General features: G+C 32.5%; 2 protein-coding genes across 3 annotated transcripts; both read right to left on the bottom strand.

The window, feature by feature from the left end:
* Positions 1 to 17,121: 17,121 nt before the first annotated feature.
* LOC143248424 (perivitellin-2 67 kDa subunit-like) lies at positions 17,122 to 31,603 on the bottom strand. Of its 2 annotated transcripts, XM_076496774.1 has the most exons (4): positions 29,331 to 31,603; positions 22,607 to 23,183; positions 18,439 to 19,003; positions 17,122 to 18,043 (listed from the first exon to the last, which is right to left on the bottom strand). In XM_076496774.1, exons 3-4 carry the CDS (start codon positions 18,859 to 18,861, stop codon positions 17,690 to 17,692), a joined length of 777 nt encoding a protein of 258 aa, XP_076352889.1. In that variant the 5' UTR covers positions 18,862 to 19,003; positions 22,607 to 23,183; positions 29,331 to 31,603; the 3' UTR covers positions 17,122 to 17,689. The 2 variants fall into 2 exon arrangements, with proteins under 2 accessions (XP_076352889.1, XP_076352888.1); XM_076496773.1 differs by lacking the exon at positions 22,607 to 23,183 and having other exon boundaries at positions 29,331 to 29,775.
* Positions 31,604 to 37,073: 5,470 nt separating this feature from the next.
* Positions 37,074 to 102,989, bottom strand: LOC143249995 (ankyrin repeat domain-containing protein 13C-like). The gene is given in 14 exon segments (XM_076500629.1): positions 37,074 to 37,940; positions 40,803 to 40,903; positions 41,734 to 41,762; positions 45,229 to 45,378; positions 51,006 to 51,099; positions 67,923 to 67,990; positions 73,815 to 73,946; positions 76,560 to 76,704; positions 80,101 to 80,167; positions 83,812 to 83,943; positions 87,409 to 87,513; positions 96,909 to 96,950; positions 102,879 to 102,953; positions 102,956 to 102,989. Coding segments are annotated over 14 exon segments (1,308 nt in total). The 3' UTR covers positions 37,074 to 37,806.
* Positions 102,990 to 108,517: the final 5,528 nt, after the last annotated feature.

Here is a 108,517-nt window from a genome sequence, read left to right as displayed (position 1 = left end):
GATCAACCAGACTTAACCTAAACCAGATAAATTCAGCACAAAATGAATATATTCTCCTTACATTTACTGTAATGTATTACTACTTTGTTTTTATTCAAATTGAACTGAATGATTTAAGTTATGGTAATATATTCCTGTTTCTTTATAGAAAGAATAGCCACCAGGTCTGAAGCATTTTCCACTGTATAAAAAACAAACTTAAGTGGCTTATATATGATATGACTATTCTTACAATAATTAAGCTACTTAAAACTATGTACAATGTTAATTATATCCAACTTCTCGTCTCTTTATCCTCATGAATTTCACAGGTATTAAAGTCCCCAAAGCGGATGTTTTGATAAAATGAAAACACAAATGAACTGAATGCAACTACAAACTCACTACTTCTTATCATGTCTCTATGTTTGTTGAGGAGAATTAGCATCTCATTCATCAACAAACTTACTACTTCTTATCATATCTCTATTGTTGTTGAGAATTAGCATCTCATTCATCAACAAACTAACTATTTCTTATCATGTCTCTATTGTTTGTTGGGGAGAATTAGCATCTCATTCATCAACAAACTAACTATTTCTTATCATGTCTCTATTGTTTGTTGAGGAGAAATTAGCATCTCATTTCATCAACAAACTAACTATTTCTTATCATGTCTCTATTGTTTGTTGAGAGAATTAGCATCTCATTCATCAACAAACTTACTACTTCTTATCATGTCTCTATTGTTTGTTGAGGAGAATTAGCATCTCATTCATCAACAAACTTACTACACTTCTTATCTATGCTCTGTGTGTTTGTTGGGAGGTATCTCTTCATCAACAAACTTACTACTTCTTATCATGTCTCTATTGTTTGTTGAGGAGAATTAGCATCTCATTTCATCAAGCAAACTTACTGACCACTTCTTATCATGTCTCTATTGTTTGTTGAGGGAGAATTAGCATCTCATTCATCAACAAACTTATACTTCTTATCATGTCTCTATTGTTTTGTTGAGGAGAATTAGCATCTCATTCATCAACAAACTTACTACTTCTTATCATGTCTCTATTGTTTGTTATAGAATTTAGCATCTCATTCATCAACAAACTTACTACCTCTGCAAACTAATTTTGTTTTGTTGAGAGAATTAGCATCTCATTTCATCCACTTACCAACTATTTCTTATCATGTCTCTATTGTTTGTTGAGGAGAATTGGCATTTCATTTCATCCAACAAACTAACTATTCTTATCATGTCTCTATTGTTTGTTGAGGAGAATTAGCATCTCATTCATCAACAAACTTACTACTTCTTATCATGTGTCTCTATTGTTTATTTGAAATTAGCATCTCATTTTATCAACAAATTAACTACTTCTTTATCATGTCTATACCTGTTTCTTTATTGAGGGAGAAATTAGCATCTCATTCATCAACAAACTTACTACTTTTCTTATCGTAATATATTGTTTGTTGAGGAGAATTAGCATCTCTTCTCAACAAACTTACTACTTCTTATAATGTCCCAATTGTTTGTTGATAAAATAGCATCTCATTCATCCAACAAACTCACTACTTCTTATCATGTCTCTATTGTTTGTTGAGGAGAATTAGCATCTCATTCATCAACAAACTTACTACTTCTTATCATATCTCTATTGTTTGTTGAGGAGAATTAGCATCTCATTCATCAACAAACTAACTATTTCTTATCATGTCTCTATTGTTTGTTGAGGAGAATTAGCATCTCATTCATCAACAAACTAACTATTTCTTATCATGTCTATTGTTTGTTGAGAGAATTAGCATCTCATTCATCAACAAACTAACTACTTCTTATCATGTCTCTATTGTTTGTTGAGGAGAATTAGCATCTCATTCATCAACAAACTTACTACTTTATATCATGTCTCTATTGTTTGTTGAGGAGAATTAGCATCTCATTCATCAACAAACTAACTACTACTTATCATGTCTCTATTGTTTCTTGAGGAGAATTAGCATCTCATTCATCAACAAACTAACTACTTCTTATCATGTCTCTATTGTTTGTTGAGGAGAATTAGCATCTCATTCATCAACAAACTTACTACTTATCTTATCTCTATTGTTTGTTGAGGAGTCTCTATTGTTTGTTGGGGAGAATTAGCATCTCATTCATCAACAAACCTACTCCTTCTTATCATGTCTCTATTGTTTGTTGAGGAGAATTAGCATCTCATTCATCAACAAACTTACTACTTCTTATCATGTCTCTATTGTTTGTTGAGGAGAATTAGCATATCATCCATGTTCAAACTAACTTCACATTATCATGTCCCTATTGTTTGTTGAGGAGGCATCTCATTCATCAACATTTGCATCTGTCTCTATTGTTTGAGAGAATTAGCATCTCAACATACTATTATCATGTCTCTATTGTTTGTTTGGGAGAATTAGCATCTCATTCATCAACAAACTTACTACTTCATATCAATTCTCTATTGTTTGTTGAGGAGAATTAGCATCTCATTCATCAACAAACTTACTACTTCTTATCATGTCTCTATTGTTTGTTGAGGAGAATTAGCATCTCATTCATCAACAAACTAACTACTCTTATCATGTCTCTATTGTTTGTTGAGGAGAATTAGCATCTCATTCATCAACAAACCTATACTACTTTTATCATGTCTCTATTGTTTGTTTGAGGAGAATTAGCATCTCATTCATCAACAAACTTACTACTTCTTATCATGTCTCTATTGTTTGTTGAGGAGAATTAGCATCTCATTCATCAACAAACTAACTACTTCTTATCATGTCTCTATTGTTTGTTGAGGAGAATTAGCATCTCATTCATCAACAAACTTACTACTTCTTATCATGTCTCTATTGTTTGTTGAGGAGAATTAGCATCTCATTCATCAACAAACTAACTACTTCTTATCATGTCTCTATTGTTTGTTGAGGAGAATTAGCATCACATTCTACCACGTAACAAACTAACTTATACTCATATCTGTTTTGTTTGTTGAGGAGAATTAGCATCTCATTCATCAACAAACTAACTAACTACTTCTTATCATGTCTCTATTGTTTGTTGAGGAGAATTAGCATCTCATTCATCAACAAACTAACTACTTCTTATCATGTCTCTATTGTTTGTTGAGGAGAATTAGCATCTCATTCATCAACAAACAAACTACTTCTTCTCATGTCTGTATTCTCCATTGTCCATCAACCAACTAACTACTCATTCAACATTTTTTCCCAACAGTTCAAACTATTTGTATGATGCTAGTGTTGAGGAGAAAATTTTAATAGTTCAAATGTACTTGATCAACATATAGAAGAACTTGATGATTTATACATCTCAATAACTAGAAATAACTCAATAAATATTGATAATAAAATCATAGAATATTATGAAATAAAACTTTCTGTACAAAACCTGTACAGCTTGATAACAACTACTACCTAAACAGAACTGAGGTCAGACACTGCCAGCCAGAGATGACAGACAGGTCTAGGACTAGCTGCAGGAGTTGGCCTCTTCTGAAGGAAGAACTGATGGAAGAAGGACGGTTACATAGGTTGCATCTCCATCAACAAGATGAGTAAACCTGCCAATCATCATTAGTCTGGAAAACGACTAGAGTCTTCCTGGTAATTAGGTGGAATTTGAAAGGGAAACTAGTACCTCATTTCTGAACTTATTTTTTATTTTTACAATTACAGTAAAATAACCTTCAATATTCATTGCAACAATTATGATTCAAACATTTTTAACACTTTTTATTAGACAGACATATAAAAGTATCTGTTATCTGCCTGACTCGAATGTCAGTGTATCCTTGTTTGTCATATAAGGAACAAAGATCATTTGGAGTTTATGAAGTACAAATATGTATACATTTTAATAGATGTATGAAATGATCTGAAAGGAAGAATAACGTTCTTCACTTGTTTTAAACCTCTCGTACAAAGTTTATAGTAACCCCTAATTTTGAACATACAAATAACCTACCAGTACTAACTATTGGGCTACTCACATCTAATTGTCATTCTTACAATGTAACAACTGCGTGGAAGTAATTTTTACAATAGCAGGATATGAATCATGAAACACTTTCACAGCCAAGTGTGTTAACCACTAGCTCACAGATGTCCAGATTATATCTGACCTTCTTATATCATTAAACACATTTTTAAATCATATTTTTTAAATTACAAAATGCCACACAATGAAAACTGTTTTCCTCACTAAACAAACAATTAATATAACCAGAATACAACTTACGATTCTACTGATAATGGAAATTCTTCACCCGAAAAACAACAACAAAAAAAATAATTAAAATCACTTTTTTAATATGCTGTTGTTATTCATCACTACAGTGATTATCTTAAACTTTTCTATAAGGTTATAATCATTCCATGATCATAAGTAGGTTCATTATCACTCAAATTATCTGCCTACCCAATCAGTGTAATCAGTAAGATAGACTACAGTTTTCACACTTTATTAAAGATACCCAATCAGTGTAATCAGTAAGATAGACTTCAGTTTTTACACTTTATTAATGTTACCCAAACAGTGTAATCAATAAGATAGACTTCAGTTTCCACACTTTATTAATGATTACCCAAACAGTGTAATCAATAAGATAGACTTCAGTTTTCACACTTTATTAATGCTACCCAAACAGTGTAATCAGTAAGATAGACTTCAGTTTTCACTTTATTAATGTTACCCAAACAGTGTAATCAATAAGATAGACTTCAGTTTTACACTTTATTAATGTATACCCAAACAGTGTAATCAATAAGATAGACTTCAGTTTTACACTTTATTAATGTTACCCAAACAGTGTAATCAATAAGATAGACTTCAGTTTTACACTTTATTAATAATACCCAAACAGTGTAATCAGTAAGATAGACTTCAGTTTTCACACTTTATTAATGTTACCCAAACAGTGTAATCAATAAGATAGACTTCAGTTTTTACACTTTATTAATGTTACCCAAACAGTGTAATCAATAAGATAGACTTCAGTTTTACACTTTATTAATGTTACCCAAACAGTGTAATCAATAAGATAGACTTCAGTTTTACACTTTATTAATGTTACCCAAACAGTGTAATCAATAAGATAGACTTCAGTTTTTACACTTTATTAATAATACCCAAACAGTGTAATCAATAAGATAGACTTCAGTTTTTACTCTTTATTAATGTTACCCAAACAGTGTAATCAATAAGATAGACTTCAGTTTTACACTTTATTAATGTTACCCAAACAGTGTAATCAGTAAGATAAACTTCAGTTTTCACACTTTATTAATGTTACCCAAACAGTGTAATCAATAAGATAGACTTCAGTTTTTACACTTTATTAATGTTATCCAAACAGTGTAATCAATAAGACAGACTTCAGTTTTCACACTGTATTAATGATACCCAAACAGTGTAATCAATAAAATAGACTTCAGTTTTCACACTTTATTAATGTTACCCAAACAGTGTAATCAATAAGATAGACTTCAGTTTTCACACTTTATTAATTATACCCAAACAGTGTAATCAATAAGATAGACTTCAGTTTTCACACTTTATTAATGATACCCAAACAGTGGAATCAATAAGAGACTTCAGTTTTACACTTTATTAATGATACCCAAACAGTGTAATCAATAAGATAGACTTCAGTTTTACACTTTATTAATGTTACCCAAACAGTGTAATCAATAAGATAGACTTCAGTTTTACACTTTATTAATGTACCATACCCAAACAGTGTAATCAATAAGATAGACTTCAGTTTTTACACTTTATTAATGATACCCAAACAGTGTAATCAATAAGATAGACTTCAGTTTTTACACTTTATTAATGTTACCCAAACAGTGTAATCAATAAGATAGACTTCAGTTTTTACACTTTATTAATGTTACCCAAACAGTGTAAACAGTAAGATAGATTTCAGTTTTCACACTTTATTAATGATACTCAAACAGTGTAATCAATAAGATAGACTTCAGTTTTCACACTTTATTAATGATTACCCAAACAGTGTAATCAATAAGATAGACTTCAGTTTTACACTTTATTAATGTTACCCAAACAGTGTAATCAATAAGATAGACTTCAGTTTTTACACTTTATTAATGTTATCCAAACAGTGTAATCAATAAGATAGACTTCAGTTTCACACTGTATTAATGATACCCAAACAGTGTAATCAATAAAATAGACTTCAGTTTTCACACTTTATTAATGTTACACAAACAGTGTAATCAATAAGATAGACTTCAGTTTTCACAACTTTATTAATGAGTATTACCCAAACAGTGTAACAGTAAGATAGACTTCAGTTTTCACACTTATTAATGATACCCAAACAGTGTAATCAATAAGATAGACTTCAGTTTTTACACTTTATTAATGTTACCCAAACAGTGTAATCAATAAGATAGACTTCAGTTTTTACACTTTATTAATGTTACCCAAACAGTGTAATCAATAAGATAGACTTCAGTTTTACACTTTATTAATGTTACCCAAACAGTGTAATCAATAAGATAGACTTCAGTTTTACACACTTTATTAATAATACCCAAACAGTGTAATCAATAAGATAGACTTCAGTTTTACACTTTATTAATGTTACCCAAACAGTGTAATCAATAAGATAGACTTCAGTTTTTACACTTTATTAATGTTACCCAAACAGTGTAAACAGTAAGATAGACTTCAGTTTTCACACTTTATTAATGATACTCAAACAGTGTAATCAATAAGATAGATTTCAGTTTTCACACTTTATTAATATTACCCAAACAGTGTAATCAATAAGATAGACTTCAGTTTTACACTTTATTAATGTTACCCAAACAGTGTAATCAATAAGATAGACTTCAGTTTTACACTTTATTAATGTTACCTAAACAGTGTAATCAATAAGATAGACTTCAGTTTTACACTTTATTAAATACCCAAACAGTGTAATCAGTAAGATAGACTTCAGTTTTTACACTTTATTAATGATACCCAAACAGTGTAATCAATAAGATAGACTTCAGTTTTCACACTTTATTAATGTTACCCAAACAGTGTAATCAATAAGATAGACTTCAGTTTTTACACTTTATTAATGTTACCCAAACAGTGTAATCAATAAGATAGACTTCAGTTTTTACACTTTATTAATGTTACCCAAACAGTGTAATCAATAAGATAGACTTCAGTTTTTACACTTTATTAATGTTACCCAAACAGTGTAATCAATAAGATAGACTTCAGTTTTTACACTTTATTAATGATACCCAAACAGTGTAATCAGTAAGATAGACTTCAGTTTTCACACTTTATTAATGATACCCAAACAGTGTAATCAATAAGATAGACTTCAGTTTTCACACTTTATTAATGTTACCCAAACAGTGTAATCAATAAGAGACTTCAGTTTTACACTTTATTAATGATACCCAAACAGTGTAATCAATAAGATAGACTTCAGTTTTTACACTTTATTAATGTTACCCAAACAGTGTAATCAATAAGATAGACTTCAGTTTTCACACTTTATTAATGTTACCCAAACAGTGTAATCAATAAGATAGACTTCAGTTTTCACACTTTATTAATGTTACCCAAACAGTGTAATCAATAAGATAGACTTCAGTTTTACACTTTATTAATGTTACCCAAACAGTGTAATCAATAAGATAGACTTCAGTTTTCACACTTTATTAATGATACCCAAACAGTGTAATCAGTAAGATAGACTTCAGTTTTACACTTTATTAATGTTACCCAAACAGTGTAATCAATAAGATAGACTTCAGTTTTTACACTTTATTAATATTATCCAAACAGTGTAATCAATAAGACAGACTTCAGTTTTCACACTGTATTAATGATACCCAAACAGTGTAATCAGTAAGATAGACTTCAGCTTTTACACTTTATTAATGTTACCCAAACAGTGTAATCAATAAGATAGACTTCAGTTTTACACTTTATTAATATTATCCAAACAGTGTAATCAATAAGATAGACTTCAGTTTTCACACTTTATTAATGATACCCAAACAGTGTAATCAATAAGATAGACTTCAGTTTTCACACTTTATTAATGATACCCAAACAGTGTAATCAATAAGATAGACTTCAGTTTTCACACTTTATTAATGTTACAGAAACAGTGTAATCAATAAGATAGACTTCAGTTTTCACACTTTATTAATGATACCCAAACAGTGTAATCAATAAGATAGACTTCAGTTTTACACTTTATTAATGTTACCCAAACAGTGTAATCAATAAGATAGACTTCAGTTTTACACTTTATTAATGATACCCAAACAGTGTAATCAATAAGATGGACTTCAGTTTTACACTTTATTAATGTTACCCAAACAGTGTAATCAATAAGATAGACTTCAGTTTTTACACTTTATTAATGATACCCAAACAGTGTAATCAGTAAGATAGACTTCAGTTTTCACACTTTATTAATGATACCCAAACAGTGTAATCAATAAGATAGACTTCAGTTTTCACACTTTATTAATGTTACCAAACATTTAATCAATAAGATAGACTTCAGTTTTACACTTTATTAATGATTCTCAAACAGTGTAATCAATAAGATAGATTTCAGTTTTCACACTTTATTAATATTACCCAAACAGTGTAATCAATAAGATAGACTTCATTTTTTCACACTTTATTAATATTACCCAAACAGTGTAATCAATAAGATAGACTTCAGTTTTTACACTTTATTAATGTTACCCAAACAGTGTAATCAATAAGATAGACTTCAGTTTTTACACTTTATTAATGTTACCCAAACAGTGTAATCAATAAGATAGACTTCAGTTTTTACACTTTATTAATAGTACCCAAACAGTGTAAGTCAGTAAGATAGACTTCAGTTTTTACACTTTATTAATGTTACCCAAACAGTGTAATCAATAAGATAGACTTCAGTTTTTACACTTTATTAATGTTACCCAAACAGTGTAAACAGTAAGATAGACTTCAGTTTTCACACTTTATTAATGATACTCAAACAGTGTAATCAATAAGATAGATTTCAGTTTTCACACTTTATTAATATTACCCAAACAGTGTAATCAATAAGATAGACTTCAGTTTTACACTTTATTAATGTTACCCAAACAGTGTAATCAATAAGATAGACTTCAGTTTTTACACTTTATTAATGTTACCTAAACAGTGTAATCAATAAGATAGACTTCAGTTTTTACACTTTATTAATAATACCCAAACAGTGTAGTCAGTAAGATAGACTTCAGTTTTTACACTTTATTAATGTTACCCAAACAGTGTAATCAATAAGATAGACTTCAGTTTTTACACTTTATTAATGATACCCAAACAGTGTAATCAATAAATTAAACTTCAGTTTTACACTTTATTAATGTTATCCAAACAGTGTAATCAATAAGATAGACTTCAGTTTTCACACTTTATTAATGATACCCAAACAGTGTAATCAATAAGATAGACTTCAGTTTTCACACTTTATTAATGATACCCAAACAGTGTAATCAATAACATAGACTTCAATTTTCACACTTTATTAATGTTACAGAATTAGTGTAATCAATAACATAGACTTCAGTTTTCACACTTTATTAATGATACCCAAACAGTGTAATCAGTAAGAAAGACTTCAGTTTTTACACTTTATTAATGATACCCAAACAGTGTAATCAGTAAGATAGACTTCAGTTTTCACACTTTATTAATGATACCCAAACAGTGTAATCAGTAAGATAGACTTCAGTTTTCACACTTTATTAATGTTACCCAAACAGTGTAATCAATAAGATAGACTTCAGTTTTTACACTTTATTAATGTTACCCAAACAGTGTAATCCGTAAGATAGATTTCAGTTTTCACACTTTATTAATGTTACTCAAACAGTGTAATCAATAACATAGACTTCAGTTTTCACACTTTATTAATGATAAACCTTAATCAATTTTTTACCATAGAACAGCGATGAGAATGACCAAAGAGAATAATCACTGAAATTATAACGATCTATCTTGCAGAAGGCCAGTGTCCAGAGCCACAAGGGTGTAAGGTTTAAGATGTTCTGTAAAACAAAATGGGCATTTTCTGTATTTCTTCAGTGCAGTCCTTAACCAAAACATTGTTAAACTACCGTACGAGATATTTACATAAGGTGCTCCTGCTGGTAGTGTCAACATTTGTGAAACGTTTGCAAGACATGCCCACCTTCTTCCACAGCGAAATTGACCCTGATAACGAACGACCTGATAACGTGCTTCAACAACAAATTGACAGCAGGTCAACAACCGAGACTTTGTATCTAGCATATTAGTTTATCCTAATTAACACATTTTATCCAACAAAGTAATAGTTTATAGAACACCACTAGGAATTCCAGCATCACATGTTTCCTGCTTGATGATGTAGATTAATATTAATGCCTAACATTCTCCGTTTTCATAACAGTTAAACACTTAAAAACACTGACATTTGTGGATTATTTTAATTTCTGACAGAAATACTTTCGTAAAACTTTATTCCTCTGCACGTAACATTGATTGGCAAATTTATCAAACAAGTTCTCAACATTTTTTCTCAGTTTTAATCCCTTTAAGTGTATATTATATTCCACTATCATTCAACAACAACAATAAAAAACTATTTAATGAAAACAAAACCCTTAATATGAAACTTTGTAGAATGGATGGCAACTGTAGACACAAGTATAGAGAATGACATCCTCGGCCTTTCGAAACGTCGTCCTTCACACACAATTCCAATTCTTTTTATTCTAATAGCCTATTTTCTTATCTACATTCTTAATTAATTTTTAAATTCCAATTACACACTAGATTTATGCAGTGAACTATAAATAAATGACAGTGATTTAAACAATACAAAATGAGTATTACAAAAGTAAGTTATCTATTTGTATTTTGGACAAGAGCACAACCTTGACTTCAATTCAAATACTATATTACTTCCTTGTACATATACTATATAAATGGCAGGTTTCAGTAGTAATTGAACTGTACTATAAAACCATGGTAAATACAAATTATTGTAGTAATTATACCGTAACTGACAGATTTTGATGGACTGCTTGAATCACATGACAAAGTTTTGTAAAAACGTCATAAATTTGTTACAATGTTAAGTCTTGTAACAGTTTTCTTCATTAAAGCTGTTTTCATACCTTATTTTAAAATGTTCACCTTTATCAAACTGAGTTCATTAGAGTGGTAATAAAACTATTTGAAATAAAACTTCCATTTCTGAACACCATTAACATTTTATAAATTTCATAGTAACACTTACAAGAATAATACAGAGTGTGCTAAAATCAAAATGACTAAACCAAAGTGTAATAGACTGCAAATAAGCACTTAAATTACAAAATGTTTTGTATAATTTATAACTAAGCAAACCTGAAGTTACAACTAAACAAACACTAGCATCGACACGATATTCCAACAGGCTGTTACAATTTATATTCAACCTCAGTTGATAAGTCAATTCCACTATTCTTTGGTAAAAGAGTAGTCCAAGAGTTGGTGGTGGGTAGTTATGACTAGTTGCCACCTTCCCTCTACCCTTACCCTGCTAAATTAGGGACGAAGGCAGATAGGCATCACTACATTCCACCTACTCTTGGACTACTGTTTTACCAATGAATTGTGGGATTGACCGTCACATTATAATGTCCCCATAGTTAAAAGGGCAAGCCACATCGGGCTATTTGCTGTGTCCACCGAGAAGAATCAAACCCATTTTTAGCATTGTAAATCAGTAGACTTTCCGCTTTCCCAGCAAAGGATGTTTTGCAGGAGATTTACAATGTACAAGATGAGACTATTAGTTAGGCATGATCCAAAAAACAGTAAAACAGTAAAGTTCAAGTGTAAATAGATGAATACTGTTTAGAATAAACATATGTAGTTACATATTACAATTTGGAGTTATTATAGAGAGAAAACGGACAAAATGGATTTATTTCAAATTTATTTTTGGTAGTTATGATGTCAGTCAAATTTATTAACCTGGTCTAGAGTTACAGTAAAGAAAAAAAAATAAAGTTTAACTGAAAAGAAACATTAAAACATATTTATAAGTCTTAGGGATTACACAAGTGAAGTTTGAGGTTCTTCAGATGAAAAGTATTTTTAATCTCAACATCAAAATTACTTTGCACTCAGAGGAATCACCACTTTAAATCCACTAATGATTTCTTCTGTGGTTGATTATCCAGTGCAAGGATACACTGATGATTTGTTCTGTGGTTTATTATCCAGTGCAGGGATCCACTAACGATTTGATCTGTTGTTGATTATCCCGTTCAAGGATACACTAGTTAACAATACTGTATTATTTATTTATTGTTACTTTCGTTAACAATATTGTATTATTTATTTACTGTTACTTTCGTTAACAATATTGTACTATTTATTTATTGTTACTTTCGTTAACAGTATTGTATTATTTATTTACTGTTACTTTCGTTAACAATATTGTATTATTTATTTACTGTTTCTTTCGTTAACAATAATGTATTATTTATTTACTGTTACTTTCGTTAACAGTATTGTATTATTTATTTATTGTTACTTTCGTTAACAATATTGTATTATTTATTTACTGTTACTTTCGTTTACAGTATTGCATTATTTATTTCTTGTTACTTTCGTTTACAGTATTGCATTATTCATTTACTGTTACTTTCGTTAACAATATTGTATTATTTATTTACTGTTACTTTCGTTAACAATATTGTATTATTTATTTACTGTTACTTTCGTTAACAATATTGTATTATTTATTTCTTGTTACTTTCGTTTACAGTATTGCATTATTCATTTACTGTTACTTTCGTTAACAATATTGTATTCAGTGATGACGAGAAACCCACTTGTTGAGAAATTTATATGCAAAAACGGCTCGTTTGGGCTGAGAAAACACTTTACATAGAAGAGCGAACAACGTTTCGACCTTTTTCGGTCATCGTCAGGCTCACAAAGAAAGAGGTAACTGACCGGAAGCTGACCACATGTTTGAAAGGGGTTGTGTAACTGTGTGTCGAAATGTAGAGGGCGGTATTAGATGTTTCAATATATAATTTTATTTGTTTTATTAATATAGGTATAAAGGCGTTCCTTTATATTGGTTTATTTTGGGTTTAAGTTGTTGTATAAGTAAGGCTTCTTTAATTTTACGTTTGTTTATGTTTGTTTCTTTATTTAGTATTTGAGTGTTTTCTATGGTTATGTTGTGTTTATTTGATTTGCAGTGTTCGAAAACGTGTGAAGGTGACTTTTATGTTCTTTGAATCTGGTTTCCATTTTCTACTTGTTTCTCAATATAGAAGTCGTGGCAGTTATCACATTGTATTTTATAAATAATGTTGGTGTGGTGTTTGTCAGTGTAGTTTTTTACATAGTATAGACCTCAGTTTTGTGCCGGGTTTTGAATAAATTTGGTATTAATTGGAATGTCATATTTTGTTACTAATTTTTGCCAAATGTTGGTTATTTGTTTGCTGATGTCGGGAATATATGGTATACAGCAGTATATGGTTTCGTGGTTTTTTGATTCGTGAGCTGTATTTACTTTAGTTGGTTGATTTTGCTTTCTGTCTAGGTGTGTGCGTATAATGTTTTCTACGGTTTGTGGAGGAAACTTATTGATGTTGGTGAAGTATTGTTTTATTTTGTCTAATTCATCGTTAATTTTATCTGGTGAGCATAGTTTTATGGCTGTGTTTATTTGGTTTCTTAGTATGTTGAGTTTTTTTGTTTTGTTTCATGTGCTGAGTCCCAAGGAATGTATAGTCCAGTATGGGTGATTTTTCGGTGGATTTCTGTTTGAAATTGTGTATCAGTTCTTGTAATTTTGAGGTTAAGAAATGATATTTGATTGTTTTCTTCCTGTTCACATGTGAAGTTGATGTTGGGATGTATAGAGTTAATGTGATTGAAAAAAATTAAGTATGTGTTCTGTAGATTTGAATCCGCAACCGTGTCATCTACATATCTATACCAGTATAGTGGTGGATGTAATGCTGTGTTAATTGCTTGTGTTTCAACTTGTGTCATAAAAATATTGGCTAGAACTGGTGATACTGGGTTGCCCATGCTTAGGCCGTTTGTTTGTATATAGTTTTGGTTGTTGAACATGAAGTTTGTCTTTATCGTGGTGAATTCTATGAGGGTTGCTAACTGGTTACTGGGAATTTCTATAGTTGGGTTAGGGTCTCGGATATAGAGTTCTAAGGCTATCTTGCAGGCTTCAGTGGTTGGAACTTCTGTAAAGAGGGATATAACATCGAAACTGGCCATTAAGGCTTTATGATTAAGTTGATTTAGATTAGACTTGAAATTAAAAGAGTCTTTGATAAATGAGCTGGCTGATGTTACATATTTGGAGAATGCCCATGCTATGTATTTACCAAGGTTGTAATTAAACGATTCATATGTGGACATTATTGGTCGTAATGGACAATCTGGTTTATGAGGTTTGGGGATGCCGTATATTTGTGGTGTGCGTGAGTCGGTTTTACGTAGGTAGGAATAAAGTGTTTGTGAAATTGTGTTGGCTTTTTTCATTTGTAGTAGTAATTTGTTCAGTTGCGTCTCGTGTGTCTTTGTTGGATTTGTGTGTATAGGTTTAAATTTGTTCGTGTCTGATAGGATGTTATTCATTTTTTGGATGTATTCATTCGTGTTCATTATGACTATAGCGTTACCTTTATCTGCTTTTAGAATTTTTATGTTTTTTGTCTTGTTTTAGGTTTTTTATGCAATTAATGTCTATTTTTGTAAGGTTGTTTTCAGTTTTCTGTTTTGTGAAATTATGTTGATGGTTTTGTGAGAAAATTCTTTGAAAAAATCGTTTGAGATGTTGTTTTAGGTGTTTCTGGAAAATATAAATTTGTAATTTTACCTGGGAAGGTTGGCTGTTGGATGTCAATAAAATTATCTAAGTTGTCTTCTTTCTGTTGGTTGTTTTTTGGTTATTTCCTTGTTTTTGTTCTCTGTAGAAAGTATCACAAGTCTCCTGGCTAGGTCTTCTAAACATGTTTTGATTTCTATGGTTGGAATGTGCCTAGGTGCTATAGCGAAGTTGAGTCCTTTGTTAAGTAGATGTATCTCGTCTGTGTTTAATTGACGGTCGGATCTGTTAATTATGAGGTTAGTCAACGGTTTGTCGTTTTGGTGTCTTTTCTGTTGTTTGCATCTTAGTTTTTCTAGTTTTTTGTTGTGGCAGATCTTTTTGTCTCTGTCGTTTTTAGTATTGATTTGGTTTATGTTTCGTTGTATAAGTCCGTAAATCTCTGGTTTAATGCAGCATGCCAGTTGATGGTCTAGATTCATTTTTTGTTTTTGTAAGTCATGTAGTTCTTTATATTTTGTGTTCAACATGGCTTTCAGTAGTTTTTTCTGTAAATTTTGAATAATGTTTGTGTATGTATTAAAATTTTTTGAAAGTTTTACCTTTACAAAATTACCGCCCTCTACATTTCGACACACAGTTACACAACCCCTTTCAAACATGTGGTCAGCTTCCGGTCAGTTACCTCTTTCTTTGTGAACCTGACGATGACCGAAAAAGGTCGAAACGTTGTTCGCTCTTCTATGTAAAGTGTTTTCTCAGCCCAAACGAGCCGTTTTTGCATATAAATATTGTATTATTTATTTATTGTTACTTTCGTTAACAATAATGTATTATTTATTTTCTGTTACTTTCGTTAACAATATTGTATTTTTATTTACTGTCACTTTCGTTAACAATAATGTATTAATTATTTATTGTTACGTTCATTAACAGTGTTGGTTATAATTTTTACTATAGCTAGTTTATTATATTTTTTTAGATCCTTAGTTGTTTAGCGGTAAGTATGAAGGTTATAACGCTGAAAAGTAGTTTTAGATATCTGTGGTAGACAAATCACATGTAATTAATCGTGGGGCTCTGCTTTTAACTGCAAATAATTAGGCATTTGTCCATCATATATTACTTGTTTCAATATAAGCTCTTTTGTTCGCAATGGTAACGAAGAGTTTATAATGCCAAAACTTGGGACATTACATGTAGTACTTGATAATATTTTATGTGGCATCCACTTCCAGAAAACGTTTTTAGTTTTGTCAAATGTTCGAATGAATTTTAAAAATGCAGTTGTAATTTCAGTTGTAGTCCTGGGAAAATTCAATTTCTTTTTTTTCTTTGTTTAGTAAAATGTTAGGGTAGCTAAGATGTGTTCTTATGGAAAAGTTTCGGTCCCTATATTGAGGTCTTCTTTACGACGAAACGTCCGAAGGAGCGTGATTGTAGGGCGATCCTCACCAAATGTTTTATTTATAACCGCGGCATAGTGGCTCTTAGAACAGCTCTGAGTTTGTTTTTTGAAGTAGAAACGTTTAGCTCATAGCCCCTTCCTCTGTAAACAATTTGAGATGTAATTTTAGTTTTACACTCAAGAAGTCAAACACTTTCGATTGACATATTTGGCCATGGTCCAAGGTCTAATAGATTGGTCTACTGTTAGTATACGTAAACGAATTTCATTATGAGAATAAGTAAGCTGGTAGAGATCCTAATCAGTTATTCTATGACTCGTGATTAATAAAATACTGTTGAATGAAGGATTAAGTTACTTATTGTAAAGAACATATGAACTGTCGTACAGTTTGTTACATGAAATAATCGTAAGGAGAGAAGGTCTAGGTAAAATCAGTCTTCGTAGAGTATGTCTAGGTAAAATAAACCTTCGTAGAGTATGTCTAGGTAAAATCAGTCTTCGCAGAGTAGGTCTAGGTAAAAAAAGTCTCCAGTAGAGTAGGTTTAGGTAAAGTAAAACTTCGTAGAGTAGGTCTAGGTAAAATCAGTTTCCATAGAATAGGTCTGGGTAAAATCAGTCTCCATAGAGTAGGTCTGGGTAAAATCAGTTACCATAAAGTAGAGCTAGGTAAAATCAGTGTCCATAGAGAAGGTCTAAGTAGAATCAGTCTTTACGTGATATTTTGTTTTATTTTTGCCTTTTCGAGTCAAGTTTGAGAGCACTTCCGGGTGGTTATTTCCGTTTAACTTAAATAATATCCTGTTTCATTATTTCTACACTGTTTAATCAGTAATTGTGGTTGAAAATGAAGAATGATACAAGGAATTAAACTCATAGATTGGTACACGTCAAAACAGCCGTACAATATTAAGTTATAAACAAAATAGTATTTGTAGTTGTCTTAATGAAATAGTGAGTTATAAACAAAATAGTATTTGTAGTTGTCTTAATGACAATCTTGTAATTTAAAAACTACCTGTGATATTTTTAATCATTCTATTCTACTAACTCTTTTCGTCCAAACCTAAATAAATGGATTGTTTAACTATTTACATATTCATTTATAAAAGACATTATAATTTTGTTACTTGAATGAAAATTAGATATTGATAAAATACAGTTCTTTACAGTAAATGAATGTCATTCTAAGAAATAAAATCAGGAGATTCGATATGATCCCTTAACGGATAAATTCTGGTGATAAGAGCTCTGAATTTAAAAGCTAATAATGGTTGTAGTCATTTAGGAATATATTCAATAAGTTTTTATCTGAAATTCACGATCCTAGTGGACATTTCAGTTTATTTCATGTTTTTACGTCATTTTCATGTTAAGCCAATTTGATGCCCCAACTCATCTGGCACCCTCCACCTCTACGGTCAGTGTCGTCTCGATAATAAGTTGTCCAGGAGTTAGCCACAGCACAAAGATGTTGGTCCACTCCACCACCACACTGACCACCATCTCCATCAGCATACCAGTAGTAGCAAAGTTTGGCATTTTTGAGCCACAGTGGGGAACTTTCGGGGATTTCTAACTTCCAGGACATCCGACAACCTCCACCTCTACGGTCAGTGTCATCCCTATAGTAAGTTGTCCACGTTTTGACGGAGGCACATAGCAGTCGACCTACACCACCCCCACACTGGCCACCGTCTCCATCGGGGTACCATCGATAACAGATCTGTAATAAATATATTATGTATAAGGTTACTCTTGGAAAAATTGCAACCGGAAGATTTATGTTTGATTACCTTTAATATTATTGTCAAATCACATTGAACATTAGACACTTGATTTACGAGGCCAATTAAACATATCAGTATATACCACGAGGCTTAGCTGTACACTACCTAAAACCTAACACACTTTGATGTCTATTCTTACCAAATTCAAAATAAAATTATTTCATGTTTTAATATGTTCAAAAGTAAATATAATATTGATGTAACAAAACCTTCAATATTGCTGGCAAGTAATTACCTGAATAAGTTACTTTATTCATACAAATATGTCTTCCATGTTTAATTCAGTATATACCACGAGGCTTAGCTCTACACTACCTGAAAGCTTACACACCTTGACTTGCTTAAACCAAGTCGGGGCCTCGGATGTGACTATTCCCCAGCTCATTCGACATCCGCCTCCTCGTCTGTCTGTATCATCCCTGTAGTATCTGGTCATATCTCCCGGTTTGGCACAGAGCATGCGTGACACCCCACCACCACACTGGCCACCATCACCATCTGGGTACCATCGATAGCACAGCTTAGTTTTATCGACAAACCAGGCTGGAACAATAACTTCTCTGTCTATACTCGAGCTGATGGCTTCAATTGTTTCTTGGGAAGGTTCTGTCTGGGACAGAGCAGTTTGTATCCGCTCTTGTATTTGATCAATCTTATTTGTATCTACTTCATACCGGCTTTTTACTGCACGTAAAATCCTCTGTGCTTCATTCAGATAAGCTATGTTCACGTGAAAAGCTATAGCCCTGTTCATCGCTTCTTTCTTGTTCGCGTTTTGTACCAAGCTACTGATGGGGGTCAGCTTACCAGCAAATAGCCAAGGGTTGTCTGCAACCGTGGGTTGCCAGCTGGTTATACCGCTAGAAGACAGTAGATTTGTTTCTCCACCATAGTACCTGGTGCGAAAATAATATCCAGTTAAATATATATATATATGTATGTACAGCAATCACAATAATATAATACATAAGATTATATGGATGTACATACAGCAATCACAATAATATAACACATATGATTAGTTAGTGGTTTTGTTATCTCTTGATTTATTTGTTAATGAAACCTTGATTCATTGTCAGTTGATTTAATATAAAGCCAACAGTCAAGATATGTCAACAAAGTTAAGTGTTGATTTTATATACATGTACCAAAACACAGTTCGCTCACTGGCACGTTAGAAAATGGATCTGAAGTTCCATGGCTCGTGCTTCAATCTCTGGAACCATTGATGCATTGTAAAAGTAATGGTTAAAATTCACTGTTCGATTAGAAGAGTGTTGGATGGTGATTTTCATCTTGTCCAGTGTTTCCCAGAATAGGATCCACTTTTTCTAGAGGGCCGTCAAACAATTGGCCAAGAACAAAGATGCTGAGTTAATTGTAACTCTAAATAACCAATAAGCCGATAAAAATTATGTTTAATTAGCTAAATCAGATAATTTTCTTGTATTTTAATATGAAAATAAGATAAACTTACATAAAATTAAGTGTGTGTTTAATTGCTCATCAGTCTATAAGTTTATCCCAAACATAATAAGTTGATAATAATGTAATTATAATTCATATAAATTGATAAAAAATAGACACATTAAGTTATAAACATACGATTTCTGACAAAATCTACTTAATAGATATCATTAATGTTCATTAGTAATTAATTTTTGTGTGTTTGTTTTTTTTTATAACAAACCCACATCAAGCTATCTGCTGAGGCCACCAAGGGGAATGGACCCCCTGATTAAAAGAGATTTGGAACCAGTGAATTACTGTACAACTGCAAAATGGGTACGACTAGTAAAACTATCCACAGAATGTTAAGCCAACAACTGAAGATGTGAAATTATTATTGAAAACTACAAATCTGAGTTAAACCTGACTCTGTTAAGTATTTCATTTCTTAAATAAGTATTATTTTCCAAGTAGATGTTCTAACTTAACTGTATTTCAAAGTCCATTTTTTCTTACAAATGATGAACTTAGAACAAATATGAGTAAACCAAACAGTTCTGTAACCTGACGCCCTTTAAAACGAACTTAATACAAACAAAAATACGCTTATGTAACCTGACGCCCTTTAAAACGAACTTAATACAAACAAAAATACGCTTATGTCACCTGTCATCATTTAAAATGAACTTAATACAAACAAAAATACGCTTATGTCGCCTGTCATCATTTAAAATGAACTTAATACAAACAAAAATACGCTCATGTCGCCTGTCATCATTTAAAATGAACTTAATACAAACAAAAATACGCTTATGTCGCCTGACATCATATAAAATGGACTTAATACAAACAAAAATACGCTTATGTCGCCTGACATCATTTAAAATGAACTTAATACAAGTAAAAGTACCCTTCTATTAATCTTATTTTGATTTACTTGCTACACTTATCCAAATTCTCGTTTCACACTACGAAATAATTTATATCAAAATTAGAAACAACAAACTTTGGCAATCTATAGTACAGAGGAAGGGATAACATTCGTTAAAGATGTAAAAAGACTATTCCTTTGAGTTACAACTGTTGTAACTTTTCATCTTTAAAATACTTGAAAGTAGTGAGACATTTAAAATGTAAAAACTAAACTTTAATAAAATGTATGAACGTAACTGATTTTGTCCCTCACCCTTAATGAAAGATGCAAACATTGACTAAGAAATAGCGAGTAATCCCACGTGTACAACAAGTAACAATATATACACCTAGCTTTTGTGATCTTTTATCTTTATATAATCACGGATACTGATATATTTAACTGTCATGTGTGATCTTTTACCTCTGATTAATCACGGATATTTAACATTTAACTCGCATGTGTAATCTTTTATCTCTGATTAATCACAGATATTGTTATATTTAACTGGCTTGTAGAATCTTTTATTTTTATCTAATCATGGAGATTGTTACATGGGAGTTTATAGTAATTCTTATTAAAAGGCTCAAATAAAAAAATGACAAAATACCTGAAACAAATGTCCGTCATTTGTAATACTTTAACTACAAACGTAACTTCTCAAGTGTCCAAAGAGAATTTAGTGGATTTTGGAAGTAAATTTCAACTTGTTATGTTTTTGTTTTTATTTCATCATTTGTACTTTTTATTTCACTTGACATCGTTTTCCACTCATAACCTTCCGTTTTGTCGGTTAGGAACACACACTTAACGACGAAAGAGTTCTAGTTACAAATGCGTACACGTGAAGGCTGCTTGTCGAATCGTCCAGGAAGAAATAAACACATTTGTTTTGGTTAAGTGAGCCAAGTAATTAAAAAAAACAAAAAACTCGCCCAATAAAATTATGACGTAACGACAATATAAGGCGACTCGTATTTTAGCTTGAATATCATATTACACGTGGCCCGGCATGGCCAAGCGCGTAAGGCGTGTGACTCGTAATCCGAGGGTCGCGGGTTCGCGCCCGCGTCGCGCTAAACATGCTCGCCCTCCCAGCCGTGGGGGTGTATAATATGACGGTCAATCCCACTATTCGTTGGTAAAAGAGTAGCCCAAGAGTTGGCGGTGGGTGGTGATGACTAGCTGCCTTCCCTCTAGTCTTACACTGCTAAATTAGGGACGGCTAGCACAGATAGCCCTCGAGTAGCTTTGTGCGAAATTCCCAAACAAACAAACATATTACACGTAATTAGTGGAATATACAATATTTAAATATACCAGGCGTCACCGAGATGTGCCGAGATCTCAAACAGCAGTTTGATTTAGTGTCTCTTTATGTATTTATATATGTGCAAATTTGTGATAAAGGAAACATTTTGACATCACACTGGCATCAAACTAATGATATTTTATGAACAACTAGCTACCAGATTACTATTCTACACGTAACTTACAAACTATGTTGTGTATTTAATTATGTTCTATAATCTACCACGTTATTCCGTAGGCTGCTACATTATCTGTTCATTCCATCCTCAAATCTTCATCAACAGCGCCAAGTGACAATATGTCTTACACACTTTATTTCCTATATAGACTGAGAACTTGTTGAGATAAAGGCCTGAAACGTGCTCGTTCAAGCCCATCCTTGTTTACCCCATTAATCTGACACTTCTGAGATTGGAAGAAACTGTCATTATTACAAGCTATTAGAAACTACTATAATTTATTATACGAGCGAATTTATGAATGTAATTATACACCTCCTATTTGTTTGCTGATAAACAGCAAGCTACTTAATATCATATGTGATGTATCATTCCGAATATCAAATCCAGTGACTCTGAAAACAGTGGTAAAGTTTACTCTCCATTCATGAAGAAATGGGTTGCCTATGATTATAAGAACACGTGAAGAAAAATAGTTCAGATTTATCATTTTATCTGAAATAATTATATTTTTCATGTGTTTATTCTCCAGTTTAGGCTTAGTTGATTGTTTTCGCTGAAGATTTAGGCTTACTTGATTGTTTTTACTGAAGACTCCAGTTTAGGCTTACCCGATTGTTTCACCGAAGACTCAAGTTTAAACATACCTGATTGTTTTCACTGAAGACTGTTCGAACTTTTGGTCTATCGTTGAAACTGCTCCACTATAACCACCTTTCAAAGAAAGAAATTTGAGATAAGAAGCCTTGGCTTGGGCAGAAACTTCTCGATCAGTTTTTGGTAGAAGTAGCTACGGTCCGTGCTGATGTAAACATTTATTATGCCACCAAAATTGGCATTCTCGAAATAATGTGTTCCAAAAAAGTTTACGAATGTGTTATAAGATTCACGATTTGCTTCGTAGCTTTCTGGAAGTCTATTGTTGATGAAGTGTTGAGCAAAACGATTTAATGTAAGCGCCCAGGAAGGCAAAAGGTCAGCTCTAAAAGCTGAATCGTAGGCAGACACTTCTTCAACATATTGAGAAGTGTTCATAATGGTGTGCTGGGAACTTTTGTAAGATCTGCTGCCAGAGAAAGCTCCCTTAAGAATACTGATGTCGATTCCAGCATTCGAAGCCTTTTGACGTTTCACTTCCCTATAGCTTTTCATGATCTTCACTTCCTCTATCAGCCATCCTCCAGGGACATTACTGACATCCCAGATCTGATCTGGCAAATCGTACTAGAAAATAAAGTAAGTATTCAATGATTATACCAAACTTTTAAAGATTTGGAAAGAAATATTCTTTGTTCTTCTCGTAGAATGTAATGTTTTATCCCTGACAGAATTTTTTTAAAAGCTACTAAAATTGCTTGACTGAAAGCAAAAATCCAATACAACCAGCGAATAACGAAATGATATTTTCGGCTGTTTTGGATTCAGAATCATCCAGAACAAATTTTGTGACATTTCTCACACAATCCGAAACAGTTATCGACAGTTTGCACCTTACATGAAAGTTTGATCACTCAGTTCGTTACGTATAAACGTATTAAAATAGTAAATTGGAATGGATTCTCTTCATATTTGTAGCAATAAATTTACTATTGAACTTCACTGAACTAAAACCAAACTTTTTAAAAATAATGAAAACAGTGTTTTTGATACGTAGAGTTTCATTCACTGATTTGTTTTACTTTTGGGTAAAGGTGGCAGTTAAAAAATGTGCGACTATTATAAACTGAATCTCGGTTTGTTTGTTTCAGAATTTTGTAGAAAGTCACACGAGGGCTATTTCCGCTAGCCTTCCCTAATTTAACAGTGCAAGACTAAAGGGAAGGCAGCTAGTCATAACCATACATCGCCATCTCTTGAGTTAATATTTTCTCAACGAATAGTGATATTGACCATACCATTATAGTGACCCCACGGCTAATAGGGCAAGCACGTGTGATTTAAAGGAGATTCGAACCCGCGGATTGAGAGTCGAACGCCCTAACCACCAGGTCTAGATGGTTTGGCTTGTTTGGAATTAAACACAAAGTTACACAACGAGCTGTCTGTCTTCTGCCTTTTATGGTTATCGAAACCCGGATTCTAGCGATGTGAGTCCGTAGACATAGTGCTGTGCCACTGGGGTCCGCTAACTCGACGCCAAATAATCTTCATAACTCGAAAGGGTGACTTATAAAACAATAGCCGTAAGTTAAAGCGAAAGTGTTACAAGCTGTAAGACTTGTCTCTGACCTAATAGCAGTTTAGTAAACCTGGAATGTGATTATTTACATGTCAGAAATGTACATTACAGTATTTAAGTAATCACGTTTGTTCGAAGACAACTGATTCATTTCAACACAGTTGTATAATATAACAATAATTATATAATTCTAATTTCCGAACCCTTTTTCAAATTTCAAAACTACTAAACTATGTATCTGAAGTAAGGTCATTGATTTACGAAAGATTACAGTAAAGAGCAGTACAAAATGTTGATAAAACTACGGGCCTGGCATGGCCTAGCGCGTTAAGGCGTGCGCTTCGTAATCTGAGGGTCGCGGGTTCGCGCCCGAGTCGCGCCAAACATGCTCGCCCTCCCAGCCGTGGGGCGTTATAATGTTACGGTCAATCCCACTTTTCGTTGGTAAAAGAGTAGCCCAAGAGTTGGCGGTGGGTGGTGATGACTAGCTGCCTTCCTTCTAGTCTTACACTGCTAAATTAGGGACGGCTAGCACAGATAGCCCTCGAGTAGCTTTGTGCAAAATTAAAAAAAAAAACTCCTGATAAAACTACAGATAAAAGGTGATCGTATGTTATTATGTCTGACCTTGAAGATGAAATAGTATTTTCAATAATTCCTTTTGTTGTGGCTATTTATAAGAAATAATAAGCAGTGGAACTGTTTTGTTTTATTTTTTACTACTTTACTCAGTCACATCTACAAAAAAATAAGAGTATAATACCACAGAAACATAAATCAAACAAAATGGTGACAGATATGGACAGAGACGTGGTTAGTTTTATGTTTTTTCGGCTTCCGTTTTCGTACGTATATTTGGGTTATTGTGTTGTTTGTTTTAGTTTTATTTGTGTTAATATTGCATTATTCATGTGTGTTTTCTAATATTTGTATAAGTGTGTTTCTCACTGAAGCTTTTCTGAGCCGTAATGTTTTTGGCTTCATACAACTTGCTGTAAAAAACCTCCTTTGTGTATGAATACATGTTATGAAATTTATCATACTTTGAAAAAATGTAGAAAGTAATGCCACTGTAGCAGTGCTACCGTTCTTAGATTACATGTAACGTATAAGAGTATCTGGGCATGTGTGCATTCCTTTCTGATTATGTAATAATATAAATAGATCTGAAGCTAAGGTTTACCTAGGGGATAAATACAAGGGTACCCGGTCTTCAATGTGATTTAAGAGAAGGCACCCTTGTTTTCATCCTTATTCATAAATAGCCAATAAAATTTTATCAAATATGACATTTTTAGACCCAGAAATGGAGATCACATTTATATTCTTCTTACTTCTTCCTTCATCCTATCCTGACGTCATAATGCCCAGACCCGGCCCAGTCCTCTGGTGATATTTTATATGAAACGCACGAACAATCCCAGACTGAAACACAGATTCAACGACGACAAAATTTTAAGTGTAATTCAACTACTTTGCGACTATACATTCAGATCAGTATGTGTTCTATTATATTTCTGAAGAGCTGGGAAAACAATTGACTTATCGGAGCAGTCTAAAGGCAATAATTCGACGTTGTAGGTCAAATTGCGTAAGACGACATGTTTCTTAACGTAGTTATGTTTCCACTATTCTACTAGTAGTACTACAGTACTGTGGCATCGTGGTTATACAAAGATACAAATCAACAAAATCAGTTTATTATTGTTTGAAAAAGTGTATGAATTGAACAAGGTCACGTGAGCAAGTTTAGTACTGAGTACTAGGCTTAACGTTAGTGACCTCAGTTGCAATGTATTAGCATTAGGCCTAACGTTAATGCTGCTATCTGAGAACTTGGTGACTATAACGTCAGGCCTAAATACTGTAACTAGTTTAGTGCAAGTACATTGAAAACGCTACTGTAGCCTGGAATAATGAAGTGGACGATTCCCAATTTAATGCCGTCGTTTTGAATTTGCCTTCGCATCCAGACATGCAGATAAAGTTTCAGACATATGCCTGTTTCGTTGATGTATGGTTTGTTGGCTCATCTAAAGTCACCAGGTCAAAACTGATCTCAAAGTTGAGGTTACAACTCATTCTTCAGATATTTGATTAGGATTAAAGTACTTTAACTTAGGCCTAACCCAGTATTTAGTAGTTCAACTATCAGTACAGTTTACAATTGATTTTATGTTATGTATGTGTACCAGTACAGAATGATCACTGTGTATATAGACTACTGCAGTATAGCTCTTGATCACAAATTGTTTTGGAATACTTTTTTGGCTCACAATGGATTTACTTAGTACCATTGGCATTGCTTCTTGCATACAGTTACTATAGCAACAACCTTAATGAAACTGTGGCAATGACTGAAAACTGATTCTTCTCAAATGGATTGAGCCAGTCTCGAATAGTTTTCAACCAATCAGAATGCAGCAAATCAATAAAGATATTTATTAATTCATGTTTATGTGCTGATGGATCTAGTTCCTAGGATAATTTTCTAGCAATCTTTGTCTAAATGTAAACCTAAAGTTTAGTGTATTTGACTGTTTACATTTTTCCTTATGAATTTCAGTTATTTTCTAATCATTATTACTATATATGATCCATGTTCTTTTGTATTTTTTATTACTGTTTCTGTATTTTTCAGACTGCAAGATGAAACGTAGTCAATTAAGTGGTGCTCAAAAGAGAAAACTAGAAAAAAAGAACCAACAAGAAAGAGGCCTTGGATTTAGTGGCCAAGACGAGAAAGCTGACTGATTTTTTCACTCAACTTACACAAGATTTTCCAAATCAAAACCCATCTCTGCTATCAGAAGTAACTTGTACTGCATCTGACTCTGACAAGATCGAAGTTGAACCAAGCTCCACACCTACGAGTACCACTTTGTCCACTTCAAGATCAGAACATCATGATGACTTTGAGGTATCACAGGCTGGCTCAACTGGCACAAGTTTCACAACTGATCTCACTTTGCCTGTAAATTCTCCTGATATATCTGATGTTAATGTTGAAGCAAGTTGCTCTAAAAGACAGTCTGAAGTTGAAATAATTGCTGAAAATGAAAATCTACTGAACTATGGTAAAATGCTTCAGTCTACAAAAGATAAGAAACTAAAACAAAACATCCAGGGTTGTGGCTCGATTTCTCTTCTGATTATGTAGCTTATTGGATTGCTTGTGGACCCACTGACTGCCAACACCGCAATGGACCATTTGGCAAATCTTGCCAGACTTTCAAATCAAAAGATACTTCGCAAAAACTTTTCTTTGGGATAAAAACTAGTGGTGACCAATACAAGAGAGAGTGGTTATTGTATTCACCATCAACAGGGTCAGTTTACTGCTTTGTTTGCAAACCTTTTGCCCATAAATTTTCCTCGCATTTTGTTGAAAGAGAAGGGTTCAGTGACTGATGAAATACTATTGTAACTGATCGTCATGAAAAAGCACTATTCACTTACACTCTATGCTGACATACTTAACTTGCAAACAAGGTTTAGGCTTGCGACAAGAGTCGAAAAACAAATGAAAGAAGAGTGCAATTACTGGGAATATGTCTTGGAGCGTGTAATAGCTGTTATTCGTAGGTTAGCTGGACGTGGCCTGGCTTTTAGAGGAATAGATGAAAAATTTGGTTCACAGCAGAATGGGAATTATTTAGAGCTGCTTGAGCTCATAAGTCAGTTTGATCCATTTTTAGCAGGACACATTTATAAATATGAAAATTCTGGAAAAGGAAATCCTTCTTACTTGTCCAAATCCACCTGTGAAGAACTCATTGAACCAATGGCTCCACACGTTCATTGTTGATGAAGAAAATTCTTCTGGTTATTTTAGCTTGTCAGTTGACTCGACGTCAAATCTATCAAATATCGGTCAATAAAGTGTTGTATTTCGATACTTAAAAGATGGTCAGCTTATTAAACGCTTTTTAACTTTTCTGGAACTGAAAAGCCATACCGGTGAGGAAATACAAAGACAAATAAATATCATTATAAATATCTGTTTTTACCTCTTTTATTTTTATTTTTGTCGGTCTCATTTATGTTAATGAAATACAAATTTGCATATATTTCTTAGATGTTTCCGTAGTTCGTTAACATATTAAATACGCTCAATGTAGTTAAAACAATAATCAGCCAGGATTTTGAAAACATTTGGTGTATATATGTTTACTTTGTGATTATTTAAACTAATACAAATTAACAGTTTAAAAACTACATACATTAATAAATATTATTACGTACGTGTAACAATAAAAACGCGTGTGTAATACTTGTTCGTGTCTTGCGGCTCTCAAACATCTGAAGTTTATCATATGTGACTCTTAACTTTAAGCAAGTTTGGTCACTCCCACACAAGTATATACATCAACGTATCTGTGTGTGTGTGTATGTCATAACCTGTGCGATCATTTGTGAAATTGAACTGAGAAACCGGGATGAGAATAGAGCAAATATGGAAAAGTAACTCAACAATAATTACTGTTATTAGTCATTTTGTGGTCTAATAGCGACTAATTGATTGGTCAAAACGTTTCCCTGTCTCTTATAATTAAAACCAATTATTTTCAAATGTAAGATTTATATTGAACACTTTTGTAGTAACTTTTACGGTAAAAGTTATTAGGTAAATGATTGTCATGAGTCAACAGTTTGAACTTCACGTGAAATATGACGTAGAATAATGTGGATAGTAGCTTTATTACTAACATATTATTATTGTATTACTATCGAAATAAGTCAACGTAACTGAACTGTGCGATGAAAATCATAACAAAAATAAACATAACAATACGCAAGTACATTCATACATGAAACACGAAAAGATATTTTCTTAAATGTGTTTGTATTAGAGAAAACCACATTAAACTATATGTTGTGACCACCACAGGGAATCGAAACCGAGATTTTATTAGTGTTAGCACTGTAGACTTACCGCTATCCCACCAGGGGGGCTTTTTAAAGATATCTTAAAGCGTTATTAAGAAAAATATTAGGCACTTAAATATGTAAAATATAACTCACTCGTCACCCGCTAGTTAAGCGGTAAGACTACGGATTTAGAACATTAAAATCATGGGTTTGATTCCCCTCGGTGGCCTCAGCAGATAGTCCGATGTTGCTTTACTATAAAAAACCAACAATATCCGACTTAAATGTGTGAAATATAAACTAACTTTATGACATTTTACCTCATTTAATTTCTTACTCTCGTTGCAGGTGAAGTCAAAAATAGGTTTCTTGTAGCCACGGTCGTCATTGAAGTTTTGTGGTAATAGATCTAACGTTGTCACGTCTACACCACGACGAAGGATGTTGAGGCCTGGGGCAATATTTTGACATTGTATTCCCCACGAGACAGTGACGAAGCATAATATAAGTAAAGCACACAAAAAACAATTTGTCATATCTCAGTAGTTTAGAAATTTCGTAACACGTTCGACATTCAACTGAAGACAAATCAAGTGAATATTGCAGATCTTGTGGTTTAAATGTTGTTTGGTTTCATGATATCCCAGCAAACAAGGTGGAAGTGAAACATCCGTTCTGATTCAGTCGATAGGAACGTGGAACAAGCTGCCTTAATTTTATGCATGTATATTTATGTGTACAGTCAACACTTCCAAGAAAGTATGTCGAGTATTTCTTTCTGGTAATTTCAAACTTATGGTTGCAGGATTTTCTCAGAATGTGTCGCGATGGAATATTGAGGGCAAGAGTTTCGGTTTCACTACCACAGCTACAACCTTGAGCTTTGAACGTAGTTTGTATCACTAAGCCTCAGTTTTGTTTATATTCAAGTTCTCTTCGCAAATTAGCGAGTATATACAGTTCATTTAGAGTGAAATGATTTGAAAGATATGTAATAAAAAATATTTTCAGTTAGAAACGTGGAAAAGCAAGTAGTAATTTTATTGTGACAAGTGTAGAAGCAACGTCCGGCGTCCTTGTAAAATACATTTACGTTCACTGCGTTTAATGTTCGTTATGCGCCAAACTACATCCGTGCTGGGACCACGACGGATATCGCGTCATTACGTTTTGTTTGTTTTTTTCTCTCTTTCTGAGGATATAATACGACTTACTCTGTGTTTTTTATATTTCGCGCAAAACTACACGAGGGCTATCTGCACTATCCATCTCTAATATAGCAGAAGGAAGGCAGTCATCACCACCCACCGCCAACTCTTGAGATACTCTTTTACCAACGAATAGTGGGATTGACCGTGACATTATAACGCTTCCTCAGCTGAAAGGAAAGGTAAGTTTGATGTGACGGGAATTCCGACCTACGACCCTCAGACTACGAGTCGAGCGCTACGCCGGGTACAACTTATTCAGATCAAGTGAAATAAGATTTGTATCAATTCTCTAGACGTAACTGCCTGCGACAAAAACTCAAATATATGTATATAAGATTTTTAAAGAATTTTATTTTATGCAAATAAGGATTTTACTTGTTTACCGACCTATTAGTTCTATAGCACGAAAAACTAAACAATTAAGAGTGGCTTAAAAAGTAAAACTACATCTAAGAGATTTACTGGTATTTCCCCTGAATTATTATTTACAAAGAAAATTCGGTAATAGAGAAAATATATTATTGTTAACCACAAAGCTACACAGTGGTGCTCTGTCCACCATGGGTATTGAAACTTTGTGCCACTGGGGGTGGGGGCTATAAAAATAGAGCGTTAAAAACAATATTCGCTAATAAAGAAAAACATAAAAAAGGTGTTACCGTTTCCTTATTTTAGCTGGGGGTGTTTATGGAAGGGTGTTTGTTTGTTTTGAATTTCGCGGAAAGCTACTCAATGGGTTATCTGTGCTCTGCCCACCACGGGTATTGAAACCTGCATTTTAGCGTTGTAAGTCCGCAGACATACCGTTGAGCCACTGGAGGGCTGTGAAAGAAAGTAAAAATAGGCTTACAGTTTGTAAGATAAACAGGGGGAATATGGTAATTATTTGTATTATTTTGAAAATGTTATCACAAGAGGAGTGCTATCCTAACCTGGGAGATATATATATATTTAGTGCTATCCTAACCTGGGAGATATATATATATATTTAGTGCTATCCTAACCTGGGAGATATATATATATATTTAGTGCTATCCTAACCTGGGAGATGTATATATATATATATAGTGCTATCCTAACCTGGGAGATATATATATATATATAGTGCTATCCTAACCTGGGAGATATATATATATAGTGCTATCCTAACCTGGGAGATATATATATATATAGTGCTATCCTAACCTGAGAGATATATATATATATAGTGCTATCCTAACCTGGGAGTTATATATATATATATTTAGTGCTATCCTAACCTGGGAGATATATATATATATTTAGTTTCGCAGCGACTAACCGAAAATACACACTGAAAAACTTCCTGCCCTCCAAGATGTAGGTACAGCTGCTAAGCTTTGTAGCAGTCATTAACCTCAAGTACAAACTAAACATTTCGCTATTCCAAAGATGTAGTTGTAGCTTGCCAAGTTGTTATATCAGTGCCAAACCTGAAGTACAAACTAAACACTTCTGTATTCTCAATGTTCGATCATTTTTTGAAATTCCTATTTGCAACCATTACAGCACAAATAACAGACACTCATTGTGACCTTGACCATTAAGCGACATTCATCACTTGGAAGGTATACACTTTACCAATGTGATCAATTCTTTTGAGTTATATAGTTGACCACCAGAGTAAACTTGACCTTAAAGTGACATTCATAACTTGAGAATATACACTTTACCAAACTTGATCAATATCTTTCGAATTTGTTGGTTTGACCTCCATTGATACCTTGACTTATACTAGCCAAAAATTAATCAGTTGTTCCTTATTTTCTCTCAAATTTTATCACATTAAATTAAAAAAAAACCTTTTGCACTATTTACACAAAGGGGATTGAAAACCCCACCGTCAAGAGGGGGGTTAAAATTAAATCATCAGAGTGCAATTTTCTTACCTGTTCCAGTGCAAAAGTTATATAATAAAGTACTCTACCGTGGTTTTTGATACTGGACTGCTCTTTTACCAGCAAAGAGAGGAACTGACTATCACATTATACCGTTCCAACGATAGAAAGGGTGAGCACATTCAGTGACGTGATTTGAATTCATCACCCACAGACTGCAATTCTGATGCTTAACCACTAGGCCTAATGGTTTCGGTCGGGCATGGACAAGTGATTGAGGCACTCGACTCGTAATCCCAAGGTCGCGGTTTTGAATCCCCATCACACCAGACATGCTCGCCCTTTTATCCGTAGGAGCATTATAAAATTACGGTTGATCCCACATTCGTTGGCAAAGGAGTATCCCATAAGCTGGTGGTGGGTGGTAATGACTAGGTGCCTTGCCTCTAGTTATATCCTGCTAAATTAGGGACGGCTAGAGACGATAGCCCTCGTGTAGCTTTGCGCAAAATTTAAAACAAATCACAGAAAGTTTTGGAATTAACGTGAGTTTTTATTCAAATTAGTTGTGGATTTATGTTTCTTGTGTTTTTATATAACATATCAATTTTATTGGGCTGTATCTCTTTACATTTATATTCACTTGTATTATTATAATTAGAATAATGTTTTAATTTTAAAATGACATATTTTGTTAATTTTATTTATTTTTGAGCATTTAAAGAGTACATGAATTCAATTTAGTGAAGTAGTATTTCTACGTTTTTGTTAGAGATTCCCTGTGAAACTGTTTCTTGAAAAGTTGGCTTTGAAATTAGGCCCGGCATGGACAAGCGTATTAAGGCGTGCGACTCGTAATCTGAGGGTCGCGGGTTCGCATCCCCGTCGCGCCAAACATGCTCGCCTTTTCAGCCTTGGGACGGTTATAATGTGACGGTCAATCCCACAATTCGTTGGTAAAAGACTAGCCCAAGAGTTCGCGGTGGGTGGTGATGATTAGCTGCCTTCCCTCTAGTCTTACACTGCTAGCGCAGATAGCCCTCGAGTAGCTTTGTGCGAAATTCAAAAACAAAAAGTTTTGTAACATTATAACGCTCCCAAGGCTGAAAAGGGGAGCATGTTTGGCGCGACGGGGATGCGAACCCGCGACCCTCAGATTACGATCCGCACGCCTTAATACGCTTGGCCATGCCGGGCCGACAAACACAAACAAACAAAAGCCTTTGGAATCACGAAACCGGTGGAAAAATTGTTGAAAGAATAGAGGGGTGGTGGTATAATATTCCAGCATTTTTTTATCTACATATCGATTTTATTTATAAATGATATATTTAATTTATTAAAAATAGCGTAAGCTGCCAAAGTGTAACCAAACTACTGCAAACTGAAAATATACGTAAAAAAACTACGATATTTAGAAACTGTGTTGCTTTGAATATTTATCTGCGTATGTTTGTTATTGTCAAGCATAAAATTAATTAACAATATCTTTAGTTGTGCTTCTCGTGTTCATAAAATTAAAGATTTATTTTCAATAACGTCTGTATTACTTTTTAATTTTTCCGTCTAAAATGTGATATTTCTTCCACTGTACATCATGGAGATATATAATAATAATGAAACTACATTGAAAAATAATTAAAATAGGCAAAAACTATCAATCAAGAAGTTTTACTGTGTTACCGACAAAGTTAGAAACATGGTACAACAACACATTTCATCAAATAGTGCAAAACACTACCCACACAGAACAAATGTCAAACTTGTTGAGCACAACCAGTTAATGAGCACAACTTGGAAGGACTAAACCGAAACGTTATGTAAAATTTTCAGAAAGTAAAGGAACTATTTTTTTTACACTGTAAACACATCCTCTTCTATGTAAAACAGTAGATGTATGAATTAAGAACAACTTATCACTGGTTATACAGCCATCTCTAAGTTCCCAAAACCTACTTCCGCAAGTATTCACTAACTGCCCACATAATCTTTATTTTGTGGAATATCGTCTGCATTTAGGAACAGAACCCAAATATTTCAACAAATCTTATTGTAAAACAACAACCTACTTTATAAAATAATTATAGTAGAAAGTACTTATTTTATAAAACAATAAATTTCTGCCTGAATCACACATCTACTAAAAAATCCCAGAAAAACAGTGGTGTGGTAAAACCTAAATATAACAACATTAAAAGCTGGGTCTTCTAACATTATCCTTGCTATTCTCGTGTTTATAAGTACTTTATTTAATTATTCTATTTTAATATCTATTCTGTTGAAAAAAAGGTATAAATGGAATAGTATTTCAGCTACTCGCTACACATAAGAACAAAAAACTTTAATATGACTATTGACAAAAATGTACGTACTTACGATACATGGATTTGGTGGATTTTATTTCCACTAAGCTGTGAATTGCACATAAATAACGTAATTTTTACTTTTCGGCATTATCTAACAATTACTGACCTTCTGTTAATATTTTAATCGAACTCTCGTTTAGTCAAAATATTTCAAAGTTAATTTTTAAAGTTCAGTAAACATATTAAACAATAATAATAACTGACTGGTGGCATTATTGTTAAAAGATTTTCAGTTTCAGTCTTCTATTGTTTTATTTATTTTATTAGAATGCTGCCAAACAATACTGTCAACAACTTTACATCGAAGACCTGGATTCTTTCTTCAGAGAACAATATTTTTCAAAATATTTATTTCAATACACTTTCACAGTATAACATACAAAACAAATATCACAGACAATAAACCAAGAATGATAAACAAGAAACCCAATTTTCCGGTTTTCCAGTAACGTGTGGTTAACTAAAGGTGACTCAGTTATAGATATTTTAACTGTCACATTTTTATGAGGTAATCAGATCAAACAGGCACGTTAAAACAAGGAATTTTTTTCCACCATGTTGTTCTGAGTCGTTTTTCATTATAACATGGTTAACTTTAGTAAACCGCCTCGTTCATTCATTTACTGATGTGAAAATACAATTTTTCTTCCATGAAAACACAGTAACAGAATATGTCAACCTGGCTTAATTTATTCTGAATAATTTATCACTTGGGTTCGACTGAAATTATAGTTAGTGAAAACAGAAATGGCTTTCTACCTACTGTAACAAAGACGAAAACAAATGAATAAGGTAGGCCTAACTTACAGACCATAACTGAATTTCAAGAATCTGATACGTCAGTGAAATTTCTGAGATAAAGGTTCGTAAATGAAATGAAAAAACACATTTTCAAAGTGTGAAGCACAATGTTTAGTTGTTATAAAACATGGAACCTCATATCCACAGTAAAGCATCTTAATGCCTGGGGTACACTCTTACCCTGCTTTAAATTAATATAACACAAGTACTTTATAAAACATACAAACTTAACTCGTACCATACTGTACAACTTAGATATTTTTACCTATATTTGCAGTTCTTAGAAAACAAGCAAGAAGTCTGAAAGAAAATTCTTCAAATCAGCTGACACAAAACTAAGAAATTAATTTTATTATATTTATATGTCCAGATTCACAAATAACTACAAATTGTATATTAAATAATTTGTCCATAATTACATAAAATATTAAAGTTTATAGGTCAAGAGGCCATGTTACTATAGCACTTGTTCCCACATGCTGTCATCCTACTACTGAAAGGACAATTGAAAAAGACTCTTGAAACAGAAGAGTGTATGTAGGACGGACAAACATTTTAAGAATTATCATTTCATGCTACATGGGCTACGAAAACATAAAATATTCTCTACTTTGTTAGTACTTGAAATTATTCTCAGAACTGGTAGCAGATTCAGTGATGGTATTTGGCCAAATAACTTACATGTTAGCACTAAACCTAGCACGTCACATAACAAAATTCTGTTATAAATTTACTTCACTGTGCACGGTGTATTTCAAATACAAAAATATGCAAGTGGAAGAAAATCTCTGAATACATCAGTAACTGTCTTGTTCTCAAGAAGTCAGATGCTTGATCTACACCGACTTAATAGCCACTTGAGTAAGAATAGGCACAAAAGGAAGGAAAGACTTATGTGGTTTATCTATGACAATACACTACTGACAGACTTGTATAATGCAACTAAACCAACAGTAAAAATTAAGGACTGCACTGCAATAAGAGACAGATGAAGAAAACCTGACTGCAATGTCACTGATGAATATAAGGTTACTAACACTCACTACTATTCTATTCACCTAGAAACAAAAATTACTGGCCACGTTTGTTTAACTTTTTTAATATAGAATTTAAGAAACAACCCAATACTAAATAAGACTTGATCACAGATCTGTAAACTAATTTTTGTAACATTCTCAGAAAGTGAAGAGAAATATTGCACCACTGGTTATCAAACTCAATGTAATAATACCACCACAACCTCTACACACATATTGGTGTGGATTTTATTTAAACATACAACACGATGTGAACTTAACAAGATTAATTTTAGTACAGACCACACACAACAGGATGTGAACTTAACCCTAAACCAGATTAATTCAGCACAAAATGAATATATTCTTCTTACATTTACTGTAATGTATTACTACTTTGTTTTTATTCCAAAATTGAACTGAATGATTTAAGTTATGGTAATATATTCCTGTTTCTTTATAGAAAGAATAGCCACCTAGTCTGAAACTGCTTTCTTCCACTGTATAAAAAACAAACTTAACTGGCTTATATGTGATATGACTATTCTTACAATAATTAAACTACTTAAAACTATGTACAATGTTAATTATATCCAACTCACGTCTCTTATCCTCATGAATTTCCTTACAGGTAATAAAAGTCCCCAAAAACGAATGTTTTGATAAAATATGAAAACACAATGAGCTGAATGCTACTACAAACTAACTATTTCTTATCATGTCTCTATTTAAGTTTGTGGAAACATTTCCAATATAGAGTACATTTAGAAACTATAAACATGTAAGACTTTATTGGAAAAAAAAAACTAGGGATAGTTAAAAATTCTTTATTAATAGTAATCAGAATTTATTAAAAACATGATATAATTTTTCACTACAGCTACAACAAGAGATCACCAACCAGACAATTGTACTTTCTAAACTTACAACCTCAGATTCTGTACAATAATTACAAGATATTATATAAAACAAGGCCTTTAGAATCCAGGTTGAGATGAAGCTGAACTTGTCATCTTAGAGTAACAGCAACATTGTTTTAAAAATCCAAATTTCAGAATAAAAGATCTTCCTTCATTGTTAAACCAAAGAACAAACACACTCTTGATGTACAAACACAATATGAACTCTATAAATCAAATTTTTCTTTGTTGAGGAGAATTAGCATCTCATTCATCAACATTTTTCCCAACAGGGGCAGTTCAAACTATTTGTATGGTGCTAGTGTTAAAAATTTTAATATCAAAGACTTGCTCAACATATAGAAGAACTGGGTGATTTATACATCTCAATAACTAGAAATAACTCAATAAATATTAATCGTAAAATCATAGAATATTATGAAATAAAACTTTCTGTACAAAACCTGTACAGCTTGATAACAACTACTATCTAAACAGAACTGGAGGTCAGACACTGCCAGCCAGAGATGACAGACAGGTCTAGGACTAGCTGCAGGAGTTGGCCTCTTCTGAAGGAAGAACTGATGGAAGAAGGACGGCCACGTAGGTTGCATCTCCATCGACAACATGAGTAAGCCTGCCAATCATCATAAGTCTGGAAAACGACTAGGGTCTTCCTGGTAATTAGATGGAATTTCAAAGAGGGAATCTGGTACCTCATTTCTAAACTGAAAATCTTGGAATGTTATGCGAGCTGTGACAGTTGGAAGAATAGGGATATCTGAAAAAAACAAACCAAACTCCTATTACAACAAATGTTACAACATGAGCAGAGGTTTCACAGTAAAAATATGATGTACTTCAGTGATGTCGAGAAAACCCACTTGAAGAGAAAAATATATATATAAAAACAGTATGGTGAACAACCACTGTGAATTTATAATCTTATTACATCTGATGCCTACAGTACAACAGTTCCATATCTGGTACAAGATGAATCACTAGCACAGTCACATTAGCTTCTACTAATGATCTGATTGGAGTTATTATTGATATTACTCCATTTTTAACTCTTATTACTTGTATGAGTTTTCTTGAATCTCAGCACTTGCATGCTCAGGTGCTACCATGACTTAACATTATCTACCATATCCACGTACGTTGTAAAAAACAGGTTAGTCATCGTATTAATAATATCAGACACATCCTGTAGAAGGTTTTAGTATATATGTTTAATAATACATGGTTACATTCTAATTACAGTACAGAGAATCTTATTATTCATTATACAGTTTCAATTAATGTCATTTATCACTATGTCTTTGTGACTGTTTACATTGTCTATATTATCCTGCTACTCAACTCTGCAGCTGAACATGTGACTATTTACATTGTCTATATTATCCTGCTACTCAACTCTGCAGCTGAACAGTAAGAGTTCACAACTTTCACCAGATTATCTGAATTATGTAACTGTAGCATCACAATTCTACCACCAAAGCAACTAGTTTAACTACACAAAACATTAACTTGGTTGAATGTGGATCTATATACACACATACAAAGATAAGAAACACAATAACCCAAACATTTGTGGAAAATTAAGTTTTCTCCATAATGGGTAACAGTAGTTAATGTCACCTATGGGTGGATCAAAACTTACACTTGTGTCATTCAAACGTTTTTTAATGAAACATATTGGTTCTAATAATTCAATAAAACAGTAACTCCTGCCACTTCCTATAAACTCTTATCAATAAACACAGTTTAAATAACCTATAAGAATTGTTCTTAAAGTCTACCAAGTTCAAAACTTCCTTCCTCTAAACTCTTATCAATAAACACAGTTTAAATAACCTATAAGAATTGTTCTTAAAGTCTACCAAGTTCAAAACTTCCTTCCTCTAAACTCTTACCAATAAACACAGTTTAAATAACCTATAAGAATTGTTCTTAAAGTCTACCAAGTTCAAAACTTCCTTCCTCTAAACTCTTACCAATAAACACAGTTTAAATAACCTATAAGAATTGTTCTTAAAGTCTACCAAGTTCAAAACTTCCTTCCTCTAAACTCTTATCAATAAACACAGTTTAAATAACCTATAAGAATTGTTCTTAAAGTCTACCAAGTTCAAAACTTCCTTCCTCTAAACTCTTATCAATAAACACAGTTTAAATAACCTATAAGAATTGTTCTTAAAGTCTACCAAGTTCAAAACTTCCTTCCTCTAAACTCTTATCAATAAACACAGTTTAAATAACCTATAAGAATTGTTCTTAAAGTCTACCAAGTTCAAAACTTCCTTCCTCTAAACTCTTATCAATAAACACAGTTTAAATAACCTATAAGAATTGTTCTTAAAGTCTACCAAGTTCAAAACTTCCTTCCTCTAAACTCTTATCAATAAACACAGTTTAAATAACCTATAAGAATTGTTCTTAAAGTCTACCAAGTTCAAAACTTCCTTCCTCTAAACTCTTATCAATAAACACAGTTTAAATAACCTATAAGAATTGTTCTTAAAGTCTACCAAGTTCAAAACTTCCTTCCTCTAAACTCTTATCAATAAACACAGCTTAAATAACCTATAAGAATTGTTCTTAAAGTCTACCAAGTTCAAAACTTCCTTCCTCTAAACTCTTATCAATAAACACAGTTTAAATAACCTATAAGAATTGTTCTTAAAGTCTACCAAGTTCAAAACTTCCTTCCTATAAACTCTTATCAATAAACACAGTTTAAATAACCTATAAGAATTGTTCTTAAAGTCTACCAAGTTCAAAACTTCCTTCCTCTAAACTCTTATCAATAAACACAGTTTAAATAACCTATAAGAATTGTTCTTAAAGTCTACCAAGTTCAAAACTTCCTTCCTCTAAACTCTTATCAATAAACACAGCTTAAATAACCTATAAGAATTGTTCTTAAAGTCTACCAAGTTCAAAACTTCCTTCCTCTAAACTCTTATCAATAAACACAGTTTAAATAACCTATAAGAATTGTTCTTAAAGTCTACCAAGTTCAAAACTTCCTTCCTCTAAACTCTTATCAATAAACACAGTTTAAATAACCTATAAGAATTGTTCTTAAAGTCTACCAAGTTCAAAACTTCCTTCCTCTAAACTCTTACCAATAAACACAGTTTAAATAACCTATAAGAATTGTTCTTAAAGTCTACCAAGTTCAAAACTTCCTTCCTCTAAACTCTTATCAATAAACACAGTTTAAATAACCTATAAGAATTGTTCTTAAAGTCTACCAAGTTCAAAACTTCCTTCCTCTAAACTCTTATCAATAAACACAGTTTAAATAACCTATAAGAATTGTTCTTAAAGTCTACCAAGTTCAAAACTTCCTTCCTCTAAACTCTTATCAATAAACACAGTTTAAATAACCTATAAGAATTGTTCTTAAAGTCTACCAAGTTCAAATCTCTTGGCACTTGAGTGACTTCATATATGATATCAGATAATTTTTTTCTCTCCATATATTTTTACTTTATCATTAAACATTGATATCAGATGACATAAAAGTCTTCCCTTACTAATTATGTTACATAAAAAGAGCAATTTATCTTCACTTTTAATGATAGAGTATATTACGTTATTAAACATTACATTATATGTACACTGTTTTACTTACCTATTTTTACTGGGAAACCAGGTGGAAGTTTCATTTGTACAAATTCTCGTAGTTTGTTGAAATGTTTGAAAGGTGCAATTACCTCAAGTACATTTAGTAAGCTGAAAAATAATATTCACAAGTCCATACACTAAAACAGCTAAACTATTATTACAAAGTTCACATATGTAATCTACACATCACTGTTACCTCAAAGATACATGAAAACTTCCAAATTCTGTAAGTACTTTTAACCAGTTTTAGCACAACAGCAAATGTTTTTTATATACATGTTATTAATAAACAAAACCCAGCATCTAATATGCTTGCATAGTACCACAAAACGTAACTAAGCAGTAATTGTTCACTATCTAACTAACCAATTACAGTAAAAATAACCTTCATTTTTCATTGCAACAATTATGATTCCAACATTTTTTAACACTTTTCTCAGACAGACGTACAAAAGTATCTGTTATCTACGTGACTCGAATGTCAGTGTATCCTTGTTTATCATATAAGGAACAAAGATCATTTGGAGTTTATGAAGTACAAATATGTATACATTTTAATAGATGCATGAAATGATCTGATAGGAAGAATAACGTTCTTCACTTGTTTTAAACCTCTCATACAAAGTTTATAGTAACCCCTAATTTTGAACATACAAATAACCTACCAGTACTAACTATTGGGCTACTCACATCTGATTGTCATTCTTACAATGTAACAACAGCGTGGAAGTAATTTTTACAATAGCAGGATATGAATCATGAAACACTTTCACAGCCAAGTGTGTTAACCACTAGCTCACAGATGTCCAGATTATATCTGACCTTCTTATATCATTAAACACATTTTTAAATCATATTTTTTAAATTACAAAATGCCACACAATGAAAACTGTTTTCCTCACTAAACAAACAATTACTATAACCAGAATACAACTTACGATTCTACTGATAATGGAAATTCTTCACTCTGAAAAAAAAACAACACAAAAAAACAAATAATTAAAATCACTTTTTAATACTTTAATATACTATCACAATTCTTCACTACAGTGATTATCTTAAACTTTTCTAGCAGGTTATAATCATTCCATGATCATAAGTTTGTTCATTATCACTCAAATTATCTGCCTAGTAGAAGAAAAAAAAATACCCAATCAGTGTAATCAATAACATAAACTTCAGTTTCCACACTTTATTAATGTTACCCAAACAGTGTAATCAATAAGATAGACTTCAGTTTTTACACTTTATTAATGTTACCCAAACAGTGTAATCATTAAGATAGACTTCAGTTTTCACACTTTATTAATGTTACCCAAACAGTGTAATCAATAAGATAGACTTCAGTTTTTACACTGTATTAATGTTACCCAAACAGTGTAATCAATAACATAGACTTCAGTTTTTACACTTTATTAATGTTACCCAAACAGTGTAATCAATAAGATAGACTTCAGTTTTTACACTTTATTAATGTTACCCAAACAGTGTAATCAGTAAGATAGACTTCAGTTTTCACACTGTATTAATGTTACCCAAACAGTGTAATCAATAAGATAGACTTCAGTTTTCACACTTTATTAATGTTACCCAAACAGTGTAATCAATAAGATAGACTTCAGTTTTTACACTGTATTAATGTTACCCAAACAGTGTAATCAATAACAAAGACTTCAGTTTTTACACTTTATTAATGTTACCCAAACAGTGTAATCAATAAGATAGACTTCAGTTTTTACACTTTATTAATGTTACCCAAACAGTGTAATCAATAACATAGACTTCAGTTTTTACACTGTATTAATGTTACCCAAACAGTGTAATCAATAACATAGACTTCAGTTTTTACACTTTATTAATGTTACCCAAACAGTGTAATCAATAAGATAGACTTCAGTTTTCACACTTTATTAATGTTACCCAAACAGTGTAATCAATAAGATAGACTTCAGTTTTTACACTGTATTAATGTTACCCAAACAGTGTAATCAATAACATAGACTTCAGTTTTTACACTTTATTAATGTTACCCAAACAGTGTAATCAATAAGATAGACTTCAGTTTTTACACTTTATTAATGTTACCCAAACAGTGTAATCAATAAGATAGACTTCAGTTTTCACACTTTATTAATGTTACCCAAACAGTGTAATCAATAAGATAGACTTCAGTTTTTACACTTTATTAATGTTACCCAAACAGTGTAATCAATAAGATAGACTTCAGTTTTTACACTTTATTAATGTTACCCAAACAGTGTAATCAGTAAGATAGACTTCAGTTTTTACACTTTATTAATGTTACCCAAACAGTGTAATCAGTAAGATAGACTTCAGTTTTTACACTTTATTAATGTTACCCAAACAGTGTAATCAATAAGATAGACTTCAGTTTTTACACTTTATTAATGTTACCCAAACAGTGTAATCAATAAGATAGACTTCAGTTTTCACACTTTATTAATGTTACCCAAACAGTGTAATCAATAAGATAGACTTCAGTTTTCACATTTTATTAATGTTACCCAAACAGTGTAATCAATAAGATAGACTTCAGTTTTCACACTTTATTAATGATACCCAAACAGTGTAATCAGTAAGATAGACTTCAGTTTTCACACTTTATTAATGTTACCCAAACAGTGTAATCAGTAAGATAGACTTCAGTTTTCACACTTTATTAATGTTCCCCAAACAGTGTAATAAGTAAGATAGACTTCAGATTTCACACTTTATTAATGTTACCCAAACAGTGTAATCAGTAAGATAGACTTCAGTTTTCACACGGTATTAATGATACCCAAACAGTGTAATCAGTAAGATAGACTTCAGTTTTCACACTTTATTAATGTTACCCAAACAGTGTAATCAATAAGATAGACTTCAGTTTTCACACTTTATTAATGTTACCCAAACAGTGTAATCAATAACATAGACTTCAGTTTTTACACTTTATTAATGTTATCCAAACAGTGTAATCAATAAGATAGACTTCAGTTTTTACACTTTATTAATATTACCCAAACAGTGTAATCAATAAGATAGACTTCAGTTTTCACACTTTATTAATGTTACCCAAATAGTGTAATCAGTAAGATAGACTTCAGTTTTCACACTTTATTAATGTTACCCAAACAGTGTAATCAGTAAGATAGACTTCAGTTTTCACACTTTATTAATAATACCCAAACAGTGTAATCAATAAGATAGACTTCAGTTTTCACACTATGTTAATAATACCCAAATAGTGTAATATTACACACCAGATTTATGCAGTGAACTATAAATAAATTAGTCATTTAAACAAGACAAAATGAGTATTATACAAGTAAAATTTGTATTTTGGACAATAGCACAACCTTGACTTCAATTCAAATACTATATTACTTCCTTGTACATATACTATATAAATGGCAGGTTTCAGTAGTAATTGAACTGTACTATAAAACCATGGTAAATATAAATTATTGTAGTAATTATACTGTATGGTAGACAGTAGTAATTAACAGATTTTGAAGGACTGCTTGAATCACATGACAAAGTTTTGTGAAAACATCATAAATTTGTTACAATGTTAAGTCTTGTAACAGTTTTCTTCATTAAAGCTGTTTTCATACCTTATTTTAAAATGTTCACCTTTATCAAACTGAGTTCATTACAGTGGTAATAAAACTATTTGTAATAAAACTTCCATTTCTGAACACCATTAACATTTTATAAATTTCATAGTAACACTTACAACAATAATACAAAGTGGGCTAAAATCAAAATGACTAAACCAAAGTGTAATAGACTGCAAATAAGCTCTTAAATTACAAAATGTTTTGTGTAATTTACAACTAAGCAAACCTGAAGTTACAACTGAAAAAACACTAGCATCAACAAGATATACAAACAGGCTGTTACAATTTATATTCAACCTCAGTTGATAAGTTTGTTTTTGACTTATTGAAGAAATCCAAAGACAGGGTTTTTGATACACTAAAGGTGATTACCGATATTTGGAGCCAAGTTACTTTACATAACGACATCTGCAGAACATAATAATGGTCTTCAATGTTTAACCTGAAACTGTTGTAATGATTTTATAAAATTATAACAGTACAAAGAATATAACATACAGTTTCCATATTGGATTGTTCTAACGATAAATCAACATAATGAGCAATGTGTCCCAGTTTGTTGCAATAGGGATTCGAAGCTACGACCTGCAGATTACAAGTTGAGTACGTAACCACTTGGCCATCCTGGGCCTTTCTTCTATTTTACCACTACAAATATTACAAAGAGAAATGAACTAAGTTAGTACACTGATAATGACTATAATTGGGTGTGAAAATATTATTTAACAGGGTACAGAGCCTGGAAAAGTTATGGATTTGTTGGAACCACTTGTTAAGAAATATAACAAGAGTAAGAATATTTGAACTCACCATGGCAAGAATAGCTTTAAAGTTTTTAACAGATTCCTTACTAACCATCGGGCGACCTAAATGAGGAGGTTTTCCCTGTGTAGCTGTAATATATTCTTCCCATGTCACCTGAAGGGTTAGGGGGGCTGTTAGAGACTTCCTTCTCTGAAACTAAAGACAGAGATTGTGAAAGTGAATTCAACTCTGTTTTTTCTCAATACAAGTAAAACAGGTTATAATTAACACTTTCTGTTTATGTTATGAAGTTGTAGTAAGCTGCAAACACTGAAAATTTAACCTTTTTATTTTGTCATGGAATAAAAACAAAAATGGCATAAAATATAGCTAATCTAAATTTTAATACAAGTTTTACCTCCAGTTCAAACTTTATTTCCATAAAAAACATGTTAGTGACATAGCAACTCAGAAGTAGTTCATACAATATATAATACAATAGAGTAATATAAGTACATGTTTAGCAGGAGTGTGTGTTTCCTTATATCAAAGCCACATCAGGCAATCTGCTGTGTTCACCGAGAAGAATCAAACCTGTTTTTAAAATTGTAAATCAGTAGACTTGTCGCTTTCCCAGTAAGGGATGTTTTGCAGGAGATTTACAACTTACAAGATGAGACTATCAGTTACGCATGGTACAAAAAACAGTAAAACAGTAAAGTTAAAGTGTAAATAGATGAATACACTTAGGAATGTAAAGCTGTTCAGAATAAACATATGTAGTTACATATCACAATTTGGATATATTTTCGAGAGAAAACAAATAATATAGATTTATTTCAAGTTTATTTTTGGTAGTTATGATGTCAGTCAAATTTATCAACCTGGTATTGAGTTACAGTAAAGAAAATAAAAATAAAGTTTAACGGAAAAATCTTTGAAACATATTTATAAGTCTTAAAGATTAGACAAATGAAGTTTGAGGTTCTTCAGATGAAAAGTATCTTCAATCTCAACATCAACATTACTTTGCACTCAGAGCAATCAACACTTTAAATCCACTAATGATTTGTTCTGTGTTTGATTTACCATTGCAAGGATCCACTAATGATTTGTTCTGTGTTTGATTTACCACTGCAAGGATCCACTAATGATTTATTCTGTCATTGATTATCCAGTGCAAGGATCCACTAATGATTTGTTCTGTGGTTGATTATCCAGTGCAAGGATCCACTAATTATTTGTTCTGTGTTTGATTTACCACTGCAAGGATCCACTAATGATTTATTCTGTCATTGATTATCCACTGCAAGGATCCACCAATGATTTGTTCTGTGGTTGATTATCCAGTGCAAGGGTCCACTATTGATTTGTTCTGGGGTTAATATTGTTACTTTCATTAACAATACTGTATTATTTAATCTGCTAAATTATTTAATCGAAATAATCTACTGATTAAGAAGAGTTAAAACAGTGGAAAGTGCGAGCTGGTCTTCAAAGGATAGATACATTTCAATAATCTACTGATTAAGAAGAGTTAATACAGTGGAAAGTGCGAGCTGGTCTTCAAAGGATAGTTACATTTCAATAGTCTACTGATTAAGAAGAGTTAATACAGTGGAAAGTGTGAGTTGGTCTTCAAAGGATAGTTACATTTCAATAATCTACTGATTAAGAAGAGTTAATACAGTGGAAAGTGTGAGTTGGTCTTCAAAGGATAGTTATATTTCAATAATCTTCTGATTAAGAAGAGTTAATACAGTGGAAAGTGTGAGTTGGTCTTCAAAGGATAGTTACATTTCAATAATCTACTGATTAAGAAGAGTTAATACAGTGGAAAGTGTGAGTTGTCTTCAAAGGATAGTTATATTTCAATAATCTACTGATTAAGAAGAGTTAATACAGTGGAAAGTGTGAGTTGGTTTTCAAAGGATAGTTACATTTCAATAATCTTCTGATTAAGAAGAGTTAATACAGTGGAAAGTGTGAGTTGGTCTTCAAAGGATAGTTACATTTCAATAATCTACTGATTAAGAAGAGTTAATACAGTGGAAAGTGTGAGTTGGTATTCAAAGGATAGATACATTTCAATAATCTACTGATTAAGAAGAGTTAATACAGTGGAAAGTGTGAGTTGGTATTCAAAGGATAGATACATTTCAATAATCTACTGATTAAGAAGAGTTAATACAGTGGAAAGTGTGAGTTGGTATTCAAAGGATAGTTATATTTCAATAATCTACTGATTAAGAAGAGTTAATACAGTGGAAAGTGTGAGTTGGTCTTCAAAGGATAGTTATATTTCAATAATCTACTGATTAAGAAGAGTTAATACAGTGGAAAGTGTGAGTTGGTCTTCAAAGGATAGTTATATTTCAATAATCTACTGATTAAGAAGAGTTAATACAGTGGAAAGTGTGAGTTGGTCTTCAAAGGATAGTTATATTTCAATAATCTACTGATTAAGAAGAGTTAATACAGTGGAAAGTGTGAGTTGGTCTTCAAAGGATAGTTATATTTCAATAATCTACTGATTAAGAAGAGTTAATACAGTGGAAAGTGTGAGTTGGTCTTCAAAGGATAGTTATATTTCAATAATCTACTGATTAAGAAGAGTTAATACAGTGGAAAGTGTGAGTTGGTATTCAAAGGATAGTTATATTTCAATAATCTACTGATTAAGAAGAGTTAATACAGTGGAAAGTGAGAGTTGGTCTTCAAAGGATAGTTATATTTCAATAATCTACTGATTAAGAAGAGTTAATACAGTGGAAAGTGTGAGTTGGTCTTCAAAGGATAGTTATATTTCAATAATCTACTGATTAAGAAGAGTTAATACAGTGGAAAGTGAGAGTTGGTCTTCAAAGGATAGTTATATTTCAATAATCTACTGATTAAGAAGAGTTAATACAGTGGAAAGTGTGAGTTGGTCTTCAAAGGATAGTTATATTTCAATAATCTACTGATTAAGAAGAGTTAATACAGTGGAAAGTGTGAGTTGGTCTTCAAAGGATAGTTATATTTCAATAATCTACTGATTAAGAAGAGTTAATACAGTGGAAAGTGTGAGTTGGTCTTCAAAGGATAGTTATATTTCAATAATCTACTGATTAAGAAGAGTTAATACAGTGGAAAGTGTGAGTTGGTCTTCAAAGGATAGTTATATTTCAATAATCTACTGATTAAGAAGAGTTAATACAGTGGAAAGTGTGAGTTGGTCTTCAAAGGATAGTTATATTTCAATAATCTACTGATTAAGAAGAGTTAATACAGTGGAAAGTGTGAGTTGGTCTTCAAAGGATAGTTATATTTCAATAATCTACTGATTAAGAAGAGTTAATACAGTGGAAAGTGTGAGTTGGTCTTCAAAGGATAGTTATATTTCAATAATCTACTGATTAAGAAGAGTTAATACAGTGGAAAGTGTGAGTTGGTCTTCAAAGGATAGTTATATTTCAATAATCTACTGATTAAGAAGAGTTAATACAGTGGAAAGTGTGAGTTGGTCTTCAAAGGATAGTTATATTTCAATAATCTACTGATTAAGAAGAGTTAATACAGTGGAAAGTGTGAGTTGGTATTCAAAGGATAGTTATATTTCAATAATCTGCTGATTAAGAAGAGTTAATACAGTGGAAAGTGAGAGTTGGTCTTCAAAGGATAGTTATATTTCAATAATCTACTGATTAAGAAGAGTTAATACAGTGGAAAGTGTGAGTTGGTATTCAAAGGATAGATACATTTCAATAATCTACTGATTAAGAAGAGTTAATACAGTGGAAAGTGTGAGTTGGTCGTCAAAGGATAGTTATATTTCAATAATCTACTGATTAAGAAGAGTTAATACAGTGTAAAGTGTGAGTTGGTATTCAAAGGATAGATACATTTCAATAATCTACTGATTAAGAAGAGTTAATACAGTGGAAAGTGTGAGTTGGTATTCAAAGGATAGTTATATTTCAATAATCTACTGATTAAGAAGAGTTAATACAGTGGAAAGTGTGAGTTGGTATTCAAAGGATAGATACATTTCAATAATCTACTGATTAAGAAGAGTTAATACAGTGGAAAGTGTGAGTTGGTATTCAAAGGATAGATACATTTCAATAATCTACTGATTAAGAAGAGTTAATACAGTGGAAAGTGTGAGTTGGTCTTCAAAGGATAGTTACATTTCAATAATCTACTGATTAAGAAGAGTTAATACAGTGGAAAGTGTGAGTTGGTATTCAAAGGATAGATACATTTCAATAATCTACTGATTAAGAAGAGTTAATACAGTGGAAAGTGTGAGTTGGTCTTCAAAGGATAGTTATATTTCAATAATCTACTGATTAAGAAGAGTTAATACAGTGGAAAGTGTGAGTTGGTATTCAAAGGATAGATACATTTCAATAATCTACTGATTAAGAAGAGTTAATACAGTGGAAAGTGTGAGTTGGTATTCAAAGGATAGTTATATTTCAATAATCTACTGATTAAGAAGAGTTAATACAGTGGAAAGTGTGAGTTGGTCTTCAAAGGATAGTTATATTTCAATAATCTACTGATTAAGAAGAGTTAATACAGTGGAAAGTGTGAGTTGGTATTCAAAGGATAGTTATATTTCAATAATCTACTGATTAAGAAGAGTTAATACAGTGGAAAGTGTGAGTTGGTCTTCAAAGGATAGTTATATTTCAATAATCTACTGATTAAGGTCTTCAAAGAGTTAATACAGTGGAAAGTGTGAGTTGGTCTCTTCAAAGGATAGTTATATTTCAATAATCTACTGATTAAGAAGAGTTAATACAGTGGAAAGTGTGAGTTGGTCTTCAAAGGATAGATACATTTCAATAATCTACTGATTAAGAAGAGTTAATACAGTGGAAAGTGTGAGTTGGTCGTCAAAGGATAGATACATTTCAATAATCTACTGATTAAGAAGAGTTAATACAGTGGAAAGTGTGAGTTGGTCGTCAAAGGATAGATACATTTCAATAATCTACTGATTAAGAAGAGTTAATACAGTGGAAAGTGTGAGTTGGTCTTCAAAGGATAGATACATTTCAATAATCTACTGATTAAGAAGAGTTAATACAGTGGAAAGTGTGAGTTGGTCTTCAAAGGATAGTTATATTTCAATAATCTACTGATTAAGAAGAGTTAATACAGTGGAAAGTGTGAGTTGGTCTTCAAAGGATAGTTATATTTCAATAATCTACTGATTAAGAAGAGTTAATACAGTGGAAAGTGTGAGTTGGTATTCAAAGGATAGATACATTTCAATAATCTACTGATTAAGAAGAGTTAATACAGTGGAAAGTGTGAGTTGGTCTTCAAAGGATAGTTATATTTCAATAATCTACTGATTAAGAAGAGTTAATACAGTGGAAAGTGTGAGTTGGTCTTCAAAGGATAGATACATTTCAATAATCTACTGATTAAGAAGAGTTAATACAGTGGAAAGTGTGAGTTGGTCGTCAAAGGATAGATACATTTCAATAATCTACTGATTAAGAAGAGTTAATACAGTGGAAAGTGTGAGTTGGTCTTCAAAGGATAGTTATATTTCAATAATCTACTGATTAAGAAGAGTTAATACAGTGGAAAGTGTGAGTTGGTCTTCAAAGGATAGTTACATTTCAATAATCTACTGATTAAGAAGAGTTAATACAGTGGAAAGTGTGAGTTGGTCTTCAAAGGGTAGTTACATTTCAATAATCTACTGATTAAGAAGAGTTAATACAGTGGAAAGTGTGAGTTGTCTTCAAAGGCTAGTTTTATGTAAATTAATACTGCCAGAACCAAAAATAAGCAACTGACAGAAAACAGAATATTTAAAGCCAAACATTTAAACTTACCTCAGAATTTTCTAAACCAGTTGTGCTTCCCTTGGTAAAACTTTCCACAACTGCTTTATTTTTTATCACATCTTCTTGTGTCAAATGTTCTCTTCTAAAAGTGTTTCCAAAACAAAAACACTGTATGAACCTTCCTAAATAATCTCAGCAGAACATATACCACAAACAAAAAGATATTTTCAAAGTGATAGAACTCTGTAAGCACATAAAAGCTTTTAATCTACCAAAATATTAAGATTAAGAAATAAGAATATATCATTATATCATAAAGAAAGCATACACTGTCGGATAATCAAAACATGAGCAGTACATTGTAAAGAGAGCAAACACTGTATAAATATACAGATAACACTAAATCAAATTTAACAATATACCCTTCAAATGCTTGAACATGCAAGTCTACAACAAATATAGCAACATTTTTAACTGATATCAGCAAACATGCTGATGGCAAATACAAATTCCTTATGTACCTAATGTGAACAGGTTTTTAAACTGTACATATTGCTACTATAGCTCAGCACACTTTGAATCCACATCAACATTAAGTATTGTTAACAAAACAAGAGATCACTGTCGTGGGTAGAAGCCTGTGGTTAATTATTAATTAGTAATTAGATAGTTCTTTAATAAATATTACGAATCAACTATTAAAGTCAAGTGATAATACAAGCTTCTAACCACAAGTGAACCAGTCACCATAATCTTAATAAGTGCTTAAGTGCTATTTACTTCTGTAACTCTGAGTTATGTTTGGTTGTTATTACAAATCAACTATTAAAGTCAAGTGATAATACAAGCTTCTAACCACAAGTGAACCAGTCACCATAATCTTAATAAGTGCCTAAGTGCTATTTACTTCTGTAACTCTGAGTTATGTTTGGTTCTTTTCTAGACTTCTTCATTTTTACCTAATGTCCCTTTACTTGCAGTATGACTGACTGCTATGAACCTTTAAAAGATATACCAATGTTACTGACATAGTGAAAAATATTCATTTGTGTTTTTAAAATACTTGAATAATGAATTTGAATTTGCAATTGCTGTACCAAACTTGTTCAATTTCCCAACTTATTTTCCATAATGATAATGTTCACTTTACTTAAAGACCAGGTTTATGTCGACCTAAGATACAAAGAGTCCAATAAAGTTGGATCTGAGGATTTTAAGGTCCATGACGATTGAAACTGCTGAGATTCCAGTTTGTTAAGTAAACAAATAATTCTTTTAAATGAAAAATGTAAATATATTTAAAGTAAAATAAATCTTAATTAATATGCAATTATAAATACTGAAATAAATATACAAGATAGTTTTAACATGTGTACATCATCCAATTTAGATATTCCATGTCTTAGTTTATTTACTACTCTACGAGGTGTAATACATACCAAGTTGGTACAAAAATAAGTTACAGCGAACACCTGCCACATAAGTTTGTAGGAATTCTTTATTATCCTCTGTCCATGTGCTGACAGTAAATTCAACCCTTCCCCTTTGGTTACATCTCATGTTAAAAAGTTCCGATCAGAAAGATTGATCGAGTACTGCTCCAGTTTTAAAGTACTCTGGCAGCAAACAACTGAGTGTTTGCTCCGAACAAAGCATGTAGAAAGGAATGAGTACATCATATTAAAATAATTCTGTAACGTAAACCAGCAAGTAGTGCGGCAAACACAGTTCATATAGAATTACAGTGGAATGTGATCTATTAGAATCTTTGTTACTTTGTAGGTGGAGTAATGCCATCAAAATGTTACTGCTTCTGAAAGTCCTTTACGACACAAATATTCATACAAACTAAAGTTGTGTTCATATTGGAAATATCTCTCACACTTAATGGAATTGGTAAACAAAGAACCAAGGTCTATTTTGGAGAAATAAAACTATCCACAAATAGACCAGTTGTATCCCAACCACAGTTAGTAAATAGACTATCCACAAATAGACCAGTTGTATCACAACCACGGTAAGTAAATAGACTATCCACAAATAGACCAGTTGTATCCCAACCACAGTTAGTAAATAGACTATCCACAAATAGACCAGTTGTATCCCAACCACAGTTAGTAAATAGACTATCCACAAATAGACCAGTTGTATCCCAACCACAGTTAGTAAATAGACTATCCACAAATAGACCAGTTGTATCCCAACCACGGTAAGTAAATAGACTATCCACAAATAAACCAGTTGTATCCCAACCACAGTTAGTAAATAGACTATCCACAAATAGACCAGTTGTATCCCAACCACAGTTAGTAAATAGACTATCCACAAATAGACCAGTTATATCCCAACCATGGTAAGTAAATAGACTATCCACAAATAGACCAGTTGTATCCCAACCACGGTAAGAAAATAAGACTATCCACAAATAGACCAGTTGTATCCCAACCACAGTTAGTAAATAGACTATCCACAAATAGACCAGTTGTATCCCAACCACAGTAAGTAAATAGACCAGTTGTATCCCAACCACAGTAAGTAAATAGACCAGTTGTATCCCAACCACAGTAAGTAAATAGACTATCCACAAATAGACTAGTTGTATCCCAACCACGGTAAGTAAATAAGACTATCCACAAATAGACCAGTTGTATCCCAACCACTGTAAGTAAATAGACTATCCACAAATAGACCAGTTGCATCCCAACCACGGTAAGTAAATAGACTATCCAAAAATAGACCAGTTGTATCCCAACCACAGTAAGTAAATAGACCAGTTGTATCCCAACTACAATTAGTAAATAGACTATCCACAAATAGACCAGTTGTATCCCAACCACGGCAAGTAAATAAGACTATCCACAAATAGACCAGTTGTATCCCAACCACAGTAAGTAAATAGACCAGTTGTATCCCAACTACAGTTAGTAAATAGACTATCCACAAATAGACCAGTTGTATCCCAACCTAAGTAAGTAAACAGACCAGTTGTATCCCAACTACAGTTAGTAAATAGACTATCCACAAATAGACCAGTTGTATCCCAACCACGGTAAGAAAATAAGACTATCCACAAATAGACCAGTTGTATCCCAACCACAGTAAGTAAATAGACTATCCACAAATAGACCAGTTGTATCCCAACCACAGTAAGTAAATAGACCAGTTGTATTCCAACCACAGTTAGTAAATAGACTATCCACAAATAGACCAGTTGTATCCCAACCACGGTAAGTAAATAGACTATCCACAAATAGACCAGTTGTATCCCAACCATGGTAAGTAAATAGACTATCCACAAATAGACCAGTTGTATCCCAACCACAGTAAGTAAATAGACTATCCACAAATAGACCAGTTGTATCCCAACCACGGTAAGTAAATAGACTATCCACAAATAGACCAGTTGTATCCCAACCACAGTAAGTAAATAGACTATCCACAAATAGACCAGTTGTATCCCAACCACGGTAAGTAAATAGACTATCCACAAATAGACCAGTTGTATCCCAACCATGGTAAGTAAATAGACTATCCACAAATAGACCAGTTGTATCCCAACCACAGTTAGTAAATAGACTATCCACAAATAGACCAGTTGTATCCCAACCACGGTAAGTAAATAGACTATCCACAAATAGACCAGTTGTATCCCAACCATGGTAAGTAAATAGACTATCCACAAATAGACCAGTTGTATCCCAACCACAGTAAGTAAATAGACTATCCACAAATAGACCAGTTGTATCCCAACCACGGTAAGTAAATAGACTATCCACAAATAGACCAGTTGTATCCCAACCACCGTAAGTAAATAGACTATCCACAAATAGACCAGTTGTATCCCAACCACAGTAAGTAAATAGACCAGTTTTATCCCAACCACAGTAAGTAAATAGACCAGTTGTATCCCAACCATGGTAAGTAAGTGGACTATCCACAAATAAACCAGTTGTATCCCAACCACAGTAAGCAAATAGACCAGTTGTTTCCCAACCACAGTAAGTAAATAGACCAGTTGTATCCCAACCACAGTTAGTAAATAGACTATCCACAAATAGACCAGTTGTATCCCAACCACGGTAAGTAAATAGACCAGTTGTATCCCAACCATGGTAAGTAAATAGACTATCCACAAATAGACCAGTTGTATCCCAACCACGGTAAGTAAATAGACTATTCACAAATAGACCAGTTGTATCCCAACCACAGTTAGTAAATAGACTATCCACAAATAGACCAGTTGTATCACAACCACGGTAAGTAAATAGACTATCCACAAATAGACCAGTTGTATCCCAACCACAGTTAGTAAATAGACTATCCACAAATAGACCAGTTGTATCCCAACCACAGTTAGTAAATAGACTATCCACAAATACACCAGTTGTATCCCAACTACAGTTAGTAAATAGACTATCCACAAATAGACCAGTTGTATCCCAACCACGGTAAGAAAATAAGACTATCCACAAATAGACCAGTTGTATCCCAACCACAGTAAGTAAATAGACTATCCACAAATAGACCAGTTGTATCCCAACCACAGTAAGTAAATAGACCAGTTGTATCTCAACCACAGTTAGTAAATAGACTATCCACAAATAGACCAGTTGTATCCCAACCACGGTAAGTAAATAGACTATCCACAAATAGACCAGTTGTATCCCAACCATGGTAAGTAAATAGACTATCCACAAATAGACCAGTTGTATCCCAACCACAGTAAGTAAATAGACTATCCACAAATAGACCAGTTGTATCCCAACCACGGTAAGTAAATAGACTATCCACAAATAGACCAGTTCTATCCCAACCACAGTAAGTAAATAGACTATCCACAAATAGACCAGTTGTATCCCAACCACGGTAAGTAAATAAGACTATCCACAAATAGACCAGTTGCATCCCAACCACTGTAAGTAAATAGACTATCCACAAATAGACCAGTTGCATCCCAACCACGGTAAGTAAATAGACTATCCACAAATAGACCAGTTGTATCCCAACCACAGTAAGTAAATAGACCAGTTGTATCCCAACCACAGTTAGTAAATAGACTATCCACAAATAGACCAGTTGTATCCCAACCACGGTAAGTAAATAAACCAGTTGTATCCCAACCATGGTAAGTAAATAGACTATCCACAAATAGACCAGTTGTATCCCAACCACGGTAAGTAAATAGACTATTCACAAATAGACCAGTTGTATCCCAACCACAGTTAGTAAATAGACTATCCACAAATAGACCAGTTGTATCCCAACCACAGTTAGTAAATAGACTATCCACAAATAGACCAGTTGTATCACAACCACGGTAAGTAAATAGACTATCCACAAATAGACCAGTTGTATCCCAACCACAGTTAGTAAATAGACTATCCACAAATAGACCAGTTGTATCCCAACCACAGTTAGTAAATAGACTATCCACAAATACACCAGTTGTATCCCAACCACAGTAAGTAAATAGACTATCCACAAATAGACCAGTTGTATCCCAACCACAGTAAGTAAATAGACTATCCACAAATAGACCAGTTGTATCCCAACCACAGTAAGTAAATAGACTATCCACAAATAGACCAGTTGTATCCCAACCACAGTAAGTAAATAGACCAATTGTATCCCAACCACAGTTAGTAAATAGACTATCCACAAATAGACCAGTTGTATCCCAACCACGGTAAGTAAATAGACTATCCACAAATAGACCAGTTGTATCCCAACCACAGTTAGTAAATAGACTATCCACAAATAGACCAGTTGTATCCCAACCACAGTTAGTAAATAGACTATCCACAAATAGACCAGTTATATCCCAACCATGGTAAGTAAATAGACTATCCACAAATAGACCAGTTTTATCCCAACCACAGTAAGTAAATAGACTATCCACAAATAGACCAGTTGTATCCCAACCACAGTAAGTAAATAGACTATCCACAAATAGACCAGTTGTATCCCAACCACAGTAAGTAAATAGACTATCCACAAATAGACCAGTTGTATCCCAACCACAGTAAGTAAATAGACTATCCACAAATAGACCAGTTGTATCCCAACCACAGTAAGTAAATAGACTATCCACAAATAGACCAGTTGTATCCCAACCACGGTAAGTAAATAGACTATCCACAAATAGACCAGTTGTATCCCAACCAAGGTAAGTAAATAGACTATCCACAAATAGACCAGTTGTATCCCAACCACAGTTAGTAAATAGACTATCCACAAATAGACCAGTTGTATCCCAACCACGGTAAGTAAATAGACTATCCACAAATCGACCAGTTGTATCCCAACCATGGTAAGTAAATAGACTATCCACAAATAGACCAGTTGTATCCCAACCACAGTAAGTAAATAGACTATCCACAAATAGACCAGTTGTATCCCAACCACGGTAAGTAAATAGACTATCCACAAATAGACCAGTTGTATCCCAACCACAGTAAGTAAATAGACTATCCACAAATAGACCAGTTGTATCCCAACCACGGTAAGTAAATAGACTATCCACAAATAGACCAGTTGTATCCCAACCACCGTAAGTAAATAGACTATCCACAAATAGACCAGTTGTATCCCAACCACAGTAAGTAAATAGACCAGTTTTATCCCAACCACAGTAAGTAAATAGACCAGTTGTATCCCAACCATGGTAAGTAAGTGGACTATCCACAAATAAACCAGTTGTATCCCAACCACAGTAAGCAAATAGACCAGTTGTTTCCCAACCACAGTAAGTAAATAGACCAGTTGTATCCCAACCACAGTTAGTAAATAGACTATCCACAAATAGACCAGTTGTATCCCAACCACGGTAAGTAAATAGACCAGTTGTATCCCAACCATGGTAAGTAAATAGACTATCCACAAATAGACCAGTTGTATCCCAACCACGGTAAGTAAATAGACTATTCACAAATAGACCAGTTGTATCCCAACCACAGTTAGTAAATAGACTATCCACAAATAGACCAGTTGTATCCCAACCACAGTTAGTAAATAGACTATCCACAAATAGACCAGTTGTATCACAACCACGGTAAGTAAATAGACTATCCACAAATAGACCAGTTGTATCCCAACCACAGTTAGTAAATAGACTATCCACAAATAGACCAGTTGTATCCCAACCACAGTTAGTAAATAGATTATCCACAAATACACCAGTTGTATCCCAACCACAGTAAGTAAATAGACTATCCACAAATAGACCAGTTGTATCCCAACCACGGTAAGTAAATAGACTATCCACAAATAGACCAGTTGTATCCCAACCACAGTAAGTAAATAGACTATCCACAAATAGACCAGTTGTATCCCAACCACAGTAAGTAAATAGACCAATTGTATCCCAACCACAGTTAGTAAATAGACTATCCACAAATAGACCAGTTGTATCCCAACCACGGTAAGTAAATAGACTATCCACAAATAGACCAGTTGTATCCCAACCACAGTTAGTAAATAGACTATCCACAAATAGACCAGTTGTATCCCAACCACAGTTAGTAAATAGACTATCCACAAATAGACCAGTTATATCCCAACCATGGTAAGTAAATAGACTATCCACAAATAGACCAGTTTTTATCCCAACCACAGTAAGTAAATAGACTATCCACAAATAGACCAGTTGTATCCCAACCACAGTAAGTAAATAGACTATCCACAAATAGACCAGTTGTATCCCAACCACAGTAAGTAAATAGACTATCCACAAATAGACCAGTTGTATCCCAACCACAGTAAGTAAATAGACTATCCACAAATAGACCAGTTGTATCCCAACCACAGTTAGTAAATAGACTATCCACAAATAGACCAGTTGTATCCCAACCACGGTAAGTAAATAGACTATCCACAAATAGACCAGTTGTATCCCAACCATGGTAAGTAAATAGACTATCCACAAATAGACCAGTTGTATCCCAACCACAGTAAGTAAATAGACTATCCACAAATAGACCAGTTGTATCCCAACCACGGTAAGTAAATAGACTATCCACAAATAGACCAGTTGTATCCCAACCACAGTAAGTAAATAGACTATCCACAAATAGACCAGTTGTATCCCAACCACGGTAAGTAAATAGACTATCCACAAATAGACCAGTTGTATCCCAACCACCGTAAGTAAATAGACTATCCACAAATAGACCAGTTGTATCCCAACCACAGTAAGTAAATAGACCAGTTTTATCCCAACCACAGTAAGTAAATAGACCAGTTGTATCCCAACCATGGTAAGTAAGTGGACTATCCACAAATAGACCAGTTGTATCCCAACCACAGTAAGCAAATAGACCAGTTGTTTCCCAACCACAGTAAGTAAATAGACCAGTTGTATTCCAACCACAGTTAGTAAATAGACTATCCACAAATAGACCAGTTGTATCCCAACCACAGTAAGTAAATAGACTATCCACAAATAGACCAGTTGTATCCCAACCACGGTAAGTAAATAGACTATCCACAAATAGACCAGTTCTATCCCAACCACAGTAAGTAAATAGACTATCCACAAATAGACCAGTTGTATCCCAACCACGGTAAGTAAATAAGACTATCCACAAATAGACCAGTTGCATCCCAACCACGGTAAGTAAATAGACTATCCACAAATAGACCAGTTGTATCCCAACCACAGTAAGTAAATAGACCAGTTGTATCCCAACCACAGTTAGTAAATAGACTATCCACAAATAGACCAGTTGTATCCCAACCACGGTAAGTAAATAAACCAGTTGTATCCCAACCATGGTAAGTAAATAGACTATCCACAAATAGACCAGTTGAATCCCAACCACGGTAAGTAAATAGACTATTCACAAATAGACCAGTTGTATCCCAACCACAGTTAGTAAATAGACTATCCACAAATAGACCAGTTGTATCCCAACCACAGTTAGTAAATAGACTATCCACAAATAGACCAGTTGTATCACAACCACGGTAAGTAAATAGACTATCCACAAATAGACCAGTTGTATCCCAACCACAGTTAGTAAATAGACTATCCACAAATAGACCAGTTGTATCCCAACCACAGTTAGTAAATAGACTATCCACAAATACACCAGTTGTATCCCAACCACAGTAAGTAAATAGACTATCCACAAATAGACCAGTTGTATCCCAACCACAGTAAGTAAATAGACTATCCACAAATAGACCAGTTGTATCCCAACCACAGTAAGTAAATAGACTATCCACAAATAGACCAGTTGTATCCCAACCACAGTAAGTAAATAGACCAATTGTATCCCAACCACAGTTAGTAAATAGACTATCCACAAATAGACCAGTTGTATCCCAACCACGTAAGTAAATAGACTATCCACAAATAGACCAGTTGTATCCCAACCACAGTTAGTAAATAGACTATCCACAAATAGACCAGTTGTATCCCAACCACAGTTAGTAAATAGACTATCCACAAATAGACCAGTTATATCCCAACCATGGTAAGTAAATAGACTATCCACAAATAGACCAGTTTTTATCCCAACCACAGTAAGTAAATAGACTATCCACAAATAGACCAGTTGTATCCCAACCACAGTAAGTAAATAGACTATCCACAAATAGACCAGTTGTATCCCAACCACAGTAAGTAAATAGACTATCCACAAATAGACCAGTTGTATCCCAACCACAGTAAGTAAATAGACTATCCACAAATAGACCAGTTGTATCCCAACCACAGTAAGTAAATAGACTATCCACAAATAGACCAGTTGTATCCCAACCACGTAAGTAAATAGACTATCCACAAATAGACCAGTTGTATCCCAACCATGGTAAGTAAATAGACTATCCACAAATAGACCAGTTGTATCCCAACCACAGTTAGTAAATAGACTATCCACAAATAGACCAGTTGTATCCCAACCACGGTAAGTAAATAGACTATCCACAAATAGACCAGTTGTATCCCAACCATGGTAAGTAAATAGACTATCCACAAATAGACCAGTTGTATCCCAACCACAGTAAGTAAATAGACTATCCACAAATAGACCAGTTGTATCCCAACCACGTAAGTAAATAGACTATCCACAAATAGACCAGTTGTATCCCAACCACAGTAAGTAAATAGACTATCCACAAATAGACCAGTTGTATCCCAACCACGGTAAGTAAATAGACTATCCACAAATAGACCAGTTGTATCCCAACCACCGTAAGTAAATAGACTATCCACAAATAGACCAGTTGTATCCCAACCACAGTAAGTAAATAGACCAGTTTTATCCCAACCACAGTAAGTAAATAGACCAGTTGTATCCCAACCATGGTAAGTAAGTGGACTATCCACAAATAAACCAGTTGTATCCCAACCACAGTAAGCAAATAGACCAGTTGTTTCCCAACCACAGTAAGTAAATAGACCAGTTGTATCCCAACCACAGTTAGTAAATAGACTATCCACAAATAGACCAGTTGTATCCCAACCACGGTAAGTAAATAGACCAGTTGTATCCCAACCATGGTAAGTAAATAGACTATCCACAAATAGACCAGTTGTATCCCAACCACGGTAAGTAGACTATTCACAAATAGACCAGTTGTATCCCAACCACAGTTAGTAAATAGACTATCCACAAATAGACCAGTTGTATCCCAACCACAGTTAGTAAATAGACTATCCACAAATAGACCAGTTGTATCACAACCACGGTAAGTAAATAGACCATCCACAAATAGACCAGTTGTATCCCAACCACAGTTAGTAAATAGACTATCCACAAATAGACCAGTTGTATCCCAACCACAGTTAGTAAATAGACTATCCACAAATACACCAGTTGTATCCCAACCACAGTAAGTAAATAGACTATCCACAAATAGACCAGTTGTATCCCAACCACGTAAGTAAATAGACTATCCACAAATAGACCAGTTGTATCCCAACCACAGTAAGTAAATAGACTATCCACAAATAGACCAGTTGTATCCCAACCACAGTAAGTAAATAGACCAATTGTATCCCAACCACAGTTAGTAAATAGACTATCCACAAATAGACCAGTTATATCCCAACCATGGTAAGTAAATAGACTATCCACAAATAGACCAGTTTTTATCCCAACCACAGTAAGTAAATAGACTATCCACAAATAGACCAGTTGTATCCCAACCACAGTAAGTAAATAGACTATCCACAAATAGACCAGTTGTATCCCAACCACAGTAAGTAAATAGACTATCCACAAATAGACCAGTTGTATCCCAACCACAGTAAGTAAATAGACTATCCACAAATAGACCAGTTGTATCCCAACCACAGTAAGTAAATAGACTATCCACAAATAGACCAGTTGTATCCCAACCACGGTAAGTAAATAGACTATCCACAAATAGACCAGTTGTATCCCAACCATGGTAAGTAAATAGACTATCCACAAATAGACCAGTTGTATCCCAACCACAGTTAGTAAATAGACTATCCACAAATAGACCAGTTGTATCCCAACCACGTAAGTAAATAGACTATCCACAAATAGACCAGTTGTATCCCAACCATGGTAAGTAAATAGACTATCCACAAATAGACCAGTTGTATCCCAACCACAGTAAGTAAATAGACTATCCACAAATAGACCAGTTGTATCCCAACCACGGTAAGTAAATAGACTATCCACAAATAGACCAGTTGTATCCCAACCACAGTAAGTAAATAGACTATCCACAAATAGACCAGTTGTATCCCAACCACGGTAAGTAAATAGACTATCCACAAATAGACCAGTTGTATCCCAACCACCGTAAGTAAATAGACTATCCACAAATAGACCAGTTGTATCCCAACCACAGTAAGTAAATAGACCAGTTTTATCCCAACCACAGTAAGTAAATAGACCAGTTGTATCCCAACCATGGTAAGTAAGTGGACTATCCACAAATAGACCAGTTGTATCCCAACCACAGTAAGCAAATAGACCAGTTGTTTCCCAACCACAGTAAGTAAATAGACCAGTTGTATTCCAACCACAGTTAGTAAATAGACTATCCACAAATAGACCAGTTGTATCCCAACTACAGTTAGTAAATAAGACTATCCACAAATAGACCAGTTGTATCCCAACTACAGTTAGTAAATAGACTATCCACAAATAGACCAGTTGTATCCCAACCTAAGTAAGTAAATAGACCAGTTGTATCCCAACTACAGTTAGTAAATAGACTATCCACAAATAGACCAGTTGTATCCCAACCACGGTAAGAAAATAAGACTATCCACAAATAGACCAGTTGTATCCCAACCACAGTAAGTAAATAGACTATCCACAAATAGACCAGTTGTATCCCAACCACAGTAAGTAAATAGACCAGTTGTATCCCAACCACAGTTAGTAAATAGACTATCCACAAATAGACCAGTTGTATCCCAACCATGGTAAGTAAATAGACTATCCACAAATAGACCAGTTGTATCCCAACCACAGTAAGTAAATAGACTATCCACAAATAGACCAGTTGTATCCCAACCACGGTAAGTAAATAGACTATCCACAAATAGACCAGTTGTATCCCAACCATGGTAAGTAAATAGACTATCCACAAATAGACCAGTTGTATCCCAACCACAGTAAGTAAATAGACTATCCACAAATAGACCAGTTGTATCCCAACCACGGTAAGTAAATAGACTATCCACAAATAGACCAGTTGTATCCCAACCACAGTAAGTAAATAGACTATCCACAAATAGACCAGTTGTATCCCAACCACGGTAAGTAAATAAGACTATCCACAAATAGACCAGTTGTATCCCAACCACTGTAAGTAAATAGACTATCCACAAATAGACCAGTTGCATCCCAACCACGGTAAGTAAATAGACTATCCACAAATAGACCAGTTGTATCCCAACCACAGTAAGTAAATAGACCAGTTGTATCCCAACCACAGTTAGTAAATAGACTATCCACAAATAGACCAGTTGTATCCCAACCACGGTAAGTAAACAGACCAGTTGTATCCCAACCACGGTAAGTAAATAGACTATTCACAAATAGACCAGTTGTATCCCAACCACAGTTAGGAAATAGACTATCCACAAATAGACCAGTTGTATCCAAACCACGGTAAGTAAATAGACTATCCACAAATAGACCAGTTGTATCCCAACCACAGTTAGTAAATAGACTATCCACAAATAGACCAGTTGTATCCCAACCACAGTTAGTAAATAGACTATCCACAAATAGACCAGTTATATCCCAACCATGGTAAGTAAATAGACTATCCACAAATAGACCAGTTGTATCCCAACCACAGTAAGTAAATAGACTATCCACAAATAGACCAGTTGTATCCCAACCACAGTAAGTAAATAGACCAGTTGTATCCCAACCACAGTTAGTAAATAGACTATCCACAAATAGACCAGTTGTATCCCAACCACGGTAAGTAAATAGACTATCCACAAATAGACCAGTTGTATCCCAACCACGGTAAGTAAATAGACTATCCACAAATAGACCAGTTGTATCCCAACCACGGTAAGTAAATAGACTATCCACAAATAGACCAGTTGTATCCCAACCACAGTTAGTAAATAGACTATTCACAAATAGACCAGTTGTATCCCAACCACAGTTAGTAAATAGACTATCCACAAATAAACCAGTTATATCCGAACCATGGTAAGTAAATAGACTATCCACAAATAGACCAGTTGTATCCCAACCACAGTAAGTAAATAGACTATCCACAAATAGACCAGTTGTATCCCAACCACAGTAAGTAAATAGACTATCCACAAATAGACCAGTTGTATCCCAACCACAGTAAGTAAATAGACTATCCACAAATAGACCAGTTGTATCCCAACCACGTAAGTAAATAGACTATCCACAAATAGACCAGTTGTATCCCAACCACGGTAAGTAAATAGACTATCCACAAATAGACCAGTTGTATCCCAACCATGGTAAGTAAATAGACTATCCACAAATAGACCAGTTGTATCCCAACCACAGTTAGTAAATAGACTATCCACAAATAGACCAGTTGTATCCCAACCACGGTAAGTAAATAGACTATCCACAAATAGACCAGTTGTATCCCAACCATGGTAAGTAAATAGACTATCCACAAATAGACCAGTTGTATCCCAACCACAGTAAGTAAATAGACTATCCACAAATAGACCAGTTGTATCCCAACCACGGTAAGTAAATAGACTATCCACAAATAGACCAGTTGTATCCCAACCACAGTAAGTAAATAGACTATCCACAAATAGACCAGTTGTATCCCAACCACAGTAAGTAAATAGACCACTTTTATCCCAACCACAGTAAGTAAATAGACCAGTTGTATCCCAACCATGGTAAGTAAGTGGACTATCCACAAATAGACCAGTTGTATCCCAACCACAGTAAGCAAATAGACCAGTTGTATCCCAACCACAGTAAGTAAATAGACCAGTTGTATCCCAACCACAGTAAGTAAATAGACCAGTTGTATTCCAACCACAATTAGTAAATAGACTATCCACAAATAGACCAGTTGTATCCCAACCACGGTAAGTAAATAGACTATCCACAAATAGACCAGTTGTATCCCAACCACGGTAAGTAAATAGACTATCCACAAATAGACCAGTTGTATCCCAACCACGGTAAGTAAATAGACTATCCACAAATAGACCAGTTGTATCCCAACCACAGTAAGTAAATAGACCAGTTGTATCCCAACTACAATTAGTAAATAGACTATCCACAAATAGACCAGTTGTATCCCAACCACGGTAAGTAAATAAGACTATCCACAAATAGACCAGTTGTATCCCAACCACAGTAAGTAAATAGACCAGTTGTATCCCAACTACAGTTAGTAAATAGACTATCCACAAATAGACCAGTTGTATCCCAACCACAGTAAGTAAATAGACCAGTTGTATCCCAACTACAGTTAGTAAATAGACTATCCACAAATAGACCAGTTGTATCCCAACCACGGTAAGTAAATAAGACTATCCACAAATAGACCAGTTGTATCCCAACCACAGTAAGTAAATAGCCTATCCACAAATAGACCAGTTGTATCCCAACCACAGTAAGTAAATAGACCAGTTGTATCCCAACCACATTTAGTAAATAGACTATTTACAAATAGACCAGTTGTATCCCAACCACGGTAAGTAAATAGACTATCCACAAATAGACCAGTTGTATCCCAACCATGGTAAGTAAATAGACTATCCACAAATAGACCAGTTGTATCCCAACCACAGTAAGTAAATAGACTATCCACAAATAGACCAGTTGTATCCCAACCACGGTAAGTAAATAGACTATCCACAAATAGACCAGTTGTATCCCAACCACAGTAAGTAAATAGACTATCCACAAAGAGACCAGTTGTATCCCAACCACGGTAAGTAAATAAGACTATCCACAAATAGACCAGTTGTATCCCAACCACTGTAAGTAAATAGACTATCCACAAATAGACCAGTTGCATCCCAACCACGGTAAGTAAATAGACTATCCACAAATAGACCAGTTGTATCCCAACAACAGTAAGTAAATAGACCAGTTGTATCCCAACCACAGTTAGTAAATAGACTATCCACAAATAGACCAGTTGTATCCCAACCACGGTAAGTAAATAGACCAGTTGTATCCCAACCACGGTAAGTAAATAGACTATCCACAAATAGACCAGTTGTATCCCAACCACGGTAAGTAAATAGACTATCCACAAATAGACCAGTTGTATCCCAACCACAGTTAGTAAATAGACTATTCACAAATAGACCAGTTGTATCCCAACCACAGTTAGTAAATAGACTATCCACAAATAGACCAGTTGTATCCCAACCACAGTAAGTAAATTGTGGCATCTTGTAAAAGGCAAGGATTAACAGATAAAGTTCAGTCAAAAAGGCCATCCATGAGTCCCAGGATTAACAGATAAAGTTCAGTCAAAAAGGCCATCCATGAGTCCCAGGAAACAGTATATAACGTAATCAAAGGGTTGTTAATCTGGAGAAACAACGAAGTCATGTATATACAGTTGTTTCCAGGACATATCCATTCAACTGTGAGATACCGGAAAGTGACTGGAAAATAAAAACTGGTACTCCATGTGAAAACAGTAGTTCGAGTACTGTCCATAGTTCAGGTGATATAACTTGGTTTGTGACAAAAGATAGGAAATTGTGATTCTATGTTTTTGATTAACATAATAAAAATTTAAAAAATGAAATAAAGATGGATAAATGAACCAGTACTAAAAATAAACACACATTTTCAATAATTCTATCAATATGAAATTAGATAGGGAGGCCTAACCCTATCATGTCACACTACATCACTCTGTCAGGTCGAGTTGACATGGTAGTTTTACCAAGTATAAAGAGAGATGTTACCACTTTCATTTAACTCTTGTAATGATTCAGTCTTGTGTTCACTCACAAGCTGATCTGTGTAATGATTCAGTCTTGTGTCCACTCACATCAAGCTGATCTGTGTAATGATTCAGTCTTGTGTCCACTCACAACAAGCTGATCTGTGTAATGATTCAGTCTTGTGTCCACTCACAACAAGCTGATCTGTGTAATGATTCAGTCTTGTGTCCACTCACAACAAGCTGATCTGTGTAATGATTCAGTCTTGTGTCCACTCACAACAAGCTGATCTGTGTAATGATTCAATCTTGTATCCACTCACAACAAGCTGATCTGTAACTGTTTGTTAATATGGTTGTTTGTTTTTTGAGTGAAACTAACATATGAAAAACTTTGATATAGCTCTGTGTGAGGTATTAATTATGGAGTTTGCAAACAGCACCAATAAATCCAACAAGTAGTACAAGTACACCTCAGACACAAAAACTAAAAATAGTTTTCTGTAATCATTTTAATATGCACATACAAGAAGGGTTTCTAATCTAGTTTTATAGTTATTAGACTGAAGTCTAAAACACAGATCTTACCTTTTCCTTGATTCTAAGACAAGTCCATTAATGAAGTAAAAATCTGCTAAAAAAGGTCCCACCATTTCCTAAGATGTGAAAAAAAACATATATATATATAAATAATGAAATAAAAACTTGCATACTATTAACTACCTTAATTGTTGGTCAGCAATTAAAATCAATGCTATAGAACAATAATGAACTTAATAAGCACTGAGAAGATTTCAGTAAAGAATCCACTGTTAGTGGAAGTTGTCACCTTAAAGTTTTGGTGATAGGAGTTTAAGGTGACAACTACGACTAACAGTGGATTCTTTACAGAAATATTTTGAGTGCTTGTTTTGTATGTATCTATGTACGCATACAGAATAGAGAAATAATATTTAACTCAAAAAGGCCTGCAGTTTCAAACAAGTCACAAAAATACTTTAATGTAAGTTAGTATCTAACTGTTTTACCCCGGTTTTACATTACATTAATATTATAAACAAAGTATAACACTGTTGCTGATGCTTCAGTACAAAGGTTCTCTGTTCATCACAGGTATCAAACACAGATATTAGCATTTAAATTCATATACCGCTGACCCACAAAAGGACTAGTACAACACTACAGGCCTGAAATATTATTTTCAATCTAATAACACATTCTGTATGTTGTGTTGATAAAACGATATTTTAACATTTGATACATCTCTTAGAAAAACATTAAAACAATGAGTTCCTTCTTCTCAGCAGAAAACAGTAAGATCAGCTTACAACAGAAACTTGTACAGGTATCACAATTCAGTGTTCCTTGACATAAAAACAGACTATAACTTAACAACTTTGACGAAACAAGAAATAACCTTGGTTATGTAAGTTGAAACTGATATTATGAAAACAACATTTTTTGTTTCAGCTTGTATATTCATCATGGTTTAATAGTTAATAAATCAAAGTTTTATTGTTGACAGGAATCATCATTTTGTTTTAAGCTGTCAGTAATCACAATGAATATACACAACAGATAATCTTCTACAAATATCACTCGCTAACCCAACCAGACTAAAGATGCAACACACACCTCCAATAAAACATTTTTCCATCAATAATAAACCAGGTTAAAGATGTAATACACATTTCAGATAAATAGTTTTCGGTTGATACTAACTACTTATAGCAGAAAATGGTTATAAATTTGTACTATAAAAACAAGATGAGTTTTTAAAAGCAGCATAATAAAAAAAGCAACACTTTATCACATCTGATACACACAGAAACTAAGGTTTAGTTCAAGCAACACAGAAACTAAGGTTTAGTTCAAGCATAATTACTTTCTCTAACTTTGGACTGTTACATCTGATACACACAGAAACTAAGGTTTAGTTCAAGCATAATTACTTTCTCTAACTTTGGACTGTTACATCTGATACACACAGAAACTAAGGTTTAGTTCAAGCAGAATTACTTTCTCTAACTTTGGACTGTTACATCTGATACACACAGAAACTAAGGTTTAGTTCAAGCAGAATTACTTTCTCTAACTTTGGACTGTTACATCTGATACACACAGAAACTAAGGTTTAGTTCAAGCAGAATTACTTTCTCTAACTTTGGACTGTTACATCTGATACACACAGAAACTAAGGTTTAGTTCAAGCAGAATTACTTTCTCTAACTTTGGACTGTTACATCTGATACACACAGAAACTAAGGTTTAGTTCAAGATTACTTTCTCTAACTTTGGACTGTTACATCTGATACACACAGAAACTAAGGTTTAGTTCAAGCATAATTACTTTCTCTAACTTTGGACTGTTACATCTGATACACACAGAAACTAAGGTTTAGTTCAAGCAGAATTACTTTCTCTAACTTTGGACTGTTGTATAGACAGGGTAATAACAAATCCTTACTGTTAAGTTTTTTAATTCATGAGGTCATGTAAATGTAACATAATACCAAGACTTGAATTACAATAATAGGTTAAATAATTAGATAGACAATTAAATGTTTGTATATGAAATTAACAGACTGTTTCAATGCATTAGAACCACAAATTCAGTGATAAAAATGTTTAAGCACATTATGTTAGTTCATGATTTGTAAATCACACATTTTCTACACATGAACATTACTCAATTTCAGTCTTATCTGTGTTTACCACATGTCACAAAATGTTTTAAACAAGCTAAAGAAGAATATAATGAAACATCCAAGTCAACACCTATAAATACCATAGTGACTGTCTCAGAAAGCATGCAAGCCATGAAATGATTTACAATAAAACTTACATGACCTGTGAGCATAATGGTGGTTGTATTGAAAGAAAACTGTGTGTGTTGTTGATGGTTGTATTGAAAGAAAACTGTGTGTTGTTGATGGTTGTATTGAAAGAAAACCGTGTGTGTTGTTGATGGTTGTATTGAAAGAAAACTGTGTGTGTTGTTGATGGTTGTATTGAAAGAAAACTGTGTGTGTTGTTGATGGTTGTATTGAAAGAAAACTGTGTGTGTTGTTGATGGTTGTATTGAAAGAAAACTGTGTGTGTTGTTGATGGTTGTATTGAAAGAAAACTGTGTGTGTTGTTGATGGTTGTATTGAAAGAAAACTGTGTGTGTTGTTGATGGTTGTATTGAAAGAAAACTGTGTGTTGTTGATGGTTGTATTGAAAGAAAACCGTGTGTGTTGTTGATGGTTGTATTGAAAGAAAACTGTGTGTGTTGTTGATGGTTGTATTGAAAGAAAACTGTGTGTGTTGTTGATGGTTGTATTGAAAGAAAACTGTGTGTGTTGTTGATGGTTGTATTGAAAGAAAACTGTGTGTGTTGTTGATGGTTGTATTGAAAGAAAACTGTGTGTGTTGTTGATGGTTGTATTGAAAGAAAACTGTATGTGTGTTGTTGATGGTTGTATTGAAAGAAAACTGTGTGTGTTGTTGATGGTTGTATTGAAAGAAAACTGTGTGTGTTGTTGATGGTTGTATTGAAAGAAAACTGTGTGTGTTGTTGATGGTTGTATTGAAAGAAAACTGTGTGTGTTGTTGATGGTTGTATTGAAAGAAAACTGTGTGTGTTGTTGATGGTTGTATTGAAAGAAAACTGTGTGTGTTGTTGATGGTTGTATTGAAAGAAAACTGTGTGTTGTTGATGGTTGTATTGAAAGAAAACTGTGTGTGTTGTTGATGGTTGTATTGAAAGAAAACTGTGTGTTGTTGATGGTTGTATTGAAAGAAAACTGTGTTGTTGTTGATGGTTGAATTGAAAGAAAACTGTGTGTGTTGTTGATGGTTGTATTGAAAGAAAACTGTGTGTTGTTGATGGTTGTATTGAAAGAAAACTGTGTTGTTGTTGATGGTTGTATTGAAAGAAAACTGTGTGTGTTGTTGATGGTTGTATTGAAAGAAAACTGTGTGTTGTTGATGGTTGTATTGAAAGAAAACTGTGTGTTGTTGATGGTTGTATTGAAAGAAAACTGTGTGTGTTGTTGATGGTTGTATTGAAAGAAAACTGTGTGTGTTGTTGATGGTTCCTTTTACAGAAAAAACTTTGTGTAGTTATAACAATGGTAAAAGAAATTCTAACTTGTCCCAAAAGAAAATACATTCACTAATATTGAAGCTTACCAGCATATTTCAAGAAATGAAAATATGATTAATATTAATTTAACATCAAAATTAGAACACATACTAAATAACATGGACTTATCTGCAATATAAGATACACATACTAAATAACATGGACTTATCTGAAATATAAGACACACATACTAAATAACATGGACTTATCTGCAATATAAGATACACATACCAAATAACATGGACTTATCTGAAATATGAGATACACATACTAAATAACATGGACTTATCTGAAATATGAGATACACATACTAAATAACATGGACTTATCTGAAATATTAGACACACATAGTAAATAACATGGACTTATCTGAAATATGAGATACACATACTAAATAACATGGACTCATCTGAAATATAAGACACATATACTAAATAACATGGACTCATCTGAAATATAAGACACACATACCAAATAACATGGACTTATCTGAAATATGAGATACACATACTAAATAACATGGACTTATCTGAAATATGAGATACACATACTAAATAACATGGACTTATCTGAAATATTAGACACACATAGTAAATAACATGGACTTATCTGAAATATGAGATACACATACTAAATAACATGGACTTATCTGAAATATCAGATAAACATACTAAATAACATGGACTTATCTGAAATATTAGACACACATAGTAAATAATAGAGTTATCTGAAACGTAAGAAACACATACTAAAAAACATGGACTTATCTGAAATGTAAGATACACATACTAAATAACATGGACTTATCTGAAATGTAAGACACACATACTAAAAAACATGGACTTATATCAAATGTAAGACACACATACTAAATAATAGAGTTATCTGAAATGTAAGACACACATACTAAAAAACATGGACTTATCTGAAATGTAAGACACACATACTAAATAACATGGACTCATCTGAAATATAAGACACACATACTAAATAACATGGACTCATCTGAAATATAAGACACACATACTAAATAACATGGACTTATCTGAAATGTAAGATACACATACTAAATAACATGGACTTATCTGAAATATAAGACACACATACTAAATAACATGGACTTATCTGAAATGTAAGACACACATACTAAATAACATGGACTCATCTGAAATATAAGACACACATACTAAATAACATGGACTTATCTGAAATGTAAGATACACATACTAAATAACATGGACTTATCTGAAATATAAGACACACATACTAAATAACATGGACTTATCTGAAATGTAAGATACACATACTAAATAACATGGACTTATCTGAAATGTAAGACACACATACTAAATAACATGGACTTATCTGACATATAAGATACACATACTAAATAACATGGACTTGTCTGACATATAAGATACACATACTAAATAACATGGACTTATCTGAAATATGAGACACACATAGTAAATAACATGGGCTTGTCTGACATATAAGATACACATACTAAATAACATGGACTTATCTGACATATAAGATACACATACTAAATAACATGGACTTATCTGACATATAAGATACACATACTAAATAACATGGACTTATCTGAAATATGAGACACACATAGTAAATAACATGGGCTTGTCTGACATATAAGATACACATACTAAATAACATGGACTTATCTGACATATAAGATACACATACTAAATAACATGGACTTATCTGACATATAAGATACACATACTAAATAACATGGACTTATCTGAAATATGAGACACACATAGTAAATAATAGAGTTATCTGAAATATGAGACACACATAGTAAATAATAGAGTTATCTGAAATGTAAGACACACATACTAAATAACATGGGCTTGTCTGACATATAAGATACACATACTAAATAACATGGACTTATCTGACATATAAGATACACATACTAAATAACATGGACTTATCTGAAATATGAGACACACACAGTAAATAACATGGGCTTGTCTGACATATAAGATACACATACTAAATAACATGGACTTATCTGACATATAAGATACACATACTAAATAACATGGACTTATCTGAAATATGAGACACACATAGTAAATAATAGAGTTATCTGAAATATGAGACACACATAGTAAATAATAGAGTTATCTGAAATGTAAGACACACATACTAAATAACATGGGCTTGTCTGACATATAAAATACACATACTAAATAACATGGGCTTGTCTGACATATAAGATACTACTTTGTATTAGAAATAAAAATAACACCAATATATTTGGATCAGAACAACATTTCTGCAAGACGTTTCTTGACAGTGTTATATGACACACTACTTACTGTTCGATCTCCTCTAAAGATCCAGCCGGTCTGTGCCCTGCTGAAGGTGATAGATTTTGTAGACATCTGAACACTGACTATGTCGCTACTCATTAATAAATCAATTTCATCTTCTGTTTCAGCTTCAGTTTCCTGCTTAACAGTACATAAAATATTAGTCAACTTAAAAAAAAATGTTTAAGCAAGACCATCTTAATACACAGTTTTGGAGCTGTAAATATATTATCAAATAGTAAAAATAAGAGAAGTTTCCCGGTTTTACATTATAAAATATTGTAACTGAACACTGACTATTCAAAACTTTTGTTTTTTTAAATTCGTGCAAAACTACACAAGGGATATCTACACTAGCCGTCCCTAATTTAGCAGTGTAAGACTAGAAGGAAGGAAGCTAGTCACCACCACCCACCGCCAACTCTTGGGCCACTCTTTTACCAACAAATAGTGGGATTGAACGTAACATTATAACACCCCCCACGGCTGAAAGTGTGAGCATGTTTGGTGCAACAGGGATTCAAACCCACGATCCTCAGATTATGAGTCAAACGCCTTAACACACCTGGCCATGCCGGGTCTCTATTCAAACCTACAGTACAATACCTGTTTATAAAACTAAGTAAAAATACTGGAATAGAAACAAAGTATCAAAGATAATTATATCTGGTGAAATTTTAGGTTCATGCATCACTAGATGAATTACACATGGTAGGATTCCTGGTTCGTACAAATTTAAATAAAGTATATATGTAGGGATTTCTGGTTCATATAACACTACAAATGAATTATATATGCTGAGATTCCTGGTTCATACCACACTACAAATGAATAATATCTGGTGGGGTTCCTGGTTCACACAACAACTCTCACTATGAGCTCCATTGACTGAACCTAAACATTTACCTTTAAATTCCCCTACTATACTCCTAGTAAGCATTAAGAGTCATATATAGACAAGAAATTAGAATTTTTAATGAAGCATTTTCAATAAACGTTTAACCATAAATACACAAAGTGTTGGCTGCTCTAAGTACAAAGTGATTTTCATGTTCAGATTAAAAGTAATTTTTCACCTGAAAAATTTCAAACTTCATTTGTGTAATCTCTAAAACTTCCTAAATGCTTTAGAGAGTGTTTTTTTTTTGGTAAAACTATATATTTTATTTCTTGTTTTCTGTACCATAATTATGTACAAGGTTTCTCAACTTGGTCAACTTCATAACCACCATAAAATAAATACCAAAGTAATCTAAATTAATTTTTTTCTTTCTACAATGACTTCAGATTGTAACATGAAACATTTGTTTATCCAAAATAGCACTGAATTCATAACAGTACACATTTCTTTACAATTATGTTTAATTGTCCTTTGAACCATGTCTAACTAACATTCTGCTACATATGTAGTAGATCACTTGGTGAACATGTATCTTGTGTTATCCTACTGAATTACGTAATCCATGGGTTACTTATGAGCTGCCCATGAGTAAAGCTTGTGACAAATTTATTCTACTTAAGTTAGTCTTATCTAATCAAATACAAAAGTTTATTTTTACATTTTAGTTACTTTATATTAATAAACACACATTAAAAATGAGAAATATAGTACTTATCAAGGTCTCTCTTAACTGTTAATGAAACTTAACCCTACTTTTTTATACTAATAATATTACTGCACTAATTTTAAAATAATGTACAAAAGAATACAGAATAATAACATTCAAGAAGCAGACAATGTTCTTGTGATTATCACAAGTTTTTCTGACTATGAAAGAAGAGCTGTTGAAAACTCAGTTTAGCTCGTCAATGTGTTTCCTTGAAATAGAAGTGAAATACACAATTCCACGTGCAGAAGAAAATGTAATATAGTATGCCATTTGATATATTAAAACACTGGCTTTCCATTGGTTATAAATAATGTTATAAATCAGAGAACTATTGGTAATTTATGAAAGACAATATGTGACGGGTGGTGTGGTAAGTTGACCTGATTTTCTATTTTATTACTCTGTAACCAAATAAGATTGAAGACTACAAAAATTATGCTTTTCCTGACTGATGACAACATGATAAATAAATTAAAGGGACAGAACTAGAGAGTAAATCTAACAATACTCATACTACAGGAAGTTCAGGATTTAAAACTTATATTAAGTTATTAGCTATGATGTTTTGTCTAGTTTATTTGTATACCATGATTAATAGTTTAACTGAATTTTGAATGTAACTCAGTGAAACTTTGTGACATGCACACAAAAGAATGTTCAAAATAAAAGGGTTAAATGAATTATATCTGGGAGGGTTCCTGATTTATACAGCACTTTAGATAAATTACATCTGGTGGGATTCCTGCTTCATACAAGAGTTGAATTATAACTGATGCAATACCAGGTTCATACAACACCAAATGAACTATATCTGGTAGAATTCCTGCTTCATACAAGAGTTCAATTATAACTGATGCAATTCCAGGTTCATACAACACCAAATGAACTATATCTGGTAGAATTCCTGCTTCATACAAGAGTTCAATTATAACTGATGCAATTCCAGGTTCATACAACACCAAACGAACTATATCTGGTGGGATTCCTGGTTATTATAACACTACTTCAATCATAGTTAGTGGGAGATTCCTAGTTTTGATTAAAATTCCATATCAACAGAAACAAAATTTAAATTTTATGTATAAAACAAATGTTATGAAAAAGGTTTTAAAACATATCTAAAGAGTGTTGAAGATCTTACCTCATAGCGAACCTTCTGATAAACTTTCTGTTCATTATCTAGAACTGTAAGTGACTGTGATGGTTTAGCATTTCCACTAAATATAAAACTCACATTCCCTCTTTCCCACCTCATGTCATTGAAATCAACTAATGTTGTGTCTAATCTGAAAAAAATAAACATTTGGAAGATGTCATGTCCTCGTTAAACGTAGCTACCAGATTTTCAAATTTAATGTATACCAACACACTACAATTCAAACAAAATACACCCATGCAAATACAACAGTGATTAATAAAGTAAAAGTGAGATGATTTTCATATGCATGAGCCAACTGGCACGAAATTTGACATTTCTATAAACATGCAAAATTAAAACTAAAACATCTACCAATGTTCAAACATTCATAAGTCAGGTAAGATTTACATAATATGCTACAAATACTTTATATTACACTAGACATAAATTCATTCTAAAACGTGGACAGTTTTTCAGCTCAATAAGGTCTAATAATCTATCGCAAATTAAGAGAATTTTTATGAAGATAAATAATTACTGTCAATTTCTTTTTCTACTGCTTAATTAAGAGACATGTTTAATAGAATACAGTAAAAAAAACCAAAGAGCCAATTGTTTGGCAAACTCTTGAGAGTAATAATACAAAGTGTTTACTTTTTAATAAACTATGTCATTAAAATTTACCATTCAACTCGTAATGATTTAAACCAAAATTAAGATTTATTAAACAATGAGGCTTGTGTGATAGAACTACAAGTAAAAATGTTATTAATAATGTCTTATTATAGGGATTTGCAGATTACTGCACAATATTTTTGTGATTTTTCTTTCCTTCTATTATAGCAAATCAGGAATTACTTTGCCCATAGCGTAAATACATTTGTAGAAAGTTAACTACACAGGAACAGCAGTGGATAACCTAATATTTATATATTCTTAGAGGTTATAATTTTCCTACACTGAAATATTTCAGACAGAAACGTATGACCATTCATGTGATAACTTTTTCATTCAGTGCTGCCCTGTATATGCCCAATTTGTGCTCACCACTCGGCTCGATATTACCACCTATCCCAATTAGATGTGCTGTAGTATACAAATAAGCATGCCACAACCCTTCACCAATAAGAATATGATGCACCATCCTGGCACAGCTGACTTTTTATATTGTACATTCCAACTGTCACTTTGTGATTAGGCACAAAACAACCAAAGTGGAGAGTATAGGTTGGAAGTGTGAGAAGAGATAAACATCTACATGAAATTAACATTTTCCTAAACTGAAAATGTATTTCTAATAACACTAACCTCTGCTGACATCATAGGTATTTCTTAATCTCCAGTCTATCTAAGCATTAAGAATGCTTGCTCTATCTTTTTTACCTCACTCTAATGCCTTAGGCAAATTATAATTTTCAAATTTTTCTACCAACTTCTGCGTTCTCTATTTAGGTACTGTATATAATCACCTCATTTTGATAATATAATCACTTTTTTGAAATACAAACTGGATTTTAGGGGAAAATTAGGGTGGTTGAGTGTCAGTAGAGGTAAGTATCTTTGGAAATATATTTTCAGTTTAAGAAAATGCTAACTTCCAAAACATATTTATGGGCAATATAGTTAGAAGGTGAAGGGGTCAGTGTGGGCATAGTACATACAGAAAGCATCCTCTATATAGAACAGGAGTGTACCAAGAGAATAAATATGGTAAAAGAGCACTTCAACTGAAGTGTTAACTTATAGTATGTAACATTTCAACTAAATTGTTTATTTACAGTACGTAGTATTTCAACTTAAGTGCTTACTTACAGTACATAGTGTTTCAACTAAAGTGCTTACTTACAGTATGTAGTGTTTCAACTTAAGGGTTTACTTACAGTATGTAGTGTTTCAACTTAAGGGCTTACTTACAGTATGTAGTGTTTCAACTTAAGTGCTTACTTACAGTACGTAGTGTTTCAACTTAAGTGCTTACTTACAGTATGTAGTGTTTCAACTTAAGGGCTTACTTACAGTACGTAGTGTTTCAACTTAAGTGCTTACTTACAGTACGTAGTGTTTCAACTAAAGTGCTTACTTACAGTACGTAGTGTTTCAACTAGTGCTTACTTACAGTACGTAGTGTTTCAACTAAAGTGCTTACTTACAGTACGTAGTGTTTCAACTAAAGTGCTTACTTACAGTACGTAGTGTTTCAACTAAAGTGCTTACTTACAGTACGTAGTGTTTCAACTAAAGTGCTTACTTACAGTGCGTGAGTGTTTCAACAAGTGCTTACTTACAGTGCGTAGTGTTTCAACTAAAGTGCTTACTTACAGTGCGTAGTGTTTCAACTAAAGTGCTTACTTACAGTGCGTGAGTGTTTCAACTAAAGTGCTTACTTACAGTGCGTGGTGTTTCAACTAAAGTGCTTACTTACAGTACGTAGTGTTTCAACTAAAGTGCTTACTTACAGTACGTAGTGTTTCAACTAAAGTGCTTACTTACAGTACGTAGTGTTTCAACTAAAGTGCTTACTTACAGTACGAGTGTTTCAACTAAAGTGCTTACGTTACAGTATGTAGTGTTTCAACTAAAGTGCTTACTTACAGTACGTAGTGTTTCAACTAAAGTGCTTACTTACAGTATGTAGTGTTTCAACTAAAGTGCTTACTTACAGTACGTAGTGTTTCAACTAAAGTGCTTACGTACAGTATGTAGTGTTTCAACTAAAGTGCTTACTTACAGTATGTAGTGTTTCAACTAAAGTGCTTACTTACAGTATGTAGTGTTTCAACTAAAGTGCTTACTTACAGTATGTAGTGTTTCAACTAAAGTGCTTACTTACAGTATGTAGTGTTTCAACTAAAGTGCTTACTTAGAGTATGTAGTGTTTCAACTAAAGTGCTTACTTACAGTATGTAGTGTTTCAACTAAAGTGCTTAGTTAGAGTATGTAGTGTTTCAACTAAAGTGCTTACTTAGAGTATGTAGTGTTTCAACTAAAGTGCTTACTTACAGTATGTAGTGTTTCAACTAAAGTGTTTACTTATAGCACGTACCGTTTCAACTAAAGTGTTTACTTATAGCACGAAGCATTTCAACTAAAGTGTTTACTTATAGCACGTACAGTTTTAACTAAAGTGTTTACTTATAGCACGTAGCGTTTCAACTAAACTGTTTACTAATATTATATAGTCTATCAACTAAACTGTACTAAAGAGCAGAATATTTTTTTCTTACTATATAAAAAATATTTCATCACAATAATAATTTCTGAAAACGACCACAGCAGTTCTATAAAAGCATCACCATATTTATGGCTGAATATTATTTTAAGGTGGAACATTAAATGCCATGCTGCATAACTATAATTTCCACCTCTAATTAGTCCACAATAACACAACATTTTAAAAATTCTTCTGGTATTTTCTAACAGTAGTTTTCACATTTCCTTTTGAATGCTGTGAAGCATCCATTTTTTTTTTGTTATTCTTGAAATAATTTTAAGACAAAAAAAGATTCAAAATTTAAAAATATACAAGAATAACTTTCATAATTACCTGATACTGGAGCCCTTCTTTCTTATTTTACAGATATCTGATGGTAAAAGCCGTGAAACTAGGGGAACTAGAATGGAAAAAACATACAACTGAATCAATAGCATCCATTACTATCCCTCATCTTTGTTTTAAAGATCACAGAAGGCTGAACTGAGTTATAAAAGTTGAACATTCTTAGCTGATACTTAGCTCATACAGTTTTTAATTAATTAATCTCTCAAGCTGTAGGAAAAGTTGAATCAAATTCAGTGGTTTACAGCATTCAGTATAAAAGAAGGTTATTATCTCTCAGTCTACTAGTTCCAACATTACTACCTTTAATTAAACCTATCTATAAATTAAACTGGTTTTCATACATCAAAATGACACTCAAAATTTACAACAATATAGAACTGCATCGCGACACACTTCTTAAGGTTACCTGTTATTGGTTTTACCTTATGAAGCCAACACTTCTTAAGGTTCCCTGTCATTGGTTTTACCTCATGAAGCCAACACTTCTTAAGATTCCCTGTTATTGGTTTTACCTTATGAAGCCAACACTTCTTAAGGTTCCCTGTTATTGGTTTTACCTCATGAAGCCAACACTTCTTAAGATTCCCTGTTATTGGTTTTACCTTATGAAGCCAACACTTCTTAAGGTTCCCTGTTATTGGTTTTACCTCATGAAGCCAACACTTCTTAAGATTCCCTGTTATTGGTTTTACCTTATGAAGCCAACACTTCTTAAGGTTCCCTGTTATTGGTTTTACCTTATGAAGCCAACACTTCTTAAGGTTCCCTGTTATTGGTTTTACCTCATGAAGCCAACACTTCTTAAGATTCCCTGTTATTGGTTTTACCTTATGAAGCCAAAAGTATCATGAAAATTGTCAGCCAAATTTTAGACTTTTCTACATCACATAAAACTTTCTGCCAAAGAAGCTAAACTAGTCAAACTTGTAGAATAGTTTCTTGGTGACAGATTAACCTTTATATTCAGTGTCTCTAACTTATCCATACAGTGTCATTCAATGTGATTGACCTCAGGGGTGAAGAAAGTAATTTAACATTAACCTGAAGATGACCTAAGAAAATTGAAACATTGTTCTCTGGTTTATTAGTAAAAGTGTTAATACCCATACCAGCCATCCTGAGATACATTTCTTACATTTTGTTATTTTTACATATATCCCATTTCTAGCTTTTACATTTGAATTATTTTTATGGCCATAAAAATATATACATAAAAATCAAAAACTATATTACTTACCTTTGACTTCCTGCATATTATTTTCAGTTGTCAATGAAGTTTTATAATTTTTTTTAAATAATAATACACAAAATTGTTACTTAGTTAAATAATGTGCTTAAAGATAGTAAAATACACTAAATGGTGCCATGTAACTATAAGAATTTAACTTGCTTTCTAACTAGGACAAGAGAGGTTTAAGGTAACTTTCTTACCTGCTCAATATGAATACAATGAGATAGATATCCAAACTGAAGACAAAACTGGCAATACTTTGTACTAAAAACAAAATGAAGCCGTACCTTTCTATTGGCTATAGATGATACAATATAAAACTTCTGAAAGAATTACTGACAATTGGTGAAAGAAATGAGATGAAAGGTGCGCAAGGTTATTGGATCTGATTTGCTACTTATAACTCTGTGAATAAATAAGATTAACTACAGAACGTGCCAAATGATGTGACTATAAACTGACAAGCAAATGCATCATACGGTGCAGTTGTAAGCTAACAAGTAATTGTAAAACACATGATATCGTGTGCTTTAATTTCTTTCGTGCAACAGCCTGTGTAACACAACCCAACTGATTACTAAATGTTAATTGATTGATAATTTCTGCTGATATCACTGACTCACTCATTAATAGACTAGTATATTGTATTCTAGTCAAGTTCTACTATAAAAGTCTACTGGTATCTTGTATTCTAGTCAAGTCCTGCTATAAAAGTCTACTGGTATCTTGTATTCTAGTCAAGTCCTGCTATAAAAGTCAGTTTGTGTCTTGTATTCTAGTCAAGTTCTGCTATAAAAGTCAGTTTGTGTCTTGTATTCTAGTCAAGTTCTGCTATAAAAGTCTACTGGTATCTTGTATTCTAGTCAAGTTCTGCTATAAAAGTCTGCTGGTATCTTGTATTCTAGTCAAGTTCTGCTATAAAAGTCTGCTGGTATCTTGTATTCTAGTCAAGTTCTGCTATAAAAGTCTACTGGTATCTTGTATTCTAGTCAAGTTCTGCTATAAAAGTCTACTGGTATCTTGTATTCTAGTCAAGTCCTGCTATAAAAGTCAGTTTGTGTCTTGTATTCTAGTCAAGTTCTGCTATAAAAGTCAGTTTGTGTCTTGTATTCTAGTCAAGTTCTGCTATAAAAGTCTGCTGGTATCTTGTATTCTAGTCAAGTCCTGCTATAAAAGTCTGCTGGTATCTTGTATTCTAGTCAAGTTCTGCTATAAAAGTCTGCTGGTATCTTGTATTCTAGTCAAGTCCTGCTATAAAAGTCTGCTGGTATCTTGTATTCTAGTCAAGTTCTGCTATAAAAGTCTGCTGGTATCTTGTATTCTAGTCAAGTCCTGCTATAAAAGTCAGTTTGTGTCTTGTATTCTAGTCAAGTTCTGCTATAAAAGTCAGTTTGTGTCTTGTATTCTAGTCAAGTTCTGCTATAAAAGTCTGCTGGTATCTTGTATTCTAGTCAAGTCCTGCTATAAAAGTCTGCTGGTATCTTGTATTCTAGTCAAGTTCTGCTATAAAAGTCTACTGGTATCTTGTATTCTAGTCAAGTTCTGCTATAAAAGTCTACTGGTATCTTGTATTCTAGTCAAGTCCTGCTATAAAAGTCAGTTTGTGTCTTGTATTCTAGTCAAGTTCTGCTATAAAAGTCAGTTTGTGTCTTGTATTCTAGTCAAGTTCTGCTATAAAAGTCTGCTGGTATCTTGTATTCTAGTCAAGTCCTGCTATAAAAGTCTACTGGTATCTTGTATTCTAGTCAAGTCCTGCTATAAAAGTCTGCTGGTATCTTGTATTCTAGTCAAGTTCTGCTATAAAAGTCAGTTTGTGTCTTGTATTCTAGTCAAGTTCTGCTATAAAAGTCTACTGGTATCTTGTATTCTAGTCAAGTTCTGCTATAAAAGTCTGCTGGTATCTTGTATTCTAGTCAAGTTCTGCTATAAAAGTCTGCTGGTATCTTGTATTCTAGTCAAGTTCTGCTATAAAAGTCTACTGGTATCTTGTATTCTAGTCAAGTTCTGCTATAAAAGTCTACTGGTATCTTGTATTCTAGTCAAGTTCTGCTATAAAAGTCAGTTTGTGTCTTGTATTCTAGTCAAGTTCTGCTATAAAAGTCTGCTGGTATCTTGTATTCTAGTCAAGTCCTGCTATAAAAGTCTACTGGTATCTTGTATTCTAGTCAAGTCCTGCTATAAAAGTCTGCTGGTATCTTGTATTCTAGTCAAGTTCTGCTATAAAAGTCTGCTGGTATCTTGTATTCTAGTCAAGTTCTGCTATAAAAGTCTGCTGGTATCTTGTATTTTAGTCAAGTTCTGCTATAAAAGTTTACTGGTATCTTGTATTCTAGTCAAGTTCTCCTTTTAAAGTCAGTTTATGTCTTGTATTTTAGCCAAGTTCTTCTTATAATAGATAATTAATATTTATGTTATAAACTATATATTTTATAAACTACCTAATTATATTTTACAAACACTCTCACCCCAACTCTGAAAGTCCCATTTTAATTCCATATAAAAATCTCCCATCTGATTCAATGCTCGTACTAAATCAGGTCTTCTCATTTCCATAGCTTCTCTAGACTGTTGTTTAAGCTTCCTTAGAAGAGAAGTAACTGTTAAAAAATAAGTGTTATAAGTGTTATCTTCTACACTACATTAATGTTTATGATTCAGTTTATTTCCTTATTCTATATTTAGTAAAACAGAACATTTTTTCTCTTTAATGTTGCAGAATAGTTTCTCTTTCCTTTCAACCTGTGTAACAACTCTCTAGAATATATTTCTATAACAATGTTAGATTGTTATTTTCCTCAGCTCATAAACAGGTATTGTTACTGAACTTCCAGTAATCCTATATTTTTATAAAATCTTAAGTGTTTCTTATATTCCATGAGAAAAGTGAAACCAATAAAGTACACAGTGTGAAAGAGACTTTAAATCTAGAAAAATGTAATATTTCTGCTACTCTAAATGTTCATAGGTGAAACCAAATAAAATAAAAAGACACTATTCATTATCATCTGTCAGGCCCAACTAGAGCCAAGGAAAAAACACTATTCATTATCATCTGTCAGGTCCAACTATAGCTAAGAAAAGACACTAATCAGTATCATCTGTCAGGTCCAACTATAGCCAAGGAAAAAACACTATTCACTATCATCTGTCAGGTCCAACTATAGCTACGGAAAAGACACTATTCACTATCATCTGTCAGGTCCAACTATAGCCAAGGAAAAGACACTAATCACTATCATCTGTCAGGTCCAACTATAGCCAAGGAAAAAACACTATTCACTATCATCTGTCAGGTCCAACTATAGCTACGGAAAAGACACTATTCACTATCATTTGTCAGGTCCACCTATAGCTAAGGAAAAGACACTATTCACTATCATCTGTCAGGTCCAACTATAGCTAAGGAAAAGACACTATTCACTATCATCTGTCAGGTCCAACTATAGCCAAGGAAAAGACACTATTCACTATCATCTGTCAGGTCCAACTATAGCTAAGGAAAAAACACTATTCACTATCATCTGTCAGGTCCAAGTATAACTAAGGAAAAGGCACTATTCACTATCATCTGTCAGGTCCAACTATAGCCAAGGAAAAGACACTATTCACTATCATCTGTCAGGTCCAACTATAGCTAAGGAAAAGACACTATTCACTATCATCTGTCAGGTCCAACTATAGCTAAGAAAAAGGCACTATTCACTATCATCATCAGATTCAACTTTAGCCAACTAAAAGACACTATTCACTATTATGGTCCAGGAAAAGACACTATTTGCAGAGATGCCAACTATTACAAATGACTGAGCATAATGATTGTAGATAGAGCCCTTTCACAGTTTTAGTCCTTTTAGATTTGCCAGAAACAAGACAATCTGGTGAACGAGGCCTCTTTTTTTCCATCTTGTGAACGATCGCACTGGTGTTTCTATGCTGCTTAGAAAATGAGAAATACCCATCTATGTGAGCACTGATTGGCTGACAAGCACTGATGATGTAACTACGTATTCCCCCACGTACGCAGTATGGAGAAGCACCTAACTCAAACTATTGGTAGACTTCGGAAATACAAATATTTTTTATTATTTCAAGCACAAACATGATTATCGCAAGTAACAATTTGGACTATGTCTTTTATTTATTACCAAAATTTATTTGTAACTCACTAGAAATTTTCTTTTCACCCCTTTCAAGTCCTGAGGGAACAATTTATCACTTTAGTGTATAGGCCTATATAATATATAATAATTTGGGAGTTGCAACAAGTTGTAATATTTGTCTGTATGAGCCTATAGTCATAATGTATACACCAAAATCATAATGGTTAGCATCTCTGTATTCACTATCATCTATCAAGTCCAGCTAAAGCCAAGGAAAAAGCACTATTTAATACCATCTGTCACATGACTAAATTCAATGAAGAGTCATTGATAAGTATATAAAATATGTATTTCTTAAAACCAAAAAGATCTATTTAATCAATATATTAACTGTTTACCTGTCTATAATTTTGAAAATATATTTTGATTACTATAACATAATATTTAAACTACTAAACTAACTAGTTTAAACAGTTTTAAATCTAATAATTTTATCAACAATTCAACTGTTACTTCCTGAGAAAAAATGATGTAGAAATTTGAAAACCAGAATAGACATGTTGAACTAGGTTACCAAAGTTACATCTTAGGAATGAATGTAAGTAAGACTTCTTTAAGTTTCAGCTTTAAACTTGCTTAAATTTAGATTTTTCAAAGAATCTTGAATATTTAACTTAATAGACATGTTTCCAAACATCTAATCTGTGGACACAAAACAAACAGAATATTTAATATATTTATGATAACCAATTTAAATAGTATACATCTTAGAAATCAGCATTATTTATTTGTATTTCTCTATAGATATAGAATGCTCAGTCAACATCTATAGGAATTTTATAGTTATATATATATATATAAAAAGGTAAGTTTGAAAATTTCAATATTATGTTCTATAAATATGGACACAGTTTCCAAAGGTTTAAAACATACTTTTCTTGAGAACAAGATGCTCTAATGAGACCGTTTTTAAAACAAACTTATCTTTTCCAACACACTTCTACAAAAAAATGCCCACATATTTTTTTAAAAACTAATTCATAAAAATCTGAAATACAAGTTGTCTGGCTGACATCTGAGCAGATTTAAAAATAAAATCTACTCAAAAATACAATACAGTATCCAATCAAATCCCAGAAAACAACTCAAAAATACAATACAGTATCCAATCAAATCACAGAAAACAACTCAAAAATACAATACAGTATCCAATCAAATCACAGAAAACATTTCTCCTTTTGTAACATCTACACTCAGCATCCACATATCACATGTATGTAAATGTGCTACTCTGGACTAATTTCAAGCAATCAATGCAATTAAATATTAACTACTCATGCCGATTGTTTCTTATCTGTGCTGACAGATACATCAACGCTATAGCCACAAAAACACTATTGGCATAATATTGTTACAACACTAACACATTTCAAAAATAGCAACAACTTTTTAAATATTAGTTTAATTACAAAATTGTCAGTTGTTGTTTGAGGTGGTCCACCCCTCCCAATAAATGATTAGTGCTATCTGTTTTACAGAATACAGTAATTAAGTTATGTCAGAAGTGGAGGTTACTTGGTTTGTTAATATTCATTATTTAATACATCTGCTATACATCCCAAACAAATGTCAGGCTAAACTTGTCATATCCTTCTCTGGCTCAAGATCTAGACTAATGAGTACATAATAAAAGTGATGTACTGAGTGACATAGTATGTTACATTTCACTGTGTGTCTCTTAATAATCATTAAAAATATCCACAAACAGGATTCAGAGGTGGGCAAGAAGAAGATAGCAATGGATTACAGAGAACTAGTTCAAATATTATATAATGTCAGGCAAATACACATAGAGCATAATGGGAAAGGTGGATTAGAAAAAACATTTTGTTAAAAGTACTGGAGAGAGAAATCTAACTAATCGGTTATATTTCCAGATATAGAAGAGTATAACAGACTTACTAGTTTGTCTATTTCCAAAACTAATAGCCTCTGCTAATGGACTCCATCCTAAAGCATTCTTTATTTTGACTGATGCACCATGGGACAGTAAAAGCTGTATACATTCTGCAAATATATCACTTAATTTACAATTAAAATTCATTATGATACTAACAAACAATTAAAATAATTTACAATATACACAAATAATTAAAATACATTATGATACTAACAAACAATTAAAATAATTTATGATATACACAAATAATTAAAATACATTATGATACTAACAAACAATTAAAATAATAATATACACAAATAATTAAAATACATTATGATACTAACAAACAATTAAAATAATTTATAATATACACAAATAATTAAAATACATTATGATACTAACAAACAATTAAAATAATAATATACACAAATAATTAAAATACATTATGATACTAACAAACAATTAAAATAATTTATGATATACACAAATAATTAAAATACATTATGATACTAACAAACAATTAAAATAATAATATACACAAATAATTAAAATACATTATGATACTAACAAACAATTAAAATAATAATATACACAAATAATTAAAATACATTATGATACTAACAAACAATTAAAATAATAATATACACAAATAATTAAAATACATTATGATACTAACAAACAATTGTACTGAGAAGTAAAATATGTTTTAAAGATTGATTTTGTTCTATGTTTTTCATTACACACACATATTATAATGGAAATATACAAGCAATATACACACAAGATTCAAGAATGAGTAATGGAAACTAGATTGTAAGTTTATTGATAGTAAGATGTATAATACTCTCACAATTACTGTACAAGTTCTTTGTCTCAAAGCTGTACACATCACTGTCATACTACTGTACATCTCACCAACATTGTTATACAGTCTAAGCTGTTCTGTATAATCCTCTGTAAATTAGCCAACATGTTTGACCTTTTCTTTCTTTTCTTCCGTAAGTCCATATAGCCTCAAGAATATTCATATTGGTACTTCATGCAAGCCAAGTTATGAATATGAGTATTCCATTGGACTCTTTATCACCAAAATATCATTTCTCCATATTTGTCACATGCTTGGAATCACTATTTTGCTGGAAGATTAACATAAAATTACATGAAAGATCAAAACCTGCCGATACTCATCAGTAGTGTTGTTTTTTGCCACACATTTACAACTTGAATTAATCTAAAAAGATCACACATGTCCAGCTTTTGTCAGTTCACTGTTCCTGGTCAAACCTTTCTGGTTGGGATGCCTCTTCTCATCACTGATGGATAAGTTCCTACACATCCAGAGACCACATCACATTAATGTGCAGCAGATTTTTCTCGAAGTAACGTTCACACTTGTAGTAACATAATTGGAAAGATCTGTATTGAACCATTGTTTGTTTCATAAATAACATGCCCCGAGCTACTTAACATCACTTCTATACTGCTACTTTGACCACTACTGTTTTAACAGTGCCACCTACACTTGTCTTACGTATAACTCTTACTAAAACACACACCTTCTTCACAATATATTGCATGAGATATTCTTGACCAACCAAAACACTGATTTCTACACATATTTGATGCAGCATTTCAATCCTAAGAACCATGACTATATTTTACTACAACTGTCTCAACTTTTATAGGCTTTATATTGGTGTTACTTTCTGAATTGGCCAAAAGCTGCATTTCATTCAATTTTGGCTTTCAATCAAAGAAAACTGACAAATAAGTTTTACTGAATAATTAAAAATTGTTACAGATATAGCAAAACATACATCAACCCATGCCTAAGCTTGGCCTGATTATATTCCCATGTTAGTTTTAAAAGTCAATTCTGAGAGGTAAAAATCTGAATAATATTTTTATTTCTACACTAACACTGTTGGTAAAGGCAACACAAATTACTACAAGCAACGGTAAGTATAACCATCAGAAATATAAACTAACAGTGTTGATAAAGGCAACACAAGTTACTACAAGCAACACACATTACTAAAAGCACCAGTAAGTATAACCATCAGAAATATAAACTAACAGTGTTGGTAAAGGCAACACAAGCTACTACAAGCAACAATAAGTATAACCATCAGAAATATAAACTAACAGTGTTGGTAAAGGCAACACAAGCTACTACAAGCAACAATAAGTATAACCATCAGAAATATAAACTAACAGTGTTGGTAAAGGCAACACAAGCTACTACAAGCAACAATAAGTATAACCATCAGAAATATAAACTAACAGTGTTGATAAAGGCAACACAAGTTACTACAAGCAACAGTAAGTATAACCATCAGAAATATAAACTAACAGTGTTGGTAAAGGCAACACAAGCTACTACAAGCAACACAAGTTACTACAAGCAACAGTAAGTATAACCATCAGAAATATAAACTAACAGTGTTGGTAAAGGCAACACAAGCTACTACAAGCAACAGTAAGTATAACCATCAGAAATATAAACTAACAGTGTTGGTAAAGGCAACACAAGCTACTACAAGCAACACAAGTTACTACAAGCAACAGTAAGTATAACCATCAGAAATATAAACTAACAGTGTTGGTAAAGGCAACACAAGCTACTACAAGCAACAGTAAGTATAACCATTAGAAATATAAACTAACAGTGTTGGTAAAGGCAACACAAGTTACTACAAGCAACAGTAAGTATAACCATCAGAAATATAAACTAACAGTGTTGGTAAAGGCAACACAAGCTACTACAAGCAACACAAGTTACTACAAGCAACAGTAAGTATAACCATTAGAAATATAAACTAACAGTGTTGGTAAAGGTAACACAAGTTACTACAAGCAACAGTAAGTATAACCATCAGAAATATAAACTAACAGTGTTGGTAAAGGCAACACAAGCTACTACAAGCAACACAAGTTACTACAAGCAACAGTAAGTATAACCATCAGAAATATAAACTAACAGTGTTGGTAAAGGCAACACAAGCTACTACAAGCAACACAAGTTACTACAAGCAACAGTAAGTATAACCATTAGAAATATAAACTAACAGTGTTGGTAAAGGCAACACAAGTTACTACAAGCAACAGTAAATATAACCATTAGAAATATAAACTAACAGTGTTGGTAAAGGTAACACAAGTTACTACAAGCAACAGTAAGTATAACCATTAGAAATATAAACTAACAGTGTTGGTAAAGGCAACACAAGTTACTACAAGCAACAGTAAGTATAACCATTAGAAATATAAACTAACAGTGTTGGTAAAGGCAACACAAGTTACTACAAGCAACAGTAAGTATAACCATTAGAAATATAAACTAACAGTGTTGGTAAAGGCAACACAAGTTCCTAAAAGCAACAGTAAGTATAACCATTAGAAATATAAACTAACAGTGTTGGTAAAGGCAACACAAGCTACTACAAGCAACAATAAGTATAACCATCAGAAATATAAACTAACAGTGTTGATAAAGGCAACACAAGTTACTACAAGCAACAGTAAGTATAACCATTAGAAATATAAACTAACAGTGTTGGTAAAGGTAACACAAGTTCCTAAAAGCAACAGTAAGTATAACCATTAGAAATATAAACTAACAGTGTTGGTAAAGGCAACACAAGTTCCTAAAAGCAACAGTAAGTATAACCATTAGAAATATAAACTAACAGTGTTGGTAAAGGCAACACAAGCTACTACAAGCAACAATAAGTATAACCATCAGAAATATAAACTAACAGTGTTGATAAAGGCAACACAAGTTACTACAAGCAACAGTAAGTATAACCATCAGAAATATAAACTAACAGTGTTGGTAAAGGCAACACAAGCTACTACAAGCAACACAAGTTACTACAAGCAACAGTAAGTATAACCATTAGAAATATAAACTAACAGTGTTGGTAAAGGCAACACAAGTTACTACAAGCAACAGTAAATATAACCATTAGAAATATAAACTAACAGTGTTGGTAAAGGTAACACAAGTTACTACAAGCAACAGTAAGTATAACCATTAGAAATATAAACTAACAGTGTTGGTAAAGGTAACACAAGTTCCTAAAAGCAACAGTAAGTATAACCATTAGAAATATAAACTAACAGTGTTGGTAAAGGCAACACAAGTTACTACAAGCAACAGTAAGTATAACCATTAGAAATATAAACTAACAGTGTTGGTAAAGGCAACACAAGTTACTACAAGCAACAGTAAGTATAACCATTAGAAATATAAACTAACAGTGTTGGTAAAGGCAACACAAGTTCTAAAAGCAACAGTAAGTATAACCATTAGAAATATAAACTAACAGTGTTGGTAAAGGCAACACAAGTTACTACAAGCAACAATAAGTATAACCATTAGAAATATAAACTAACAGTGTTGGTAAAGGCAACACATGTTACTACAAGCAACAGTAAGTATAACCATTAGAAATATAAACTAACAGTGTTGGTAAAGGTAACACAAGTTCCTAAAAGCAACAGTAAGTATAACCATTAGAAATATAAACTAACAGTGTTGGTAAAGGCAACACAAGTTACTACAAAGCAACAGTAAGTATAACCATTAGAAATATAAACTAACAGTGTTGGTAAAGGCAACACAAGTTACTACAAGCAACAGTAAATATAACCATTAGAAATATAAACTAACAGTGTTGGTAAAGGTAACACAAGTTACTACAAGCAACAGTAAGTATAACCATTAGAAATATAAACTAACAGTGTTGGTAAAGGTAACACAAGTTCCTAAAAGCAACAGTAAGTATAACCATTAGAAATATAAACTAACAGTGTTGGTAAAGGCAACACAAGTTCCTAAAAGCAACAGTAAGTATAACCATTAGAAATATAAACTAACAGTGTTGGTAAAGGCAACACAAGTTACTACAAGCAACAGTAAGTATAACCATTAGAAATATAAACTAACAGTGTTGGTAAAGGCAACACAAGTTACTACAAGCAACAGTAAATATAACCATTAGAAATATAAACTAACAGTGTTGGTAAAGGCAACACAAGTTACTACAAGCAACAGTAAGTATAACCATTAGAAATATAAACTAACAGTGTTGGTAAAGGCAACACAAGTTACTACAAGCAACAGTAAGTATAACCATTAGAAATATAAACTAACAGTGTTGGTAAAGGCAACACAAGTTACTACAAGCAACAGTAAATATAACCATTAGAAATATAAACTAACAGTGTTGGTAAAGGCAACACAAGTTACTACAAGCAACAGTAAGTATAACCATTAGAAATATAAACTAACAGTGTTGGTAAAGGCAACACAAGTTACTACAAGCAACAGTAAGTATAACCATTAGAAATATAAACTAACAGTGTTGGTAAAGGCAACACAAGTTCCTAAAAGCAACAGTAAGTATAACCATTAGAAATATAAACTAACAGTGTTGGTAAAGGCAACACAAGTTACTACAAGCAACAGTAAATATAACCATTAGAAATATAAACTAACAGTGTTGGTAAAGGCAACACAAGTTACTACAAGCAACAGTAAGTATAACCATTAGAAATATAAACTAACAGTGTTGGTAAAGGCAACACAAGTTCCTAAAAGCAACAGTAAGTATAACCATTAGAAATATAAACTAACAGTGTTTGTAAAGGCAACACAAGTTACTACAAGCAACAGTAAGTATAACCATTAGAAATATAAACTAACAGTGTTGGTAAAGGTAACACAAGTTCCTAAAAGCAACAGTAAGTATAACCATCAGAAATATAAACTAACAGTGTTGGTAAAGGCAACACAAGTTACTACAAGCAACAGTAAGTATAACCATTAGAAATATAAACTAACAGTGTTGGTAAAGGCAACACAAGTTACTACAAGCAACAGTAAGTATAACCATTAGAAATATAAACTAACAGTGTTGGTAAAGGCAACACAGGTTACTACAAGCAACAGTAAGTATAACCATCAGAAATATAAACTAACAGTGTTGGTAAAGACAACACAAGTTACTAAAAGCAACAGTAAGCATAACCATCAGAAATATAAACTAACAGTGTTGGTAAAGGCAACACAAGTTACTACAAGCAACAGTAAGTATAACCATTAGAAATATAAACTAACAGTGTTGGTAAAGGCAACACAAGTTACTACAAGCAACAGTAAGTATAACCATTAGAAATATAAACTAACAGTGTTGATAAAGGCAACACAAGTTACTACTAAGCAACAGTAAGTATAACCATCAAATATAAACTAACAGTGTTGATAAAGGCAACACAAGTTACTACAAGCAACAGTAAGTATAACCATCAGAAATATAAACTAACAGTGTTGGTAAAGGCAACACAAGCTACTACAAGCAACACAAGTTACTACAAGCAACAGTAAGTATAACCATTAGAAATATAAACTAACAGTGTTGGTAAAGGCAACACAAGTTACTACAAGCAACAGTAAATATAACCATTAGAAATATAAACTAACAGTGTTGGTAAGGTAACACAAGTTACTACAAGCAACAGTAAGTATAACCATTAGAAATATAAACTAACAGTGTTGGTAAAGGTAACACAAGTTCTAAAGCAACAGTAAGTATAACCATTAGAAATATAAACTAACAGTGTTGGTAAAGGCAACACAAGTTACTACAAGCAACAGTAAGTATAACCATTAGAAATATAAACTAACAGTGTTGGTAAAGGCAACACAAGTTACTACAAAGCAACAGTAAGTATAACCATTAGAAATATAAACTAACGGTGTTGGTAAAGGCAACACAAGTTACTACAAGCAACAGTAAGTATAACCATTAGAAATATAAACTAACAGTGTTGGTAAAGGCAACACAAGTTACTACAAGCAACAGTAAATATAACCATTAGAAATATAAACTAACAGTGTTGGTAAAGGCAACACAAGTTACTACAAGCAACAGTAAGTATAACCATTAGAAATATAAACTAACAGTGTTGGTAAAGGCAACACAAGTTCCTAAAAGCAACAGTAAGTATAACCATTAGAAATATAAACTAACAGTGTTGGTAAAGGCAACACAAGTTACTACAAACAACAGTAAGTATAACCATTAGAAATATAAACTAACAGTGTTGGTAAAGGTAACACAAGTTCCTAAAAGCAACAGTAAGTATAACCATTAGAAATATAAACTAACAGTGTCGGTAAAGGCAACACAAGTTACTACAAGCAACAGTAAGTATAACCATTAGAAATATAAACTAACAGTGTTGGTAAAGGCAACACAGGTTACTACAAGCAACAGTAAGTATAACCATCAGAAATATAAACTAACAGTGTTGGTAAGAGACAACACAAGTTACTAAAAGCAACAGTAAGCATAACCATCAGAAATATAAACTAACAGTGTTGGTAAAGGCAACACAAGTTACTACAAGCAACAGTAAGTATAACCATTAGAAATATAAACTAACAGTGTTGGTAAAGGCAACACAAGTTACTACTAAAGCAACAGTAAGTATAACCATTAGAAATATAAACTAACAGTGTTGGTAAAGGCTACACAAGTTACTACAAGCAACAGTAAGTATAACCATTAGAAATATAAACTAACAGTGTTGGTAAAGGCAACACAAGTTACTACAAGCAACAGTAAGTATAACCATTGAAATATAAACTAACAGTGTCGGTAAAGGCAACACAAGTTACTACAAGCAACAGTAAGTATAACCATTAGAAATATAAACTAACAGTGTCGGTAAAGGCAACACAAGTTACTACAAGCAACAGTAAGTATAACCATTAGAAATATAAACTAACAGTGTTGGTAAAGGCAACACAAGTTACTACAAGCAACAGTAAGTATAACCATTAGAAATATAAACTAACAGTGTTGGTAAAGGCAACACAAGTTACTACAAGCAACAGTAAGTATAACCATTAGAAATATAAACTAACAGTGTTGGTAAAGGCAACACAAGTTACTACAAGCAACAGTAAATATAACCATTAGAAATATAAACTAACAGTGTTGGTAAAGGCAACACAAGTTACTACAAGCAACAGTAAGTATAACCATCAGAAATATAAACTAACAGTGTTGGTAAAGGCAACACAAGTTCCTAAAAGCAACAGTAAGTATAACCATTAGAAATATAAACTAACAGTGTTGGTAATGGCAACACAAGTTACTACAAGCAATAGTAAGTATAACCATTAGAAGTATAAATTAACAGTGTTGGTAAAGGCAACACAAGTTACTATAAGCAACAGTAAGTATAACCATTAGAAGTATAAACTAACAGTGTTGGTAGAGGCAACACAAGTTACTACAAGCAACAGTAAGTATAACCATCAGAAATACATTCTTAGTTTGAACTATTTATTCCTTAAATTTTTAGCAAGTGGAAAAAGTGTTGTATTATAATAATGTGATATATGTGGGTGAATTAGATGCTCTGAAGTAATTATGAGATTAATTTACAATTGCCAAAGGTTGCATTTATTTAAAGCCAGATGAAAAGATTCATTATTTCTTAGTTAAATTACTAAATGATTCAATCTAAAATCAGTAAGAGAAATGGATAGTTATTGATACTGATGTCACATTATAACTACCAGTAGTTAAACTGCTTGTTAACTTATGTGGAAGTATCTAAATCTGACCCTAGTCACCAGTAAACAAGAACCTGTATTTTCATTCTTCACTCACTATACAGCTTTTCCCACTACACATAATCTGTTGTAAAGAATACTGTCACAGTTGAACTGTTTAATCAGAGTAACTTTCTTTCTTGTCACTTATACTGGTTGGTGGTGCCACCTATGATTATTTCTCCTATCAAAGGCTTAACCCAAGCCAGTAATGTAACTTTCTCTAATGTATCTTTTTAAAATTCAGTATATATAAAAAGAATAGTTCAAAATAATCACCACATGACACTGAATGTCCTGTAAACTTTTAGTATTTTAATATTACATCTTTCTTATGAGCTGTGTTAGGGGTGGAGATTATACTTGAATATCACATTATCATGATTTATACATATAAAACCAAACAATTAACACAATCTTCCTGGTAGGCCTGTTCTATAAGAGAATCTTAAAGAGTCTATATTAACTTTGTAGGCCTAATGAAAATGTAAAACACAACATAAACAGTGTAACTAAACATAAAATGTGAACATGCTTTTTTTTTTTGCTAAAAACCAACTATCACTTTTCAACTCTTAGTTGTACATAATTATGTAACATTATCCTTCCTCAGTAAACAAAGATGGAGCATTTCTTGTGGCCTGTGTTATTAAAAACACTTACTACACCATGTGTACATGTAACATTCAAAGAACATTTTAATTAACATAGGTGAGGTTATATAACAAAAAGTTTACTTGATGCTGTTACATTCATGTTCCTGTCCCTAATCATCAGCAATGATAACCAACATTTATCATATTAGAAACACATCAATATACAATAATTAACACATAAAAGGAATTGGTCAATAAACATGTCTTTGCTACTAACTTTTGTGAAACATACCTTTATGTCCAAGCATGACAGCAAGATGAAGAGGTGTATTTCCTTTAAAAAGAAAACAATTTCAAAAATGTATTAAATATAATTAAAACAATACTACAAACTAAATATTATTATAATTAAAACAATACTACAAACTAAATATTATTATAATTAAAACAATACTACAAACTAAATATTATTATGATTAAAACAATACTACAAACTAAATATTATTATGATTAAAACAATACTACAAACTAAATATTATTATGATTAAAACAATACTACAAACTAAATATTATTATAATTAAAACAATACTACAAACTAAATATTATTATGATTAAAACAATACTACAAACTAAATATTATTATGATTAAAACAATACTACAAACTAAATATTATTATAATTAAAACAATACTACAAACTAAATATTATTATAATTAAAACAATACTACAAACTAAATATTAAATATAATTAAAACAATACTACAAACTAAATATTATTATAATTAAAACAATACTACAAACTAAATATTATTATGATTAAAACAATACTACAAACTAAATATTATTATAATTAAAACAATACTACAAACTAAATATTATTATAATTAAAACAATACTACAAACTAAATATTAAATATAATTAAAACAATACTACAAACTAAATATTATTATGATTAAAACAATACTACAAACTAAATATTATTATAATTAAAACAATACTACAAACTAAATATTAAATATAATTAAAACAATACTACAAACTAAATATTATTATGATTAAAACAATACTACAAACTAAATATTATTATAATTAAAACAATACTACAAACTAAATATTAAATATAATTAAAACAATACTACAAACTAAATATTATTATGATTAAAACAATACTACAAACTAAATATTATTATAATTAAAACAATACTACAAACTAAATATTATTATAATTAAAACAATACTACAAACTAAATATTATTATAATTAAAACAATACTACAAACTAAATATTATTATAATTAAAACAATACTACAAACTAAATATTATTATGAGTTAAAACAATACTACAAACTAAATATTATTATAATTAAAACAATACTACAAACTAAATATTATTATAATTAAAACAATACTACAAACTAAATATTAAATATAATTAAAACAATACTACAAACTAAATATTATTATGATTAAAACAATACTACAAACTAAATATTATTATAATTAAAACAATACTACAAACTAAATATTAAATATAATTAAAACAATACTACAAACTAAATATTATTATGATTAAAACAATACTACAAACTAAATATTATTATAATTAAAACAATACTACAAACTAAATATTATTATGATTAAAACAATACTACAAACTAAATATTATTATGATTAAAACAATACTACAAACTAAATATTATTATAATTAAAACAATACTACAAACTAAATATTATTATAATTAAAACAATACTACAAACTAAATATTATTATAATTAAAACAATACTACAAACTAAATATTATTATAATAAAAACAATACTACAAACTAAATATTATTATAATTAAAACAATACTACAAACTAAATATTATTATGATTAAAACAATACTACAAACTAAATATTAAATATAATTAAAACAATACTACAAACTAAATATTATTATAATTAAAACAATACTACAAACTAAATATTATTATGTGTTCAGTAACTAGAAATATTCCAACACGAAATTTCAACTCTTTAATTTTTTAGTCAATATTTATTTTTGTAGGTTAATCATAAACATACAAGCAAATATAAAACATGTCTAATCACAGTAACCATGGCTTGAATATAATTGTACACTACCAGAAAAAACACATTGTGAAATTAAAATATGGATCCTATATTCTGAAGAACCTACAGTATCATAGCCAAAAGTAAACCAATTACTTCATTCTGAAAAAGTAATCCTGACCTAACATGACCCTAACAGATATAAAGAAATCTATCATGAGCATGTTTCCTTAACTTTCTGTACTACTAGATTAACCAATATTTTACAGATTTTAATTATTGGTTAGGTGTGAAGTTTCTGAGATTCAAGCTAAAAGCCCAACAATAACTACACATTTAAAAAACACTTCCTTTATTCAGTGTATTGACACTACATGTTAAATGTATGAACTAATTGTTTATTTTCACATGAACCTAATTCTCCTATTCACAATTTGGTTTTTAAGACATTTTGATCTACCTTTAATTTAATATAATAGATGTCTTCCAGTACAGAAACTTAAGATTAAGTTACTTTTTTAACATATGAAAATCCATTATGAATTCAACATGATACTAAACTTGTAACAAGCTAAACATACAACAACATTCTCTTGGATTCTCTCTGTAACTTTTCATTAGGGCATACCATTAAAATTAACTTAAATACTTGTATTTCATCTGATAAAACTAGTGACGATTTTTGTCACAAATATTGTACAATTCAGTGAAATAAATTCACCACAAAAATAAACTGTACATGTTTATTTAACAAGATAACTTGAGATAGTAGGCTACTATGGTAATAGTACAAAAGTGAAAATCAAAGATAAATACAAAACACCCAAATTACTAATGTTTTAGTTTTTTTCTAACTCCATTATCAGTGTGAAAACATAACATATTAGTAACTTCAAGTACAAAAACACATTTTAAGTGAAAATAAACTGATACAGATAGAAGTTTAGAGGTTAAAAACATTTATATTTCAAAGAACAAGTTGTAAGAAACTATAGCAACATCTAAGTATGCTGATAAATCACATAACTTGAAGCTTACTCTACTGGGTAGTGTGTAGGAAGTACATGAGGGCTGCAAGACTTTTGTTACCCCCTTCGGTGATTCTTACATAGCTAGAGCTGATGACAATTAAAGACCTGTTTGTGTAAATATGTCTGAGTTAATAGCATCACATACTGTAGGGCTGTTATTAGTCCAAGTCCAATAGTTTTTGACTAATATAAAGTTATTCAGTAATAAGATATTTTGAGGAACAATAATCCATAATTAATATTAATTTTCTGTAACTTTTTCTTTATTAAAACAATCTACCTTAAGAAACATTGGTAACATTTGTAGCTTCTAATAAGTATGTTATATATTTAGTTAAAGCTAAACCTTAAGTAAAGTAAACAACCTTTAGGCATTACTGAAGCCATTTACGTAATAAAGCCACACCTTCATATTTATAAGTTGTGTACACATCACATTACACTAACAGAATTAGATATGTGTGAATTCACTTGGTCTGTATACAAAACTGAAAACTTCGGGGTTATGGCTAAACTACTACAACTATCTATGGCATTCAGATTTGATGTTCAATCCCTTCCCTTAGTAAAGAGTAGCCCAAATGTTGATGGTGAGTGCTGCTGACTGCCTTCCATTCAGGCTAACAGTTTAAAATAAGGACAGTAGGAAGGCAGTCTTAATACCATTTATCATATCTGAAAAATAAATAAATGTCCCCACAGGTCAAATGGTAAGTATGGTTGGTGAAAACCAGAATTGAACCCACCATCTTCAAATTACAAGACAACCACCAAATTACCAAAACATTCTGGCTCAAAGCTGTATAAACCTAAATTTGTTAAAAATATGATAATGAAAAATCATAATGGTAATAGTTCCATTACATAAATAGTCTGAATCATTCAAAACAGTAGTAACTAGAAATACCAATTTTGATTATATTTGACAGTCATGACACTATTACACTGGAGAAATCTGGATTAATTCAAAGTAATGTGAAATCATTATGTTAATAATTAGAAATAAATTTAATTAATTTGTTATTTTAATAACATTGATTGACTGAACTATAATTCTGATAATTAACAACTTGAACTAACACAAACTGATGTATCTGATGCTCACAGATAATATTTACTGATCATTTTATTCATCTACCTCTAATTATACAGGCTTAATTTCTTGAGAAAGACACTGAGTTGTTGGATTGGATTCACAAAATGGTAGATAAATTACAAATGGCTTTTAATTACAAAAATTCAAGATAATAATGTGGATTATCATAACTCAAATTATAATTTTTGTGGAAATAACCCTAACAGTGTCATGAAAAAAAAGGAAAAGTCAAAGACAGTAAAATTAAAGTATTCAAAGCTATTAAACTGTTCCAGTAAAAATACATCAAAATTAGGAAGGAGCTAGTTCACAAAATTGTTCATTCTGGTGTGATATAAAACTGTTAGTCACTTATTTCTTAAATAAAGTGAATATATGCATGAGACAAGTATGTTTTCACAAGAGACTCAATTGTAATGAAACTTTGTTAGGAACTTCACCTCATGATGTTCACAAACCAAAGTTTCATTCAACTCAAAGTTTAAATTGTGGGAATTTTATAAACAGAGATGGATATATATATATATATATATATATATATATAAGCTAATATCTGTATATATATATGTATATCTCTCTGTATATATATATATACAGAGAAAGAGAGTGGAAAACACGAGTTAACCAAAACAAACAGTTAATAAAGACATCCAGTAAAACTGTATCTTTCTGTGAAATGGATCAGTGTTCATATCTTCCACAATATTGTCAGGAAAATAAACAGTACATTAGTAAAGTCTACTGATGACTTTAAACACTTGGTTATTTACAGCTGTATTGAAGATGTGAAGATACTTCAGTGTGATTTGTTAAAATGTGAAAAAATTTAATTATAGTAAATGCATTGTAATGGTTCTAGACTATCATCATTAGAAATACACTAAGTTGCATGACTGAAGAAAAATTACTTGAGTGGAAGATTGACTTGTTAGAGGGTTACTAAGATGATACTTGAGTGGAAGATTGACTTGTTAGAGGGTTACTAAGATGATACTTGAGTGGAAGACTGACTTGTTAGAGGGTTACTAAGATGATACTTGAGTGGAAGACTGACTTGTTAGAGGGTTACTAAGATGATACTTGAGTAGAAGATTGACTTGTTAGAGGGTTACTAAGATGATACTTGAGTGGAAAATTGACTTGTTAAAAAGGATTTAGAGTGTTACTAAGATGATACTTGAGTGGAAGATTGACTTGTTAAAAAGGATTTAGAGTGTTACTAAGATGACTTCAGAAACAGATAGATTATCTTATAGGGATAATTTGGGTTCACTTAAATTATTTTCTTTTATTTAGTAATGGTAAGAGGCAATATTATTAATGTTTATGTGATTATCCAAGAAGACTAATGGTATAACAGCCCCTAATGTTGTTATGCTGAATTCATAGACAGCATATGCCACAACCATTTTATTCTTCTAATAGAGTGTCTGGATTATATAACTCATAATAGTACTTAACACAGGTTTATCTTTGAGGGAGATATCTTTGATTTCCTGAAAAGTAAATGACGGATAAAATTTCTCAAAGATGGGTGTGCAAGGGCAGTAATGAACTATATGGTTCTTTCTTGTTCCTATATTACAATCAAACTTACTTCCTGTACAGTGTGTTGTCAAAACATACTATAACTTATACTAACATTAATATACAGGATTTTGTTAGGCTTAATATTAAAATATAATTCCATGAAATGGGTTCAAACCATTAGAAATTAGGCTTTTGCGCTTATGCAAATACGAAAAAATTCTGATGAAATTTGTTATTAATATTTTACTAAGGTATAAACTCTGTTATTACTGTATAATTTTATACTATATTAATTCTGAAAAGAAAGGATTGCTATCATTTTTGTCAATTGGCAACTTGTTAGTTTTACTGTGTGACTATGTCACATTGTGTGTAAATTGTAAGTGTGAATTTATGACTGGAAATGCCTTCACTTTAATACTTAGTGTTAATGAGTCTTTAATAATATACTGTGGTACTGGTCTTACTAATTTTTGTATTTCTATTATACTGTAGTTAAGAATCATAATTCAACTGTAAGAACTGGCGAAAAGGAACATAAAACTTACCGTGTGTATCTTTTTGACACACATCATGTGTTCGTAATAATACTGCAACCTGTCTAACATCGCCTGCAAATGTTTTTCGTGTAATGGATATCTGCGAATTAAATCGTCCATTGTATAATTCTCACATTATCTCATTCTGACGAATTGCATAGTGCATAATTTGTTCACCAGATGCCACTTTCATAAAAATATCTTTTTGTTATTTATATTTTATTTATTTATTCATTTCTGTTCTTTCTTACATTATTAATGACGCTACTTTAGATTATTTACGACAGAAGCACAGTTTAATCTATTTCACATTTTGTTCACTATTTTATTTACTTTTTACTTTTTTTTGCTGACTTAAATATAAAGTGTTATATCTTGAGCATTTTGGAATATGTATAATCCAGCTTCAACAAACTATATTTAACAAGGTACACTACTAGGTACAAAAAATAAAAATTTAAACAGCTTATAAGAAGTAATTAAAATGTAGAATAAAGAATGAAATTAATTAACAGACAACCATATAAACAAAGGATCAGATAGTGCGACAATTATAACAATATTATACAAGTATTCAGAACAAACTTAATTGTAGTGAAGTTTTATTATTATTTAAAGTTGGGCGTTCATTTATAATTATAGACCCCCGCTGGAACAGCAGTGAATCTACGGTTTACAATGCTAAAATCAGGGGCTCGATTCCCCTCGATGGACTCAGCAGATAGTCCTATTATAAGAAAACACACATATGTTTATAACAGATAAACTTTCTTTAACCAAACGTTTAATATTGGATGATTCAAATGAAATGACTTTAGGCCCGGCATGGCCAGGTGGTTAAGGCACTCGACTCGTAATCTGAGGATCGCGGGTTCGAATCCCCGTCACACTAAACATGCCCGCCCTTTCAGCCGTAGGGACGTTATAATGTGCTGTCTATTCGTTGGTAACAGAGCAGGCCAAAAGTTGGCGGTGAGTGGTGATGACTAGTTGCCTTCCCTCTAGTCTTACACTGCTAAATTAGGGATGGCTAATGCAGGTAGCCCTCGTGTAACTTTGCACGAAATTCAAAACAAACCAAGCCAATGGCTTTAAAATTCGTAATCAAGATGGATCGGTCGGTGTTTTCACTGTGTGTGCGAATTGTAAAGTCTAGTAGCTTTGATAACTTTTTACTAGTTCTATTTGATACTTTCAATATGTTCGCATATGAATCATCCAACACTGAACTTATCATTTTGAAAAGTTTATCATATATATAAATTAACTCATAACTTTAAATAATAACACAGCTTCACCATAGATAAATCTGCCCTGAATATTGTTTCATTATCCTATTCTTTGTTTATCAGGTTACCTTTCAGTTTACTTTATATTTTTATTCTGTGTTTTAATTACTTTTATAAAAAGTTTCAATTTTTAAATTTGTGTAATAATTTACTCTGTGTAACGGATTTACATATCATGTATATATTTTAATATCGCCGTTTGTGTAAGTTAAATTTATATGTAGAAATGCATGTAACTTATACTGTTGAAGGTGTATTGCGAAATTTTCACCTATTTTCTAAATTTCTAGAAGATTCTTGAGCGTCAGAATCAACAATACATGCTTTACGAAAGTACTGGCGTATTGTTAGACCAACTGAAATTTCCTGAACATTTCTTTAACGTTTATAAACAGAGAGACAGATTATACAGTTGGTTTGCTACAATTACCTTATTTTAAACCTCGGAAGCTATAACTGTGATTAACGCTTATTAATCGGTAAACTACAGATATTTGACCATAAATTTAGAACATTATAAACCATTACAGCGGATTAACATCAGACTTTAGTATTTTTTACGAATACATCATATAACTTCAGCTGTGAGAAACTATTATAACTTTCTAGCTTCCTGTTAAATGAATTGTACCTATATCAACTAGAATTAACTAGCTCGTCCTGAACCCTCAACAAGATATTAAAGAAGTTCCGGATGAGAAAAAATATTTCAATATTATTTGTAAGTTCGTAATACTTTACTTTATAAATCACTATTTCTAATAACAATAATTACAAATAGTTTTATTACAAATTGAGTTTAATTTTAGACTATTTTAGATTGTAACATAATAAATTGAAGAAACATCAAAATAAATTATAATACGTAACATAGTAGTCCTCCGCTTGAACAGCGGTAAGTCAACGGATTTACAACGATAAAATCAAGGAGTTTGATTCCCTTCGGTAGACTTATTAGATAGCCCTCTGTGGCTTTACTATGATAAAACACACACACAAGTACACATAACTTAACAAACTGGGGAGATCATAATCGAATAAAATTCGGTCGAAATTCAAGTTTTAATTCAATTTATACCCATTATTGACAACAAGATTTGATCATGTCTGATGATCAAGGCTTCCTTGAATCATTCTCACTTGAACAACTAGAGAAATATATAAAAATAAATTGCCAAAATTTTAAAACTACAGGTTAAGAAATTAATGAGAAAAAATAAATAAAAATGTATATTACTGATATACCGATTGTTGTCTGAGAGAACATTATGGAAATACTCTAGTGTTCCAAGCAGCCAGTGAGAGTTTAGTGATAAAGATAAGTTAGAGAACCAGCTAGAACACAAGAAAATTGAGCTTGAACAAGCTCGTGTCGAAGCCGAGAAAGGAATTAGGCTGAAAGAAATGGAAATTAAACTCAAATCCGACCGATCAAGGCAAAACGACAACCTTTAACTTAATGGATATGTTAAAGTACCACCATTAAATGGCCCACCTTGAAATGGTCATTAATATTACAAAGTGTTTTAACTGGCAAAGCACAAGAAGCTTATGCCACTCTTTCTCTCTCTAGGGGATTGTGTGGATTGTGGTGAGGTTGAAGAACCTTAAAAAAAGAAAAGAAAACTCCCAGTGTGTCCACATATAGACACAGCGTCACCAGATTACATGATATTGTTGATTTGGTCACTGTGTTCGTGTCCACATATGGACATAGCTTCACCAGATTACATGATATTGTTGATTTGGTCATTGTGTTCGTGTCCACATATGGACATAGCTTTACCAGATTACATGATATTGTTGATTTGGTCACTGTGTTCGTGTCCACATATGGACATAGCTTCACCAGATTACATGATATTGTTGATTTGGTCATTGTGTTCGTGTCCACATATGGACATAGCTTCACCAGATTACATGATATTGTTGATTTGGTCACTGTGTTCGTGTCCACATATGGACATAGCTTCACCAGATTACATGATATTGTTGATTTGGTCACTGTGTTCGTGTCCACATATGGACATAGCTTCACCAGATTACATGATATTGTTGATTTGGTCACTGTGTTCGTGTCCACATATGGACATAGCTTCACCAGATTACATGATATTGTTGATTTGGTCACTGTGTTCGTGTCCACATATGTACATAACTTCACCAGATCACATGATATTGTTGATTTGGTCACTGTGTTCGTGTCCATATATATATATAGCTTCACCAGATTACATGATATTGTTGATTTGGTCACTATGTTCGTGTCCACATATGGACATAGCTTCACCAGATTACATGATATTGTTGATTTGGTCATTGTGTTCGTGTCCACATATAGACATAACTTCACCAGATCACATGATATTGTTGATTTGGTCACTGTGTTCGTGTCCACATATGGACATAGCTTCACCAGATTACATGATATTGTTGATTTGGTCACTGTGTTCGTGTCCACATATGTACATAACTTCACCAGATCACATGATATTGTTGATTTGGTCAGTGTGTTCGTGTCCATATATGTATATAGCTTCACCAGATTACATGATATTGTTGATTTGGTCACTATGTTCGTGTCCACATATGGACATAGCTTCACCAGATTACATGATATTGTTGATTTGGTCATTGTGTTCGTGTCCACATATGGACATAGCTTCACCAGATTACATGATATTGTTGATTTGGTCACTGTGTTCGTGTCCACATATATACATAACTTCACCATATCCTACGATATTGTTGATTTGGTCACTGATATGAAGGTTGGTGTAATCGGGGAGAAACTTAGACTTTTTGTGTTCATTGCTAATCCCATACCCATACGTATTCTAGGTGATACTAGGAGACTCAGTCATAATTGTTAGAAGGCATACTGCCTTTAGGTTTGAGTTTTGTTACTGGTGAGTCTGATATTGAAGAGGGTAATGAGGAGGCTTTGTTATTGTTCTAACATTTAGTTAGCATCAGATCGGAACCAGTTGAGGTTGAAAATACCAATTAAGAGTGTATCGTTATTGTTGGGAAACAATTTAGATGGGGAAAAAGGTTATTGCCGATCCCAAGATGGTTAGTGAGCCAATCACTGTTTCATCTGAAGATGATGTAGTTGTTGAAGAGAATCGAGATGTGTTTCCATCGTGTGCTGCGACTCGAACTCAGGCTAAGAAATAAAGACAGAATAAATGTTAGGCACGTGTTCAGGGAGCGATATTATTGATTTGATCCAGATATTTTTCGGACCCGCAAGGAATCTTCTGAATAATTGTCCTGCTGACAATTCCTTGGTGAGTGACAATGATGGGCGTAAGGGATCTGGTTCACCTGGTAAAGTTCCGTTTGCTAGAAGTAAACTGATCACCGAGCAAGAAGAGGATTTGAAGATTTCTTCACTATTTGAATATTCACTTCCAAAAAAAAAAAAAAAAAATAAGCTGCAGAAATTTTCAAATACTTTGTTTGTTTTTTCAAAAATGGTTATAAGAGAATAGAGACCATCAGGTGTAACATAATAAATTGGAGGCTCGTCCGAGATAAATTATAATACATAACAACTGTTAAATATAGTCTACTGAAGTTGGAATATTCCGAAATGTTCAAGAAGTAAATGTTCGTTAGCACATGTGTGTTAAATGTTCATTACTGCTGCTGTCATTCTGTTGTTGTCATTGAGTTTTAGTTCGTATTGAATCGATCTCTTGTAAATGTTTTCTCTCTTCTGTATTTTATATTCACGTATTTATATTTCTAGCCGTTAAGTAAGTAATTATTATTATTAAATTGGTTTGTTTTGTTTTGAATCTCACACAAAGCTACACAAGGGCTATCTGCGCTAGCTGTGCCTAATTTAGCAGTGTAAGACTAGAGGGAATGCAGCTAGTCATCACCACCCACCGCAAACTCTTGGGCTACTCTTTTACCAACGAATAGTGTGATTGACCGTCACGATATAACGTCCCCACGGCTGAAAGGGCGAGAATATTTAGTACGACCGGGAACCCTGAGATTGCAGGTCGAACGCCTTAACCCACCTGGCCATGCCGGGTCTCGTACCGAAAGAAAACAGTATTTTATTTCTATAGTGACAGAAATTAGTTCATATTTGCAATTATACACATTAAATGTCATAACTAGTGTATTTCTAGTCATGCAAAGAGATAACATAGGAATTTCGTATGGTCATTCATTGAGATCCCATAACGTCTATGTTTTTTAATGAAATATTGAGAAGAGTGCTAAACAGAACACCTTTTGTTGCTCGTGTGTTGTTGATTATATCCTGTTGAATGCCTGAAGTAACGTTAAATGGAAACAGCAAGGTCTTAACAACTAATAACAGTTTATATTTTTTGT

This window comes from Tachypleus tridentatus, chromosome 4, assembly GCF_004210375.1.
Source record: "Tachypleus tridentatus isolate NWPU-2018 chromosome 4, ASM421037v1, whole genome shotgun sequence".
NCBI lineage: Eukaryota > Metazoa > Arthropoda > Merostomata > Xiphosura > Limulidae > Tachypleus > Tachypleus tridentatus.
The sequence above is the reverse complement of the archived record's forward strand: the minus strand, read 5'-3'. Positions and strand labels throughout refer to the sequence as shown.

Excerpts from the sequence above, each read along its gene's own strand:
- LOC143248424 (XM_076496773.1), bottom strand. Across the intron at positions 18,044-18,438 it reads CTTGGTTTAAGCAAGTCAAG|ATCTGTTATCGATGGTACCC; the intron begins GTGTGTAAGCTT and ends TATTTATTACAG.